Source organism: Chenopodium album, chromosome 17, assembly GCF_948465745.1.
Source record: "Chenopodium album chromosome 17, dcCheAlbu1.1, whole genome shotgun sequence".
In the NCBI taxonomy this organism is placed as follows: Eukaryota; Viridiplantae; Streptophyta; class Magnoliopsida; order Caryophyllales; family Amaranthaceae; genus Chenopodium; species Chenopodium album.
In genome coordinates this window covers 45,285,057-45,427,563 of record NC_137850.1, presented here as the reverse complement: position 1 = coordinate 45,427,563, position 142,507 = coordinate 45,285,057, and the positions used below count along the sequence as shown (strand labels likewise).

General features: G+C 33.7%; 15 protein-coding genes, 1 long non-coding RNA gene and 1 other non-coding gene across 22 annotated transcripts; 7 read left to right on the top strand and 10 right to left on the bottom strand.

The window, feature by feature from the left end:
- The first annotated feature begins 319 nt into the window (after nt 1-319).
- LOC145588188 (polyprenal reductase 2-like) lies at nt 320-4,573 on the top strand. Its single transcript, XM_081644834.1, has 6 exons — nt 320-817; nt 1,916-2,265; nt 3,031-3,265; nt 3,829-3,927; nt 4,091-4,162; nt 4,271-4,573. Exons 1-6 carry the CDS (start codon nt 656-658, stop codon nt 4,373-4,375), a joined length of 1,023 nt encoding a protein of 340 aa, XP_081500960.1. The 5' UTR covers nt 320-655; the 3' UTR covers nt 4,376-4,573.
- Nucleotides 4,574-4,813: 240 nt separating this feature from the next.
- LOC145589898 (NADP-dependent D-sorbitol-6-phosphate dehydrogenase-like) lies at nt 4,814-8,606 on the bottom strand. Its single transcript, XM_081646598.1, has 6 exons — nt 8,321-8,606; nt 7,115-7,209; nt 6,902-7,019; nt 6,395-6,527; nt 5,744-5,963; nt 4,814-5,279 (listed from the first exon to the last, which is right to left on the bottom strand). Exons 1-6 carry the CDS (start codon nt 8,451-8,453, stop codon nt 5,049-5,051), a joined length of 930 nt encoding a protein of 309 aa, XP_081502724.1. The 5' UTR covers nt 8,454-8,606; the 3' UTR covers nt 4,814-5,048.
- A 604-nt stretch (nt 8,607-9,210) lies between these two features.
- On the bottom strand, nt 9,211-12,018 carry LOC145588187 (NADP-dependent D-sorbitol-6-phosphate dehydrogenase-like). Its single transcript, XM_081644833.1, has 7 exons — nt 11,877-12,018; nt 11,405-11,503; nt 11,334-11,350; nt 11,187-11,289; nt 10,610-10,742; nt 9,953-10,172; nt 9,211-9,668 (listed from the first exon to the last, which is right to left on the bottom strand). The coding sequence occupies exons 1-7, from the start codon at nt 12,007-12,009 to the stop codon at nt 9,438-9,440; spliced, it is 936 nt and encodes a 311-aa protein (XP_081500959.1). The 5' UTR covers nt 12,010-12,018; the 3' UTR covers nt 9,211-9,437.
- A 338-nt stretch (nt 12,019-12,356) lies between these two features.
- LOC145589896 (NADP-dependent D-sorbitol-6-phosphate dehydrogenase-like) lies at nt 12,357-16,362 on the bottom strand. Of its 2 annotated transcripts, none has more exons than XM_081646596.1 (6): nt 16,236-16,362; nt 14,110-14,204; nt 13,903-14,020; nt 13,363-13,495; nt 12,810-13,029; nt 12,357-12,712 (listed from the first exon to the last, which is right to left on the bottom strand). In XM_081646596.1, the coding sequence occupies exons 1-6, from the start codon at nt 16,267-16,269 to the stop codon at nt 12,482-12,484; spliced, it is 831 nt and encodes a 276-aa protein (XP_081502722.1). In that variant the 5' UTR covers nt 16,270-16,362; the 3' UTR covers nt 12,357-12,481. The 2 variants fall into 2 exon arrangements, with proteins under 2 accessions (XP_081502722.1, XP_081502721.1); XM_081646595.1 differs by lacking the exon at nt 16,236-16,362 and adding an exon at nt 15,233-16,219 and having other exon boundaries at nt 12,358-12,712.
- A 139-nt stretch (nt 16,363-16,501) lies between these two features.
- LOC145589897 (zinc finger CCCH domain-containing protein 1-like) lies at nt 16,502-19,810 on the bottom strand. The gene is made up of 4 exons (XM_081646597.1): nt 19,674-19,810; nt 18,859-18,945; nt 17,969-18,771; nt 16,502-16,770 (listed from the first exon to the last, which is right to left on the bottom strand). The coding sequence occupies exons 2-4, from the start codon at nt 18,890-18,892 to the stop codon at nt 16,666-16,668; spliced, it is 942 nt and encodes a 313-aa protein (XP_081502723.1). The 5' UTR covers nt 18,893-18,945; nt 19,674-19,810; the 3' UTR covers nt 16,502-16,665.
- Nucleotides 19,811-24,051: 4,241 nt separating this feature from the next.
- LOC145589894 (V-type proton ATPase 16 kDa proteolipid subunit) lies at nt 24,052-27,858 on the top strand. Its single transcript, XM_081646594.1, has 3 exons — nt 24,052-24,270; nt 24,471-24,756; nt 27,446-27,858. Exons 1-3 carry the CDS (start codon nt 24,189-24,191, stop codon nt 27,576-27,578), a joined length of 501 nt encoding a protein of 166 aa, XP_081502720.1. The 5' UTR covers nt 24,052-24,188; the 3' UTR covers nt 27,579-27,858.
- Nucleotides 27,859-50,890: 23,032 nt separating this feature from the next.
- Nucleotides 50,891-54,047, top strand: LOC145589893 (arginine decarboxylase-like). The gene has a single exon (XM_081646593.1). It carries the CDS (start codon nt 51,465-51,467, stop codon nt 53,703-53,705), a length of 2,241 nt encoding a protein of 746 aa, XP_081502719.1. The 5' UTR covers nt 50,891-51,464; the 3' UTR covers nt 53,706-54,047.
- Nucleotides 54,048-57,409: 3,362 nt separating this feature from the next.
- LOC145588186 (ubiquitin fusion degradation protein 1 B-like) lies at nt 57,410-63,005 on the top strand. The gene is made up of 10 exons (XM_081644832.1): nt 57,410-57,638; nt 57,928-57,978; nt 59,083-59,160; nt 59,548-59,572; nt 59,659-59,691; nt 59,775-59,896; nt 59,993-60,123; nt 60,686-60,906; nt 62,283-62,533; nt 62,658-63,005. Exons 2-10 carry the CDS (start codon nt 57,976-57,978, stop codon nt 62,748-62,750), a joined length of 957 nt encoding a protein of 318 aa, XP_081500958.1. The 5' UTR covers nt 57,410-57,638; nt 57,928-57,975; the 3' UTR covers nt 62,751-63,005.
- A 17,031-nt stretch (nt 63,006-80,036) lies between these two features.
- LOC145589892 (uncharacterized) lies at nt 80,037-86,151 on the bottom strand. The gene is made up of 3 exons (XR_014101830.1): nt 84,628-86,151; nt 83,934-83,990; nt 80,037-82,849 (listed from the first exon to the last, which is right to left on the bottom strand). It is a non-coding gene; the product is annotated as an uncharacterized LOC145589892 (long non-coding RNA).
- Nucleotides 86,152-87,103: 952 nt separating this feature from the next.
- On the bottom strand, nt 87,104-93,238 carry SULA (NAD(P)-binding Rossmann-fold superfamily protein). Its single transcript, XM_081644831.1, has 13 exons — nt 92,992-93,238; nt 92,843-92,911; nt 92,342-92,417; nt 91,709-91,768; nt 91,409-91,527; nt 90,705-90,749; nt 90,468-90,546; nt 89,937-89,998; nt 88,629-88,731; nt 88,358-88,418; nt 88,194-88,264; nt 87,660-87,799; nt 87,104-87,514 (listed from the first exon to the last, which is right to left on the bottom strand). The coding sequence occupies exons 1-13, from the start codon at nt 93,076-93,078 to the stop codon at nt 87,410-87,412; spliced, it is 1,077 nt and encodes a 358-aa protein (XP_081500957.1). The 5' UTR covers nt 93,079-93,238; the 3' UTR covers nt 87,104-87,409.
- A 2,537-nt stretch (nt 93,239-95,775) lies between these two features.
- LOC145589127 (glutaredoxin-C1-like) lies at nt 95,776-96,162 on the top strand. Its single transcript, XM_081645687.1, has one exon. It carries the CDS (start codon nt 95,776-95,778, stop codon nt 96,160-96,162), a length of 387 nt encoding a protein of 128 aa, XP_081501813.1.
- Nucleotides 96,163-99,828: 3,666 nt separating this feature from the next.
- On the top strand, nt 99,829-100,334 carry LOC145588184 (30S ribosomal protein S31). The gene has a single exon (XM_081644829.1). The coding sequence runs from the start codon at nt 99,910-99,912 to the stop codon at nt 100,189-100,191; it is 282 nt and encodes a 93-aa protein (XP_081500955.1). The 5' UTR covers nt 99,829-99,909; the 3' UTR covers nt 100,192-100,334.
- Nucleotides 100,335-101,677: 1,343 nt separating this feature from the next.
- Nucleotides 101,678-102,979, bottom strand: LOC145588183 (uncharacterized). The gene is made up of 2 exons (XM_081644828.1): nt 102,433-102,979; nt 101,678-102,002 (listed from the first exon to the last, which is right to left on the bottom strand). Exons 1-2 carry the CDS (start codon nt 102,737-102,739, stop codon nt 101,695-101,697), a joined length of 615 nt encoding a protein of 204 aa, XP_081500954.1. The 5' UTR covers nt 102,740-102,979; the 3' UTR covers nt 101,678-101,694.
- Nucleotides 102,980-104,390: 1,411 nt separating this feature from the next.
- LOC145588182 (NADH dehydrogenase [ubiquinone] 1 beta subcomplex subunit 9-like) lies at nt 104,391-107,543 on the bottom strand. 2 transcript variants are annotated; one of them, XM_081644827.1, is made up of 6 exons: nt 107,358-107,543; nt 107,191-107,232; nt 106,729-106,810; nt 105,887-105,942; nt 104,807-104,872; nt 104,391-104,614 (listed from the first exon to the last, which is right to left on the bottom strand). In XM_081644827.1, exons 1-5 carry the CDS (start codon nt 107,484-107,486, stop codon nt 104,825-104,827), a joined length of 357 nt encoding a protein of 118 aa, XP_081500953.1. In that variant the 5' UTR covers nt 107,487-107,543; the 3' UTR covers nt 104,391-104,614; nt 104,807-104,824. The 2 variants fall into 2 exon arrangements, with proteins under 2 accessions (XP_081500953.1, XP_081500952.1); XM_081644826.1 differs by having other exon boundaries at nt 104,802-104,872; nt 107,358-107,542.
- Nucleotides 107,544-108,256: 713 nt separating this feature from the next.
- Nucleotides 108,257-115,445, bottom strand: LOC145589890 (kinesin-like protein KIN-7F). Of its 3 annotated transcripts, XM_081646591.1 has the most exons (15): nt 115,277-115,445; nt 114,503-114,633; nt 114,159-114,391; nt 113,646-113,735; nt 113,412-113,512; nt 113,205-113,318; nt 113,055-113,136; nt 112,906-112,973; nt 112,752-112,817; nt 112,481-112,605; nt 111,681-112,017; nt 110,872-110,976; nt 109,666-110,436; nt 109,068-109,378; nt 108,257-108,848 (listed from the first exon to the last, which is right to left on the bottom strand). In XM_081646591.1, exons 3-15 carry the CDS (start codon nt 114,376-114,378, stop codon nt 108,527-108,529), a joined length of 2,712 nt encoding a protein of 903 aa, XP_081502717.1. In that variant the 5' UTR covers nt 114,379-114,391; nt 114,503-114,633; nt 115,277-115,445; the 3' UTR covers nt 108,257-108,526. The 3 variants fall into 3 exon arrangements, with proteins under 3 accessions (XP_081502717.1, XP_081502718.1, XP_081502716.1); XM_081646592.1 differs by lacking the exon at nt 114,503-114,633; XM_081646590.1 differs by lacking the exon at nt 115,277-115,445 and having other exon boundaries at nt 114,503-114,978.
- Nucleotides 115,446-123,467: 8,022 nt separating this feature from the next.
- Nucleotides 123,468-128,674, top strand: LOC145589889 (B-box zinc finger protein 19-like). Of its 2 annotated transcripts, none has more exons than XM_081646589.1 (6): nt 123,468-123,972; nt 126,717-126,813; nt 126,889-127,004; nt 127,123-127,362; nt 127,456-127,544; nt 128,414-128,674. In XM_081646589.1, the coding sequence occupies exons 1-5, from the start codon at nt 123,880-123,882 to the stop codon at nt 127,537-127,539; spliced, it is 630 nt and encodes a 209-aa protein (XP_081502715.1). In that variant the 5' UTR covers nt 123,468-123,879; the 3' UTR covers nt 127,540-127,544; nt 128,414-128,674. The 2 variants fall into 2 exon arrangements, with proteins under 2 accessions (XP_081502715.1, XP_081502714.1); XM_081646588.1 differs by having other exon boundaries at nt 123,470-123,972; nt 127,450-127,544.
- Nucleotides 128,675-142,202: 13,528 nt separating this feature from the next.
- Nucleotides 142,203-142,274, bottom strand: TRNAG-UCC (transfer RNA glycine (anticodon UCC)). The gene has a single exon. It is a non-coding gene; the product is annotated as a tRNA-Gly (tRNA).
- Between the last annotated feature and the right edge of the window lie 233 nt (nt 142,275-142,507).

Below are 142,507 nucleotides of genomic sequence, written 5' to 3'. Positions count from 1 at the left end.
TATTCATATATGGATCTCAAGCCGAATTAGTGCTAACTCACAGATTGTATTGCTTCAGATGAAGATTTTTATAAAGGCGATCGTTGATCAAATCTGCGATGCAACTAATTCTAAGGTGAATTGTATTTGTATTGAAATTTTAGATTTCCTCGGAATTGTTTGTAAGTGCCGTTTGGCTATCTTTCATTAATGAAATCCTTTCTCTTCTTGTCAAAAAAGTCAATTTCGACGGGTTCGCCTGTAGAGAACGAAGAAAAAAATTTCTGGTCTCTAGGCGAAAAATTCCAATTGAGTCGGGTCAAAAATGATCTAGCTCTTTAGTCTTTACACCCCCCTCATCACAACAAAGTGTCTCTTCACTCTCCACCATTATTCTTTCATACGTTTTCGTTTTCCTTTCCCCTCTCATTGAATCAATTCCCTCAAAAACTAGAGTAAAGAACACACTCGAGCACATGTAGCTTTAACTTAGGAACCCCTTAAAAAAAATCCAAAACAAAATACCCCTTAATTTGCTCTTGCCCCAAGCTTAGTATCTTCTTAATCCCACCATTAAATCATCAAAAACTGAGTCTTTTGATAGCTTGCAGTGCAAAAAACTGTTGGTAATCCAATCTGTAATTGGGTTTTTTTGGCAGAGAGATTTAAGGTGAAAATGGAGTTAGAAATTGAAAGATTACTAAGAATGGCATGGTTAGCATGGATTTTGCCCATATTAATTGTTTCATTTCCATCTTCTCATCTCAATTCTCTGCATCATATTCTTCTTGTGTGTGCTGGTCGTGGCAAAATCTGCAACTCATCTTCTCGTCTCAATGTAATCCTTCCTTCTTCTCTTTAATTACTGTATATTTAATTTCAATTTTGGATTTGATTGAATTTAGTTCTTTGAAATAGCAGTTTATGTTCTGGGTTTTATTTTTGTATCATTAATGTTACAATTTTAGGTTTATGTTCTTTGGATATTATTTATCAAGTGGGTTTTTTTTTTTTTTTTTTAATTTTATTTGATTTCAATTGTTTGAGTTAAATTTGATGCTGTCTTTTTCTTTTAATTTGGATTGATAAAATGCCCGTTTGTTTGCCTTGATTTAAGGGTTTTGACATGGTTTAAGGGTTGGGTACCCCAAATAGAGATTGATGGAACACTTGCTTATGTTATTAGATGAACTTTAGTTATTCGTGTGTAGAGAGTCGCAAAGGCAATGATGTTGATGGGATATGGGTACCGATATGACCCCCACATGACTTTACTAACTAATTTAGTTGACATCCACGTAATTGGGTTAACTTTGATTGATGTAGGATCGGCAATAGATAGAAAATGAGGAGCTGTTGAGTAATGCAATTAAGTTGTTCATCTATGTCAAGGGGATAGTGAAGAAAACCTGGGTTTTATTGTGGTCAATCATCGTCTTGGAGATGAAGCTACATTTCCTAGATGGGATTATTACCTTTGGAGCTGGAATTGGTAACTCCTGAAGTGAATAGTGATCCCCTATCTCAGTTGGAGCTCATAATTTAAATGGGAAACAATAGTTAATGTGAGTACTAATTTATATTTGAATCACGGTTTTTGATGAAGTTTCTGCTTGAGGAATGTGAACTGATTTTCTAAACTTCTGATTAATAATTACTATATGATATCAAGCATAGCTAGAAATGGCAATGTGTTTTGTATATATCAAGCATAGCTAGATATGGCAATGTGTTTTGTATATATCAAGCATAGCTAGATATGGCAATGTGTTTTGTTGAATCCTTACTATCACATTTGTTGGCTTGACCATTTCAGTTTGATGCATGTATGAAATATGTTTATTTGAAAGCATGTAACCTCTTTTCTTATGTTATAGATTGGTCCTTTTATTTATGGAATTCATCTTTCTAACATGAGCCCTTCTGTAACTTATAGAAACTCACAGTGCCGCAGAAATTTTTCTCTCATTTCTATGTGTTTGCTGTAATATGGACAACATTTTTGCTTCTTGCAACTTGGGAATATGCACATAAAATTGGATCCTTGGTTTCAGAAGCTACATCTCACTCTACTGTTGCCAGTTACTTGACTGGAGGCTCACACATTTTTTCCATTTATAAAACACAATCAACTTCACTGGAGCACAACTTCAGAATTTGGCGATCCGTCTTTCTTCTTATTTTGATGGAATTTCAAGTGTTGCGGCGCTTGTATGAGTCACTATATGTGTTCAACTACAGCAGTACAGCCCAAATGCATATCTGCGGATATCTAACGGGTTTCTTGTAAGATGCTCATACCTAATGTGTCAAAGCTCCCTGAGTTGAATAGCCATCTTATTCATGATACTCTTATCTGCCTGCTTCAACTGAGATTTTGTTGGCTTAGTAAATAAGTATGCATTTATGCTTGGTACAATACATAATAGGAATAACACACAAGAATGCTTATCTGTGCTATCCCTGGTAAATGATGAATTTTCTGGATGTGTTAGTTGTCATTTTGTGTCAATTCTGTTTAACTGTCTTTAATATTAATATCTGCAGTTGCCTCTTTTCTGATCCCAGACTTTCATTGTAGTTTTGGTAAATTACTTCTTAGCTGTGCTCAAGGTTTGTGCATAAGCTATATGATGGCTTAATAAACCGCACAGTTGTTTATGCCACCAATAATGAGGATGTTAGGATATACAAAGACCTTTGACATGACATATCCTAATTCCGCACTTGAGTGACTATAAAAAGCTGGTCTTGTTATTCAATAATAATTGGGGACCAGTTTTCTCCTGAGTTAAGACTTGCGTTGCACTTTAGAATGTAGATGGAAGTAACTTTGCTAAGATAAGTTTTTCTGTAGGCCATTGTTAGCTTTTATGTTTGTTAAACAAATTGATGATTGATTCAATTAACTTGAGACACACATTGTCTTTGCATTGGTTGTTTATAATTACAGTTCAACAGATTGAAATGTGCTTTACAACTGTTTAATTTACTTCATATTAACTTTAAATCGACCGCTCTTTACCTTACATGATGTAATTTTGTGTTTAGTTTTTACACGGCTGCACCACTGTCCCTTTGCTGCAATTGTGCACCTGAAGTATTTACATTTGTAGCAAACAGAGTTGCTGAATTTATTGTGAAAGGAAAAGAACACATGCCACCTGTAGAATTTCAATGGTTGGAGTTTCTTAGTCCTCTACTGAAGCTTGGTTGGTTTCAATGGATTGGAGCAGTCATTTTTTTCTGTGGTTGGCTTCATCAGTGTCGTTGTCATGCCATTCTTGTGAGTATTGCTTTTTGAAATTTCCAGCTGGCCTGAAAAAGAGATTTGAGATTTGCTAACTCATTATTACAGTAGTTTGCTTGATATATTCTATTTGTTCTAATGACAATTAGCAAGTTTTTCCCTAGCTAAATAAGTGGGAAAAAAATAGTAACAACATTAGTCCTCTGTATACTAGATCATAATATTCAGAATTGGCTTAGCTTAATTATTTTGATGATTCACGTATGCTTCTCTCTTCCAATGTCACAGTGCTTATTCCATCGTAAGTTTTAAGGTACAGTGCTGTGAGTTTCATCACAGGTCTCCATGTGTCTTCGGGGAGCCTTATGATTATATCTATGGGGTCAATTCTGTAGGCTGTAGGGATTTCTGACATCTTGGCTTTCTGGTTTTAGTGATTAGAGGACAGTCTATTTCTTGGATTATTTGCCATGCTATTAATAACCCATTTACCCTTAATTCTGCTTATTAGACTATTAGTTGTCTTGTGTTTGGTTTACAAGCTTTCTGTTGAAGGTGATGAGTGTTATACTAATGCGAAATTGCTGATAATATATCAGGGAAATCTTCGAGAAGTGAAGGAACAAGATAACGATTATCGAATTCCTCATGGTGACTGGTTTGAAGTTGCCTCGTCTCCTCATTATCTTGCTGAGATTGTAATGCTTCTTCTCCTCCATCAACCCCCTCCACTCCCCGCCCCCCCCCCCCCCCCCCACACACACACACAACACGCACACACACACACACAAAGCCACTAAAGTAAGATTTGCAATGTTTCATATGTTCTCCTTGGTAACTCTTGGTTGATTTATCATGAAGGTTATGTATGCCGGTCTTGTGGTTGCTAGCGGAGGCCTAGATCTGACAGTGTGGTTAATGTTTGCATTTGTGGTAATTCCTCTTACCTTGAATGAAATGCATATAGAAAAGCAATTGACATTTTACTTGGTGTCTATATCTGTAATAGCTGAGAAGGTCTAATGCAATGGTTTGTGGCAGATGGCTAATCTTGTGTTTGCAGCAGCAGAGACACACCGGTGGTATAAACGCAAATTTGACAACTATCCAAGCAACCGCTATGCAATTATTCCCTTTGTGTATTGACAGTTATTGGTGCTACATTTGTACATATAACATTATAACCTGAAAAATGTCTGATTCATCTGTTGTAACTCTCATTTAGAGAAAAAGCGTATACAAATTTGTTCACTGATTGTATACAAATTTGTTCACTGATTCTGAACTTCATGTATAATTTTTGCCCTGCGGCTCACATTAAATGGCAATACTGAGATGGTTAAGATTCGAAACATTATACTTTACACTGCTTTGATTGCTTTCTGCCTCGTCGTAGATAAGTGATCCCTAAGTTAAGACAGGGGGAATGGCCGAGGGGGTCATAATGTCATATGTACACTATTTTGAGATTTTTTGGGGGAAAAAAGCCTCGTTTCTACAAACAAGAGAAATTTTGGCTTATGCAAAAAGGATTAAAAATCAACTTTTCAAGTTTTAGTCAATCACGGTGAATTTTTAGGAAACTTGATAAAAACACTAATAACATACGATGGCAGGTATGATAATTCGCATGCCAAAAGCAATGAGCTATATAAGTTCAGAGTTTCACAGATGTGCAAAGTTCTTTATTTATCTTAGCTACAAATGATACTTCCATGCCATGAAGCAACAAAGGGACTATAATTGGAATCAATCATTAAGCATAGACATGTCTCTTTAATAGGTCCTAAAGTCTTGTTTGTAACTGAGCACTTCAGCTTCATGCATACAAATCTATTCCCCAGAACTTGGCTGGTTGATTGGTCCGGTACTTACGATCCATGCTTTTAATCTGTTCCATGTCTTCTTCAGTCAGCTCAAAATCTAGAACTTGAAAGTTCTCCTTCAATCTATCAAGCTTGGATGACTTTGGTATTATAATTGTATTGCGCTGAATCCCCCATCGGAGAGAAATCTGAGCTGCTGTCTTTTTGTGTTTCTCCGCAAGACCCTGATCATAAAGGAACAGGATTAGATGAGTAGTAGCCAACCAGATTACAAGTGAATTATATTTGATGTTTACCAAATCCTTCCTGAAGAAAGGACATAACACCTGATATTCTATGATCTTGTCTCACAGTTAGTTGTTGTCTTTGCAAATATTGCAGCCAGGTATTTGAGAGTTGAGACATTTTGTAAAGTGGAACTTTAAATCATTCTATAAAACTCACTCTAGAAATCCTCTTTGCAGGAGACAAAAAAGAAAAAAAAAAAAAAGAAAAGAAAAAAAGGGATAAAAAGCGGTCTCAAACAATTCTTTTAAGTACTGCCTAAGCCTTTGAAGAACTTTCTTTCCGCAATATGGAAAATATTGACACGATTCCATTATGAAACTGGACGCATAAGATTTTTTTAAATATTGCTTGATGCCTATTGAAATAAGACAATATCTGCATAAGAACAGAGAGAAACTACCTTTAGAACTGGATCATCCAAGCAAGATACTGTCCCAAACCATTCAGTGTTAGCAGCTGCACCTCCTAGAGGAGTATGGGCGGTAACACAGATACCATGCTTCTGACAGAATTTCACCAGAGAATCACGTTGGAAGTAAGGATGTGTTTCAATCTGGTTCACAGCAGGCTTGATTTTGGAATACGCTAAACAATCTCTTGTCAAGAAGACGTCATAATTACTGCAAGCAGTTTCAGTTATTAGTGATCTAAACTATAATCAGTTCAGGAAAGTTATGTGAAGTTTGCCAAATTTTACAGACTTCCAGCTTCCTATAACCAACAAAACACCAAATTCTAACTGGAGAAGTCTTTCAAAAGAAAAAAAAAAAGTCCAACAGGAGAAGTTCTAAAGAATCATAAAAAACATTGAGAAATTTGACATGCATAGCCAAAATTCAGATACTCTGTAATTTCATAATGAAATAGAAACATTACCCTAGTTATTATGCAAGTATGAAGTATCTAATAAGACGTCTTTGAGGGTTACTTAACTAATATGATGTCTACACAAGGAAAAAACATGACCTTATCGTAAGGCAGTAGGAAGAGCACACTACTACTTGTGTCAGACACAATCAAATGAGGTTATAAGTAGCTTCATTTGAGTTACCTGATACCAATGCTGCGAGCTAAACCCTTAGAAACGAGATCTTCCATAGCGTGCCATGTGGTTTCCAAGGATATGGTAGTGTCAATCTCGAGAACACCATCCTTATCCAAAGCACTTGCAGTGGTACCAACTCCTGTAAGAACATTGTGCAGGAAGAACTTAGCTTTGTATCACCGGAAATATATCAGTTGATATGTTTCCTACATGACTCTTCTGAAAACTTACAACAGAAAAAATTTCACAGCTATTGACTTAAAGAGTGTTTATCTAACTACAGCTACAATAATAAGGTCCTCAAGTGACATCCTAGACATCCATAGCTCTTGAAAATTATAAATTCAAGTGTAAGCAGTCTTTTAGTATGAAACTACGAATTTTGACCACATCCATCTCATAGCATTGCACAAATAATGTAATTTGAGTTTGATCCTCAACAATCTGTTGTCCCTAACATAACCGTAGAAAAGTCACAATCCATCATAAAAGAGCCAAGAATATTAATTTTACCAGTATGCTTTGTAGCTACGGGAAAGTGAACTAGGTACAGATCCAAATAATCAAGTCGAAGTTTCTTCAAACTGTCTTTGCAGGCTTCGAGTACATGTCCATGGTCAGAGTTCCACAGCTGAAACAGTATCATACATGATATATGAGTGTAATTGTTATCTGGTGATCAGGATATCTTCCAAAATAGGAACTCCCCTTTCTAAATAGACTAACCTTAGTTGTAATGAAAAGATCCTCCCTCTTAACAAGCCCAGTTTGAAATGCTTCAGCTAGTGCCTCCCCAACCTCAGCTTCATTCTGGTAATCAGCTGCAAGAAATCTTGTGCAGTTACACATCATAACCTTTTAACAAAAAGCTTAAAATAATACATTGTAACAAACATGAATACATGAGTGCTATTTTCCTACTCGTTCTAAGGCTCTTGCATATAAGTACATTTTGAAATATACTGACCCCGGAATTAAAAATTAAAATAGTCATTCTAAACCAAGAAACAACAATATAGAAACAAAATCCAACAACATCAACAACCACCCTCCTCACATGTTGAGGAGGGCTATGAGCCTATGAGGCTCAGGCTTCCATTCATGATCGGGTAAGAATCAGGGATAATAAGAAGCTGAACGAGCTCAAGTTTATAGCTCTAACTCATGCTCAGGCTAGCTCAACCACTTAAGACTCAACTTTCCATAGTGAGTTCCAAGGACTTCCAACCAATTAACCAAACAAACACTTTCTCTATAGTTAAAATATTCCTGCTTTAACATTTTATGAGAATTTAGTAAAATCCATTGTTACCCGTAACTCATTACTCATCTACTCTTTTCAATCTTTACAATTGATCAAGCAGACAAACACTCCAACTCATCAGCTTCTTCGCCGAGTTAAGAGGTACTCAGCCTACTACCTTTATTTATTAATTATTATGGTCTCAAGTCTCAACCTAGCTTATCTTGGCTTAACTCGAGCCCACTAATTTCGGGTTTTGACCGAGCTGAGCCGGTAGCTAGCGAGCAGGACAAGCTCATTATCACCCTCAGCTAAAACTGTAAATTGTAACAGCCCTATAACAACTTATACAGAAACAACTATTTCCCAAAACTGCAGCAACAGATATACACATGCACAATTGAACAACCAAATTGCAACAAAACATCAACACAGATATTTCAACCCAATAACACACGTAAAATAGACATAAATTAAATGGGTTTGCTTTATATTAAACTAATCATATACAACTAAGTTTAATTAAATCATACACCAATTTATACTTAATACTGTCTAGTAAAAAAATCAAATAATAACAGATAAACCACAAAATCCCCATAAAAATATCTGAAAAACCCACCAAAAAAAAAAAAAAAAAAAATTGAATCTGGGTATTTGTATAAGAATAAAGGAGAGAAAGATGATACCAGCGCAATCAAAATGTCGGTAACCGATTTGAATGGCGTTGAGGATGAGATCTTTGACATCTTTCTTATCCATTCGCCAAACTCCAAGCCCAACAATAGGCATTTTGAATCCATTGTTGAGTGTAATCGCCATTTTTATATGTTTTCTTTATTCTTAATCTCTAAAAAAACAGAGAAGGCTTGAACAAGAACAATGTAGAGGCGTAGAGCAGTAGCAGATGAAGCACACGTATTTATTTCTTGTACCTTTCACTCAGTGTGAATCGGGTATCATGCGGAGATTTTTTAATTAATGTGCTTTTTTTTTTTTTTTTTGAAAGATTAATGTGATTAGTATGGAACATTACTCCGTATTATTGTTATTGTTCTCGTTGTTGTTATTATAGGAACAGTTTTAACCACAGAATTTCTGTAACTACCAAAATAGTTACATGTACTCGTGGCATATATGAGTATGTTTTGATGGAGTCATGTTATGTTCGTAGGGAAAGAAATTAGATGAACTTTCTATCGTGTGATGTTTAACATTTTGCAATTAATTGATAGTCCCTCTACGAAGTTACTCCCTCCATCATTTTTTTTATACGTAGTATGTTTTGTTTGAAAATATGCATTTTTGATCATTAATATACTCTATATTATTATACGTGTTATATTCATATATTATAGTCCATGTTTTGTCAGCATACAATAATTTAACTTGACAAAATTGTCCATAGTACAAGTAGTTTAGTACTATATATTTTGTAAAGACTTTGAAAACATGCAACTTTGATAATTAACAAGTGATTAGGCTAACGAATATATCCACAAGCATGATGGTGGTGAGTCATTTCATCATAACGACGACTATTAACCCTCATCAATCCACAACTTGAGGTCAATACGCATGAAACAAGTCACTATATGTAATAGGGATGCATATGAGGCTGAAGAATTAAGGATGAAATGAAGTATGGCATTTTGCGAGACAAATGCAATACATTAAACATGCTTAAGATGTGACAAATTAGTTTCTTATCTTAGCTGCAAATGATACATAAACACCATGGAGCAACACAGGGACATGTCCCTTTACTAGGTCCTAAAACCTTATTCTTAGTTCAGCACTTCGGCTTCATCCAGACACATCTATTCCCCAGAACTTCTCTGTTTGAATGGTCTGGTATTTGCGATCCATGCTTTTGATCAGTTCGATGTCTTCTTCTGTCAGCTCAAAGTCTAGAGCTTGGAAGTTCTCCTTCAAGCTATCTAGCTTGGATGACTTCGGTATGACAACTGTATTGCGCTGGATCCCCCATCGGAGAGCAATCTGTGCTGCTGTCTTTTTATGTTTCTCCGCAACACCCTGATAAAAAGGAACAGGATTAGATGCAGAGCAAACCAGATTCAAAATGACAAACTAGATTGAACTCCTAAACTCTGAAATAATCATAATTTGAAGTTAGTCCATCATACCTTGCAAACGATTTATTTAAAGGTGCCTACGCCTTTGTGCAGCTTCCTTTATGATTATCATGCAATGGTGCTATTAAAACTACAGGCGTAATATATATAATACTTCGTACTTCATATTGCCTGATGCAACTGAAACAAGACAATATTCGCGTAACAACACAAGGAAACACTTACCTTAAGAATTGGGTCATCCAAGCAGCACACTGTTCCAAACAATTCAGTGTTTGCAGCAGCACCTCCTAGAGGAGTATGGGCAGTAACACAGATTCCACGCTTCTGACAGAATTTCACCAAAGAATCGCGTTGAAAGTAAGAGTGTAATTCAATCTGGTTCACAGCAGGCTTGACTTTGGAATAGGCTAAACAATCTCTTGTTTGAAAGATGTTATAGTTGCTGCAACCAGTTTAAATATTTAGTAATCTAAATTAAAGATCCAACTATTATGAGTAAAATGTATCCATGACAAGCACAGGAAAATAATGTGAAGATGTCATGTGTTCAGATTCCCGGTTTCATAATAGTTACTAAACACCAAATCCCAACTATATAAATCTGTAGCATCATAGAAATTATTGATATAATGAAGTGAATGATTAGATAAATTCAAATATTTTGGAATCATCAAAAAAAGGTAGGATAAGAAAGGCATTAGGCCTCATAGAACAGATTTTCTAGAGGGTGGAGCATAGCCATTGTTGTTACATAACTAATAAGATGTCTTTAAAGCTTAAGTAACTAACGAGATATCTCTGTAACAAAGGAAAAACATAACGCATAGGAAATAGAACCCAAAAAAAAAAGGAGATTTCAAGTAGCTTCATCAGAGTTACCTGATGCCAATGCTGCGAGTTAGACCTGCATAAACGAGATCTTCCATAGCATGCCAGGTGGTCTCCAAGGATATGGTTGTGTCAATGTCCAGCACACCATCCTCATCCAATACACTTGCAAAGGTAATAACTCCTGTAAGAACATTGTACAGAAAAGCTTAGCGTGCATCACTAAATTAAATATCAGTTGACACATTCCTATATAAGTCCTTCGAAAAGCTACAAGAGAGGAATGTTATCAGTATCTTCAGCTCTCTTTCAGTGAATATGAGGCGCCTAAACTCAAAATGAATACAGTATATGCGCACCACAACTAATGTTCATAAACCAATTGCACAAAAAACCAATTATACAAGTAACATTCTTCATGCATGTAACATCATAGACATGCCTAGCTATTGACCATTTATAATTACACATGTATTTAGACTATTTATATTGCTCTTATCCATCTCATACCACTGCACGAAGAAATTAACTTTGTAACAATCTGATTTTCAGCCATATGTTGTCCCTAACATAAATGTAGAAAAAACGCAATAATCCATCATTCACGAGTCAAGAATTTGAAGTTTACCAGTATGCTTTGTAGCTAAGGGTAAGTGAACTAGGTACAGATCTAAATAATCAAGTTGAAGTTTCTTCAAACTGTCTTTGCAGGAATCGAGTACATGTCCATGCTATGCTGCAATAGGATTATACATGAAAAATGAGTGAAATCGACATCTGGTAACCAAAATTCTTCCCAATGTTAGAAACTTTGTCCCCTTTTTTTCGCTTTGCAAAAAGACTGACTGACCTTAGTGGTAATGAAAAGATCCTCCCTCTTAACAAGCCCAGTTTGAAATGCTTCAGCAAGTGCTACCCCAACCTCAGCTTCATTCTGGTAATAAGCTGCAAGAAAGCTTACCCTGTTACACTTACACATCGTATCTTTTCAACAAAAAGAGCTTATGACTATAGAAAAACATTGTAATGAACATGACCTAGAGTTTAACAAAAAGAAGAGCTCCGTATTTCCCAAAGTGCGAAATTGGACATACACACTAACACACCGACACGAGCATAATCAAATGAAAAGCAGACTAATAAAACACTAAGCAACTAAATTCTCAACCCAATTAACACAGGTAAAATAAGCATAATTAAATGGATTTGCTTCAAACTAAATTAGAAAATCCTCGTAAAAATGACACCAAGAAAAAATTAGTATCTGGGTCTTTGCTTAAATTGCAACTTTATCAACAAGAAAAGATAAAGAGAATACCAGCACAATCAAAGTAACGATAGCCTATTTTAATGGCGTTGAGAATAACATCTTTGACATCATTCTTTTCCATTCGCCAAACTCCAAGTTCGATTATGGGCATTTTGAATCCATTGTTCAATATTATCGCCATTTTTCTCTCTTACTGTTGTTGGAACTATGATCACTATTATCAATTTATCATCATCATTAATACTCCGTATAATAATGGCTGCTAAAACATGATATTATTATTTTATACGAGTGTGGAAGTGTGGAACCCATGCATTTTTTTTTTTTTTTTTTAACACCGATCATTCATGTGTGACGTGCTGTTTATAGTTTTGCCTGCTACATATTTATTGTAGCAATTGAATAGTCTTCCCCAATTTTATCGGTTCGTAAATGGGATCACAATGAGTAGTATAAATCAAATATTTTATTCAAACACACGATTTTTACTGAATTTTATCAATTGTAATAAAGAAATAATGCTTAAGAGTTCCAAAGATGTGCCACGTTTGTTTTTTTATCTTAGCTACAAATGATACATAAACTAGACATGCATATCCCTTGTTCTTTTAACTAGGTTCTAAAATCTTATTCTTAGTTCAAGCACTTCACCTTCATCCATATACATCTATTCCCCAGAACTTTGTTGTTTGATGGGTCCGGTATTTACGATCTATGCTTTTAATCTGTTCCATGTCATCTTCTGTCAGCTCGAAATCTTGAACTTGAAAGTTCTCCTTCAATCTATCTAGCTTGGATGACTTTGGTATGACAATTGTATTGCGCTGGATCCCCCATTGAAGAGATATCTGTGCTGCTGTCTTTTGGTGTTTTTTCGCGAGACCCTGATCATAAAGAAACAGGATTAGATGCAAAGTTGCCAACAGCTTGATGCGACTGAAATTAGACAATATTTGCATAAGAACAAATGGAAACACTTGCCTTAAGAACTGGATCATCCAAACAAGATACTGATCCAAACCATTCAGTGTTGGCAGCAGCACCTCCCAGAGGAGTATGGGCGGTAACACAGACTCCATGCTTGTGACAGAATTTCACCAGAGATTCACGTTGGAAATACGGATGTGTTTCAATCTGGTTCACAGCAGGCTTAATTTTGGAATACGCTAAACAATCTCTTGTGAGAAAGAGGTCATAGTTGCTGCAACCAATTTAAGTAATTAGTAATCTAAACACCAGAGTTCAGACTCCCGGCTACATACTGGTTACTAAACAGCAAAGTCCAACGGGAGAACATCTATAGCACTATACAAAATAATGAGATGTGAAGTGAATGACAATAAATTCAGATGTGATACAATTCCTCAAATAAAAGTTTGAATACGAAAGACATTAATAGGCCTCATACAGCAAGGTCCTCCGAGGGTGGAGCATTACCCTTGCATGTTATTTACGTAACTACAAGACCAAACCTTTCACATCAGAGTGATTAGGCAAAATCAGATAAGGTTTCAAGTAGATTTATTAGAGTTACCTGATACCAATGCTTCGAGCCAAACCCGTAGAAACGAGATCTTCCATGGCATGCCAAATGGTCTCCAAGGATAGAGTAGTGTCAATATCCAGCACGCCATCCTCATCCAATGCACTTGCAGTGATACCAACTCCTGTAAGAGCATTGTACATAAAAGCTTAGTTTACATCACTAAAATTACCAGTTGATATATATTCCTACATGACTCTTCTGAAATCCACAAGAGAAGAATATTGTCGGTATCAGCTTTTTCAGTGAATTTGAAGCACCTAAACTCAAAACATATAATACACAGTATGTCAGTATATGAGCAAAGCAACTAATGGCTTAAGGAAATTAATCAAAATCTAATAAAAAAGTCTTCATGTAACATCCTAGACATGCATAGCTCTTGGGCATTTACATACTCTATATTCAAGTAATCAAGAATGAGACTATGAAAATTGCTTTTATCCATCTCATAACACTGCCAAAAAAAAAAAAAAAAAAAAAAAAAAAATTGGCAATTCATCATTCAAGAGGCAAGAATTTGAATTTTACCAGTATGCTTTGTGGCTACAGGTAAGTGAACTAGGTAGAGATCCAAATAATCAAGTCGAAGTTGCTTCAAACTATCTTTGCACGCTTCATGTACATGTCCATGGTCAGAGCTCCACAGCTGCAATAGGATTATACATGATAAGTGAGTGTAAATGTCATCCGGTGATCAAAGTTCCTCCCAAATTAGAAACTTTGTCCTCCTTAGACCTTAGTTGTTATGAAAAGATCCTCCCTTTTAACAAGCCCAGTTTGTATTGCTTCAGCAAGTGCCTCCCCAACCTCAGCTTCATTCTGGTAAAAAGCTGCAAGAATTGTACCCAATTACACATCGTAATCTTATCAGCAAAGACAGTAAGATAATAGTACATTGTAATGACCATGAGAGTTTTCTACTCGACATTCTAAGGCTTGCACATAAGATGGCTCTGAAATAAAACAACCCTAGACTTTGTAAACTTAATAGTCATTCTGAAACAAGAAACAGAACCATAATCACACAACAGCATCACGAGGCCTCCATTCATGACCTGGTCAGAAGCTCAGAATGAGGGATGATAAGAAGCCGAGCAAGCTCAAGCTCATAACTCAACTCATGCTCAAGCCAAACTCAATCACTAAATCTTTCTTCTCCATTTCCAGCCAAATAAACCTAGCACATACTTTTCCTCAAGTTATAATATTCCTACTTCTAATTCTTTCCCTGTATTATAAGGCTTTCATAACAGAGTTTGTAAAATCCTTTTTTAATATCACAACCCATCTACTCTTTTCAATTCAAACAATCAATCAGAGATTCCAGCTCATGAGCTTCATTGCCAAGCAAAGTGGTGCAGTGGTGCACAGCTTAGAACGTTACAGTCTCAGACTAAACTTGAGCTTCACACGAGCTCACTAAAATCGGGTTTTGACCAAGCTGATCTAGTAGAGTGGTAGCTAGCAAACAGGCAAGGCTCATCATCAGTCCTTTACTAACAACTTGCACATACATAAACAACTATTTCCCAAAGTGCAACAATACACATGCAAAATTGAATCAAAAAAAAGACTAAAATAAATTCTTACAAAAAATTCAACCCAATTAACACAGGTGAAACAGCCATAAATCAAATGGATTTGTTTCAAATCAAAGTAGTCAAATTCAACTAATTTTATTTAATTCAAACACTAATTTATTTGATTGATTCGGCATGCAAAAATTTGTATAAACTCCCCATAAAAATAACCCCCCAAAAAAATTAAAACCATAGTTTGACCCTAAGATTACTTGATTACATGCAGGTTAAAAAAAATGTGGTATTTGCAGCTTAATAATAGGAAATAAAGAGAATACCAGCGCAATCAAAGTGACGATAGCCGATTTTAATGGCGTTAAGGATGAGATTTTTGACATCCTTGTCATCCATTCGCCAAACTCCAAGTCCAATTGTGGGCATTTTGAATCCATTGTTCAGTTTTATCGCCATTTCTCTTTCTTTTTCTTTCTCTAACTCCATTAACAACATACTTGTATACAATGTAATTTTTATTTTTGGTATTTTGTGTGCACGTTGTTTAATGCTTCAGACTTAGTGCATCAGACATGATAAAGCAGGACAGAGTTATCCAATAATTGTATGATATTTGTCCATAAAGATACGGAGTATGAACTTTGTACCAGTTTTTTTTTTTTTTTTTTTTTTTTTTTTTTTTTTTTGACAGTGAGAAAAAAGAAAGAAAAACACAAGCAACAATTCAACGTTTTGCAATAAACTGATATACTTGGAATTTGTAAAAGAGATAGTACTCTATTTGATTGTTAATACTCCACATTTCGGATTGAACTGATCAGTATTGTTAATACTCCACAATTCGGATTAAGCCGATCAGTACATAGGTGTAAATTTGTAATTAGATATAACAGTTCATGTTCGTAGAAGTGGCCTTTTATTTAGAATTATAGAATTTGAATATCTTACTACTGAGTATAATTTTAATATTTAATCTGTTTTCGGTATTTTTTAACATGTTTGGTAGATTTGGCTTCCCTGATTCTTCCTCGTGACAATGTCCACAACTGTAGTTGCAATCTTAATTACGCATTCTCCATTCACTTTTTTGGATTAATATCATACATTGATTTTCAAGTATAAAAAGTTTTTTTTTTTTTCCCTCTAACTCAAAATTTTCGACTTTTACTTCGAACGGTCTTCAACCAAAAACTTCAACCCTTCAAGCCAAAAAAAGCATACATTTCACCTGTTCATCACCTACTTCCATAGTTCTATGTCGAATTAAAAAAAAAAAAAAAAAAAAAAAAAAAAAAAAAAAAGGAAAAAAAAAGAAATGGCACGTACCAAAATTGAAGTAAAAGCAACTGATTTTTTCCATTTGACTTTGGTCAAATCAGCTTCCAGCTATTTGAGCATGTAAAAAACACAGGATCCAGATCCACTCCTCGAAAAATTACAACCATGGTTTATGATGATCATCCAAACTGGAAGTTGAGCAGTAACTGCAAGAGCCAATATGCCTCTTTAACACAATGTACTCTGTTTTTCCAGTAATAGTTGCTTAAGCTAAGCACATGCCAAAACCCATTTACATAATCAAAGCCCCTCGAGAATTACAGTGACAAATATTTTTTTCCAGAAGTATATCCTAAAAGAAATAAATACTAGTTCTTTGAAAACTACTGTTTTGCCATGTAGCTAGAAAATCCGAAGTGAAATTTCCTGCAGTATACTAGTCTAAAGTACAGAATAAGAGTGTAGATTTACAAACTCTTCATTTTTTTTCTGCTGCTGCCCTTTTACGTATCTCATGAGCAGTGTTAAAGATTCCTAGGGTAGGCTGGTTGCAAACGAAACACTTCTTGTTCTTGGCATGATGCTGCATCCAAAAGAAAAGCTCAAATTAGTAAATGATGAGACATCCAAGAGGAAAGGTCAAAAACACCATTGCACCAACGGAAAAAGTTAACTAGCACAACCCAGTAGATGAAGTGTATCCACATGACCAACAAAAAAATCATACCCAAAAGAACAATGGCAATTGCTATGAAACATAAGTACTAGTAATAAATTAAACTATTCAAATATGGCATCAATAGCCAGACAAGCCAATTATGTTGACATTATACCCGCCCCCCCCCCCCCCCCCCCCCAATCCCTTAGGATAGAATTTTTTATTGTGAAAAAAGAATTTACAGTTGCATAAATTTGTACCCTTAATTTTCCTATTGTACCTACATGCCCACAAGCTTCAATCCTGAAAATCCTGGTCAGCAAACACTGCCAAATTCAGAAGATAAACCAGATGTTGATGCCATGCCAATGAGCATAAGCAGCAAGCTCTCGCTTTTTTCTTTATTCTTTTTTTTTTTTTTTTTAAGGGGAAGGGGGGGTGGGGGGAGTAGTTATACAACAAACAATATTTTTTCAGTTAATTTTGTGGAAGAAAAAGTAGGTGCAAGATTTATGTCCGATGAGGCTATAAAACATAGCCATAGCCTGTGAACAGACATGTCCATCTGTGACAATCTTGCAGCCTTGCCTTTTCATTTTACCTTCTACCAGACTACCACCCAGTCACCCACTATTTTCCTCGATATTGTGCTAATGCATAAACATTGCCAAGCTTTAGCTTCGTATAGCATTCATTGAAGCTTTTCCATAGTTAAGGGACCCAAAGGCAAGTTCACAAAGTAAAGAAAAGTGAAATTTTGAGATTGTAAACCATTTGGCTCCAGCTAAATATAGCTCAAAAAACACAGCCCAATTTTCATCGAAATCTTCAGAGTCAAAAGATTTTTCATTCATCCCAAGATTATTCATTCATTTAAATGATTGGTAATAGAGTGATGGGAAACCTGCTTTTCAAACTAGGTGTGATAAGGAGTTAAGGACACATCACAATTGAGTCAACTACAATACTACATGGAACGAAGCCCTTCCATACCAAAGTTCAAAAGTCATCAGCAGCAAATAAACTTCAGAATTTGTTACTAAAAACAAAGCATGTCATGCATAAATCACAAGCACTCATGGCAAGCATAATATCAGAAAAACAGATGAAAATTTTCAATTACCTTCAAAGCACAATGCTCACAGAAGTAGTGCTTGCATTTCGTCATTACTGGGTCGACAAAAGGTTCCCTACAAATAAAACAGGCAAATGGCAAGGAATCATCGTCCTCTTCCGAGTCATGATCAACATCATCCTCATCACTGTCATGACATCCCATAGCTAAATTTCTCTTTCTAGCCTTTTCTGCTTCATCCCATTCTTTTTCCATCTGCCATCCAGACTTATAATCACCCCGATCATGCATAAACTTACATGAGTCACCATAGCCACAGTAGCCAGTTTCTTTGTAGTCCTTACAAATGTCTGGTTGGTAGTCAAATCTAGCAGATACTCTAATATGAGCTGAGGCCCTGAGAGGTCCGTGAGCCCCACCAGCTTTCTCAGCAGCAACAGTTTGCTCACGGCGGAAACCTGCTCTGTGATCGGTGTAACTGTTCATACCCTTATATACCTTTTCATCACCAGATGTCTTGTTAGTTTTTCCCTTCAACGCCTCCGCAGCTTTCATGAGAGCTCGCTCTCGAATAGCCCTGGAGTCTCTTGAGAAGTCTGTCTCAGTTTCAAGAGTAGCTGTGGCTTTGCTATCATTCTGCACCTGAATCTCTTTCGAAGACTCATATTGAAACAGCACATTTTTTTCATCCTTGGTTGATTCCTCGGACACAGTCCGCTTGGATGTCCCAGTAGCAGGCCTTTTAGCAGAGTGTGTCACAAAACTCTCCCCTTTATCATCATCTCCAGCGTCAACTATAGGCCGTTTTCTCATGTTTTTGTTCCCCATTGGTTTTTTAACAAAGCTGCACACTGCCCAAGAAAAAGAAAGTCAGCAACAATCAAAATATAAAACAGGAATAGGAGCAAAAATATTGATATGCCGGAAAAGAATCAAACCTTGTTCAGTCTTATTTTCATTTCCCTCAGACATACTAACTTTGAAGAACCTAGCTTATGCACAGAGCCAACAGCACACACCGGAAACTGCAAAATTGCATAGGTGGGAAAATTAACAATTTGGCCAGCAAGAATTATCAATTAATTAACATTGAAACATGTACTACGAAAGTACGAAGTATATCAAATCTTAGATTAAAAAAAAAAAAAAAAAAAAAAAAAAAAAAAAAAAAAAAAAAAAAACTGCCACACCAATTCTAGCAGCATACACAAGAAGGTAATGCAACATTATACTCCCTAAATAGCTAAATACTTCAAGAAGGTAATGAAGTCCAGTTGCAGCCTAAATAGCCAGTATTGGCTAGCATTACACTTGTATAATTTTAGTAATTCATTATCCAAAACTCATAAAACCAAAGAATATCGATTAAAAAAATTAAGCCTGTTCAACAAGGCGAGTCCCTGTCTAAATCAACCTTATTATGTCAAGCTACTAAGAGTAATATATGCCTTCCTCTTGAAGGCCGTATGCAATCATCATATTGAACAAACCATAACAACACAAACAAAATGGTTCATAATCTAATTTCATATTCAATTATCTCGAAAAATACATAATTTTAGGGATATTTGATTCAATAATCTCGTAATTTTCTTTTCTTTTGGTTATGATGTTTCATAATCTAAGAATTTAGAATCAATAGTTGAGATTTACGAACCCTAAACTTAAAGCACTGAAAATTAAATTAGATTAGATGAAATATAAACCCTAGATTGTGAAATTGATATGATGATAACAACAACAAACAACTTACCTTAGAAGCTACTTCAATGGGGATACAAGAATTAGATTTAACGGAGAACGTCAACTGCGCTTCAATGGAGAACGTTGAGTGCGCTTCAATGAAATAATTGAGAGAGGTAGGAATAGAGGCCTTTGAACCCAGCGTGACTGCGTCTAATACTCCTTCCGTTTCTAAATACGAAATTGGAGAAAGTAATAAAATATAAAAGTAGTGGGGTAGGTGGAAGAATATAAAAGTGGAAAAAATTGACGAAGAGAGAATATGAAATTAATGAAATATAACTTAGGTTGGGTCACTAGGTAAGAGAAATGAATTAAATATTATAAAAACTTTCCAAATAAGAAAATGGGACAAGTATTTAAAAACGGCCAAAAAAGAAAAGTGGAACAAGTACTTAAAAATGGAGGGAGTAAATAAATAGGGCGGGTCTTTTTATGATCGTCTAATTATGAAGAGAGCGTGATTTATAAGAGTTTTAAGTAACCTGTTTTAAAAAGAACTTCGTACGGAGTATTAATTTTCCTTGATTCTTTCGAAGTTTCGGTTTCAAATATTACTTTCACACACCAAAGCTTGTATTAATTCTTTGTAAGTTTTTTAGATTTTTTAATTTTTTTTTAAAAAACATCTGAAATTACATTAATTAAATTGAGTTTACAATAAACGAAAGGAATGTAAAGTAACTTGAGTTACTATAGGCATAAAAAGCCCTTACACAGTACTAATGAAGGTCATTAATGACATTAACCTTTAAACTTTTACAACAAGTGAGGACAACGCAAATAAGGCTTACCAACATACATTTAAACATGCCATGGGACAATTGATAGAACTTAATCCTAAATTGACTTTACTAACAATTAAATTAACGAATTTGTGAAACTACACCCTAGATTATGAAATTAAAAATTGAAATCAAAGGAAAAAAAAAAAAAAAAAACCCTTACCTTTCAAGATGTTTCAATGGAAGAAAGAAAGTTGTTTGAATGATAAATTTGGAGTAATCTTCAATGATTGTGAGACAAAGAGAGGGAGAGTTTTTCTAACCTGCGTTAATGTTGTACAATATTTTTCTACTGTCAAACGACTCAATATTTATGCTCGGTTTTTTTTAGGTTTAATTTACTTAAATAATTGTGGTAATTTATGTAAATAATATAAAAAGTTATTTTTGTAATTTGGTACAAAATTACTCCGTAAGATATTTTCTCCGTTTCTTTTTAATTGCATCACTTTCATAAAACGAAAATTTCAAATTAGTTGCATCATTTTTCTTTTTAATTACTAGTGCTAAAATCTCTATCTCGATCATATGAATCCAATTTTTTTTATTCACTCTATTTCTCTTCCAAAAATTGCCTTGGAAGTAGAATTAATTTTTTGAAATTTGACAACCAAAAATATTACTTGTACGAGTATTAGATTAGCTTTTGACGTGGATGAATGATGTGAAAAATTAATACAGAACACCTAAAGATAACCGTGCTCAAACACTAAAAAGGTGAAAACACATAATGTACATCATGTTCTCAAGTTAGAGAGTCAATCGAGTCACACAATGAGGCTATGCTTTGTATTTAGGTTAAACTTAGATTTTGTTTTGTTCACTTTAGTATTCTCCGCGTGGGATCAACTCAACAAAAATAAATTCAAATGAGCTTTGATAAAAGGTTAAAATGGATATCGGTCCTTCAATCCTATCATATGAATGGAACACACCTTTTAACAATTTTATTTAAACAAGTATTTGCCTTTTAATATCTAAGTTTAATATTTGCCTTTGAATATCTAACCTTATCTGAAAGGAATGGTGTCCTTCGAACAAGTGTATTATTCCGATAGAGGGTCGGAGCTATTGGAAAGCTATTTATTCAGTAAGTTCAAGTGATCGGAATACCTAGGTGGAGGCCGCTTCCGATCAGTAATATTAAATGCATAATTAATATTACAGCTTAATCTTGACTGAACCCTTCGGGTCACACCCAAGCAACTAACGATCCGACACGACGAATTAATTCGGAAGGAATTAATGAGTCGCTCGAGTATTGAACATAGACGTCGGATATCGAGCTAGGAGCGTCGCAAGTCGAGTCGAATTAATAAATCGACGAGACGTAAAATAAGCAAACGACACGACACGACATATTAGGCTAACACATACTGCCGCAAGCAAGGCGCAAGCACCAAGCAGCTAGCTAGGGCTTGCGTGCTTGCTGGCCGAAGCCAAGCAGCGCATAGCAGCCTTGCGGGCTTGCGGTGCGTGCTAGCTAGCCGAGGCCTAGCAGCGCATGCAGCCCCTTGGCTTGCGTGTGGGTGCAAGGCCCAAGCAAGTCAAAAAGGGGGCCTTGACCGGTTTTTCCTTGGTGACCAAGGAGGTTGACCGATCATGCCCTCTTATGATTGGTGGGTTTGATGGCGTAGGGATCAAGGAGACCATGTGGTCCTCACCTAACCACTCCTATGTGTGTGCCAAGTGTTGTTTGATTATTTGCCTTGCAATTTAATTTAATTTAGAATTAAATTAATTGCTTATCTTTCTCACACTATCATCTTCTCCCACATGGAAATATGATAGGAATTTTGGAGAGCCTTTGCCTATAAATACCAACCTTAGGAGTTGGGATTATTCACTTGAGTAAGAACTCAATTAAACATCTCCACTTGAGAGAAAACCTATAAGTTCATTAATTACTCAAGTAGTGTTTTGGTCGGACTTGGCTAACCACCAAGTAGTAGACCGGTCGGGTCGAGTTGTGGGTGGACTTCGTTGGAAGTCATTGCCATTTGTGAGGCTCGGCTGTCTCAAGTAAGAGCTCCATCCGGTTGAGCGAAGCACGTTACAAGGGTAATTTAGTCTTTTCTCTAATCTTGTTATTTATGCATTTTGTTATATTAATTGTGAGTTTGTTCTTGGGCTCAGGTTTTATTTTCCGCGGTGAATCGGACTCATCGAAACCCAACATTATCTTTTTTATCTTAAATTCCATAAATTGCACATAAATACGAATTACACAAATTTCATAAAATAAGATAAAAATTTAATTGAATCGGATATTTGAATTGATCACATATTCACAATTGGGGAGCTCTAGTTAATCTCAGATATCAACATATTTAGTTTATCTGCACTCACAACTTTATACATTGACTAGTTTGGTGCCCTTTTCGATGCCGCGGTAGTTTATTGAATTTAAGATAACTTTTTATTTAAATTATGTAGTAGGCATGTAATGACAACTATAATAATATTGTGAAAATGTTCGATTTTAAAAAATAGCAAGTTAAGCTTGAAATATTAGAATTTTCTAAAAATTAGCCAAAATAAATCAAACAAAAAAATTGTTTAAAGCCCGTTAGGTTGACCCAAACCCGAAACTTTGGGCTAGCGTTGACCGACTCGAAAAGACCCGTGGCCCGACCGATTAACATGTCTACAAACGGTAATAAAATCATATTTGATTGTGAAGTATTTTATTTCAATTGATTAGAATAAATTGTAAAAGAATGTTATACGTTTTAAACTACTTCCTTCGCTGCAAAAAATTATGACATAAAAATAAATTTCAATGATAAATTATTTAATTGTTGTCTATGTAGCGCAATATTTGTTGAAAAGTTGAAATGCTAGATGTTGTTGTCTCGTGGTTTGGCTAAACTTATAATTTATTCGTGTACGAAATAATGGTATTTTATCGAAAATAAAACTTTAAACCAACAATTTTATCCTATAAATCTATCCAAAGTGTATTGAAATAAAATTCTAAACTTAGATTTTTTATCCTTCAAAATCTATCCAAGTTTTTTCCTAATAAAAAAATACAACTTTTTTTATTATTGAAAATATACCCAAATAAATCTCATGTGTCATACGAATATTTAAATGTTGTCTACGTGGCGCGACACTTGGCAAAAAACTAGAACACCGTATCGCTGTCTTGTAACCTGACTAAAAATTTACCTTAATATATTAGTTATATATATATATATGATTTATGTGCCCTTTTTTAGTTTTATTATCATTTAAAAAATAAAAAAATAATTTGACTGTGGGAGGAAGTATTCACAAATTTATCTGTAAGAAAAACTTGAATTTACCCGTCACAGTTTCACATTATATCGGATGATTGAATGTAGCATAACACACTAAACAGATCTCGGATCAAAGAAATCTCTAGCTAAATTGGACTGAAATTCACAACTAGCCCAAACCTTTAACCCCTAAAAATGACAACCAACATATGATAACTGACAAGTCCACGAAGTTTCCCAGTTCTTTTTCCAGAACAAAACAAAACCAAAAAATTAAAAATAAAATAAAATAAAATCTCAAAATTATTTAATTTTATCACGAGAAAAGGAAAAGAGGAAAAAAAAAAAAAAAAAGATAAAGTAGTAATTCAACAAAAATTTGTCTCCTCTATATCCTCATATTCCACCCCACCATCTTCTCTCCTCTCCTCTCGTTTTCAATTCTCAGATCGGATCAAGCATTTCATCAAACACCTTCCGATCATCTCATTAACCATGTCAACCGCTGTCTTTAACGGCGATGAAACGGCGCCGTTCTTCGGCTTTCTCGGTGCCGCTGCTGCCCTAGTCTTCTCATGTAAGCAATTTCAGATTCAATTTCTGTCAATTTTTTCAATTTTTTGATCTGGGTTGGTGGTGTATCAATTATATTCATCTTTGATTACACAAAGTTTTAATTTTTTTGATCTGGGTATTTGGTATTTCAATTTAAATTACCTTTGATTGTGAAAAGTTTCAATTTTTTTGATCTGGGTATTTGAATTTGTTGAATTGAAGGTATGGGAGCAGCTTATGGGACAGCAAAGAGTGGGGTGGGAGTAGCATCAATGGGAGTAATGAGGCCAGAACTCGTGATGAAGTCAATTGTTCCAGTTGTTATGGCTGGAGTGTTGGGTATTTATGGGTTGATTATTGCTGTGATTATTAGTACTGGAATTAACCCTAAAGCTAAATCATACTACCTTTTTGATGGTTATGCTCATCTTTCATCTGGTCTTGCTTGTGGTCTTGCTGGTTTGTCTGCTGGTATGGCTATTGGTATTGTTGGTGATGCTGGTGTTAGGTGATTTATACTTCTCTCTCCTTTGATCGTTTTGTTTTGACTTTCTGTTTGTTGATTTGGATTTGTGATTTGGGTTTGATTTGATTTGACTTGGGTTTTTAGTTGTTTTGGTTGATGATGATCTGTTTTTTTTTTTGGAAGAATGCTTTGATGATCCAATGTTTTTATGCTTTTGACTTATTTTGTGGAATTGTTGCTGCTTTTATTGATGTAATTGGACTTGCTCAATGTGGATTTGACTGGACTGCTTAGAAAATTGTGATGATTGCTAGAACTTAAGGTATATTTTCTAGTTACCTGTTCGGGAATCATTAGTAAATGTGGTTTATGGCTTTACGTTATTCAAAACATTGTCCGTGGGGCATGAGATGATCAGATTACGATTCTCAGCTATGTGCTGCTACTGATACGTCTGTATTTGGATGATCTAATACATTTAGTGTGTACATCTTTTTCAGTGTGAAAATCCATATATGTTGCTTGTGAGTAGGTTCAATAAACTCTGCTCAAAATCTCTTTTTCAATGTATGAGTACAAACAGTCTAACACTAGGCACTAGGCGGCAGGGGTGGTTTTTCTGGAAGTGGGTTCTGACTTCAGAGGCCCTATGTTTGAATGGTTTTTGTAGATTATATGGTAATTTACTAATCTTGGTAAATATATATAGAATTGGGGTTCAAAACTGGAAAAAGTCTTCATCCCCCACCCCTGTCCGCCCTTGAAATAAAGTGTATTTATCACATTAGAATCTCAAATGGTTTTTTGGGTATGATAAAGCTTTTATAAATCATAAGCAATATGCTTCTTTCTATGCTTTGAAATGTTTATCCACTGATATTAGCTTGTATCGAATTTGTTCAGTTCACATTTCACAAGTATATTAGAGTTGGCTATTATTGCACCCTTCAAGCCAACTTCTGCAGTACATATCATTGGAAGTTTGATCATGAAGCACGCTAAATCACACGGAACCAATCTGTAGCCAAAAATCACTACCTCTGTTTTATGTACTTTTTGTTATCTCTTAAATATACACACTGAGGCTTGCATGCTTGCAACACATAACTTTGACCACAAATATCCTTAATTAATAATTATCAATTAGTAAATATTATAAGAAAGTGATAGTTTGAAAGCATATAGTGTGATAAATATATCAAGATCCCACATGATTATGTTTCTCCTTTTATATAAATCACCAACGGTCAAAATTGAGTTTGTTATATGATTGCTAAAGTAGAAAGTGTGTAGATATTAAATGATGAAAGGTGTATCAGTTTAGACTTTAGAATGTTAATTTGATTAGTTACTAATGTCCTATCTTAGGGGTGAGTGTTTGTGAAAATATAGCTGATTGGCCTGAATGGTTTAGGCAACAAGATTTGTGATTCAATTGAAGATGTTTTCATGTAAAACATTTTTAGTTGTACTCAAATTTCCTTTTGATTATTTGATAAAGTTTTACATTACTTGGGAATGGGATGATTTGGATAATTAAGAGAAGACCAAATGGAATTCTAGCAAATTGGAGCTATAGTGAAGCAATGTGCATTATTCATTAATGCAGGTTTAGTATTCTAGCAGCCTTCTCAATACCTTTTGGTAGAAGGGTCTGTAGCTATAGGGGCAATTGTCTTATCTATTGTATTTTATGCGATAAATACGTCTTCCGCTTACTCTCATATCTAAGTGGATGGCATGTTTTTCCCACACCGTGAACTATTGCATTCTTTTGTCATATGCAAAATACAACTGCAAGTTAGAGTAGACGAATTATATTTTATTTTCTTCCTGTACACCATATCTTCTTTTCCTCCAGCTAGAGAAGGGGTCTCTTTGTGTTGAGTCACATGAGTGGCCTTGCTTTCTCTCTTTTCTGCTGTCCTTTACATTGTTCATCTTGATTCATTTTTTTTAATATTCTTTTACCCATGATTTCTCCTGCAATAGTCTTTACACTATGTTATGGGCTGGGGCTGACTTAACGAAATTCACACAAACTAGAAGAAGGACTGATTGTTCATAAGATAATCGAAGGTTACAAGGGGTAGTAGCTTGAGGCTACAAGTCTCCAAGCAACTTGAGGTTGCCACTCTCTAGTGTTTTGCCTTGCAATTTTCTGGATACCTTCACTAAGGAGTTTACTACATTACTTATACTCATAACTTAAGAAATACATGTGACTTGATTACTAATATGGGAAAAACCATAATTAACATAATTGAAGCTGCTTGTTCTTTCCTTCTTCTTCTCTTAATTACTTTTGTCTGTTGTTCTTTGTTGTGGTTGACCCTTGTTCAACCTTTTCCTGCTGCTGCTTCTTTCTTCTTCTCGGGTGCTGCTCCTTGACCATGGTTGTCAACCCTTGCCCTACGGATGTAGACCCATATAGGCTGAACCATATTTGGGTTCATCACACACTGAGTGCCCATAATAGTTTTGTGGGGTTTTGTAACTAAAGTTGCTTTGGGAAGATCATTGTTTCTGTCAGTCTGGGAAAATTTATTTTCCTTTATTAATGCCCCACTAGTTTCAGTATTCAGTTTGCATGCTTAAAAATATTTTCTCTCCTGCCGTCTGCGCAATACCATGACTGACTTACATCATGCTTTAATATCTTACTGGAAGATTTGGCACGGAATTACTTATTGTAGTCCCTAATACATCTTATTCCTTGTATGTTGGACAGAGCCAATGCACAGCAACCCAAGCTTTTCGTCGGAATGATTCTTATCCTCATTTTTGCTGAAGCACTTGCTCTATACGGTCTCATTGTCGGCATCATCTTGTCATCTCGTGCAGGACAGTCAAGAGCAGATTAAGTACAGTACCGAACTTTTGATCAGTTATGTTGTAGTGTTGAACACGGATTGAAACAACATTTTTGCCCTTTCTCCTTGCTTTCCTCTTCCATTTTTCCCCTCTGGTGAAGGGCAGAGATATCCAGGTTTATAATTGTTATTACTTATTAGGTTACATGTGGTGAAACTCTGGTTTACATTATGGTGGAAGACATTGATCTACCGTATTCATTTTATACTCTGCTGCTATTTTGTAGGCTCTTGCGGAATAAAATTGCTTGCGAAGTTATTTTTCTTTCAATCTTTTTTTGTATGTATTTTGCCTCATGTTTTATTGAATATTTATGATATCCTTGGCTTTTGAATGTGGAATAAATGACTTGGTCGTAAAAGTATTTTTGTATGTGTTGGCCTCCTGTTATATATTTCTTGATTTTCTTCTGCTTCAAAATATACCGTTCTTTCATGATTGTGTGAGTGAGGCATTAGAATTTACAGCACTAAAATAAGGGCCTGTTTTGATTTACTGAGCTGAACTAAATTGAATTGTTTTTGAGGGAAGGAAATTAGAAACTGAACAGAAATTAAGCTGAAGAGAACATGTCTTAACTCTCTGGGAGGTCGAAGGAGACATTTGTGATGCAATTCAGACTTTCATTCATGTACATGGAGGGGAAAAATATGATTAGAGAATTACAGAGTACTCGCATAAAGAAAAGAACCTGTGATCTCTCATCTCTTCTTTGCAAGTGATGCCCTCTTCTACTTCAAAGCCCTTCCCTCGTTATGCCTTCTCATATTGTTTCAATCTTTATGCTTCCATCTTTACTCTCCAATTATCTATCCTCCTTGCAAATAAAATTTTGGTGGGCGTCTGCTTTAGACAAAATGTTAGTTACAGGAAAAATTGTGATAAGCTAGATACTCGTAAGTCATAAGGATGATGGAGGGGTTCAACCTCGGAAATGCGTCTCAGCTCAACACAACTCTTTTAATCAACCAAGCAGGAAGAGTAAACCGTAAACCATATTAACTTTCAAGTCCAATTTACAGAGCTAAACAATCAAAAGACCATCTCTCATTACTTCATTAGGAACTTTATGCTCACACGGAGTCACACCATCGAAATGCATCATGGATAACACGGAGCATTGTGAAGTATGGAGCATATTTCAGTATACCTATCAACAACCTTAGCTCAGTCCTTAGACTCTTTACCTTTTTTTAAATTTTCCACTTGATAATATAGAATTGGTAAATTCTCGAGAGTTGAGTACTATTTTTGAATTTGTACACGATGTTGGACCCGGGTCACTCACCTTGTCGAGCCGCATGCACACTCCACTCCACATTAGTATGATATTGTTCGCTTTAGGCCTAGTTCGTATGAATTTGTTTTTGGGCATCATCCTTTACCTTTCATACTAATTGGAGTGTGCACTTACTTATAAGAAGTCATCTCCTCCTACCTCCTTATTCTTTCCGTGTGAGATTTGAAATGAACGACCCTGACACACAAGACACAATTATAGCCTAAAAGTCTAAAACAGCCCAAGTGGCCTACGTTATGCATGATTTACATCACCAATAATTTTTTTTTTTTTAAACCCGTGATGGGTGCCTTATATTGATAACTTATCCATCAAAACATACGGAAAAACATCACAAGGGCAACGGTTCTCCCATATTTGTTCAACACCGTATGGCATAATACGAGGCAGCAAAATTCCCCTCTCGCTGTACATGGCACCACAAAACAGAATTAAAATCAACACAAGAAGATAAAATATCATCTAAAATAGCATCAAGATCTCATCCGATGAAACAGAACATGAAAATGTGATACATGTGCTTGATCTCATCCGGAATTCATTACGATTCAATTTACGTTTCAATGTGAGTTCCTTTCTTATAAGACAAGTACTCAAGAGGGAGCTTAAACTTTGAACTTTCGGCCGACAATTGTATTAGCACGCGTTGGAGTAAATTGCCGATAACTTCTTTGTTGGGTGCGTGTCAAAATTGCACTGATCAAGCCATCTATATGATAAACAAATACCGAATTGCAATACCGATTAATATTATATTCGGCGTATTTAATTCATCTAATTTTCACTTACATAAATCATTCGGATGTATCTAAACTTATAATATCATACTCCCTCCGTCCCTAAATTACATTCCCGATTTCTATTTTGGGTATTTCAAAATTACATTCCGCCTTTTCACTTTTGGTAAGTTTTTTTTTTCCAAATATCCCAAATCAACTCTCTTTTTCGGTTGTATATTTAATGCTTTCTCACTCTTACTATCCTAATCTCACTATTATTTTCTCTCTCCATCGTTTTTCTCAAGTTTGTACTTCCCATAACTAACCTAATGAATATGATTGGTTCTTAATTTTCAATTAGAAACATGTTATTGGTCCTTTTTTTTTTTTGCAAAGGATTGATGACATGGCATCATTAATCATTAATCTATCTTTGTTTTACTCAAAGACATCATTTAATGTTTTGTATTTCTCATTGAAATATTTCATTATTGTTATTTGTCTTATTCTTTCCTCCTTAATTCCCGTGTAATTTTACAAATAGGAATGTAATTTAGGGACGGAGGGAGTATTAATTTATATTTTAGTTGTATTCAACTTTATGTGAATTTTGACTCAATCAAACAAATTATTGAGTGAGTTACAAATACTTCATTAATTGGCATTTAATTTGTACAAATTACAAATTAATTTCATTATCATACTTTTTTTTTTGTTTATCACATTTAATTTGTCTTTTTCCACAGTTTCCAATACGCATACATTAATTTCTTACAAAGTCGATATTTTAAAGGGTAATTATATACGAGTATATAACACTTAAGCATTAAATATACTTTTTAAAATGGAATTAAGTTAGAAATTTAGGACAAAATCACGCACAGGTTTAATGTTAATTTATCCTCAATATTTTTCTTTTTAGCTTCTTATATGTTTATCATTGTGGATTGCTAAACACCGCTAACAAAAATGATCATCACCGTTAACATTGGTATGAATGGACAATTGTACCCTTACTACTTCACTGCCCCCTTTATCCTCCCGGCGACCCACAACCCCTTCCGACCAGCAATGACCACCACCACCCTGACCGGCGACCCACCACCCTCCCTCTACGACAACCCACCACCTTCCCATGCCGGCAGGATGGTGGTGGTTTTTTTTGGCAACCGCTGTAACTGAAGTCCAAAACCGGTTACCGTGCGTGGTAACCGGAGCCCAAAATCGATTACCGTGCATGGTAACCGGTTTTGGGCTCTGGTTACCACTCATGGTAACCGGTTTTGGGCTCTGGTTATCGTGCATGGTAACCGGTTTTCGGCTCTGGTTACCATGCACCTTAACCGATTCCATGGTTACCGGAGCCCAAAATTGGTTACCATGCCCGGTAACTGGTTTTAGGCTCCGGTTGGTACAGTTGCTAGACTAAACACAACCACTTTCTCGCCAAAGAGGGAAGGTGGTGGGTCGTCTTTGAGGATGGTGGTGGTGGTCGTCGTCGCCGGTCAGTGTGGTGGTGGTGTTAGTCGTCAATTAGGGTGGTGGTGTCGAGGTGTTAGTGATTGGTGGCAAGAGGGAAGATAGTGGTGAAGTACTAAGGGCATGGTTGTCCATTTACACTAAATGTTGGCAGTTTTGATCATTTTGGATGGCGGTATTTAACATTTCCCCTAGGCCCCTATCATTTCCCTATTATATCTAGATTAATCTAAGAACATTTCACATAAATGTAATTTTTTTTTCATCGTAATTTTTAAATCTTCCTCTCCTTTCCAAATTCAAATTTTCTCCCCCAATTTGTAATTTTTAGTGTCTTGTTTCACTAATAGAATAAATAAACAAATAAATATAGTATGATGAAAAAAAAAAAAAAACTACTTAAGATTAAGAAACTTAACAAAAACATATCCTAAGGTTCCTAAACACGTTACAATACCATCCAATACCATGTGTTTGATACAAATAATAAAGAACTTGTCCCAAACTAATGAACAACATGATGCAAGAGTAAGATACCAGAAAAAATTAGGCCATAAAAAATCTAAGTGAAATTTAAGGGACTTATCCTAGTTAGCATTTGTTTAGGAATTATATTTTTTTTTTTTTTTTTTTTATGAAAGAACGCTTAGAGATTATATCAAGTCAAGTTCCACCAAAGTGTGTAGGCTTTGGGGAAAAGAATTCATACAAATATGCTCTATCTCCGAACTAGTATCCCACCTAGCAACATAATGGGCAACAGTATTCCCGTTTCGTTTAATGTGTTTGCAAGAAAAAGAAATAAAACTCTCACTTAAGCGAATTACATCATCATAAATCAAGAAAATTGGAGCATCACCACGCTGTTTGGTCTGAATAGCCTTCACAACCACCAACGCATCACCCTCGAGAATTATCCTATCAAATCCCATTCGTCTTGCAACCTCCATCCCGTACCTAGCAGCTCCAGCTTCAGCAACAGCAGGCGAACAGATTGCTTCTGTTCCCTTCACAGCAGCAGCGAGAAGGCATCCATTGGAGTCCTGAAATACAACACCAAATTGAGCACCACTACCACTAGGGACATGCACATCCACATTCACCTTGACCACACCGGGGGGGAGGAGACCGCTGTACCGCAGTAGCAGCAAACCTTCTCAGAACAGGCCCTCTCACCTTCGCTTGATAATTCACATAATCAAAGCACAACCTGATAAAACCCACGGCCATATCAATTGCATTAACAGCCGACCCACCATCAAAAATGTGTGAATTACGACAGTGCCACGCAGCCCAAGCTAGAGCCGCAAAAGTTCGCAGCTCCTCCTTATTAACAGTCCTGGCCACCCAGCAAAATTTCTCAGCAAAAGATGTGTTTGGACTTGCTTCAAGCACCTCAGAAAACTCACAGTATCTCCAAATTTCTGCTGCGTATTGACAAAAAAAAAATTGAATGTAAAATTGTTTCCTCAGTTGCTCCACAAATCTTACAGCCCCTGTTAACACTAATGTGGCGGTGAAAAAGCACATCTAAGACAGCCAATTGCCCCTTACAAGCCTGCCAAATGAAGTGACAGAGCTTAGGCGGACCATCCAATTTCCACACCATATTCCAGACTTCATCAGCATTTAACCCCTGTAACAGCTCCAAAGATCTAATGTACCCAAGTCTTCCCAGCCAGTAGCCGCTTCTAACTGTGTACATACCACTCGATGTAGGCCACCAATAGTGACAGTCGGGAGGGAAGGAAATAGACAAAGGAACCTGCATAACATTCTGTTTATCACTTTCAGAGAAAACAGAATCCAAAGTCTCCATACACCAGCATCCATTATCATAATCAATGAGCTTGCAGACTCTAAGATCAAGATTACTATCATCCTTAGGAGTTGGAACAAAATGTGACCCATTCCCATGAAGCCAAGCATCATCCCATACCCGAATTGAAGCCCCGTTTCCTACTCTCCACTTTAAACCATCTAAGAGAAGAGCTTTCGACCCCCAAATGCTTCTCCAACTATAACTAGGATCATGGTCCCTCGCCGCATTTAAGAAATCCGAATTCTTAAAATATCGTGCTTTGAGTACCCTGTGAAGAAATGAATTCGGATTGTTACATAGGCGCCATCCTTGCTTGGCTAGTAACTCTTGATTAAATACACGAAGATCCCGGAAGCCCATCCCTCTCATCGACTTTGGAAGACAAAGATACTCCCATATTTGCCAGTGCATTTTCCTTGTTGTACCATTAGAACCCCACCAAAACTTTGCCAGAAGCGCGTGCATTTCATTAATTAGACCATCGGGGATCCTAAATATACTCATCATATAAGTAGGAATTGCTTGAGCGACCACTTTAATTAGCACCTCTTTCCCTGGTCTCGAGAATAGTTTCTCCTTCCAACCTTGCAACTTTTTCCACATTCTTTCTTTCAAAATCCCAAAAGTAGCACTACAAGAAAATAACCTTTTCGTAGTGATTAGTTAAACCTTTAGTATCGATTGTAATTGCAACAAAAAGTTTTCCCAACGAATGGTCATTCGATACAATATCCCTCGTTGCCTTAGCCTTTAGTAGTGGTTTTCAATATCGCTGGGGTTGGCCTCAATAATCGATACGAAAAACTACATCCAATCGTGGTGATTATTGTAGCGATTACAATCGCTATAAATGTTGAACTCATTTTCTTAAAAAAAAAAAACATGCATATGATCTTTACAAGATTTGAACATGCAACCTCAAACTCTTATATTAAATGTTTCACCAACAAGCTATGACATATTTTATGTATTCTTTGTCAAACAATATTTATATATCTAGTGTAGAAAAGGCTTTTCGTATCGATTTTTGGGATTTAGTGGCGATTGTAAGTGATACGATTTCTCAAAATTATATAAATGTGTAAAAATAGTGTGGATATGTATTTTTATGTTTTCCATATCGATTTTATATGGGAAAACCATGGAGATTGTAAAATGATACGACTTCCTTAATTATTTCACAAACATACTTGCATATTGTAGCGAATGTACAATCGCTACGAAAAGACACTTTTCTTGTAGTGTAGCTTTCTTTGATTTTCCGATGATGGTAGGCAAACCGAGATATTTCTCATGCTTATCAACTTCTCGAACTCCAAGGGTATCAATAATCTCCTTTCTCCTCTCCACCGTAACACATTTGCTAAAAGCGACCTCTGTCTTACTAAGATTGATTTTTTGCCAGGAAGCCCTTTCATACGTACTGATAATTTCAGCAATTTTAGAGCATTCCTGCAGAGTAACTTTTGCAAATAAAATACTATCATCCGCGAAAAATAAGTGAGAAATTCGCGGAGCACCTCTACAAATTCGAGTGTAATCCCCCGTATTTTTAAATATATTAGTAATGAAATTATATTTTATTCATAATATTTATTTGTATTTTTTTTCGGATTTAATTTCAAAAGTTTCAAATTATTTTTGGGTTTGATGAACGATTTTATTACAAAGAACTTTTTATGAACCTTTCTTCACTAATTTATATCCAGCAAACAAACCAAACCCACTTTCTTTTCTTAATTGGCCCATTAATTTTATGAGGCCCAATCTTAAAACTAACCCTACACCACTCTCTCTCCTATAAATACCCCATACATCCCCAAAATTTCCCACACAAAAAGGTTAGTCTTATTTTCATCCTCCTTTGTTTCATTATTTTGCTTAATGTTATTTTAATTGTTTTGGGTTTTGATTTTAGTATAAAGATTATATTTTTAGTATTAAATTATATTTTAATGGTATAAAGATTATAAATTTCAGATTATATTTATGTTATAAATTTCATATTTTATGAATTATAAACCTAGGGTTTCAATTTATTGAAAATCATGATTTTAGGGTTTTTATGAACAATTGATTTAGGGCTTTTATAGTAATGATGTTTTGAAATTTTGGTGATTATACTACTAATTAGTTTCCAGATTATATTGAACACGTAAATTCGTGTTTTAGTGTTTAGATTTCGGTTCGTTAATATTAATCCCGTTTTAATCCCGGTTAGGTTCTGAACTCATCCGATTTTGACAAAAAAGTAGTGTTTTCCATGTGGAAACGATGTTTTAAGAAAGACTCATTACCTTTGGTAGTGAGCACCACCCTCTCGTGGCCAAATTCTGCCTCTAAATATGATTTTCGGGCAGTTTTTCATTTTTAACGAAGTTTTTTATTTTTAAAATTTTATCCTTGAGTTTGATTAATAAAATTAATTATGTTTAAAGTTAATTAAGCATATAAATATGTTTTATTTATTTTAATAAGTTTTTCATCATATTATATTGTTGGAAATTACTTGGGATAGTAATATTAATTGTTGGTTGTTTTCTAGGAAGTGATTATTCCCTAGGAGAATTTTAAGTGATTAAAAGTGGCTCAAAAGGATTGTTTGTATGAGGTACGTACATGTCTACTTCGTTGTAAGTAGTATCATGTTTAGGTACCAAAGAAAAGAACTTAGTTTCATGATTAGAGAACACTTGGATGAAAATTGTTTGGTTATACATTTAATTAATTCATGTGCTTATGTTTATGAGACATGTTTTGGTGAATTGATTATGTTTGTATGGAATTATGGATGCAAACATGTTGAATTATTGGATTAATTGTTTGTATAATTATTACCTTATATTATTATTGTATAATTGGATATTCATATGCTTGAGTGTATGTATATATGATTGACGTATATAATTTTATGATATGATCTGATTTAATTGTCTTGCTACTATTGTTATATTGAATGATTGTGTTACTGTTATATTTCTGGGGTTTTTTTTTTAATGTTATTGCTATAGGGAGTATTGTTCTTGAGGTTTTAGGATTATTAATGCAGAGTATTATTTTTGGGTTGAGATATGATTATATTTGGGTTATTAGTATGTGTTTTAAGAGTTGAGGCATTATGAATCGAATTGTTATGTTATTTGGGAACATGTGCCAATATTGAGATATTATAATTAATTTGTGAATGGTTATTTGATCAATGTGTGAGATCAAAAGGTTGAGAATTATTTATTTTGTTATGGGTTTGAGGCTCAGCGTTATAGACCTTAGTCCTTGGCATGTTGGTAATGAGATAATGATCATGAGTTAAGAATGAGGTACAATCTTTATTATTTATTTTTCTATGGTTCAAGGTTTTTTCTAGTTATTGGGAGTATTCAAGTTTTTATACTTGTTGGTTTTATTCGAATTACCCATGTCCAAGGCTAGGTATAGAACAATGAGCATGGCACACTCACGGGATAAAGAGTTGAGTAAAGGTTTGTATTATTATTCGAGGTTGAGTTGATAAAGGTTATTTTCAGAGTACAATGTGTTATGTAGTTTTGAACTACATTATTTAATTGAGCTAGTAATGTTGATTATCCTAGACTAACTTTGTGAGAATGGAGTCGCGCCCATTCTTGCATCGCGCTAAACTTTTATTTCAAATGGTCATTTGGGACCTGGATTGGACAACCTGGTCTATTGCTTACTCCAAACTAAATTAAATTAATTAAATTGAATATGATGAGTCAAGTGTTTGGAATTTAGTAAGTATGTTGAGTCAATTAAATTGTCTAAGTGTGGAGTCTTGATTAATGAATTCGTGTTGTATGTTTATTTACTTTAATTAATTGAGCATGCTAGGTTTGGTATGTTGTAGCTTGTATGTACTCAGCTTTGCTGATTGCGTGCTTTTGTGTGTGTTTTCTTTTGGTCATGGCCTTCGCCTTTCAATGACCCTGTGATGATCCAATTATTACACTTGTATTATTGGGGAGCAGTATGCACAGGTTAGCTTGATGATGTGAAGTTAAGGGATTTGACAAACGCATTGTCAAGGGATTGGTGTGATTGAGAGTATTCGATTCTTGTGTTGAACTTATTTATGCTTTGCTATTTCGTTTATGTTTTGGATTTTTAATATTGGTTTGGTTTTAAATAAGGGCCTTATATGGTTCCAATTTGTAAGCTTTGACTTATTCGTTTTCTAAACTGTGTTATTTTAATATTTAAGTTGGATTTCCGCTGCAATACTTTGAAAAAGCCTTAACGTTTTAACACGTGGCGGTAACATGCCAATGGTTCTCCTCTCTTTTTATTTAAAGTAAGTGGTTTGGAAAAGGGAGAATTATTGGGGTGTTACATCGAGCCCCATGAATTATTTTATCATTAGCCACTTTTGATAATAATGTGGAAAAAGCATCGGCACAAATCAAAAATAAATATGGAGATATAGGATCACCTTGACGAAGCCCACGAGTCGGAATCAAAGAGCCAGAAATTCCACCGTTATACTTGAAGGAGAAAGAAACACTAGACAAGCACTTCATAATACGGTCAATCCAGGATTGCGGGAAACCCATTTTTTGCATCACTCTTCACAAAAAACTTCACTCGACTCTATCATAGGCCTTGCTCATATCAAGTTTGAGTGCCACCGACCCATCTTTTCCCTCTCCTTTTCTCTTCATCGCATGGAAAATCTCAAAGGCAATGAGTGCATTATCTGTAATTAAACGATTAGGAACGAAAGCACTCTGATTTGGGGAGATAACCGAACCTAGCATAATTATAATAAATCTTTTTTTTTTTGAGTCAACTACTAATAATTATTATTTATTATTTACAAACTTTGATTAAAATGAAAGAAAACATACCCAATTTTTTTGCTTTTTTAAAAAATTAAATGACTTTTTTTTAAAAAAATATGTCTTAAAGAATTAAAGAAGAAAATTAAATATGACTTAAAAAATTAAATACTTCGACTTTCTTTCAAAAAAAAAATTAAATACTTCCAATTAAAGAAATAGAAAAAGGAAAAATAAAGAAAGAAGGTAATAGGAAAAGAAAAAATAAAGAAAATTAAAATTTTAAAAAAAAAGGGTCAGCCCTCTCTTCTTCTCTTTCGATTTGGCTACTCTAATGGGGGAAATAATCCCCTACTTTGCACCTCATTAACAATCATCAGCAATCACCTTTTTTTAATTTCAGCCTTTGATTTATTTTGTGATTTAATCTTGGTCTCCTGATTTTATTAATTATATACAAGCTCATGCGCAATATAGTTCGGCCAAACAGGAGGTTTGGGTTGTGTGGTTGATTAATGACGGTGGTCAGGCTGCAGACTGGTAGGGATGGGGTTGTGTGTTTGTGGCAGGTTGTTGGTGATGTAGGGTGAGAAAATGTGGAAAATCCTATAGTTTTTTTTTTTTTTTTTTCCGGAAATTCTATAGTTTTATTAATGAAAATCATAACCAAAATATTAATGTTGATGAAAAAAAAAATTAATGTCAGTTTTTTTTTTTTTTTAAGAAGAAGAAGAATTTTTTTTTGAAGAATTAATGTCAGTTAAAAGATTCCTTTTTAAATAAAAACTGACAAAAAAATATATATATATATATATATATATATATATATAAAAAAATTAATGAATCATGGTCCCTAAACTTTTGCAAATTAGGATAGGTCCCTAAACTTTTTTTAAAATATTATTTTATTTTTTGCCACATGAGCACTTTGGCCCTTAAACTTTGGTGACTCATCTTTTTTCCACTGAAAAAGTAAGTTATGGGTGGTTGAGGGACCAATTTGCTTCGTTTGAAAGATGAGGGATCAAAATGCTACAAATACTAAAGTTGAGGGACCGTATTTTAGCTTAACTCGGCCATAAAGAGTAAAGACCAAACCAATCTGTTACCAGTACGATATGTATTACGTATAAAATCGTTGGACGATTTTTATATTGTGCATTTATGCGTGATTTCAGTCTCATATATGCACCGATTTATAATTTTTTTTTTTTTCTCAATCTATCAATATTTAATTTCTAGAACATTGGTGTTAACGTACAATAAGATGGTTTGTATAGATAACTTTAAGCTAAACTTAAAAGATATGGAGTTTTTTTTTTTTTTTCTAATTTAATATTTGAATTTTTAAGTTATAATATTCACATGTATATTTGATTAGTTTTGTGGGTTCTTCAAATAAAATATTTTTTTTTTTTTAGGGTAAACCAAATCTTCTTCTTTCTCTCTCCAAAACCCTAGCCTCCATTGTTGAATTTTGAAGGGGCTTCCATCGATTTTAATCGGTGGAAAGCCCCAATCCTTGTTTCTTTATTGTTTTTTTAGGTTTATAATAATGCTTCCTCCTTTTGGGAGGAACTTTTTTCCCTCGAAAGAAAGGGTTTCCGATCTCCTTCGAAAGACAAGGGTTTTTCGATCTCCTTCGAAAGACAAGGTTTATCTCCTCTTTTCGAGGGAGAAATTTCTTAGTTTTGAATCCATGGTAGCAGATCTAATGGATTATGGTGAAATTATTTCGTTGGTGAAAAAGTTACCAAGTTTTCGAACACGAACAGATGAATCAGAAGGAAAACATCCTCACGACTACAAAGGATCGTTAGATTGTCTCTCCAACAAGGCTGTAATTTTCAGCGATATAAGCGGGAGATGCTCCGCAGTGCAAGATTTACTCGACGATCGTAGTTTTTATGAAGGAAAATTCTATTTGATTCAATATCTTATGTATTTGTTAACGTCGAATATTTATTGTAGATGTCGTATGACTTTTAATTAATGAAATATTTTTGCTATTCAAAAAAAAAAAAAAAAAAAATATTTTTTGTGCGTTATATGTATTGGAAAATAGTTAAGAAAGATATTATCAAATTTATTCCTATTAGTATATATTTCCTTTAAAAAGAGTATTATTTTGATTATTTTACTTGTGAAATTTGCTTTTGCCTTCATAAAAGCTAGTTTCTTTTTTAAAAGCTTGTTTAAATAATATGTTATGATTAATATGAATCGGAATACATACTGTATTAGAATTCGGTCAACTAATGAAGCGCAAAGGCAATAATGAGGTCAATGATAAAAAGAAAAAGGAAAGACATTAAAAAACAAAATCTCCTAATTAAAAGGGAGGATGCAGAGGAAACAGGAAAGGACTAAAAAGTCCACCCAAATTGAAGGTGAGTCATTACATTATTAGCACGACCTAATTTCCTCCATTTCATTAGATTTTTATCTTCCTATTGGATTCTGCCACGACATCACTTTTATCTATGTTCCTACCTTCGAGAGATTTTAAAAGGATAAATGTTGTGCGTGTAGAAATGCGTAACAAAGCACATTTATGTAATTGCACATATATACATACTAAATGCATATTATGGTATCATTAGATGATTAAATAATATCACTAAACATACGGTGATACTATATGGTACTATATAAGATTTCAATAGAATAATTAGCATGTAGTCCCTTATCACGTGAGACAATTTGACTAAAAAATAAAAGGGGTCCACGTAAAGACCTCTCTCTTCCTATCTTTCTCCTCTTTTCTCTCTCTACCATGCATTTTAGAATATTTTAATTATCTATATACTATATTAAAACGGGGACACTAGCTCCAAAGCTGATATGTGTCCCTGTTTTAGTTTTTTTGTTTTTTCCTTTTTTTTTTTTTTTTTTTTAAAGTTGTCTATTGTTAGTTTGTACTTTATATATAATTGTGAAAGATTTTATTGATTGCATATTATAAAATTAAACAATCTTCATAATCTAAAAAATCTGATATATTTTACACATGAATACTGAAATTTTATTTAAGATTATATTACAGTTTAATAAAGATATAATTAACTATATATTAAAGGTAGATTATCACTCAAATACACTAATTTTATAAATTATTTTATTTATAAAATATACTAAGCAATATATTACCTCCACCTTAACCATAAGAATTGTAAATGGATAGAACTCGGGAAAGCGAGGGTAGTATTAAGTAGCAAATCAATTTTGTAAAAGATGTTGAATAATATTTTTATACTTTAATTATGATATGCATTTTTTTTTCTTCTCTTATGCCATATTTTATTTTATTTTTATTTACTTTTATATATATCCAATAAAGATATTATATGATTATATATAATTAAAAAAAGACAGATAATCAAATAATTGACAAGCCTAAAATCATTCCGAAGGTATAATTTTAGAAAAATAAAATTATACTTCGTACTAAGCTGTTAGAGGCTTCGTAGATTTTTGGTTGTAGAAGGTGTGAAAATTCTAAGGTGCAATAGGTGTGTGGTGATGATCACGTGAATTAATCATGAAATAAAATTAAGGTAGTAAGTGATGGGATCAAAAATCCTATTTTTAAAAGTTTCATGTTAAACTTTAAGTGTTTTTAGAGGTCATAAAGAGAAAAAAGATACGAAATTATTTGTTATATACGAAGTACGATATATAATGATCATATTGTTATTATAATGGTAAACTTTTCCAAAAATATACATCGTATTAAGTTAGAGGACAGAGATAGTAAATTAAAAGACAAATTTTTATATGTGGCAGGGTTACTCGAGTTACGTGGTCAAAGGTTACTTAAGGGGTTCGGTTAGAAGTTACTTGAGAGGTTTGGTCAGGGGTTACTTAAATACTCGGTCATGGGTTACTTAAGAGGTTACTCGGTCAGGGGTTACTAGAGGGGTTACTCGGTCAGGGTTTACTTGTAGGGTTCGGTCGGGGGTTACTAGAGGGGTTCGGTCAGGAGTTAGTTACTCGATCATGGGTTAGTTAAGGGGTTACTTGGTCATGGGTTACTTAAGGGGTTATTCAATCAAGTTTTACTCGAGGGGTTACTCAGTCAGGGGTTACTCGGTCATGGGTTACTCGAGTTACTTTGTCAAGATTTAATTTAAGGGTTACTTGAGGGGTTCGGTTAGGGGTTACTCGGTCATGGGTTACTTGAAAGGTTCGCTTAGGGGTTACTCGGTCATGGGTTACTCGATCAGGGATTACTCGAGCTACTCGGTCAGGGGGCTAGAAGTTACTCGGTCAGGGGTTATTTAAGGGGTTACTCAATTAGAAGTAACTCAAGTAACCCCTGACCGAGTAACTTGAGTAACCCTAGCCACTTGATGTGACCAACCACACAGAAAAATCCCCCCATTTAAAAATTAGATGGCCAATGGCGCAAGTAGAAATGAGGGAAAAAATATGACTTAATGTGGGTATTGATTGTTAGTTCATTGAGTTGAATTAATTTTCAAATCTTTCCATGCAATTTAAGAATAAAAAAAGGGTTGTTTTCAAGTAGTACTTCGTATATCATTATTTTGAGAGTTAAAAATATATGATTAAGACATAAATATTTATAAGTAAATTCATTATTACTCATTAAATCATTTTATTTTAAAATTTTGTGACGTAAATACGAGTATCAAGATTTATAAGCTGTGCATCGAACGAGTGCTATACTAGTTGTTAACATTCCCCCATTATTACTTCCCCCTTCTAAACAACTGAGTAATTTACCACGAGTACTCCGTAATTACTTGAACTTCTATTTAATTTTACTTTTTTTGTTATTACTGTTAAAAATATTCTAATACGACAATACATTGTGTGGTATGCCAACATGAATATGGGTTGTTAGAATTATATGGAGTATTTTTATTGTGTTACGTCAGTGTTACAAGGTTACTTTGTCAATATTACAGATATTATTCGGTTAGGGTTTTAGGGGTTATTCGGTTAGGGTTTTAGGGGTTATTCGGTTAGGGTTTTAGTATTACAAGCGGTCATATAATATGATCACTCGTACACAAAACGCGTTAATTTAAATTAAAAAAAAAAAACAAAAAAAACAAAATAATGAGGCGAAAAGATAGAGACATGAGTGTACGCATTTGTTTTATTTTTTTTTTTAAGAGTAAGAAAAAAGAAAACATTAGAAAACCCTCCTTACGAGGAGCATCGTGTTTGTTTTATTGTTATATTATCACTATCAAGATGAACTTCGTGTTTGTTTTGTTGCTATAGCACTTATTTTAGTGGACAAGAACATTACTGTATTAAATTAGAAATCCGTAAGGGAGAAGACAGAAGATATACTCCGCACAAATAATGACGGAGTATATTAGGTAAATTGATTTTGACAAATAAAGTACGGAGTAATTGAGGTAGAGATTCGTCAGCCGAAGTTGGGGTCAAAGAGCGCCGTCGAGTTGCCGCGTGGATGTCACTACAACCGCAAAGGTCCTGTCTAGCCCGGCTAACCAATCACCATCATTTTGTTGAAAAATTAAAACATTTTTGTTCCGAAGAGAAGTTTGGAAGCCTTGAACACTTAACATCAATCAAGAACGAAAAATTGCACCAATTAATTGTTGGTGTAGTGTGGGACTACACTTGGTAAAAAAAACCTAGGTACAATCCCCCACAACAACAATTGAAAGGGGATAAAATTTAAGCATTTAAAATTGATTCTCGAATCCGAATTAGCCTAAAGAGTAAACTAGGTATAACAACAACAAAAAAAAGGGAAAAATTGCACTCCCCACCATTTTATAATTCCCTGGAGTAACAAATACAAGTACGACCATTTCTATCACTCTTCTATGGTTACGTTTAATTAGCTATTAATTAAAAAGACTGGGATTATGTAAAATGAGGATATTTGTTTTTGGAGTAAATACTACGGAAACACTTTCTACGGAGTATGTTTTTTAATATTTGTAACACATGCTTTTTCACGATATTAAAAAATAGTGGATCTCACGTAATCTAAAACACTTACTCCCTCCGTTTTTAAATACTTGCTCAATTTCTCTTGAACACATATGTCGATGGCTCGATGCTAATCTTTTATCAATATTAATTAAAAAACTAATAATTAAAAATTAATAATCTATTAATTGTGACGATTCCAACAAGTACCCACAACATTATATTTTTTGTTATGTATAAATCACAAATATTAGTTAAAGTAGGATAAATGAATAGTGCAAAAAATAAAATCGGAGCAAGTATTTAAAAATAGAGGGAGTACAAGCTAAGGGAGTTGAGAGAGTAAGGTGTATAATTTTTTAGGACATATTCACATAACTTTCTAATACTTTTTATGGTGAATTGTAGGTTTATTAACTTTGAATCAATATACACTTTGCAAATATCAATTTTTAATGGTAATGCTTTAGTAGTTTGATATTAAATATATGAATTATTTAATTTAAGAGTTAACTAATGAATAAATATAGAGTTACAAATATTTTAAAAAACGCACACAAAGGAAACTTTTGAATGTTAAATAAAAAAGACGTTATTACTCCATAAAACAGGTTTAGAAAACACACTTCCTATAATTTAATTGCCCTAAAATGTTGAATTTCAATTTAAAATTGATTTTGACTCTGTAAAACAATTCTAAATATTAGTCCAAGTAGACAGAGTATTAGCACTACAGTACATTATAAACACTTCATCCACTTTATACTCGTTCACATATTTCTCTAAACACGTTTGTCAATATAAGATTTTAAACAACATCAACTACCAGCAGATAAACATTATAAAAAAGTTAATATTCGAAAAGATACATTGAAACACATGATTTTATTTTATTTTTGTTTATTTAAAATAAAAATAAATAAAGTAATATACAAAGTAGATAAATAGTGTCAAAAGCGCAAAATGTATCGGCTAATACATTTTGCTTTTGACACTATTAAATCTATTAGCTAATAGAGTAATTTTTTTTTTGACAGAACTATTAATAGATTTATTAGGATAAACTTTTAAAAAAATCGGGTGTACAATAATTATTGTACATTCATTGTAAAGATCTCTTAAAGTGATCAAAAGTTATCCTTGAATGAATAAAAGTTACTCAAATATGTATAAAAGTAACCCAATTCAAACAAAAATAATTAGGAGTGTAAATGAGCTGAGCCGAGCCGAGTATTACCTTGTTTGTGTTCAAGTTCATTTAACTTAGGCAAGTTCGAGTACGATCCCGATCTTTCAAGCGAGCTCAAATTTCTGTTCAAGCTCGGTTCATTTAGTACACTATATGTTCACGAACAGTTCGTGAACAACTCGTTTATTTAACGAGCCTTTTATGAACAAACTTAATAATAATCGAACTTCTCCAATAAATGAGTTTTGCACTTTTGATATTTAAAAATTTCAAAATTAGCATAATAATTGAATCTTAATTATAAATTTTACAACTAAATTAACAATTGTAAATAAATAAATAATTCATGAACATAAATAAACGAGTAGTTCGCGAATATAAATAAACGAGTTGTTCATGAACTTATTTGAACGAGCATATCTATGTTCGTGTTCAAACTCATTGATTAAACGAGCTTCAAAATTTGTTCAAGCTCGGCTCATTTGTTAAATAATTGTACATGAACGAGCTTCAACCGAGCTCGAACACGAGTAGTTATTGACCGGCTTGGTTTATTTACACCCCTAAAAATAATCTATGCTTTATTGCTAAAGAAACACATTTTAAATGACTAAAATTCAATTATTAGTGATTGAAAGTAATTTTATTACCCTTATAAAACTTTTCTTGTTCTATTTATAAAAAAAAAAAAAAAACATATTATGCTCAAAGTTATCCCAAAAAGGCCAAAAAATTACCCTAATTTGACTTAAAGTCACCTTTATACTGCTGGATGTACATTAATATTAGTGTAAACCAGATTTATACAAAAGTTTTTGTTAATTAGAATACGGACTTGTATATTTATTTATGGTTAACAAATAAAAATGCACTAGATTGTTTTTAAAATAGGAGGGGGGGACAGATATGCGGAAGTTTCATATATCGTGAGTAGTTGAAACTTGTAAGTTTGGATTTATTTGAGTTTGGATTTATTTGCTGCGTTTTATAGTTGCGTGACTTGCGTCACTGTTACACTCACGCCCTCTTCTTCTCCAAGTATGTGTAATGCACTGTATTATGGAGATTATTGCTTTCTTTTCTTATTTTATGATCTCAAACAATTCTTTATATGCTTATATCATCCCAAAATTAAATTTAAGGAAAATTAATATTACCTTTCTTAAAACATAACGTCTTTGTTTTAAGTGGTTCAAAATATCCCGTTCAAAAAAAAAAAAAAAAAAAAAACAAAAAAAGAAAAAGTGGTTCAAAAAATATTGTATAACGGTGTTACATAGTACTCATATATTATGGTATGTCATTACTCCACTATATTGGCTTGCATCTTCATATGTCATTACTCCAAATTATTAAAATGCACCTTTTATTTTACAAGACCGTACCCTATAAGGTCTTTTTAACATTTTTTGTTGAAATGTAAAGAAGAATATTTAATTCGGAGTAATAAGAACAAAAGTGTTAAATGGTGGATTAATTTATTTATGTTAGGGTGACTAGTAAATTGAAAATTTTGCTTTGATTATACTACCCATGTTTTAAGATATTGCACCTTGAATTTTGATACTAGTTATAAGTTTCACTTTGATTACAATTTGTGATTTAAACACAAGAAAAATATAGCTATGTGTAAATTTAGTACGGAGTATTAATTTTTATCTTCCAATAATATAAGTATTTAAATTTTAAAATAATAAACAATCACATAAATAGCTAGAGTTATTAATATTTAAAGTTTTACAGTAACAAAAAATATAATAATTTAAAGTGTAACCATCATATATAAATGAAGAATAACAATCACCGTAATTTTTTCATAGCGATACTCAACTTTTATAAATGCCTTTGCGGCACAGGGGAGTGGCCTAGTGTGGGTGAGTGATATGATTGATTATCTTCTGTTTATTCTTGTTTCTTGTTTGCTTATATAAAGGCAATATTATTTCTCTAAAAACACAAAAATGATCAATAGTGAATATGTTCTCAATCTATCTATTCATATTCTTTTAGCTAGAAGACATACTTTGTAGATTGTCGTGAGTGTGTATGTCTAATTACATTTCCAAAATATAACTAAACTACATACTTGAAAACGAGCTTCAACTAAATATTGCATCAAAACTATTTTAGAAATATTCTCTTAGCTTAAATCTTATATACAAATGGAGATAAAAGTTAGATAAAGAGAATTTGTAGGAGTGAAAGGAAAGAAAATGAGAGATGTGATATTGTAGTGTCGAGAATATCTTTGAGCTAAGTAAGGGAGGGATAAAGAGTAGTCTTGGGTTTTGGCAGTTAGTAATAATCAGCCTTTATTCTCATTTAACCCTAGTAATGTAGGAGATAGGGAGAATCTTCATCGATATAATCTCACAATAGTTTTAAAAATGGTTCTCATGAATCTAATCTTCATATATATACACGATACCCTAGGAATATCAAGGAGTAATTAAGTGTAATATGGTTGACATATTTTGCATATATCTTAACTTCACAACGGTCTAGGATGATCATATATCTCGGTGATGGTATGGTAAACTCAGGAGAAGCATATAAAGCATAATCGTCAATAGCCAACAATAGCTGGTTCTTACAGGCGCCTGTACGGTACAACGTACAATCATTTTGTAGGAAAGAACATGATATATAAAAGTAATGAACATATAGCTATAGTGAAAAGAACATACTATCAAAATGTAATGAACATATACCTAGAGTGAAAATAACATATTATCAAAATGTAATGAACATATACCTAAAGTGAAAAGAACATATTTACACAAAAAAAAAAAATGAAAAGAACATATGTTTAGGTTTTTTGATTATCAGTGTAATGTACTTTTATTTGCGACATAATGTTCATTGCCTATTGTGAAATGTTTATTATTGAATTTTGTCTTCAAATTATGGTGGTTATATATAGATAATGTTTATTACATAATATTATTAATATTACAAATGTTCTTTAGATATGAAAAAAAAATATATAAATTTGGATGTTCATTACAAAACAACTATATATTCTTTACAAAATAACGGTATGTTTTTCACAAAATAATTACATTTTTTTTTTTGGTTGTACCAAGAAAGGTACAGCCGCCCGCACCTTAAAATTTTCAAATAGCCAATACTCCATAAACCGTAATATGCCCTCATAATGCTCTTTTATTTTTTAAGTCTTTTTCAAAAGTTATAGAACTATTTCATGGTTAACATTAAAAAAAGTATACTCCGTATATTATACCATACAAAGTACATATTTCTTATCGTTAATGTGTAGTTTTCAAATGCTTACATATTAGACTTATCAACGATAAAAATATATTTTGGGAAGATTCCACATTTTTAAAAGCATATTACGAAATAATAACTGTATCCAAGAGTACAGATTAAGTATCAACATGGTTACAAAAATAGTAGTCAATTACCAAAAATTGAATTAGAACTCACCCCACCATAAAATTAGCATATGCTCATACGTAATACGGCGTACTAAATTGTGGATTGCATCACATCAAGTCAATGTAAGTATCCCATTCCTATACCATTTATTAGTTGACGCGGAAATAACACGTTATGAATAATGTTGGCATTGGAATAATCACCGCAAACCAACTCACAAGCTACTACGAGTAAAGATCACGGCTAAGGGAGGTTTAACTAAAAAAATATCAAGTGTATATTCAATTCAATTGAAAAAACAAAATAAACGAAAGTTCTTCAATAGGATAAATGTAGTTATAATTTTATGTCGAAATATGGAGTAGTTAGTAAAGTGGACCATGATTCACGAGAGTAGAAGATGCGAGAGTGAAAAAGGCTCCATGATTGTTGTGTAATGTAAAGGTCATAACTAGTTCAGGCTTCATTTTTGGAACAAATCCCAATCTATCCCATTCCCTTTAAATTTTCTTTAATATTTATGTCTATGTTTATGTTTATTTTAGACCTTTTTTGTATTGATTGCTAACAATTATTGTTACTTTCTTTGTAGGTAAGACCGGAAGAGAGAAGACTCATTTTTTTGGAAATAAATGTGTGAAAAACGGACATGATTTAAAACAATCCTTTCTAACCCTATTAAATTTGATTTGTAAAAAATAATGATTCATTGTGATTCATATTTGAAATAATCCAACCTAATTAGACTCAATCAATAATTAATCTCTTGAATTGACACCTAATAAGTAATAATCTAGCTAGGTGAACCTTGTCCAAGTTAATTAACAAGACACTATAGAGAGAAGGAGGGTATGAAATCCCGAAGGCTTGTTTGGTTCAATATTAGTAAAGGAAAAGAAGAGAAATGATGGGAAGGGAAAAGAAAGGAAAGAAGGGAAAGGAAAGTGATTTTATTTTCCAATATTTAGTTAATGAAAGGAAATGAAGGGAAGAGAAAGGAAATTTATAATGTACAATTTTTATTTTTATTTATTTTTATTTTTTTTTTCAGTCGAATTCCTCCAATTTTGAAAGGGAAGGAAAGCCAACATTTTGTTAAGAGACTTTCCTCCCACTTCCCTTCCTTTCCTTTAGATTTTCATGTCATTTATTCAACCAAAACATGGGAACATGATTAAAACAATTTCCATTATTTTCTTTTCCATCCAAATCCCTTCGATCAAAAAGGGCCAAAGTATCCATAGTGATGTTACGAGATACAATGTTAATTATATTTGGTTACACCCTCATACTCAAGTGTCTCACTCTCTTCATAAACTACTCTCTTATGAACGGCTATAAAAAACACTTTGCATTTGTTATTGAAGGAGTACGAAGTTACCATATACATCAATGAAAACCTCGCTCTAATTACCCTTTTCTTCGATATATATATTAATTTAGTTATATATAAAGATCTTAATACAAAGTACTTTTCACATATTCTTGAAGTATCCTTATATTTATAAGATTATATTATTGTATGTTTATCTTTTTTTTTTTTTTTTTTTTTTTTTTTTTTTTTTTTTTTTCTGAACATACTATGTTTTCTTAATTATACGTAATAATGAACAAAGTATGTAAACTTGAAGTTTATTGGAAAATTTAATTTTGTGAATAAAATTTAAAGAACTATAAATAGGGGAACTCCCTTATGGATAATCGGTCTTCAAATCAAGTTTTAAAGTTATGACACGTGCATAAAACTTGCAAGGCTGAATTGTACATGGATGGAATCCTAAAATCCCCTATTATCTTCCTTTATCATCCCCAACAATCATACCATCCACTAAGATGTGTGGATGAGAGAGATAAATGGACCATCCAAGTTACTCTAGAGGGGTTCAAATTCGTAGTAAACGAATGGGTATGATTTGGAGGTACTAGCAAATAAATAAGTAGGTTGATTGGTTAAAGTCATACGAGGAGTTGATTAAGTGATTAGGTTGGAGCGTCGGATATGAAGCTGGACAACTACAAATTTGATTAACGCTCTTTGTTTTTTTTTTGTTTTTAATCTCAAATCAAGTATTAATGTTTCATTTATATTTGGATCAAGTCAAATTTGAGTCATTTATCTACGTATAGTTTGTTTATGCATAAAACTAACAATCGTTCAAATTCTAGATTAAAATTGCAATATAGGGTGTGTAAGGATCGAAAAATTATGACCCAAAGACTAAACCAATTTAGCCCGGTGTATTATGTTGTTAAACGCTCCCAATTATATGAGTGACAAACTGATTTATGAAGATATAGTCCAATAATGTATAAACAATCTCGATTATATGAGTCACATATAAAAAGTAAGAAGTAGGTCATTTTAATCCATTTTTATTTCCTAATTTTGAACAACATTCATTAATGTCACATCTCACATTCTCTCACCATACAAATATACAATTCAAGTAAAGTATATGAGAATGAGATTATAGGAATGACCCGAATTAATGGGAAATTAACAAAAAGCAAAACATTATCGCTCTCAACGTAACAAACAAAATAAATACGGAGTAATTTTTTCCTTTATTTTATTTTATTTTTTAAAAATTAATAAAAAAAAAATAGAAATTCATCCCCAAGCTCACAGCTGCTATAAAAGCAACCTCGAACCCTTCATACATTTCTCGCCCACTCTCTCCTTTCATTTCCTTCATTCAACATAATCCCGATTCTCTCTCCTCTTTTTCCTCTTCTTCTTCTCCAAATCCCCTCATTCAAACCCTAGCATTTTCTGTTACCTTCTCTCCGCCCCAATCCCCGAAACCCAGATCTATAAATCTATAATCATCAGTAGACAATTCCTCCTGCATGGTCAATTTCATTTAGATCTGTAACAATTTACATAAAACTATTTACGAATTCGTATTTGTCGTTGTGTTTATTATATACTTCTCCTGAAGTCGTTGTGGGTAGAACACGGCCGTGTGATACCTGTGTTCGGGGTTGGTTCACTTTGGGTTGTTCTTTCTCCTGCTCCGTTTGAAGGGGGTAGCCGGGGCCTCGGCCTCGGCGGGTTTTAAAGCCCCCATTGATACACCTTTGGGTTGTACAAAACAATTCAAAATTCCCCTCTTATTTATATTCTCTCCTCCCCGGAATAAACCACCACCCAAATAACCAAATTATTTTTATTTTTTAGATTAGTTTTTGTAGGAGAGAGAAAACAGATCGGAAGGGGAAGATAAAGATGCCGGCGTGTATTATCGACGCTTCTGCTGCTGCCACCCCCACCGTCGTTTCCGGTGGTGGTTGTTCTCCGGGCTTCGCCTTTTCCGACAACAACGACATCGTCGAACATCTCTCTCTTCCCCTGCCGGATATCTTTTCCGGCGAACTTCTTCCGACGAACACCACCGCCACCGCTATGACCACCGAGTGGTCTCCGTCTCATTCATCGGCGCTTTACCGGATTGAAAAATGGGGTCCGCCTTACTTCTCCGTCAATGGTTCCGGGAATATTACCGTCAACCCATTTGGTGATGCCACGTTGCCTCACCAGGAAATTGATCTCTTGAAGGTTGTGAAGAAGGTTTCTGATGAGAAATCGAATGGTGGGTTGGGTCTTCAATTCCCTCTCATTGTTCGGTTTCCTGATGTTCTGAAACACCGGCTTGAATCGCTTCAATGCGCTTTCGATTTCGCCGTTAAATCCAGTGGATATGGGTCTCATTACCAGGGTGTTTACCCTGTTAAGTGTAACCAGGATCGGTTTGTGGTGGAGGATATTGTGAAATTTGGGTCTGGGTTTCGGTTTGGGCTCGAAGCCGGGTCGAAACCGGAGCTTTTGCTTGCTATGAGTTGCTTGTGTAAGGGACACCCTGATGCTTTCTTGGTTTGTAATGGGTTTAAGGATGCTGAGTATATTTCTCTTGCAATTATTGCGAGGAAACTTGCGATTAATACTGTCATTGTGCTTGAGCAAGAAGAGGAGGTTGATTTGGTGATTGAATTGAGCCGTGTGCTTGGCATTCGACCCGTAATTGGGGTCCGTGCGAAGCTCAGGACCAAGCATTCGGGTCATTTTGGCTCGACTTCCGGTGAGAAGGGGAAATTCGGGTTAACTACTGTTCAGATTCTCCGGGTTGTCAGGAAGCTTGATGCAGTTGGGATGTTAGATTGTCTTCAACTCCTGCATTTTCACATTGGGTCTCAAATCCCATCAACCACTTTGCTATCTGATGGTGTAGCTGAGGGTGCTCAGGTTTACTGCGAATTGGTCCGTCTTGGTGCTTGTATGAGGGTCATCGACATCGGTGGCGGCCTCGGGATCGATTACGACGGTTCCAAATCGACTGAATCAGACATATCAGTGGGTTACACATTGGATGAGTATGCTTCCTCTGTTGTTAGAGCTGTTCAGGTTGTTTGTGACAGGAAAGGGATGAAGCACCCTGTTATCTGCAGTGAGAGTGGCAGGGCAATTGTGTCTCACCACTCAATTCTGGTGTTTGAGGCCGTGTCTTCCACTGCCGCCGCCCCACCGGCAATGTCGCCTTCGGAATTGAACTATTTAGTCGAGGGGTTGCCTGAGGAAGCTCGTGAAGATGTCAGGAGCATATCTGCATCAGTGACAAATAGGGATTATGATGCTTGCTTGCTGTATGCTGATCAGTTGAAGCAGCGTTGCATTGAGCAGTTCAAAGATGGGTGCTTGGGAATGGAGCAGCTTGCTGCAGTCGACGGAGTATGTGAGATGGTTTCAAGCGCGCTCGGTGTGAGCGACTCGGTGAGCACGTTCCATGTTAATCTGTCAGTTTTTACTTCAATTCCTGATTTCTGGGGGATAGGGCAGTTGTTTCCTGTTACACCAATTCATAAGCTTGATCAAAGACCTGGGGTTAGAGGGATTTTATCCGATTTAACCTGTGATAGTGATGGTAAGATTGATAAGTTTATCGGAGGCGAATCGAGTTTGCCTCTCCATGAATTGAGAGAGAGTGGCAGTTGTGGTAGTGGTGATGGGTATTATCTAGGGATGTTTTTGGGCGGGGCTTATGAGGAGGCACTTGGAGGAGTCCACAACTTGTTTGGAGGCCCGAGCGTTGTTCGGGTTATGCAGAGTGATGGTCCTCACAGCTTCGCAGTGACGCAAGCTGTTCCAGGGCCGTCTTGTGGTGATGTCCTCCGGGTGATGCAGCACGAGCCCGAGCTCATGTTCCAGACTCTCAAGCACAGGGCTGAGGAGTGCCTCCACAACAATGAGGATGACACTGCTACCCTTGCTAACGGGCTTGCCCGTTCCTTCAACAATATGCCTTACCTTGTGGCAGGGCCTATTGCTTCGTCTTGTGGCTTTATCAGTGGCAACAACAACAATGTCAATGGGTATCATCATCCTTACTTCTGTGGTGCTGAGGATAGCTGCAACGGCAATGCTGTTGAGGTTGCTAACGGCGAGGATGAGCAGTGGCCTTATGTCTGTGCTTGAGAGCTGTATGCTATCTTTAGAAATAACCAACATCCCCAATAATGCTGACCATGGATGGTCGTTTAGTTCGTCATCAGAAGTCGCCGTAGTCTGTTTTTTCAATTAGAGTTTTCTTGTTTCATTTTAATCTAGTAATTTCTATTTGCATGACATAGGCAAAGTGTAAGGATCAGTACTATAGAGTTTACATTTTGGAGGAGGCAAGGGAAATGTGAATTTCCCCGGATTAATGTTTGTTAAAATCCGGTGTTCTTCACGTTCTTTCTCCTGTCATGTCATTGTTATTTAGACCTTTTTTTATTCACCATTTCAAGGCGAAAACTAGTCTCATTTTACATCCTATATTGTGTCTAATATTGGTTTTAGTTCTAATTGAATGATTGCTCTTTTACCTCTTTTGTTCACCAATTTTAGGTGAACTAGCCCAAATTTACATGTTCAAATTTGTGTTTAATTCTTTGCTACAATTGAATGGTTGCTCTTTTGACAGATTATGGAATCTTGTAAGATTCACTGTTGATCTTGTGTTGGGCCTTGGTTTGGTCTTTGCACTAGCACTTTACGACGCTTTTGAGTAATGGATTGTTGGCGTATAATGGTATATAGATTTTGTGATAACGTGATCTATAGCTTCTTGTGGCTGGTGGGGTAAGTATAGCAACTTTAGCAATAGCTGTTTGTTAATTTGAAAGGTCACATAGTTTGCTTGCCGTAATTGACTGGTATGGTACTAATTATATGCCCGTTAATTGTGCTGGAGATTGAATGTGGTGAAAGCTAATGTGTGATTCCTGGAACCTAGTTAGCTGTCTTTTTTTATTATCGTAACATATTTTATGCATAAGCTGTGTACATCAAGACTTTGTCTAAAACTGTCACGGTCATACAATGTGTTTTTTTGGCTCATAAAGGTGTTCATTCTGTGCTCGTGTTTTCTTGACCACGAAGTAGTCGGCTTGACGGTGTTTGTAGGAAGCCAAGTGCTGGTGTAGTGGTGTGGTACCCTCTTACGGGCCTACTAGTATATCGTAGAAGATGCTAGAATGCTGTGAATTTTGCCTGTATAACTTGGTGAACGTCGAAGAAAATGTCAAGTTGGACTATGACATTTGCAAGCATGTAGGGTGGGGTTACAAATAAGATGATTTATTGGATACTCTTAACTTGTGGTATAATTTAGCTCTTATCAGTCCTGCCTAGAGAAGATGGCAAGATGCCCACTAGTTGCTGAGCTTGTTTATTCTTGTTAATGGAAATGCAAGTTGATATTTCTGCTGCATATGGCATTCTTGGTAGGCGCATAGGCGGCTTTCGATCTCATTTACTTGGTAGCAGACATAGTTGCTTCCTGTTGTGCCCACATTCTACAATTTGTGCTCGATCTTTAGCAAGGGATGCCCTCTTTTGCTGAGACTTGTGACGTGAGAAACCGTCGATTATTTTGGGAAGGCAAATTCTGAGAATTTCCCATCTATGCGGGTATAGTATAAGATTGGTTTAGGGGAGAACGATAGACCAAGTAGAACACTAGCACATGTTTGTAGCCACGTTGAAGAAGAGTTTGGTTTCCTTTGTCATGTGCAATTAATTTCATCCATGCATCTAGCATTTGTGACATAATGGTGTAGGTAATGCTATTGATTTTTTATTCAAGGTCAAGGATATATGTATGTGATAGTAAACATTTGAAAATATATGGAAATAGAAAAGAAATAGATAGAGATTTTGGAAATGACTAGCATTTAATATTTTATTGTTTAGATAAATAAATCTTAAGAAGTCATAAGATCGAATGATTAACAGATAAGAATACAAAGTATGAAGTACTCAGGGCTCATTTAAGAAGGGAGATAAAGGAAGTTTCTCAAATGAGTTCTATGAAGTTTGATCCTTAGACCTCGAGGATATGAGGTGGGAGCGATGCACTATTTCATCATTTAATCACACTCCGTCTTGATTTATACTTTTATAATATCAAATTTTTATAATTTTTACACATTGGTATTTAAAGATATTGACAATTAAAATTGTGCATTGACAAACGTGAAAAGAGAAGTGTTGTAAGTATAAAAAAAACAAAGAAAATATATACTCAGTTTTGACCAGAAGCATTGGTTCTCTTCACTTGTGGACTACTGCATCTAGACATATTTTGCATCACAGAGATGGACTATGATAAAGTTTTAGTTCTTGTGAGTTGTGACTCATAGATGCCTTTCTAATGACCCAAAGATAAGATTGGCCCAAGTAGGTGCTACCCCATGGTCCATGTGGTAAAGTAGCCCAAAAGAATCGGATGCTAGCAATTTCGTGTCGACATTTATGCAGTATTAAAAAAGTTGCAAGAATTTTTGTGGCATAAAATTTGGGGGGGGGGGGGGGGGGGGGGGGGTGAGAAAAGACACACATATTCAATACATTTTAGATCTTCAATTGTATTTTCAAGTTACTTTATAACCCGAATCATTTATTTTGTTCCAAAATATTCTTAACTACTATTAATGTATAATTTAAATTAAGGAGAGAAATAGTGTAAACTCAACTTGTGATTTTACAGTGATTAGATCAAGTCTCACCATCTATCTATGATATTCAAAATATGAACACTTAGATTTTCAATTGTACTTTCAAGTTACTTTATAATCCAAGTCATCTATTTTGTTCCAAAATATTCTTAACTACTATTAATGTATATTTCCAAAGAAAGAGAGAAATGGTCAAGGGCTCACTTTGTATCTTTAAGGTGTCAAGATCGAGTCTCACCATCTAAACATAATTAAGAATTCTCCCTTGCCCCTTAACCTCGAGAATTGACTAGTGTAATTAGACTTATTGACCTGTGAAAGGTGCTTGTTTAATAGGTTTTTTTTTTTTTTTTCTTCTCTTTTACTTAAACTCGGTATGTGGATTACAAGTGAGTCCTATTTTGTAAGATGATGGGTCCTACTTTGTAAGATAATGGGTTTAAAGTGTAAAGAAATCATACTAAATGCTAAGAATTTGCAAATAATTTTGACACATGTAAATGTGGCTATATATTTTTTTGAAGGATAACAAGACTATTATTTAGATGTAATGGAATATTGTGTCTAAAGAGCCATAACATAAAATAAAGTTATCATCAAATAACAAAATATTGTTATTGGTAAGAGATGAGACATTCATTCTATTGACATCTGAGAAAAGTAGAAAACAAGGAGATGAAACATGTTTAAGTGTCTAAAGCACAATAATCAGCTTTTACTCTAACTTACTTGAGCTTATTGAATTTTATGGGAAACTATTTTAGTTTTTATTGAACTATAATTTTTATTAATCTTTATCAATTTTTATTAAACTTTGTCATCCTCACCTTATTTTCGTTTGCTTTTAGGGGTTATAATTTCACATTATACAAGAAAAGGCTAATAAGTTTGAGTAAGTTCAATTAAATAAGAAAATGCTAATAACTTTGAGTAAGTTTAAATAAAAATAAATTTTAGGACAAATAAGATAACATAGTTGATATTCAAGAAAAGTAAACACTACCTTAATTCTTATCGACATCCATGAAAATTAAATTTCCTAAAATAAGTAAAAATAAGATTTTTCATACTATAATATTTTGCTGTCCAAAAAAAATAAATTTTCCATATTACTCTGTATTTTCATTCAATAAGCTAAGATCCAAACATAACATAATACGAATAATACAAGTCGGGCAACATACGAACTTAACAAAAACCCGAAAAAATTAGAGAAGCGTGAAAATTAAGAAGTCCAATTGGAGAGGTGATCGTCGATTCATCTTTCCAAATCCAACTGCAATTCAGCCAATTTCACAACTCTCTATATTCCTCCACCTCTCTCTCTCTCTCTCCTCTTGCTTTTTTTTTCTAAATTTGGGAATCTCTAGCGTCACACTTCTACACTATTTTCTCTCTCCTTACTCAGGTACCCTTTACTTCTTGCTTTATTTTTCAATTCTAATTTTATTTTCTTTTGATTGAATTCATTTTTTGTAAATTTCATTCTGCAATGTATTCATACTTAATTTCGCTCGATCGGTACGAATAATTATAATTGTTTGGATTTTGGTTTATGATCGATTGATTGAATTCTGTACTAAACCTAATTTTGATAAAGTTTGAATTTTGATAGCTTATTACATTGTTAAAATTATTCCGGTGATTTAATTTTGTTGATTTGTGTAAAGTTTTAATCTTTTTGGTTTGAATTGCAGGGTATTTGAGGTGTGCGGTTTCGTAATTTTAAAGCTAAGCATAAAAAAATGGTTAGTAGGTTTTACTCTATAATTAGTTTTGAATTTACTAGTTTTGCGCTTTGATTTGGGTGTAATAACTGTTTTCTAGGTTAATTTTGGTTGCTTTCGTATTGAATTGCTGCAATTTTGGTTGAATTTGATTTAATTTTGAGGAAGATAAAGTCTTGAGAACAAGGAGGATTGGAAAAAAAAAAGCTTTATAGAGTAGACAATTCAAAGAAGAAAAGATGAATTAATCTTCTTTAGGTACAAAGAAAATCGGAATGTAGGCACACCTATAGATTCAATCCTATAAATTCAATTTAAGACAACTTTCCCTATACCGATAAAGTAGAAAGACTCAGTTTTGATGCCTTTCGAACTAGAATGACAAACTATATAGCTACATACAATCTCTCACTCCTATTTCTAGCAAGCGTGTAAAACTTTTGATTGAATACAGCAGTAATCCCGAATTACTAGTTACATAATTATACTTAATCAGTAACGTGTATGTATTCTGAAAGAAAACAGCAAATAATGCGAGTTGTTCAATGTGTGGAATTCCTGCTCAAATTAGAGGGGTGGGTGTTGGGGGGGGGGGGGTTCACCGTTCACTATATTGCACTTTATTATTGTTCATTATAATCACAAAGAATAGGATCCAAAGATAAACACCTAGGGACACTTTTGAGTTGTGGTGCATTGTTGAAGACTCTAGCCCCATTGATAGATTTTATATGTGTATATCAAATTGTATGTTTTGCACTATGTTCTTTTCTATCCTATGTTATTAGTTGCATTTTGATAGAGTCAGTCGTTAGTTTGGAAAGTTTTGTATACTTTAGCTTTAGCGTTCTCTTGTCCAATTGTATCTTAGGATATTAGGGATAATTGGAATATTTGATGAGTGTTTTTGAACTAGTGTACACATAGTACTAGCCTTTTTTGTGTTTACACACTGTCCCATATTATCATTATCAAGTTACATGGGCTTCATGGCTCCTATTGTTACACCATGCTCAATTTGAGGATTTTGATTGCTGTATGACACTATGACTTGCTTGTAAAGTGTTCCTTACAAAAATGTTGAAGTTGATTTGCTGACTTTGGTTTATTTTCCTGTGGTTGCAGTTTTTTAATGGTTATCCATACCATGGAGGATCATTTGAGCAATCCTATCGATGTTACCCAGCATCCTTTATTGAAAAGGTTCTCATACTTTTTGTAACTAGACATCTTAGATTTTGTGTTGTACCACTAATGGACATTGCAGAAAGTTATTATTCAATAGCTTATTTTTTTAAATACTGATATGGTTTTGAAATTACTGATGAACTCTTATTACTTTAATTTTTTGTGAAGTAAATACTGTTTTAATGTACATAGCATCTGCACTGTACCTTTATGGGTGTTTCTTAGTTTTGTCAATATGATATTAATCATTTGGCTACTCTTTGATAGCTCTTGGTGTTTGGTTGCACTCTTAACTTTTTAAATAGTGATGTTTTCCACTTCTCTGCGAAAATTTATGGTTCTGCATGCCATCATTCTTTTTGTGGATATACCTCTAATGCTTTTTTTGCCTTGCTGTTTCAGCCACAAATTGAAAGTGGTGATAAAAGTAAGTCAGTTCATATGTGTGCAATTTCATCTTTTTTTTTTTCTTTTTCTGTGGAAATTATATTGACTCTGTTTATGCTGCTGCAGTTATCATGCCTCCTTCAGCCCTCGATCGTTTAGGTCAGTAACTGAAAATAGTCTCTATTGGCATTCTGAATTATGTTGTGGTCTATTTTGTGATACTGATATACTACATTGTGCAGCTTCTCTTCATATTGACTACCCAATGCTTTTTGAGTTGCGAAATGATGGTGCAAATCGAGTTTCCCACTGTGGTGTTCTGGAGTTCATTGCTGAGGAAGGCATGATTTATATGCCATATTGGGTATGCAGTCATGTATCTGGTTTGGCTATATGCTTGGTAATGCTGTATTTATGACCGATTTAGTTTCTGATTGTTTGTTGAATTTATTTGTCTTAGATGATGGAAAACATGCTTTTGCAAGAGGGAGACATTGTTAGGGTTAAGAGTGTGTCTCTGCCTAAGGGGACGTATGTTAAACTGCAGCCTCACACACAAGACTTCTTGGATATCTCCAATCCAAAGGCAATGTAAGTTTTTTCCTCCCTTTGTTAGATTTGTTTTCAGGAGCTGAAGTGAATTGTTATCGTTGTTTAGATTAGACCATGCTTCCCTTATCAGTTGTTCAGGTATTTCCTACCATTTCATACTTGTGTCAGATAAATTTGGATGAGCAAGTGGGGTGGGAACTTTGGGTTTTATGTTGAAATTTTTTTGCTGAGAAAACACAGGGAAAGATGTTTATGCTTTTGATTCTTATGAAAGTGCCTCAAATAAAATTCCTTTGCAAGTGAATTGTTGTATGAAATCAATGGTCACTTCCAGGATTATAAGGAGTTCTATGTAATTGGCAGATTTGTGGTTGATCATGTCAGTAGAATGCTAGATTGACACACACTTCGTGAATCATATTATAGCTTGCTTGAATCCATGATTAATGTGTTGCAGTGGCTATTTCTTTCACTTCACAAGTTCGTTGTCTATCCCATTTTGGAGTTTAGACATCCCCTGTCTGCATCTTTTGTAATGATGTGTGGCTTGGTCAATATACTCGAGATTTTCTTACCATTGTTTACTTAACTCCTTGTGCAGTTTGGAGACTACTTTGAGAAATTATTCCTGCTTGACTTCTGGAGACAGTATCATGGTGGCATATAATAATAAGAAGTATTACATTGATATTATTGAAACAAAGCCCTCTCATGCAATTAGTATAATCGAGACAGACTGTGAGGTGGACTTTGCCCCTCCTCTTGATTACAAAGAGCCTGAAAGACCTGCGGTATCTGCTCCTGGCAAGGCACCAGCTCAAGGTATGCACAATCACTTTACTCTCTTTGCGTTTGATGGAGAGTTCTATGTAATTGGCAGATAAATATTTGCTTCAATGGTATATATATGTTTAGCTTTTATATAGTTGCCATTAACTAGGCTGCCAAGAGTATTCCCTGATGCTGGAGATTGTATGGAGCCTCTCTTAAAGCCTTGATTTAGTTGGTTACTTATCTCCACATTCCCATAAATTTCGTTGTGTCAAACTTAATTCCTAGTTGAAGTTTGATTATACTGAGAGATCTTGTTGAGTCTCTATTATTGCTGGGTTCTTCTTTCTTTCATAGTGGGAATCATAGCTTTATGACTGCTGCATGAAGTAATCAAAACCTAATGCACATGACTTTTTCTTTTGTACTCAATTGTAGAAAGCACTTTTTGCAAACTTTTTTATTTTAGTTTATTTTAATATATGTAAGCCCTTAGGGCTATGTATAAGCATTAAATATGCTTCCCAAAATGGAATTAAGTTGGGAATTCATGACAAAATCACGCGCTGATCGGTGTAATTAATGTTAATTTTTCCTGAATTTTTCCTTTCTGAGCTTCTTATACATCATTTTCCTTTATTTTATTATATAATTTGTAATATATACTGGGATGGGATAATAATCTTTGTAGTATAACTGCATTCTAATTTCTGATATATGGGAGAATTCTTCTCTTTTTCTTAGATATGTATCAAATAGTTCTAGAAGTTTTACCCACTAATTTGGAAGTCATAAATAAATAACCTATTAGCCTATGGTAGGAGCTGATGAGAATCATGAGACTGCAGTAAATGCCATTGAAGCAAATATTTTGTACCAATTCTCCTTAGTTAACATAATGTGAATGTGCTTGTCCCATGATTTTGTAGTTAATTTATACTAGTAGATTAGTGTTATATTTTATCTTTGTGGTGTTGTCTTTGAATTTCTTTGAATAAATTATAGTTTGAACGAATTTGGTAGGAACCATTACGGCCAAAGTGTTGGGATCTACTTGGGTTACCAACTTACCACTTACCAAAGCCTCAAAAATTTAGTAGGATGGGAAAAAGTTGTCAAGAATTATTAACTCATTGTACTGAACTTCTCAACTAGATGCTTAATAATAAAGGAGTTTTTCTATATTGGAGAAAATCATCCAGAAATGACAAACTTAATATGCTGAACCTTGTTAAGTTCTTACAGTGACATTTACTGCTTTACGTAACAGTAAGTTTTGTTCCTGGAAGGAATATATTTTTTATGGCTTGCACAGGGTGATTATTCTATGTGGAATTCCACGAGATTTACTTGGGAATGGGATAATGTTAACTTGGTAAGAGTTGTACAACAGATGTTTAGCTAAGTAAATTTTGGCATTGGTGCAGATGAAGAAATTCCAGTTGAAGAGCCAAAGTTTAACCCCTTTACTGGTGTTGGAAGGCGGTTGGATGGAAAGCCTGCACAACAGGCACCTTCTCCTGCTTCTACGTCTGTATCCAAAGATAAGCAGCCTGCCGTTGCCTCTAGGGCTGGGAAGTCCGCTGCAGGGTCTAGCTCACAAAGCACCAATCGCCAATCACAGGGAAAGCTTGTTTTTGGTTCCAACGCCAATCGACCTACTAAGGAGGCACCAAAGGTACTGTTATATATCACCCTTTTCCTCGTGTTAAGTCTTTTCTTTTTTCGGTTATCTTGTTCTGTGAAGTCTTTGATCAAATGATACACATCAATTATTTACAAATGTTGCATTATATATACAGGAACCTGTTAAAGAAAAGAAACCGGAGGAGCCTCAAAAAGAAGAGCCAAAGTTCCAGCCTTTCCAGGGAAGGAAGTATTCGCTGAGGGGTTGATCTACTGGTATATTTATGTCACTTTACAGGTCACTGTTGCAGTGTTGATTCAGTTGAAAACACAAAAATTGAACACTTTGGTTGTACCGTCAAAACGTTAGAATAGGTTCTTGATTTTGAGTTGGACCAAAAAACTAGTTACCTGTTATATAAGTTATAGACTTTTGGTCCATTTGCTCAAATTTTCATCTGTCTACACGAATCGAAATTGCTCGAAATGTTTCCCTTTAAAATTTTAAAGATCCGATTCTGCGATTTCTGTCTTGCTTTTGTACCAAAGTTTATTTTTTTATTTTTTTATTTTTATTTTAATCTTCAACTCACATAGTTTCATTTATGGGTTGCTTGGTATTCCATACGTGTTTCATTTCTTGCTCTCATGTCAGTTATTTTTTCCTCACAGATTTTTTTTGGAATTAACTAGACATTTAGATTTACATATACGTAAAGCCATTAATTATTGGAACGCATGGAATTTCAGGCTTTTATGTATACACACAATTATACTTCGTATATGAAAATATAACTGAATTTCCAGATAGTAATCTAACACCCAAAGCATGAAAAAGCTTAAAACTAGTTGCTTTTAAGAGCCAATCAAGGCGGGACTAAGATCGTGCATAGTAAGAGCAAGAGATATTAATAGTCTAAATGTCACCTAAGTTAATATTGCCAGATACCTGATGGCCACCTTGATTGCCATGACATCCACCGATGATGGTGGCCTTACGACATTCTTGCCTGACAGTATGATTGCTGAGCTCGGATCCATTTCCTAGTATAAGGCTTCCATTTCTTTGTGTTCCAGGTCCACTATGCTGGTTGCCACCAACATTGAACCAACTTCCAGGAAAAGGATTGTAATAATAGCTTGAAGGTGAAGGGTAATAACCACGGTACATATGACCATAGTAATTACAATGAGGCGGAGTTGGAGGAGGAGGAGGAGGAGGATAGTAGTAATTACTGGGAGGAGGAGGATAGTAATAATTTCGAGGAAACGAGGGCTGCATTTTTTTGAATGAGGTTTTCTTTGCTAAGAAGTTTGTAAGATTTGCCTCTTTATAGGGTAAGGGAAAATGCAGCAGTACTGATTCTGTTGTAAGTAAAGTGCTGTAATTTATGTTTTGAGTTTGCACAAGTGTTAAGTCTAGCCATTTAGGGGTGATATTCCGTGAGATAGATTTAAGCATGTGTTATCTCCAAATGTGGAAACGTTGTGAAGGAGATGAGTGTAAAGCCGCCTTTGTGACAAAGCAAAGCTTGTATGAACGGTTTCTGATGCCATTCGGCTTCTATAATGCCCTTGAGGTATATTTGGCGTCCAAACTTGGGATTTATGTTCCAAGTATAGCATGTAGTTCAATTATGGAAAATTTGTACTCAAAGTGTTGGGAGGACTCCATTTTTGTCCAATGGCTACTAATTCCAAATTGAACTCCAAGGTAACAAAGAAACTTTAATATGGGCTAAGAATCATAAAATAGTTGCCTCCACAATTACACAAAATATTAGGTTCCTCCGCAAAGGAAGGGACCCTATAGCCCAACAGAATTGTACCCCCTCTGTTTCAAAATAAACTTTAAACTCGGGAATTGGAACTATGAGCACGAATAGTGCTTAAATGTAGACTAATTTAAGAAAACGAAAGTGAATAGTGAGAGAACAATGATCATCACTCAGTAGCTTATACTCGATATCAACTTGGAAAAAATCCTGAAACAATTAATAGCTTCAAAAAAATCACACAATACACACTACATACTTAAATCAACTTAGACCGTTTGCGTTTATTACATCAGTCACACAAATTGCAAATATGAAAAAAATGATCATTAACTGCGCGTTGTATTGGCGTGCAGTTACTACATGTTACCTAAGATAACATTCCCAGATACCTGATGACCGCCTTGATTACCATGACATCCACCAACAAACTTGGGATTACGACGTTTGTGCCTAGCAGTTTGACTACCATGTGTAACATGACTTGATCCAGCTTCAAGTATAACATCTCCATTTCTCTGTATACCGTGTCCTGTATAACAATTGCCACCAGTATTAAACGAATTCCCAGTATAAGGATCGTTGTAGTAATAATTTGGGGATTCAGAAGGGTAGTAATCTATAGGAATATCATGGCTAAGAGGAGGGTAGTAATCAGTAGGAGGAGAAGGTGGTGGATAGTAAGGATAACCTTGACAACCTTGAGAAAAACCGTACTCCATTGGCTTAATTCGAAGGCTTAGAATCGAGTTATGCTTAGTATGGTTTGTTGTTTGTTGTGCTAATTTGTAACGTATTTATATAGAAAACAAATGCAGCAATATGTTAGGTACCTGATTCTGTTAATTAATGTTATATTTTCTTTGTACTAGCCCAAGATTAGTGGTATAAAACGCATGTAGAATTACTAATATTAATCTATGAAATATTATTTAAAAACTTGGAATTTCTGCTCCATTATCATGTACACTTTATTCTTAGACATGTATTATATTACAGGAAATCATGATCAAATCATAATCATCATATAAAACGTTTGATTTCTGTAAAGTGGTCAATAGTGTTAGTGTCTTTATTTTCTTGTTCAAATCATAATTTGTCAAATACTAAAGTGATTAAGATTCATAAGGTTGAAGTTTCTTGACATGTGATCAATTTCTTTTCATATTGGTCTGATAAATAGTGGTGCAGGCTGCTGTAGCTTATAGGAGTATAAGACTAGTCTTCACTAAGAAATAATATAGTTGTAAGCTACTCTGTATTATATTACAACTACTTGTCTATGTCGAGTACTCAACACGTAGACTAGTGTTTAGATTTTATTAAAACCTTTTTGTTGATTAAATATACAAAGAAAATTTATATCATGGCCGAATCTGAATCTGAACTTTGGACCATAGACATGCAATACGAGTGATGATCAAGCGTGTTAGAGTAATATAGGCTGTATCAATAACATTACACTAAATATAGGCTAAAGAAAAATGATCAGATTATCAAATATGATAGTATGGCTTGATCGCACCATAGAAAAATGGCCGGAGTAATTGGGTCAGGACACAATTTTAGGCCAGAGAGCTAGCCAGCCTTATAATGTGGTTAACTGGTTATGTTGATTACACCAATTGTTCTCCTGAGGTTGCGCGATCCACTTTTCTACCAGTAATTCTGGAGTCTGGACTATTCTGTTTTACCCTATGCAAGTCTGTTTATTTTAACTAATCCTGTTCAATTTATAACCATTTAGTTAATTATACTAGTACATACAATTTTTTAAACATTACTTTTTAGTTGACTGTTAAGATTTAGCTCACTTTTGTGTCCAGAATTTACTAGGATAGTGACTAGTATATCCGGATGAAGGATCTACAATCAACAATGATAACAGCCTTTCTGGAAACTAGCTAGAAGAATACAATTTCTTTATGCGATTTTGAACCAAGATGATCATTTCAGCTCAATGAATCAGTGTCAGTTACATATATTGTCAGAGGCCGTTTACTCAAACCAGTAGCTTATGAATCAATAAGAATGACTAATTATCTGATAAATCAATTACAAATAATATGATTTATAACATTAAGCAGAAGCCGGAAGTGGTAGCATTACAAATAAAAACACAAACAATACATAGTACAATCGTCGTACAGACTGAAATTAATACTCTGATACATCAGTAGAGTCGAACTAACAGTAGCAATTCAATACAGCAGCACTTCAGTTAGTAAACCTTTTATTACATTAGGCACACAAGTCTAAGCTAGCAAATATCAAGTATTACTTCATGACGCGTAGTGTAGTAGCAGCAAACTAGTAGAAGTCACCCAAGATTACATCCCCTGAAACCTGATGACCGCCTTGATTGTTATGACACCCCCCAACAATTGTAGTCTTGCGATTTTTGCGTTTCTTAGAACTTCCGTTATTTCCAATCTTAACATTTCCATTTCTCTGTATTCCATGTCCATCATAGCGGTTGCCACCAGCATTGTACACATGCCCGGTAAAAGGATTGTTACTAATATAGTTCGACGATCCTGAAGGATAGTAAGCTGCAGGGTAACTATGATTATGAGGAGTGTAGTGATTAGTAGTAGGAGGAGGATGATGACGGTGATGATAGAAGTAACGAGGTTCTTCAGGACCGCGAAAATGAGGATATATGTATCCTTGATTATGACCTTGAGGATACGCGTACTGCATTGCCTTCAATTTTGATTTTTCGAAAACTTGTTGATTGTATTTGCTTGATGATGAACTAATAGTAAGTGTTCAATAATTTATAGAGGTGGTTGATACAACGGTATGTTGGGTATCAGATTCTGTTCGACTAGTAAAATATGATCCCAGTAGTACTTTTCAATAGTTTTCATTGAATTTGTTCAAGATTTTTGATGCTACTAGTAACAACATGAAATTGTTAATTATTTTATGAGTTGGTTTTGTTATTCTTGTTCCACTAAAATGAGCTCTTTATTCTTAATAACGTGTAAATTGTTGGAATAAGTTTTGTGTTCTGATTATGTATCAGTATAACCGTGTTATATCCTGTTATATTAAGGGTGCTTTATGAAATTGATATTGAAACTTTCCTTGAGATTGCATGAAGTATTTTCCAAAATCCCTTAGTTTTAGTGAAGAGTCAAAGTGTTATAGACTAATGTAGTTGCTCTTGTCTTACATGGTGACATACACACACATATAGTGATAACTGGTACCGTGGTACGTGATGCTATACTAGCTACTTGGAGTTTCGGACTCTTAGTTTCACCTCAAGTACCCTTTGTTTAGATTCTTGTATTGCCAATGTAATAATCTAACATGGGGGTATGGACATTAGAAACCAATTGTTTGGATGTCAAAATAGCCCTTCATATTGGGCCTTATGTTTATAATTGGGTTCTCAAGCCCAATAAGTCAAACAAGTGTGTTTAGAGCCTCAAGTCAATGCATGCAAGGCCCAAAAGACAAAAGTAAGCCTCTAAACCAGCCCAAGTGCTGAGAGCTTGCCACGTGTTCTGAGGGTACCACATTATTTACTATCCCATGGGTATAAATTGTTTTATTTACCACAATTTCAGGCATTCATTATTAGCTTCAAGCACTAAATATCTTCAGGCATCGAAGCACATTCATTAGAAAATCCCCGAGGCCAGTTAACATGTTTTTGTGCGAGAAATCCTCGGCCCAAAGATCTTTGGACCGAGCTAGTCTTCAGCCATCTGACTAAGGACTTTCTTTAATCCACATTGTTTTAATCCAAAACACTAATGATCAATGAAAATATACACATTTGCTCCAGGAGGCAGAAAAACTACCAAGACTATAAAAACATTCATAGTTCAAGCCCTACAGTATGTTATCATATTCTGATTTATACACAGTATTACATCCCTTACAATTAATTAACAACGAAACTCAACATGACTAGAGATTGGTGTGGTTGGATATATACTTGAATGATTTCGGGTTCAAGCCAATATGCAATCTGAAATGGAGCGGCAAGGTGATGTCATAGCTAATCCTTTTCAATTCATGGGTTAATAATGATGGGTAGTTCTATTTATAATTTATTTACGAGTATGATTTATAAGTTGATGGTGGATTTGCACAAATTAAAGATAATTAATTGTTTAAGGGAAAAATTGTACCTAAGCTAAGTTTAGCATTTCATCAATCATATATGGCTTAAAGTATGTCATTAAATTAATATCTTGTTGATAAAAGCTAAAATAAGCCATTAGTCCTTAAGGATGATATGATCAATTGTTTTTTAATTGCTCATCTGAGCTTCTCCTCCCCTTAATTACATGAAAAATACAAGTTTAAGTATAATAATATAGCTTGATATACAACACAAAAGAAATATAACTCAAGCCATTCATACATTATATTGCACATATTTTTAATGGTACGTACATAAAATAAGTACACAATCAGTGATTAATGTAGTGGAACTGATTGGATCATATCGTAGCACATCGTAACACACAAGCTAGTAAGTAGCAAAATAAGTTCATATAACTTTTATTTGATCGAACAAGACAAAATCGCGGCCTTTAATTAACTATGTGAATGAATGATTAACACCCAATGTTGCCAGCAGTAATATTTCCGGAAGATTGTTGCCCGCCTTGATTGCCATGATTTCCACCAATAGTACCAATATCTACACCACCAGTTTTCCGATTACTGTTGCCAACATTGACATCTCCATTCTTCTGTATCCCTGATCCATTCGTGTTGCCACCCGAGTTGAACGTGCTGCCAGCAGGGAAAGGAGAGGGGTTATAGTAGTGAGGAGGAGCCGAAGGGTAAAAATACGGTGAAGGATAGCCGTAGTGATGGTTAGGAGGGGGATGAGGCCAGTAGCTAGTTGGAGGATGATGATGATGGTATGGTTGAGGACCTTGAGGATAACTATGTTGTGTATAACCTTGAGTTTGAGGAGGTGGTTGAATAACTTGTTGTTGTTGCATGGATGCCATATTTGAGGAAGCTTAATTAGCTTAGCTTGTTTATACTAATTTTTTGTGTATGATGTATGGTTTTGAGTAATATTTGCTTGGTGAATAAATGACTTAATTTAACCCTTTTATAAAAGGAGTAAAAGGAGCACTTAGCACCTGATTCTAACTTAGACATTACTACTTTAATTAGTATGAGCTATTACTATTGTTCATGATCGAGCTAAGATATATTCCTTGTTATCATGGCCAGGAATATGTTGTCTTGTATCAATAGTGCACAAGATGATATGATGGAGCTGAGATGTACTATACGTATACATTTCTCATGTATACCACGCAAGACTTGTTTTAATGGATAGATATGTATCTCACAATCATGAGGATGTAATATCAAGTCCTACTCGAGGCTCTGTTGGTATGGATTCAAGATCTTTTCCTTATTATGCCCTCAGCTCCATCACAAATCCGTGACTGGTTAATCTGTGTGAGGTTCTAACTTGGTAAGACATTTATTCTTAAATTACCTTATAAATTATATTATTCCATGCATAAATTTATGTCATTTGATAAGGTTCTTGTTTTCTTATTATTCCTTCCTAGTCTCATTGTGTGCATGGTTGTCCATTTGTGGATTCAATTGGCCATTGGTATGATCAGTTCCACTCAATTTATGGGTGAGATTCACAAGAAAGGAGCCTTAGAATCAAATAGTCACCCCTTAATAGTATGATAGGTCACTCTAGACGAACCGAGGAAAAAAAGGGTATCACAAGTTTATAATTTTAACTTTTGGCTTTAGAAAATTGATGGGTGAAAATGAGCACCTCATGGATCTTTGAATGGTCATTTTCTTCAAAAATATTCATATTCATGATTGCATTCCTAATGTTACTCCAATCCGATCCCTAAGTCTGCCTTAAATCATTTTTAAGATATATATTTTTTTTGTTATTATTATTGAAAGATTATTACACGCAATGATTTAGAATATATATATATATATATATATATATATATATATATATATATATATATATATATATATATATATATATATATATATATATATATATATATATATATATATATATATATATATTATATATATTAACATATGCTATTACGTTATCAATTACCTGTACCATGTTAACAATGCAATTGTCACATAACCTCGATCTATTATAAATTAGTTGGGATTTCAAAGGAACGAAATAAAAGATGTATATTAAATCCATAAAAAAAAGTTCAATTATAAATTGAATTGGTCATACACTAATACTACCTTGCTCATACATACAATGTATACACATTTGCACTAGATATTTTCTAGTTTAAATTTAAATCGACATAAAATATTTTTATGAGCGACATTTATGACTAAAACAATGCCTTAGGAGAGAATATATGGTTCACATTATAAATCCGCCTTTGAACTTATATTCGCATACAAATTTTTCTTGGAGAAAAACCAAAGTAACCAAACCCACATATTACATATACAGATATACTACTATATGATGCTGTTCTTTTGACGCAAGGGTAGGAATTTACTTTTGTTCAACTTATATCACAGGCCGTAAATGTTAGTTGGGGCATTGATGCTAATTTCTCTTTATCTACCTCACTTTCTTTTTTATGCTCATCTAGAATACTTTCAATTATGGTCTCGAGACTAATAATATGTTCTAATCATCTTTAGGGAGATATCATCCTAGTTTTGTAGTTATACAATACTATAAAACATCAAATATCACAGGACTATGCAATTTTTTAATCTCTTATTATTTCACATGATACATGTTTTTCCTTTGATTACAGCCTGATTTTCCCACATGGAAAGAATATACTTTATATATTCCGTATCCCTTTTTTTTTTATAACGCTTGAATACTTCTTCTGTTTATTTTTAGTTGTATTAGTTTGACTAAAATATTGAGAGCTTTTTGGTCAAACTGTGCAACTATATATGAACAGATTAAGTATGAAACTATAAGTAATTTGATCATGTGTATATTAGTTGCTAATATTAAGAATTGAAGAGCTAATAGTAAGTTTACCTCCTTAATTTATGGTACCTGATTCTGTTCGATCAGTAAAGTAAGCCTATTGAATTACAAGTAGTTCAAGATTATTGGTGATTTAAGTATAACATGAAAATTTTAAAATTTTAATCATCCTGTGAAATGATCAATATGTTATTCTTGTTCCACTGTCATGAGTTTTTTAATCTTAATTAGAGACGTGCAAATTATTGGAACAAATATAATCTGATTGTGTATAGATGTATAGCAGAAGCATGCATAACATTCAATAGAACCCCTTGCTTCAAAGTTAGTACATCAAGATTGTTAGTAAATAGTTAAATTATTCGATTGCCTTTGAAAAAAAATATTATCTAGCTCATACTTTCTCTATTTTTTTTTTTATAATTGCACCAATTTGACTTTTACACTATTTATGTGTTTCACTTCAACTAGTTTTGACAGTTTGTACTTAAGTAAAAATATAGTCACGTGAGATCTTGTTAGATTCATCTTGATTTATATCATTTTAATATCAAATGTATATAATTTTTCCATATTGGTAATTAAACCTATTAATTTAACCATTGAAAACATGTATCAACAAGCGTGAAAAAAAAAAGTGTTGTAACTATTAAAAAAAAAAAAAAAAAAACAGAGAAAGTACATAATAAGCTTTACTCCGATCCACTTCATTCATAACATGGGAAAACACAAGTTATACTCCGTATTGTTATAGCTTGATATTACACAAGAAATAACACAAGCCATGCATGCATTAATTATATTGCACATATTTTTTTTATACATTTTTTTCCCCCTATGTTACATAAAACAAGTACATATATGTAGATTCTGCGAGATATAATATGTTACAACATAAGCAAACTCCATATACTTGTACTTTATTTATTTGAACACAAGCAAATCGAAATCTATATACTGTATAATATAATTATATAAGGCTGCCTTTAATATTATGTGATCATTGATTATCACTCAATATAATGTTGCCATCATTAACACCCCCGGATTTCTCTTAATAGTTGTTGAAACCTACATTATTTGTCTGTGTCCCCGATCCATTCGAGATTCCTCCTCAGTTGAAGATAAAAATCAATAACATTAAAACAAATAACGGACTTTCCTTGAAGTATATCTAAACCTTATAAATGCACTATGGATTGGTACCCACTGTCTTAAAAGTGAAATACTCCATTACTAAACGTAGAGTATATATATAGGTAGTCCGGTGAGTACTAACACCCTCTAAGCTTTACACTATATATACAAGCTTTAATTTTAATCCGGCCTATACACCTTATTCTCCATGCTTGGAAATACATTGCTAAGTAAGGCAAATAAAACACTACGGTACGAACAGCGGTGATCTTAGTAACAAGGATAATTATAAAAATAATCAATAATACCAGTCTAGCCTTAATTTGTTAAGATCAGGTTCGGTGTAATATCATCCTAAATTGATTCTTGAACACACAATACTATTAAAACATCCCTAAAAGTTGAGACGTGAATCCCTAGAAGTCAATTGCTATGAGTCTGTGTGCATATATAAGTATAACTCAAAGCATAATCGTGTTTAGGAAGTTGATACTTAATTTTTTCATGACACCCCCATTAGATAATCAGATATGTTTGTTTTAATTTCATTGCCAGAGCACTAGCTATATGTTTTAAACTCAACATGACTAGAAATCGTGTGGTTGAAATGTTGAATATTTAAATAACGTGCCATAAAATTAAGGCCTAACGAACGAACATGACATGAATTTTATATTCTATTTATAGCAAACTTTTTTACAATTGAATTATGGTGGAACGATTTTGCACAAAGATAATTAATTGTTCAAGGGAAAAATTGTACCAAAACTAGGTTTAATTTAGCAATTCATCAACAATAACAAACCATGGCTTACAGTCATTACATAATAATATAAGCTTCAACTCCACTCATTACATAATAATATACAAGCTTTATATATAGCTTGACATCAACAAGAAATTAAACAACTCAAGCATTCATACATTATATATTACACACATACACATACACATATTTTTTTTATGGTACTTAAGTACACAATTAGTCACTAATAGTGTACTCTAATCTTAGCACGCACATCTTAATTAACCACACTAGCTTAGAGGTAGCTTTATTATTTGATAGATGGAACAACACCAAACCGAAATCTATAAACATAATTAGGTGGCCTTAAATCATATGATAATTGGTTAACACCAATATAATAACATTAACAAGGCCACCCACCAGATGGACGATGTAGTAGGGCGACTAACCCACCATATAGAATATCCGCCTTGATTATTCCTGTGTGTACCTCTGGCGGGTTTCTTCTTGTTAGTAGTCTTAGTACCATTACCAACATTCACATTTCCATTCCTCTGTGTCCCCGATTCGTTCGAGTTGTTACCCGAGTTGAATGCGCTTCCAGCAGGAATAACACCCCGGATTTCTTCTTAGTATTGTTACCGACATTCACATTTCCGTTCTTCTGTGGTCCCTGATCCATTTGAGTTGCCACCCGAGTTGAATGTGTTTTTTTGAGTTTTTTTCTTTTGTTGTTGCATGGTTTCTATATTTCAGGAGGCTTAATTAGATTAGCTTAGCTTGTTTATAATATTTTTTTTGTATATAATAATCTATGGTTTTATGTAAGATTGGCTTGATGAATTTACCAATTTATAGAGGGGTAAAGGAAGCACTTACTAGCCGATTCTAAGTAAAAGTACTACTAATTTTGATTAATAGAATATAAGAATCTAACCAATCACTATGATTAACGTTCATGAAATATATTCCTATTTTTGATTTCTTGGAGCCTAGCCCCTCGTGAGCACCAAAAAAAAACATGAAATATATTCCTAGTTTCTTTCCTAGGATTATTCTACTGTGTCAAAAAATGACACCATAAGATGATGATGTGTCAGATTATGAATGGTCAATTTTTGATTTATTTTTAAAAGCCTAAATGTATTATACATGTATTTTTTTAACAATACGTAATTATAGGTTTTTAAATTCTATTTTTATCTTTTTAAAATCATTTTCGAAAAATTAAATTATAATTAAAATTTAGAAAATAAAAAATTCATCATTGTTCAACAATGTTCTTCATTCATGTCATAGATTAACCACCCATTCCTAAAATCATTGTTATTTATTAAAGTATACTCAAATCCGGCCTAAAATCCTCATTAAAATTCATAAATTAATTGTGTTGTAGAGTTTCGTTTTTTTTAGTTTTGATTTTTAAGTTTTGTTCAAAAAAAATCTCAACAACAATCTCATTTTTAAGTATGTGTTAAAGAGGAATTATATGCATAGGTGTTTTGCAATATCATAGTGGTCGGCGGCATACTGATTTAGGTTGAATGATTGGCGTTCTTCCAACTGTGTAATCGGAGAAGATGACCATTTTTTTTTCTTTTCGAGTCCCATCAATTTGATCCGCACAAATTAATTAATTTTTCGCAAACTTGTTTGTGGATTAGGTAGTGACCTAAACTACTTTTGGTCATTACATATAAGAATTATATGATCTGTTTATATTTAAGGCATTTACCTATATATACTTTGGGCATGACCTCATAATTATATACAAAAACGTAGCATTGATGGCTACAAATCTACAATTAGGGGGTCAAAGGTATAAAGTAGGAAAGAATATCTACAGCCAACTAATTTACAATTATACAAGTCATAGGCTATAAACTAGGAAGGAAAATAATAGACCTAACTAATTCACATTTACAAAGATATATACAATATATTTAGCATACAATATATTTAACACTTCCTAACATAAATCATAATGGTTTATTGACGAAAGGTATATCAATTATTATTATTACCGAAATTTATCCTACTATTAAATATTAGTTATAATCTTATAATTTATGTTATGATATATTAGTTATTTTTCATTCAAAAAAATATATTAGTTATCATCCTATAATTAGTTTAATATTGTAATTAACAGAATTTATCCTATTTTAAATTATGTTTCATAATTCTGTGAATGAATAAAAATAGAATGTTTAATTCATGATGAAATTTATATTGTAATATAATTGTGTCGATAAAAATGATAATAATAATATCACTATTTTAACTAAATAGGAGAAACAAATTAATACTAGACAGTAGACATGATCTAATATAATAAAATTTATGTAATTTTCTTACTTTATATAAGATGGTTGAATATTTGTTTTAAAAATGAAAAGAAAATTATGTAGTGTACTTACATTATATAACACGGTTCCATATTTATATATTTGTACTCCAGGTAATGACCTAAACATTTATAAGTCATAACATTTTTATTTAATGTTATTTAATTAGTGTATCCCTGTTCTTAAAGTATCAATTGAAAGTCTAATAGATGTTAGTTTAACACTTTATAAATGAAAATGTTATCATCTTTAATTCATAGTTGTAACACTTTTCTAAAATAGATTTGTCACAATAGTTACAACACACTATAAAAGGAAGGTTTGGGGGATTTTTCTTTGTGACTAGCCACAACGTGTGGCTGGGGTTACACGAGTTACTCGGTCAGGGGTGACTCGAGTTAGTCTTGACCGAGTAACCCTTCAAGTAACCCCTAACCGAGTAACCCCTGACCAAACCCCTCGAGTAACCCCTAACCGAATATTCCCTCGAGTAACCCCTTAAATAACCCATGACCGAGTAACCCTTGATTGAGTAACCCCCTGAACGAGTAACCCCTGACCAACCCCTCAAGTAACCCTTGATTGAGTAACCCCTGATCGAACCCCTCAAGTAACCCTTGATTAAGTAACCCCTGATCGAACCCCTCAAGTAATTTCTGATCGAGTAACTCGAGTAACCCCTAACTGAGTAACTTGAGTAACATCGGCCACACGGTGCAACTAGCCACATATAAAAATTTGTGTTCAAATTGAAGAATGTATACTATTAATTCCAAATATAAATAATAGTAGGCAATTATATTATCTCAGTGTCATGAAAGACAATTAACAAGTTTGATCTTATTAGATTTCTTTTATGATAATTTTTCAAAACATCAACTTTTTTAAAATTTTACTTATACGTAGCCAATGGTCAAAGATGTTCATTGGAGACCATACAAATGTAAAGTGAATCGAAACATTTAGGAATTGAGGGATTATATCAATTCTCAAAATCTTAAGAACATAATACATTCAATGCAGCTAGTCCTTTTTCCCAACCATTATAGTAGTAGTAGTAGTAGTAGTAGTAGTAGTAGTAGTAATAACATCAACTAAAAGGTAATGACCTATATTTTGTTATCCCATTACCTGAATTTGTTATTTAAAACAATTTTTTACTCCAATAAAACTTCTTAAATAATTGTCTTTCATGACACTGAGATAAAAAAAAAAAATTGCCTACTATGATTTATATTTAGAAGTAATCGTAAATATTCTTTAACTTGAATCGTTCATCATTATTAGATTCTATAAATAACATGTACATGATTATTCTATTTATGTAATTATATATATTTTTTAAAAGAAAAAACTACATACTTCCTCCATTTCTTTATAGTTATAACATAAACTTAATCACGGTAGTTAAAAAAAAGTGGACCTCACATGTTATAATACATTTTAAAATGGGATTAAGAGGTTGTTAAGAGCATAATCAAGTGGGTCATGAGTTTTAGATAAATGTAATAATACAATTTTCACCATAAAAACCTAGCTTCCTATTATAGTGTATTGCAACTATTGTGATAAATCTATTTTATGAAAGTGTTGCAACTATAAAATAAAGATAGTAATATTTCCATTTATAAAGTGTAAACTAATACCTATTAGACCATTAGACATTCAATTCATACTTTAAGAAGGGAATGCACTAACTAAATAACATCAAATAAAAATGTTATGACTTATAAAAGTTTAGGTTATTACTTGAAATACTTATAGGTAAATATAATAAGCTACATATATCTTTTTTATGTTTAAAACAAATATTCGACCTCTTATATAAAGTAAGAAAAATACATATATTTTATTATATTAGGTCATGTCTAATATTAATTTGTTTCTCAAATTTGAATTAAATAGTGTAGTATTGTCATATTTATCGACACAATTATATTGCAATATAGATTTAATAATGAATTAAACATTCTATTTTTCATTCTCAGAAGTATGAAACATAATTTAACATAGGATAAATTTTGTTAATTAAAATATTAAATAAATTTTAGGATAATAACTGATATAAAATAGGTATAATTTTGGTATTATAGTATTTAAAATAAATTGTAAGATAATTATTGATATTTAAAGTAGGATAAATTTCGGTTATTATAATAATAAATAAATTCTTAGGATAATTTTTTCAAAAAATAAAAAAATAAAAAAAATTCTTAGGATAATAATTGATATACTTTCCGTCAAAAAAAAAACCCACTACCAATTATGTATGAAAGTTTTAAAACTAATTATTTTTTAAAAATAGATTTTCTAATTTATAATTATGTAAATCTAAAATAATATATGTATTAAAAATAATACATAATATAAATACAATTTTAATACGTTATGAACATTAAAAATTATTCAAAAAGAAAATCAAAATACTAAATATGGGCCAATCAAATTTCGCCACGTAAGCAAATTGTGGTGCCTTTTTTGAAGAATGACATTGTAGAATTTTTATTTGTTGTTGCATGATTTCTATATTTGAGGAGGCTTAATTAGATTAGCTTAGCTTGTTTATAATATTTTTTTTGTATATAATAATCTATGGTTTTATGTAAGATTGGCTTGATGAACTTACCAATTTATAGAGGGGTAAAGGAAGAGTACTACTAATTTTGATTAATAGAATATAAGCATCTAACCAATCAATATGATTAACGTTCATGAAATATATTCCTATTTTTGATTTCTTGGAGCCTAGCCCCTCGTGAGCACCAAAAAAAAAAACATGAAATATATTCCTAGTTATCCTAGGCCGGGAGGCCTAGGATGATGTCCTACTTTAGATTTAGATTATTCTTATGCAATATTGTACATATCAAGTAAGGTCTGCTTAGTGAAGTTAGTGGGAAACTCACCTTGTGAATTTGATGTCACAAGTTTGAGCCCCACTAACTACAAATTTCCCCCTTGGGAGTAGGGGATCCCCTAAATTCCCCTCTCTACTTTCAAGCACTGATTAAACCCGAGAAAAGTGTCAGTTTAGTAGAGTCTTTCATCTTACCTTAAAAAATATAAAGCAGGCCACAATTATGATATAAAATTATCACACCATGAGGCAAAACTCTTTTGGGGTGGGGTGTTTTTCCCTTACCCATAGCTTGACTCCTTCACTAACCTGTGACAAGTTAACGAGCAAATACAAGTTGATCCCTTTGACAAACGTTTTTTGTTTATCAAGTGGCATTCTTGTAATTAAATGGCACAAAATAAGAATAAACAATTGGATTGCGCTGAGGAGTTTCACTTTTTCAGTCAATCCACATGCAAGTTGCTCTTGACGGACCATCAAACAATTTTGCTCAATGCCATTAGGAGTTAACCCAAGTTCACCAGCTCATTTTATTTTTTGTTTTCTCATACTTGCTCAACTAGAGTTAGGTACTTGTCTTTTGTCTTCAACTTCAGTGTACTTTTCCTTTTTTTCTTTTTTTCATTTTTTGGTTGCTCTGAATCTTGAACTTTGGCTTTGATCTTCACCATTCGCCATATTCAACCCCAAAAATAGTACTACACTTCCTTCTCTCTCCTCTACAAACCCAGTCTTCTTCTTCCTTTAGATTGACCCCACCGTTCCTACTGTATTCAACCCACCTCACAACCAATGCGTGGTTCCTACACCCAGGTGTACCATGCACATGGTACACCTGAATTATAACGCAGTTGTTTTGAATTTCAAATTTTAAAATTTTAATTTCATTTTCAAAATCTTATTATCCAAAATACTATATTTCGTTCCCACTCTTTAAAAAAAAATTCTTTTCATATTTTTCAACAATTTAAAAAAATATTTAATTAAAATATTTATTTTAATGATTATTCTGTGTACTTTTTATGAGGTTTTTTATATGACTATATAATGTTCTTTATAAAAAAAAATATATTTTATTCTCTAAAATTATTTCACCTAAAAATAACTTACGATTCCGTTTTAATATTTCAAAATTTAAATTTATAAATTTCATTTTCAAAATTTTATTTTTCATTTTTTTTATTTCGTTCACATTTTTCACCATTAATATATATAGTTACAATATTCATTTTAGGGTTGGTATATATAAATTTTTTGTGATGTTCTATATGTGATTTAATAATGTTCTCTATTAGAAAATATGATGTACTTTATAGTTGTTTGTAATGTGCAATTATTTTTTAAAACTATATCTTTTTCCTTATGTCCATAATTATGTCATATAATGATTTTTATTAGATTTTTTGATAGTTTATTTTAAATATCCATGTTCTCTGATTGTAATTGCAATGTACTTTTATCGTCACATAATGTTCATTGCTTATTGTGAAATGTTGTTTGAATTTTGTCTTTGGATCGTGGTAGGTATATATATAAGTTATGTTCATTACATAATATTATCATGTTCTTTAATAATATTACGAATATTTCTTTAGATTTGAAAAACAATCATCAATAGAGGAGATCTCAAAAGAATATCGTCATCAACCTTCACGATTCTGATTTTAAATAAAAATATACGTAGTTAGTGATAATTAATATTATAAAAATATATAGAATTAATAAATGATATTTTATTTAAAAAAATATTATAATAATTCAAAGAATATACAGAATAAATCTAGAACATCGAAGCAAAGAACATAAAGGATAAAAATAAAGAACATTCATATAATTGTTCAATAATTATAATAATGAATATAAGTACAATTTATAAAGAACACCATCTTCAACATTTGACAAAATATAAAGAACATCATCTTCGACCTTTGTCATATGGATCTCAAATTCATAAATATCAAAATTGAAAAAAAAACAATGATATTTTACAATAATCGTGCAAAATAATAAAAAAATATAATCAACCTAATAAGCAAAATCCTGAAATTAGTCATAACAAATAAAATCAAATTACCTCTTCCGATCCATCGATTACAATGTCCTCATAATTTGCTCTGTATTTTTTTCTCTACAAAACTCTTTATAAATTAACTTTGTTCACTCTTAATCCGAAATTGAAATATTGTGAAATTTAATTTTGAAAGTTATGTAAAAATGGAAAATATCACGTTGAATCCCATGAATTGTGGAAGAGATTGATTTTTTTTTTTTTTTTAAATAACAAACTAACAACTTGCAAATGAAAGGTAAAAAACGCATCATTTAACACTAGGTGTACCATGAGCATGGTACACCCTAGTGTACTATGCAATTTTCACCTCACAACCACTAGCTAACGGCGACCACGATAACGGCGATTAACCACCACCCTCTTTATTATACCTTCCCCTAAAGGGTTGATATGACCTCACTTTACATATTTTGCTACCAGGGTGTCTTAATGTTCGGCCGGCCGATATCGCCGCGAAGCGGCAAAGGTGGTTGTTGTGGCCATTGTAGGGGATGAGAGGAGAAAAGCATCCCACCTTCTTCACTCCGGCTGCCGCTCCACCTACCAGAAAAGTCAATTCGAATTTCACTAAACTCTGAGGATGTAAAATTAACACCGTACCAACAAACCATAGTTACCAACAAATCATAGTTAAGATTGGGACTTTACGACAGTGAGAAAGCAAAATTCTGTAAACTAATGAATTCACTTTCATACCCCTTACTTTCTACGCGAAAAGACAATTATAACCCTAGATAAACAACCCAGGTTTATATAGGAGATCAACCTTGGCAGCTCTACTATTAGAGTATTAGTCACTCTAGATTAGTTAGATGAACAATTTGAAAATGAGCACCTCGTCATTGAATGGTCACCTTCTTAAAAAATATGCATATTAAGTTTACAAAATTCGTTTGATTATAAGTTTTTTTTTTTTTTTTTTTTTTTTTTTTTTTTTTTTTTTTTTTACGAGGATTATAAGATTACAAGTAATGATCTAGAACACAAGTATCAATATATGTCAATATATGTTGGTACGTTAATTAATCATACCGTGTTAACTATGCAACTCTCAGGTAACCTGAATTTGATTGAATTGATTGTGTATTTGAGTTACCTTACCTTTTTTTTTTTTTTTTTTTTTTTTTGTGTTCCACCCGCTTCACCCTTTGAGCTAATCCGAATTTGGGGATCAATTCTGGCCTTCTGGGTGGTTAGGTTTCACTCCCCTCTCAATTGTTGTTGTATTGGATCGAATACGGGTCCTCCTTATCAAGTGCAGTTCCAATCTATCAATGCACCAACAACCAATTGGTATTGTGTTACCTTACTCATACACTTAGCCCGGTGATAGCTCGGCAGGAGCTATCTCGTACAGATATTATTTAAGATTTTGGAGAAACATGGAATATTTTTTGAGCAACATTTATGCCTGAAACAATGCCTTAGGAGAGAATATATATGTGGTTATAAGCCCACTTAACCACTTTTAACCTTATCTTCGCATAAAACTTTGAATATAATTGTTGGAGAAATACCAAAGCCATATATTTATATGATGTTGATCTTTTGATGCAAAAATAGGAATTTGCTTTTGTTCAACCTATTTTACAGGCTGCCGTAAATGTTAGTCGAGCATTGTCGCATAGATGATATTCTTCACAATAAGTCTTAGTTGGACCTTGAAAAAAATGAATATTTACTAATAAAAAATAAACACGTATAAAAATGAATATTTAGTAATAAAAAATGAACACATTAAAAAAAAATTAGTAATAAAAAATAAACACGTAAAAAATAATGAACATTTAGTGCTATAAAGTGAATATGTTAATAAAATGAACATTTATTATATTAAAAATGAGCATGATTATTATATAGTTATAGGATGGCTAAATCACTCTATAAAATGAACACTTAGTAAAAATTAAGGTCATGTAAAAAAAATGATCATTTAGTAATAAAAAAATAAACATGTTAAAATGAACATTTAGTAATACTAGGGTGGCTAACATACGCGATGCGCGCGCCATAGCTAGCAATATTCGGTGTAATACCCTAGAAATTCCTTTCTTTTAAAATATCTGTGTTGTCCTGTTTAAAACTTTAAATAGGAATATCTAAGACATTACCGCCACCGTGAAAACGGTTAAGACAACTATCAAAGACACACAGCGGAAGACTAATTTCAAAACCATTCAAAACAAGTCAACTTGAAAAGTCAATCAACGAAAGTAAAGTCAAACCAAAGTCAACGAAGTAAAATAGAATCGACCTACAACTTGGAACCATCATAGCCCTTATTAAAACCAAACCAACTTTAAAACTTTTGCGTTAGGCATGCATAATAATATCATAAATAATTAAAGCATTAAACACATCATATATTTATAGAAACTAGCATGATTTGCTCTTCACTCATGCCCATTCATGAATGCTTCATCACCTGAAAAGCTTCTCTCTACTTGTTTCCACTACTCTCCATTAAAAATGGGTCATCATAGGGCCAAGATAAAGACAAGGCCAACAAACACACAAAACACACAATCAGCAAAGCTGAGTACATAAGCATAATTAACACACTAGCATACAAATTCCCTATCAATACACAACTTACCTCGATGCACCTGTTTTTCAAGCATACAACAATCAATAAAAGTTCTCACTAGACACTACATAATTTATTTAATGTTGATTACGCATCGAACGGGTTTCCCCCTAACCTCCCCCAAATAAATTGAGGTTACTGACACGGGAGCTAACCGTGCCAGCATCAATAACCACTCATAGGTGGCGGAATTCCTGCACATAATAATAATAAAAAGGAATGTACAGCGTCCTGTACTCCATTAGAAGTTATGGTTAAATATAAAACCCCATAACTCCCCCCATATGTTCATACTCAAGGTATATACGTTCCAAGAGTTTTGGTGCGTAATCTCTTTCACTTTACGTTATTTACAGATTATTAAACTCGGTGATGACTCTCAAACCATAATCATTCAATCAACAATAATTAATCAAACAATCAAATATACCAATTTAATTCTTGAATAATTAGTGACCACATAGTATTTAATGTTGAACCCTTTTTAATTCTATCTCGGTGTCAAAGACACCTTAAACGCATAATGCGCCACAAATTCTATCCCTCGGTGTTGAAAACACCTTAAGTGCACTAAGGCACCAAAAACATAATTTACTCCTCGTTTACAAAGACACTTAAATAGCTCCTTCCTCATGCTTATAGCATCAATAAAAATTATATGAACCATAATAAAATTCCTTTTTAATAAACTAAACCAAATTAAACATTTAGTTTAATTAAACATGCTCTCTAACATGCCACAAATAAATATGTGGTTCATAAACAATACTCCAAACTATAATTTTCCAACCAATAATCCATCACAAATAAATCATGCCTCATTATTCGATCACTAACAACAACCAATTCATAATTTCCATTTCAAATCTAGCATGATACTACTTGTAATCAATTAAGCACATTTAGCATGCTACTACATCAATAAAATTATGCTAAGTACGCGAACGTACCTTGAATACGATCTTAATATCGCCACAATTAATAGAAATCACTCACTTCGAAATCTCCTACAATTTAAAATCATAGAAGAGTATTAAAATCCTCTCTACACAAATTTCCAGCAATATATACTATTATAAAACCCCTCATAACTTAATTAAAATAAGCTGAAATTATATTTAAAACATCATACTTTAATCCCAATTAATGGGTAATTAAAATTCCTTAAAGAAACTTGATTTTTAATGCTCTACCAAAAATTCCAGCACTATATTTTAATGAAAACTTGCTGTAATTAAGCCTTAAAATACTTTAATCAAAAGTTTAACCCATTATATATCATTACCCTTCGATAATTTATAAATTAAGAACCTAGGGTTTCAAAAATTGGGGCTTTTTAATTAAAAACATAAATCTGAAAATTAATTAGCATAATACTCATAATCAAACATCAAAATCAAATCCCAAAACTCATAATTAACAATTAGATCTAGGATTAAATTGGTTTTTTTAAAAATAAAGTATCAATTTTTTTTTTTCGGATGAAGAGGCAGCCGACAGCCACCAGGCTGCTGCCGGCGCCGGTGGCTGGCTCTGCTGGCGGCCACCGCTGCTGGTGGTGGTCGGCTGGCGGTGAGGGGGAGCCGAAAAAGGGGAAGGGGAAAAAGAGAAAGAAAAATAAAGAGAAAGGGGAGAGAAGTTTACCTTGGATTTTCTCCACTCTGTGCAAAGTTTGATTTGCCTCATGTGTTGAATATTTATACCCCTTCTCTAGAAATCTTTCTCCCAAAACTTTCCTCTTTTAATTTTCCTAATCCCTTCCCTAATAAAACTTTACTAAAATAAAACTTTCCTTAAATTAAATTCCCCAACTTAATTAAAATAATTAATCAAATAAACTTTCCTTTTATATAATATTTCCAAACTTATTAAAATAAATAATTAAAATACTTTAAATAAAACATTTCAATTTAATTAAATACTTCTTAAAATACTTATTGTAAGTAAAATACGTATAAAAATACGAGGTATTACATTCGGGAAGGTCTTTCGGTTTGGCCTTACATCACAAATTTAGTTGTTAGTACTTAGTAGCATTAATAAGGAAAGTATGTAAACAAATATTTATAGGGGTATAAATGTCTGCACACTATTTTTAAGAATTTAAAAAAGAGCTAATTAATACTAATGGGGGTAATTAATTAATTAAATAAATATTTTAGAGGATATAATTGTCTACACATTATTCATAAGAGTTATCTCATGTGAATACGTAAAAAAAAATATGAACATTTACTACTAAAAATAAACATGATTATCAAATAATAATACAATAGTTGGTATATGTTAACCGAAATTAAGATTCACACTTGGTCAACTTCATCATCATGCCATTTTTTCATCAAAGAATTTGTACTTTTAAAATCATAGCACAAATGAACTAAACAATTAATTAGATATTATTTTTATAGCTAAAAGTTTAGAACAAAAGGTTCACAATAGACGAATAAGGAATAATATATACTTGTCGTAGTAATTAATTTTCATATATAATAGATGATAACACGAAGTAATACTTCGTACGTACATGCTAACACGTAAATACATAATGAGTACAATAATAGACGCAAAGTCTATCACATAAGCAGAATTTTCACTCGTGTTCAAGCAGTCTTATTTTAAAAGTAAGTATATATTCGATTGAAAGTCTAATAATATTAGGGCATGAAATTGATATTTATGTAATCAACAACCAATATTGCCTAATGAAATATTGCCGGTGGTTTGTTGTCCACATTGATTGTTATGGTTACCACCAATGGAATCAATATCAACACCTCCGGATTTCACCTTGCTATTTCCGACTTTGACGTCTCCATTCTTTTGTATGCCGGAATGGTTAACGTCACCCCCGGAATAGAAGCCGCCTCCATACCCGTGGTTCGGGATGAATTGTGGAGGACAAACTTGCTGCTGAGGACACCCTTGAGTTGGAGGGGCAGGATAGCATTGCATGCTTGCAAATTAGATTGGAAACTTTTGGTTCTATTTGGTGTATGTGTGTTTTGTTTGTGAGTTCGTTTATTTGTATTAGCTAGATCTACTCTTTTATAGAGAAGTCAAGGGACCACTAGGTATGCACCCGATTCTCAAGGAATAACGCCTTTGCCCTTTTATATCTTTAGTGGGTCTGAGATATGAGGCTAGAGTAGTGAGCTAGTTCTCCGACTTTCAGGTGTGAGGTCAGGGGTCGAATCTCACCAAGCTTATTTTAGGATAGGTGTGAGATCATGTTAGATTCCTAGAGCACAAGAAGGGGAGATTGAGAGAGTTTACGTTGTCAAATTTATAGAGCCCTATGTTAACAAAAATGACAATGACAACAATTTTACGTCAAGATAGAGAATCAAGATTATGCTTGCTTAATTCACCCAAATATTATACTTCCTCTTATATGATTGTCGCTTCCTCTTTTTGTGTTCAAGAATCAAGATCATGGCGTTTGATTGTTTCTCCCCTCAAATTTTTTCTGATTAAAGGTACATTAGCTAACACATTTATTGTACAAGTATTTCTATAACAAATTCGTAATATTCCTATAAACATGGCGTAAAACAATTGCGAGTATTTAGAAATTGAGGGATAGTATAAGAAACAAATTTTGTCTAACTACATAAACATTAAAGTAGACATCTCTTTGAGGGAATTCTAACGCGAGCATCTTAAAAGTAAATATCCTTTGAATCACTAGCACAGCTTAAACATTGTGCAAATTGAGGAGGTACTTAATTTTAGTTTATGTATTAACCTGGATTAATTAGGCGTGTTTAATACTGATATAATCCACCCTTTTTTAATCGAGCACCTGGCGCCCGATTTTTTCTTAATATTGCAAATTTCAAGTTTAGTTTCAAGAGTAGCTGCTCATGATTCATGAGCAAGAACAGTATTTTTTACAAAGCATTTCCTTTGTTTTCTTTTGTTCTTCCTATTAACTGGCCAGGATTACCGAATCAGGAATCAGGACTTAAGAGTCAGCCCAAGCACAGTTCTAATCAGGGCAGCTAGTATGTTAATCGGTCGTAGTTGATAAACAGAAATGCATACAAATAACCTCACTTTAAGCAGCAACAGAAGTATGAGAAACATTTGTAGTTGTATATAGTAAGAATTGTGAATATAATGCAGAAATTGGTAAAGTTCCTATTAATGAGGAGCAAAATGCAATTTAGCTTTCTTCTTAGTTCACTCACAAAAGAAGTTTACCTCAAATGCACATTTTTCACAAACTCTGCTCGGACTGTCGGACACATCATGTAGCCATCGTATAAGTATTCATTAATCTACAACAAGGTGAGAAACAAAACAGAAACCCAGTTCTCTGTCTACTACACAGTTGAAACAGAGTTCTTCATGGTTCTAGCATGTTTGCCCAAAAATTTTTTTAAAGAATGATGACCAGTTTCTCAAGCAATTTTTTTGCACTTCAGGATGATAAGACAGCTTTCAGTGCATCCTTTATGTAGGCATACTTGAAAGAGAAACCTAATTCCTTGGCTCTTGTAGGAAGAACCTTCTGCCCTTCCAAAACCTACGAGGGGCCAAGAACAAATGAATGAATGAATGAATGATGAGTCTTTTGTTTCCTTTCGTATACCATTACGAATCAGCACAAATAGCAACCCGGAGAGGAAGTAATGAACAGGCACGGGAGCCAGAAGGAAGAAAAAACTTACTACGGTAGCTCCTTCTCCAAGAACTGCCTTGAGTGCGAAGTCTGGTACTGGCAGCCATGAGGGCCGGCCTAAGGCATTTCCAAGATGTTGGCACATCTCTCCTAGTCTAACAGGGTTTGGAGCAGTTCCATTGATAACACCTGAATTTTAAATGACATCCACTGTTTAGTACACCAAAATCCTCAACTAAGCCGCATGAGATACGTTCATGACCTAGCTCCTAAATATCAATTGCACAACATCAAATACAGAACAAAAGCTCCATATATAAAGGCTGAATCTTATTTTTGGCTATAATAAAGGACTAATGATAAGACAGAATTTTTTACTTGACATGCTCCATTTTCAGAATTGATCAGTTTTAAAGAGAAAAGGGTGGCAGCAAGCAAAAATTTTAGATTCAAATACGTCAAAAATCAGATTGAGGTCATTGAACCAACCACCAATACGCTAACCCCAACAAAAAGGAAAGCAGTCAAGATATATTTAATATTTATGATACAGATTTAAAGCCTAAGTAATAAAGAATATAACCTTCATAACTCGGATTTACTAGAGCTTCGTAAATCAGATTTACAATGTCATCCAAATGGATCCAGGAAAACCTAATATAACAAAGAAAATCACTGTTTTTTGAGAGCATTACCATTTATATATAAAAAGGATAAAGGGAGTGAAGATAGGAGTAAACTCTATACCATTGTTTTCCAGTCCCTATAGGTCCACCAGCAAACATCATGAACAGGGGGATCATCTTGGCTGCAGATAATTGAAGAAAAGTCAAAGATCAGTTGACTATCGCATAAATCTTTTACTCAGGAATGATGCAAGGAAAAAAGATTCATTAGATAATGCTCTTGAGAGAAGCTCAGCTGAAATGATAACACCAATTTCTAATGACTAATTACTGTCCATGTCTCAAAAGTTCGGCATGAAAGGAGGTTTTTATGGTTTATGACGAATGAGTACCTAGAGCACCTCCATCCTTTCCTAGAACCACGCCAATGCGAATACGTACTAGCCTTACATCCTTGTTGACTTTCAGTGCCGAGGCCTCCCATTCTCTACAAACCTGAAGAATAGTTTATCAATATTAGGTACATGCATGTAATTAATGATGAATCAAACCATATCCTTGAGAATGCAGGGGAAGGAAGACATAATTGCTTATCAAGATTAGGGAAATGCACGTCAGTAAGGATGATCTACCACATCCTAGGATATGCAGTGGGGAGGCAGAAAGGTATTCACAGCCACATACATCTAATGCATACACAAACCTAAAATCATCCTTGTCTCATGAAGAAAACAAGTGCAAGGCACTCAGATTTCACCTTTCTGTGACCAATATTGCACCTGGATCCAACAATATGCAAGAAATTCCATTTGAAAGGCTAAAATCAAGCATATTAGACCCTAGATGGCAAATTTTAACAAAATTGTGGAAAACTTTCATCCTCAACACTAAAATTTAACAATGTGTTGTTGTCTTGTTGATAAGCCAATTCTAAAGGATACATTTTGAAGTTTTACACATATAATCCCCCAACTCCTGGACAATAGGAGAAATTTTTAACGAAATCTGAGACTTCCATGACAATGGTAAGGATCAAAGATTCAAAGGTAGAAGATAGTTTCCCAGTCAGACATGGACAGAGAACACTTAGACCCTAGATCCAGAAATTAAGAGAGACTTCCCTTGGCTGCCTCATGTCCAGAGCCCAATTACACAGGTTTAACAAGAGCTTATACTCAATTGAAGAGCATGGGAAATTCTCAAAAAATTGAAAAAATCTTTACAGATTGCATCTAATGGCCTCAAACATCAGTTAAACCAGGCCTGGAAAGCTGCTGACAAGTGACCATCATATTTCTAGAATTTGACTACTCGTGAACCACCACCACCAAATAAAATTTGTTTCCTTTAGCATTAATGTATTCTTAAGACAGTTCACTTATGTTGGATTTTCTATTTAAACAAAATACGGGATTCTAAAAGCATTAAAGCGCTCTTATTAGGATCCAATATTATAGAAACTTATGAGATGGCTAGAATAAATGCACATGCTATGTATGCATCGTCATTAAACAAATTGCTGCATTTCAAGAACAATCAAAAGGCAACCAGAAATTCATCCTTGGAACATGCTAGATATCAAGTAACAACAACAATACTCTGTATTAGAGTCTTAATCCCCAAAACATGGTTTGGTTACAACTTGATTCATCTATCCTTAAGAGCATGAAATAGCACATAATTAATGTTCTGATATTCACCTGAGCCAAGTAATCATTTCCTGATGGACTTTTCTCATCAAATACTTGTGTCTCACTTGTGCCTGGGTATTTAAAATATTAAGACATAAGAAAACATAATAAGCACAATATCAAGCGCAAAGGTGTAATAGATTGAACATCTGACTTAGTATTTTCTGACTTAAAACTAATTAAGAGATAAAAGCTTGAGACTTTGATTAATATTGGCAGAAATTTGGGCACAAAAGTGATAGATTAATAGCTTAAGGCTATTACTCTCTTGATAACTTTAGGTTATCACTCTCCTAGTAACTTGAGGTTACTACTCTCAACATATTTCCTCACAATTCACATGATATCCTACTCCATATACTATCTCTATTTATACTAAGGTCAAGGACTAATCTTAAAGTACTAGACTTCCCAAATTGCCCTTTCTAATGTTAGTCTATTACAAAAGGAGATGCAATATACATAATAATAAGCACTATATTAAGCACAGTGGAGATGCAATATACATAATATGCCAAGACAATGGTTTGTCAGACTGACCATAATAACCAACTGCTGTTGCACTGACCAGAACAGAAGGCCTGCTATCAGGTTGCAAGTCATTTATTAGCTCTACAACCTTCAGAAAGGAAAAAAATGTCACAATAAAGAAAGAATGAAAATGGTATAGCAACCTCTTAGATCTTATAAACAGAAAAGGCGATATGCAATATTCTTTCTCCAAGAAAAACCAAGAGGAAAGCAATTTGCAGATGAAAATATACTGAAGGGGTTAACCTTAGAAGTGACCCTAAGTCTGCTTTCCTTGATATCATTCTTGATCTGTCATAGATGGAAAAGAAATTGCAATCAGCTATATTAAGTTCTGGAATCTGGAGACAACCATAGCAAAATTATTAGTATCAACAAGTTTGGATTATTGCATGGAAATGATGCTTGATAAGCCAAAATAGCAGGATAGCAATTTGCTGAACTCTAGTAATCGGTTTTTCACTTGACCAAACAGCATCAGTGAATTCAAGAGACCAATCAGTGAATCTGTGAGCTAATTTAACTTGCTTATCTCTATATGAAGCCATCAATTATGCTACTTATCAGCATACTTTCTCCAGTAGCATTCCCTTAAAGTCATTGCCAGCAATTTTTTACTGCTTTCTCATGGTAGAATACTAACCAGATTAAAGTATTCCAGTGCGTTTATAGACTCAATGGCCACTATCTGGGTGTATTTTAGAAAGAGATCTTTTGTTGCACTTCTTTAAATATGATAATAACAAAATTAGGTTTGAGACTCACAGAAAACCAATCATACACTGATGAGCTAAATAAAGGTCCTTTTCGCTTTAATGGTAGAGGACGTGTGTATATATATATATTGATGGTGAATAGGAATTATATCATACTCGCAAGCCCAATAATGCGAAACTCAGAAATCTGATACATATAAGGCGTATAGGTGAACCGAGACTACTAATTCATACCTCTGATGACCACCTTGTACTGATAGGTGTACCAGCCAGATTTACAACAGCATTTGAATCTCGAATACTGTCTTTCCACTCTGGTTCCTCTGCAACCACAATGCCTGGGAACTTGTTGACTGAAAATGAAAATATGGTAAAAACAAGGTTAAGTATAGTCTTTTGGAATTAAGCAGCTTTATAGAAATTTAGAAAAACAAAAACTGTTATTTGTCATTGACGGTAAACTCTAAGATTTATATTCAAAAGCTGTCCACACACATTTGGAATACATTACATATATTATCATTACCTTCTTACCGGGAAATATTTGCTGAGCTTTAGATTTGGATCTCGTTAAGACACGAACTTGATGTTTATCTGAAGAGAAAAGAAAGAGGAAATTAGCCCCAGCAACTCATAACAATTGCCCCACGTGCAGGACAGAAAAACTAGATGTGATATCTTTGAGAACAGAAACATTATATAAATTCATCAAATAGTCATTAAAACAAATATTTGCTGTTGTGCTTAACATTGTTAAGCGCAGTACAAAGATAAATGTGAGCCTTTAAGGTAGAAATACTCTTAGCAGATAGTATTTCTAAGTCTTAGACTCTTAGTCATCAGAATCATCACTTTAGCAAAAAGTGTCAAACCTCAACTTGATTCTCATTCATGTTCATCCATACTACTAAGTCCCACTGCCAAGAGTGCCAACTAAATAACCAATCACTTAATCTACACGAGGAATGATCGCTTAGCTATTCGAGCAAGGACTACATTGTAAGCAACCTAGACAAGTCATAAAGGCTCCTAAATTAAACAAAATCAAACAGTAAAGTGTCCAAATATAGCACCCAAAACTGTAAAATTCAATTCAACGTGTTAAAAACAAAAGAAACCATCATTATCAAGATAACAAATCAACACAATACACTTTCACTTGCTTACCTACTTGTAATCTTTGAACCAATCGCCTGCCAATAAACCCAGTAGCCCCGGTTATTGATACAACCATCTGATTGCCCTATGATTATGAACATATAAAACATATCAATTGAATTTCTGAAGAAATATAAGCTTTATAAGCTACCCTATGTAATACACTAATACTCAAAACTATATAAGTGTAATAAAACTATCACTTTGAACTCATTTGGCCACTCCAGCTATTAATCTACCCCAATTCCACAATAGCTAATTTAGTTGGTTATAGTCTAGGGGTTAGTATCAAAAACCTAAGATCAAATTCTGTCAGCATCACTCTAGTTGCAACTCCCAATCCACCAAAAACTAAAAATATCTTAAAAGAAAGAAAAATGTGATAATCATAATTTGAATACAATGTAAATGTCAATTACACATTAATTATCAAAACACCATGAACCAACAATAATCAATATCAAAGAAAATAATACACTCATAATTGAAGAATTATGAAAAATGTAGTACCTTGGAAGATGGGTCAGACCCATTTTCTTTGCTGAGACACCATAAACTTAACTTTCTGGTTTCGAAACCCTGAAAAAAATGGGCAAAACTAAGACAATTAATAAGCTTGAAATTGGGTTAATTAACAAAGAAAGAGAAAAAATTGGAACCTGGGAATTAGAGGAAATGTGAAAAGAAGGGGGCTTAGAGATTGATGTAGTCCAAGACAAAGGATTTGTGGCTCTGAAAACCTCCATTGATGCTCTGCAATACCAAACCAAGCTCCAATTTTTATTTTATTTTTAGTATTTTTGGGTGTCTATAAAATTGTGGGAACATGAAGAAATTGAAGACGATGATGCGTGTTGTTTTATGTTTATTCCTCGTGTAAGAATTTGAGCCACAACGGTTTTTGTTCAATATCTTTTGGATTATCTACTTGTATTTTTGTTAATTGGACCTTGGATCCGTTTCTTTAATAGTGCTACTCCGTTTTTCAGACTCAATTTCGCACGACGACGCTTAAGAGTAGAGGGGGTGGCAAGGGAATCCCCTGCTCTCAAGCATTTTGTAGTTGAAGTGGCTTGAAATTGGAGTTTTCCACCAACTCCATCAAGTTTTGCCTGATATTTCTTTAATAATGCTATTGGATGAGCTAGTTCTTTTCATTAAAGTTTTGAGAGGTGTGTCACATTCTCATTTTGACAGTTTTATTTTTTTTTAAACGGAGTACTAATTATTAGTGTCATATATTTTGTATGACACTACACTCTAATTATAAGGCACAATCTTGTATGAACAATGTTACTTATAGTGTTAATAAAATCCCAAAAGACGAAGATTTACTGATTTTTACAAGTACAAATTTTGATCATATGTTTCTAATCAAAATCCTTTAAAAGTGTCAAATACAAACTGTTAGAATATAATGATAATTATATTCTGTTATATTGTACATATCTATACTTGCCATATATTTCTCTTGTGCATATTAATAGGTAGTAATCTGTAAATTAGCTCCCTAATCTAAGGCGTAATTGTAGGCCTAACTCTGACTTGTAATCGTGTATATATTCTGCCAATTTCTAATGAAAGGCAAGCATTCAAATTCCATTATCTTTCACAAACTCATGCTCAAGTGTAAGACACAATCATTTATGTTCATGAATCTTAGTGTCATATGGATTATGGAGTACCCATATTTAAATTCAAGTGTCAAATAAGTGAAAAATTACGTAATTAGATCGTATCCGGTTACAAACTTCTATCAATATAGCTTATTTACGACGATGACCCCTTTTTTTTTTAAGAAACACCTGCGGGATATCATTAAAAGAGGTCAATTTCTGCCGAACTCGACATGTTAAAAACCAAAAGAACTATGATAGACCATTTACATTGTGAATTATATAAGCTTTTTTTTTTTTTTTTTTTAAAGCAAACAATCATATTATTCATGTAAGTATATCAAACTTTCCGATCTAAGTAACACATGTATGCTATCCATTACTTGGCATTCAAAATGATGATTGATGATCATTTATAATTGTGAATATATAAGCAAATAATAATAGGGTAAGAGATTTAAGTATTACTTAGTAATTATGTAAGAGATTTCTTTTTTATCATTATTAATACTCCGTAATAAACAATTTTATAACACCTTAAATGTATCTAATACGGTACCCTGTATTCCAATAACATCCATAATTAAACTCGTGTAGTCATATTTTAACCAACACCAATGTTTTCCACCCTTGTGCAATGGCGATTTGATCATGTGTAGTACACTAGAGTTGTTAGTCGGGGGGTTAGTTGTAATGTTCCAAATGTTGAGATCCCTAAGGTAAGGGACAAAGCTCATGATATATTGATGATGATGCATTTTTCTCTCTCTTATTTGTATTTGTACTGCCAGATTAAATTGAAAGGCAAGTAGAAGTACTGCCTTCTAGGAACCACAGCACCAGCCTGGGCTACAAAAGGCATGCCATTAAAGATCCTGCTCTTTTTCCACATCACTTCCTCCTTTTTTTAGTACTATTATGACCTCTATTTTTTTCATTTTTTTTTTATCATGTAAAAATGTCTCAATTAATTGTATGTACAATATATATGTATCATGTATGGTATGGTGTGATGAATAACAATTCTTTTAATTATATATATTGTAGGCCTGGCTTATAAATCTATAATTTATGTAATGAGCATGTTTAAACTAGCCTTGAGAAATCTAAAAATGTAAATAATTAGGGTGAAATAAGTTCGAATTAGTCAAACAAGTTCAAAAGGATTACAAATTCTTACAAATCAATAAAAAGTTAAGAAGTAATGTTGTAAAATTAGTGTATGGAAAGTATGAACTAGAATTCTTAAAATTTATATAGTTATGTAAAATACCTAAACATTAAAGAAAAAAAAAAAAACAATTGATAAGAAGGTAACTCGTCTAGCCAAACCGTTGACACATAACAAAAGAAATATAGTGCGAAATATAATTTTGTTTGCATATAAATTATACACAATATCGATTCTTGCTAATTAGTAGTTGTTCGTTGCTTTTAATTTTGCAATTTCACAAAACCAACCTAAAAATAATAAGTGCACCAATTCAAATATTCACCATGTTTATATAAGCATAATTTAAATACTTTTTGCAACATAATCATCAATTCAAAATGCTTTGTAGTTTTTCCCTTAATTGGTTAAGAAAACCCTAAGTTAATTAGGATAAGGTAAACATTAGAGCTAGACATGTAATTTACCTCTCTACCCTTGACATTAGAATTTGATAACAAAAAAAATTAAAAAAAAAAAAAAAAAAAAAAAAACTATAGTACAACTCTCCTCTATAAAAAGATCATCACTGTCTCCCTCTCTCAAAACATTTTCTACCAAAATAATTCTCCTAAAACATCTCATTACTACTACTTGACTAACAAATATAAAATATAATGGCAATGGTGAAAGAGCTAAAAATGGCTGAAGAAATTGGCAACAAAAACAACAACGCCATGATGGTGATGATGTACGACAAAGTAAAGGCCGTGGTAGGCGAAAGCGCGGTGGTGGTATTTAGTTCTAGTGATTGTTGTATGTGCCATGTAGCGAAGCGCCTTCTCTTTAGCCTCGGCGTTGGCCCTACTGTTATTGAGCTTGATTCCGACAAGGGTAGTGCCGAGATTCAAGCTGTGTTGTACCAACTCTCCGGTGAGCATCAGGCGCTTCCGGCGATATTTGTTGGTGGGAAGTTTTTAGGTGGGATTGAGTCTCTTATGGCTTCTCATATTAATGGTTCTCTTGTTCCTCTCCTTAAAGAGGCTGGTGCACTTTGGCTCTAATTAATCTATTTTTAGTTACTTATATTAGGATGACTAATTAGTAATTAGTCTAATCACACATATTATGGCAAATATAGTACTAACGTTTAACTTTAATATAGAAGATAGATTAAGAGTAGCCATAATGCATAATACTTGTATTAGTCGTTTTTAGTAGATGGGTTTTTATTTAGTTTGTGTAAATATGAACTCACACTATATATGGTATTAAGCATATTATTATGGTCTTATTAGTAGCCTTTATTATGCATCTAATATAACCTGTTTTATATTTTTATGTGAGTAATTATTCCAATTATGTTAGTGTTATATGCAAATGGTGTTTATTGACTCATTTTGGTTTTTGATTAATATTTTTAGCTTTGATATTAATTAGAAAATTTTATATACAATGATTGGTAGCAAATTAAATGAAAATCATCAAAAAAAATTCTAAGTGGGTGAACTATATTTGATTATTATAGAAAAAGAAAATTAACAAACTCCTAATATCACTTTTATTTGAATTTGTGATCAACCTTCATGTTTATTGATATCAATTGATTACATACAAAACAGTGGCGGATCCGGGGTACATAGAGTTACAGCTGTACCCCTATTCTCAAAAGAAAAAAAAAAATAAAAAATGAAAAAACTGTTTACCAAAGACAGCCGGTATATGTAATAGGCGATCTCTTCCTTTTTAATTTTTTGTTATTTTTTTTTGACAGATTATTTTTTGTTATCTAGTACATTTAATTTTTTTTTTTTCAAATTTTGTACTATTAATCATATGGAGTAGTAATTTTCCTTGCCTTCTTCACTTTTATAGTTTAAGCTACTATGAAGTATGATGAAAATGGTTTCAATTCCCAAAAAAAAAAGTACGAAGGTTTCAATTACTTTTTATATTATCTTACTACAGATATATTATTAATTTCTATAATTGTCTAATTATCTCTCATTGTATAAAATAAGAGTTTGCGCATTATGAGTTCTAAACGTAGTATGCTCATCAATATGTTTTTATTTTTATTTTTTTTCCTTCGAATAAACTTCCATATGATTACTATTGATATGCCTCAATTCGAATACTCGTATATTAAATTGTGACAAGGAATTATAGTAAGTGTAATTAGTTATACTTTAAGATAATACAAGTACAATTTTATTTTATTTATTATACGACCATTGACTTAAAATAAAAATTTGTCTATGAGTTTTATAAAAGTGTAATTGTATGACCTTTAATTATATTAGTTTTAATTGTTTGGTTTAATTATGGACAATTTTTAGGAATAAGGAATACATTCGATGACTAATAAGAGGGTGGAATGAAACAATAACTAATTATAATTCATACTTGTATTTTAGTTTGTCAAGTTTCATATTTTTTAACAAACCGGATTTCGTACCCCCATTATCATATTCCTGGATCCGCCACTGAATTCATTCGTCATTAATCTAGCTATCTTGAAAGATTCGAATATTATGAATTGATGCATGATTGATAATAAGATTATTATTAGTGCAAAGATATACTCATATGAATAATGATTAATTGATTATTACTACGTACGTACCTAATTTTATCAATGTTGTGTAAATTAAATAAGTTATACATTCAATCATAATAAGAGCAAGATCTGATTAGTTTAGCTATTTATTGAATAGTGTAACACGGTAATTTTCACTCAATAAACATGAAAAAAAAGAGGAGATGGACGTCATTGGATCGTACTATAATTAATATGGCATGCCAATACTATGAGGCCAGAAAATCAGAAATCTGAAAAGGGGAAAATGTTGGGTAAAAAATAAATAATAATAAAATAAAAAAGATACTGTAACATTTTTTTGCATAAAATTAGCTGAAACAAAATTTTAGCTAAAATTGGAGAACCAAAAAAGGTGTCAAATGGCAGGCAAACAAGTTCTGAGGAATTTTCTGGTGAATTCTGATAATGTTGCTGATCAAAAACTATGTATTAACTCATTATAAAATTGTCAGAAATTAATTATTTCAGATATCATTTTCATATTATATGAATTTTAATAGTTTTTTTTTTTAAAAAAAAAGACAATGTTTTATGCTAACGTAAGAAAAGGATTAATTTGACCGTAAAAAAAAACAAAAAATAAATAAGTGTTGCCAAAATTACAAAGACAGTAAAACATGTGATCTGTTATAGCAGGTGTTTTCCTTTCTGTATGAAATATGAAAATGTAAATTGTGGTAAATTTGTATAATTGAGATTTGGTGGGATGATCTTGTTTGACCTCATTGGTGTAAAGGAGGATTCTTTTGACTGGACATTGGAACTTCATGATGCTTTGATCAATTGAACCAAGTTTTTATTTCATCTTGCTTTAATTTTGTTACATATTTATGCCATCTGGAGATTTGGGTAATAACAAAAGAATGAGGTGATAAGTGTTGTTTATCTTATGGGATCACATATGATTTGGACAATTGGATGTCATGAACAACTTGTTGGAATTCATGGTTGATGTAAGAGAGTACGATTTTGGGTTCTATAAGAGTTTGGGTGAGGACGGAGTAATACTCCAGATGTTATTAGTGTCTTTAAATTTTTCTGCCGTAACAAAATAAAAAGGTCGAATAGACATCTACGACAAAGTGAAGGCCTAATAGTATTACAACGTACAAAACCAAGTTAGATTCATTTATCATTAGGGATGTAAAGGACAAGACTTAACAATTTCAATTAGCTTGTGAGTAAGTAGAGCTTCACAACTTGGACATGATAATCTGTGACTTTCTATGAGTTGGTGATTATTGTCTTGTACGGAGTACTTCGTACTTTGTATCATCAATGTCCAATGATTACAAATATCTTAGAAAGCTTATAGGAGTATTATTGATAAAAGTTTTTAGAAATATTTTTCAATGTTATATTGCAAATGAGCTACATAGGTGGTGTGGTGGTAAATACCAAGCCAAAGTCTTTGTGGTGTTTTGATAGACAATTAAAAATATACATAAACTAATTAAAACTTGTACTAGTATGTTCTTTTCATCTCACTAAATATAGTAGGTCATAATTATTTAGATAGTTTCTATAAGAAATTTGCGCTCTAAATAACATAACTACTCCTACCATACCATTGATGATATATGTAAGCACAATTGTTACAATTGAACAACATTCTTATCATTATGACACTAATACCATACCTTTTCAAAAGGGAAAAAAAAAATAAAGAATAATATTAGAATAATATGATAAAATTTTTAATTTAAGAAACTCAATACAATACATGGTCGATTTGAGGCTCCCAAAATAGAATACCACTTTATAATATGATAAAGTTAGGCCAGATATTGATCGAAAATTCATGTCCAAATCCGCTATATTAAATCGGTATTTTTGAGCCACATTCAAACTTTAGACTAAAAACACATTTTTAGACAGTCTAAACCCGAAATTTATCAAGCCATAGCATTGATTGCCATTTTATGAAATACTCGTAGAGTGATAATATTTGCAAATTTCTTTCAGAAAAAAAAGAAAAAAAAAAAAACATTGGGTCAATTGGGTGAGTGCTAACATGGGCTCAGTTTCAAAACCTTAGGGCAAAATTGAACCCAAACCAAGTTCAAAGCCTCAAAATCTCAAATCCAACACAACCGATTTCAATCTTCAATCTTAATTAAAAAAATAATAATATTCAATCCAAATTACTAAAACCCCAAAATCCGATTGAAAACCCCATTTGTAAATCCCATAAAAAAATCGGGCAAAAATGGCGATGAAGCAGTTATGCAGCTCAATTGCAAGAAGAATAATGTCAACCCATCAAATTCCAGCTTCCCCAATTTCTTCATATTCATCAATGGCGTCTTCTTCATCAATACCAGAGGCAATAGTGTGCGGAAGAGGTGACAAGAAGACGAAGAGAGGAAAGAGATTCAAGGGTTCTTATGGTAATTCCAGACCCAAGAAGAAAGATATGATTCAGAGGTTTAAAGACAAACTTGAAGTTCCCAGTAACACTCCTTGGCCTCTTCCTTTTAAAGTCATCTAATTTTTGTTATTTTTCATTATAGTTCAGCTGATATTTGCTGATTATGGATGTTGATTTAATAATATGTTACTATGTTTGAATTTGGGTTGTTGTGAATTTTTTATTTTGGATCAATGGTGATATGAATTTTTGTGTTTGGTATTGTATTTATGTTATGATATGGTGGTTGTTGATGCGAGTTTGTTTGGTTTTATTATTGGGTTTTTGTTTAATTTTGATTGGTATCTTGTGATGCCTGGATTGTTTTGACGATTTTGTAGGGTTTTTGGTAGTATATTGAGCTGAAAACAATATATCAATTAGTGAAGGGTGCATTAATAGTATGTGGAACTTGGAGAATGAAAGCATAGAGTTATACATAGATTAGGATTTGTAGGAAGTCTATTATTTGGCATTGGCTATGAAATTAGAGGGACTCCATGTTCGTTCTCAAGAACCACGATTGTGTCCGGTGATTCCAATTCTAGGAGTATATAGATTAATTTGTTGTATTTCAGATGTGGTAGTGGGATGTGGCATTTATGGTGGATAAGTGGTTAATGATGGGAGGATGTGGCGGTGGGTCTGGGGTGGTTTATGCCTCATAATAGCAATCCCTTTGAACAACCAAGGGAGGTACCGATCACAAATCTACGAATTGAGAGCTTACAGCCTTACATGGGAGCCTTCGTGTGTGAGGCGTGCTTTCTGTAGAATCCTGTTCAATGCAGTGCACTTATTGTGTGTTTATATGTTTACCTGATGGTTTTGTGTAAGCTTCACATTTAGGATCTAGCTATAAGTGTTGTTGGGGGAAAGGTGGCTGTTTTAACTTCTGTTGAATTGGTGAGTCAATTGCAAACAGAAGATGTGATCAGATATTGAGAGATAATTTTGTAATGCTGCCTAGAAAGTAGAAACTTAGAATTTGCTTAGAGGAATCTTATCAGTTCATCTCTAGGAGTATAGCTAGCTTACGTATGGAGAAACATACTGAAATACGATAATATCCAGCATACAATGCCATGATTTGGAAAAACTTACAATATAAGAACATTTACTGTATATAATTTAATGGCTTAAAGTCATGCTTCTATCCTAAATTATTTTAATATTAGAATTACTGTATTATCTGTCTAGAGTCAAAACTTGATCAGTTAGTTGTGATCTTGTAGTCAAATGGAACATGCCCAGGAATCGCTCTTCTCAAATGCATTTCTTGTGTTCGTGTCTTGAAACTTTGCTCCAAAAAGGATGCATCACTTGCATGTTCTGTTTCTTCTTCCTCTCCCACCAGTCGAGCCTATTACAAGAGTTGTTGCTTAATCCTGCTTCAGAATTGTATAGTCTGTACCTTGGCTATCCATGTAAGGTGAACATAATCGCACCATATAGGGTGTCAGCTTGTTAGCAGCCCGAACAAAAAAATGTAGTCGGTGGTATTTCTCTGGTGGTTGGCCTAATACACCAGTATCTCTCTGGTGGTTGGCCTAATACACCAGTATCTCTCTGGTGGTTGGCCTATTACACCAGAAGACTTGCTTCTATGTCTTTGCCTAAGGATAGATCACTTTCAGAGACATCTTGTTGTAATCTTCCTGAGAGATGTAGTGCAGAATCTGCTACTAGAGCAATCCCAATTATAAAGTATATGAAGCCAAAAGCCATGGTAATTACTCCTATCAAGAATGCCAAGTGACTGTACATGACAACCCTTTGCGCTTCTGCTGCTAGCCTATACCCGTAGTATATTGTCCACGTTAGCATGAACATTGAAATCATGGTGGCTAAAACTTGTATAACGATCTGACAAATGGTCTTCTGCTCCTTTTCTGTGCACGTATTACATATCGTTAGACTATTATACTGTATCATGCATTCAAGAAAACAGAGCTAATGTGTTCACAAGTATACTGTATGAGATGTAGAGAATAAGAAATTTCGCTTAGGCAGTTAGGTCCTGTATTCTTACTCCAACATGTTTGTCTTGATTAGCTGTTTCGTATAGCAAAAGAAGTGTAATTGCTTATGGGCGACGAATGCTGACAAATCTACCAAACTGCCCTTATGGACCAAACTAGAGTTTGTTATAGTCAATGAAAGAGAGACAGAGTAAGAGATGAAAGAGTTTTTACCCCGTTGTATGCCAAACTGTTAGCCAATTAGCGTAACTCTTTTTAACATTCCTCTTGGCATTGTTTATTGCCTTGGTTTCTGATTAAGCAATGTTGGATTAATACTATAAAATTAAACTGTAATTACCTTGGTTTCTGATTATTTCTCCGTCTTCTTCCTTGTCCGCCCAAGCTACCAAGTCCTGAGCTAACTCTGCAACAATGGTCAACCCGACGATGAAATAGATCAAACCAAAAACTACCGTGACAATCCCGAACAAAAGAGCTATGTAGCTTCCCTCAAAACTACCACCTTCATCATCTCTCGTTTCAGTTGTCAGTCTATATCCCATATGGACCATCCATACAAGCATGACCAACGGAAGCACAAACCCAATAACCCGAACAGTGTCCGTACAACCTCTTCTACCTCTCTTAGCCTCATCATCCTCCATTGCCAGTATCTTCTGTTGTAACGACACGTAAGAACTTCAGATGAAACACGAGAGAAAGATCAGAGGAAGGTTACTGCAACGTATGTCGGATTTTCGTCGCTAAAATAGGTTTAACAATTAACAGCCTATGGCTAATGATGATCAAAGATATAAAATCTGAGTTTTGGATGTCATAATCAGCTTTATTCTCCCACTTACTTGGTTGATCGTGTGAAGAAGGTTAATAATTAACACTTAGTAGGAGACATTATAGGCTTGTTAAGAGGAGTAATATGACTTGTTCTCTTACATACATTAAAAAATAAAATAAAATGGGCTGACAAATTCTGTTATATTACAATAAGATTTAATGATCTGGTAGTTAGAGAACCACATAAATTGCAAAAAATTAGGAGAGAGAAAATGGGTTCGTGCCTTCCAAACCCAGAAAATGGAAGTTGCATATATTTGGACTAATTCCACTTTTAAATTTAGGGGGAAATTCCATTAGAAGGTTGGTGGAAGTTGAGTTGAGAATGGAGTAGCACTAAGCCACTAATTACGTTGTCCAATCTTGTATTAACGGGTTACATCACGTTTGATTAAATATAGTAACTCACTTTTTTTTTTGCTAATTATGTTATTATTGTTGGATTAATGTGATGCCATTATATAACAGCATCATAGCTATTAACCTAAAGGAAGCACTTGTCAATTACTAGCGGAGGTGGTAATAACCTTGGAAAAATCCGGTTTCAAGGATTTTGTTTTAGGTGAAGATTTTATCGAGACAATTGAGCAAGTTTGGTACTGTTGAGACGAATAGAGAAGAGAAATACGTTCTCATTATAGATAATTGTTTCCTTGGACATATTTTTGCCTTTTAAAATTGTTAAACTCTATTTATTTGAATCTCAAATTTATCCTTTTAAGAACAATTTAAATACCAACCCTTTTTGTTTAGGAACTGGTAAAACGTTCAACAAAGTTAATCAAAGGGTAGACTTTCACTTTATTACTGCAAAACTACATATACTTAACTTCTACATTTTGCAATTTTAAATATTGCTTTAAATCAGTCAAATTAAAATAAAGGGTTATTTGGAATTTAGTTAAATTAAAATAAAAATAAAAACTGCAAAAGAAGTGCAACGCAGTCTTCCCGCAATTCTTTAATGGTTTGTCCCCAAACTTACAGTTGATGTATATCTTCCAGTAGACAATGTTAGTCGTGCAACAATGGAAGGGATTGGTTGGGAGGTTGACAAAAGACATTGACAACATGATTAAAATTCACCACATTTAAACCATGGAATTATAATAGTCTCTTGAACATAATATATGAACCTTTATTATACAGTATATAATCATTATTATTATTATAACAGGCTTTCGCTTAAGTGGCTTCTTAAGCCCCAAGTCGATATTGAGTCCTGGTGGCAATTACAGCCGCAAGAATGTAAGATGGTTCAAACCAGCTACGAAGTATATACTGAAATTTACAAGCTCATTTCCCATTTCCTTATCAATACCAAGCTATTGGCTCAATGCTCAAGTCCAACACACAGTAACGGCATGTCGGCATCCTAGTTATTAAGAGAGTGCTCCCTGTCTGATACAATCCTGAGTCACAATCACCAATTTACCATAAGAGAAGCTATTGAATCATGCCTTAACAAAGGGAGGAAACTTATTCATGATGGTAAATTATTAACATCTTTAGAAGATTAACAATTCATGTGCACAAATTTTCAAACAGTTTACATGAAGTGCGGAGAACCTAGGTAAATTTCAAAACGGGAAACTGAACATCTCAAAATGTTTGGAGCGTAATTAAATGCAAACAGGAGATGACTCTTCATCATTATCTTCCCACCACAGGCAGAATAATCTCATCTGCATCAACCAGTAAGGAAACACATAAGACTAATAATCACTGAAAGAGCACAGTCCAAAGGTTAAAATGCTTATAAACTAAATAACTAATCACTTCTTTACTTTCCTTAATAAGTTTAGCCAACCAGCTCAGAAGCCAATTTTTCCACTAAAACAAAAAAGATGAAAGAAATGGGTAACTGCCAACCTTACGGCATCAAGGATATGCAGCTACTTTAGCTCGGCCTCTTCTTGGCCATAGTTGTATATAATCTCAATCTGCAATTGACAGAGTTTAAGAAACAGGCAAGGTAGAGAGAAATCAGAAATCAAATAGACCAATTGAATCAACCATAATAAATTCAAGATGTTTACAAACAAGAGAGCAGAAAGAAAGAAATTGATCCAAATAATCAAATAATCTCAAGCAACGAACTTATATCAGGACTGAGCTTAGAAAAGTGGACAATATCATTGAGTTGCCAAGGCTGACAGCAGTCATCAAAATATATTTAGTTCGACATATATTACTCATGAGTCATGGCAACAATTCAAAACTGCTAGATGCTATTGAATAATATTGAAACAAAGACCAGCACCACAAAGCCCAAAACAGCCTATGTGATTCTCTCCAATAGGGGGACAAAAGAAACCAAGAAAAAGAATCTCCCCTCTCTTGGTCAGGAGGAGTTGTTTTATCAAATTAATAAACTGAAGAGGAATACACCCTAACACCTGAACACACGTGCACAACCAACAGCACACAAATGGAAGGAGAGGGGGGGGGGGGGGGGGGGACGGGGGACGTTATACCAATGTAAAAATGGCACCTAAATCATGCCACAAATAAAAATCAAAAATAGAATTATGTCCATGGCTAGTGATTGCAAATGCAAGAGTCTTCTAAGGGGTTTTTCTTAGCCTAGAATGCATAAAAAGAGGCGTTTATATTCCACAAAAGAATCAAAATACCTTTTATATAAAATCAGTCAAAGGAGCTTGATACGTTGATGCTTGAAGGTAGTCATACTTCGTATTAATTACAATATACAACAAAGCTTAATACCAGCAAATATTTGAAATTTACATAAAGCCATGTTTACACAAGCCGTCATTGGTACAAAATTCAAATATTGGTAATGCAAAAATAGAGCACTTATCACATTCCATTTCACTTGGGTAAATAAATAGCAATATGATAACAATAATCAGAATAGTTGTGCCAAAGAAAGAATATACACTTTCCAACCAGTGAAAGAATAGAATATAGCCATATAGCACATAGTCACATACCCCTTTAGGTGGCTCTGGGTTTCTGCAGAACTTTGAACCGCCAGGAGCCCATGGAACTGCAGAGGGGTTGAAAAGGCATGAGTTACAGTGTCCATTATCAACAAGTTACAACACTATAAGATACAAAGAGCAATAAGACTTCATTAAGTTATTCAAAAAGAAGGGTGTTGGCATATTTGTAAATTGCAAATAGAAAAATCTCAACATTGACCCATTTTATTTAGCACACTACATAGTACAGATTTATCTTAGACTCCACACCAGGCATTAGAGTGACACAAAGGCGAAATTGGCAAGCGATAGAAAAACACGGGAAGAAACTCTGTTGAGACATATGATTCAATTGGATAAGGATCATAATACATGTAAGCATTAAGGTTCTGATGTAACCTACATTGTGGAATGCTACAAGCTAAAAGAATTTTCTTTCATCAATAATAATGTAAAAAGATTTTCCAAGCAGTCACTAATCTAAGCAGCCATGCTTTCAAATATAGATGCAGACTCGAGTTAGGACAGTCTGTTAAACATTTAAAAGATTTCTTATACAATAACCAACCCGCTCAGCCAATCTAAAAAAACAAAGAAAATTGAAGATCAAAAGTGTTTCTTTTATCCTCTTCTTCTAATTTCCTATCCAAAACATACATTAAGCTACACCAATATAGCATCTTCCTACAATACATTGCATTTATGAAGGTTCCAAAGTTAAAAGCTCCTTTCTTAAACACTACAATCAATGACATTGACATACAACTTACGCAGTTACACATCAATCAATCAATCAATGGATGAAAACATGTATCAAACAAGAAGATACCAATGTTTATGTCATTGCTTACCAATATAAGGATCAGGGTGTCTCCACTTATTGTACTCAGATTCACCAACTGCAATCATTCTGTCAATTGTATCAAGGTCTTCCTACAACACCATGAAAAACACAAAGTAAGAAATCACACAAAGTTGAATCAATCAACAATTGCATAACCTATTAGCTATCGAAAATTATAACTCAATCACATTTCTCTATACAGATACACTAAAACTAACATCAACAGCACCAGCTTCTTATACAAAAGCACCAAAATTTACTGATCATCCAATACACAAAAGCACTCAAATTTCGATCGAAAGACTGTTCATTGTCAATGTCACCACTTATACACTCTAATTCAGCTACTAATCCAATACATTGTGTATTAATTTGAACAATTGGTACCCATAAAAATTAACTAATTGAAAAAAAAAAAACATTAATTCCTAATTTCTACATTGTATCAAAAGGAGAAGGAAAATGGTACCAGATTTTTGTTAGCCTCGAACTTCTTCCGAAGCTCATCAGCCTGCAACAAGAAGATCAAAAGAAAGAAAGAAAGATTAAACAGACGGGATCAGATCAAAACCCTAGAAATGAATTGGGGAAATGGGAATGAAATTAGGGTTTGAGATTGAGGGAAAATGAGAATACATCTTGGTAGAAAAGGTGACGATGAACGGCCCAATTGAGGGTATCTCGGAGAGCACGGCGGTAGAGAAGGCGGACCTTCTGCTTCTGAGCGGCTCTTCTGGCAAAGAACGACGCCGTCGACAAGCTCATTTTCTCTCTCCTCTGGATATTCTTTCAACTTTCCTCTCTTTCTCTTCTTTACTTGTTTTCTAGAGAAATTTTGCATTTGCTACAACAATGGGGTGAGTTTCCCTCCTTACGACGTCGTTAGGAGGTTTTTTAAAAAAATACTTTTATTTTTTTATTTTTTATTTTTTGTTGGCTTTACGACTGTTGATGACAAAAGGCAAATGATGTAGACATGTAATTTGTAACAAGTAAAGATATACGAAGTAGACACATATGTAATGATATGTGGCATATGCGAATTAATGTTGCGTTGTGAATGTCAACTAACTTAGTTGGTTAAAGCGTTGAAACTTCTTAATCAAATCATCCTATTTAACATTGTCCTTGGATAAATTGACATGCTCTTGACACCAATTCACATTCTAGATGAAGGACCAATTACTCGTAAATCTACCTATATATAATACATGTGGATGGATCGTGTTAAAAGGAAATTGTGAGCAAGACTAGGATTGACAGGCTCAAAAATCTTGGTCTAATGACTTGTAGGTACACAACCCTCGGATACTTTTAACTTTTGCACCTTGGCCGTTGTAAAAGCTGAAAAGAGCCTAATTCAAGAAATGCAAGATTGATAGAGAAATCAAGTGGCATACTCTATAGCGCTCGGAATTATATTAGGTTAGAATAACATGAGATATTCAAACTGTTGTATATTGTGAAATACAATACTCCAAGCCATAAGTATTTTAATTTGTACTACTAAAATATGTCACACCACACCAACTTCGAAGTGAAAAAATAAGTAACTAAAACAACTTTCCCATTCATCAACTCTTAGTTAGATACAATCACCAGCAGGAAGCAGCACAAAACCAAAAACCAACATACACTTCCTAATCTGAGCTTACAAGAATCACAGAAACAATGTTCTGTTCTCCTACAAACGTGGAAAGAATGGGCAACACTGTAATCAAATCGAACGATATCTGTGGCTAACTTCGACTATATATAGATAGATCCTATTACCTACACACTAATGCAAGTCATACACTAATTACTCATACAAGGGATGTCTTGCTGTTCATCCAACCATATGATCTCCTCCTTAGAATTGGAGGTGAGAAGCTAAGCCCAAACATCCCTTTGAACGCCCGTCCTTGCTCTGAGAACTTGACTAGTTTGGCGATGATAGCTGCACTCTCCACAATATGGTCCATGACTTCTGTCTCTGTCCATAACCGAGATACAAGCTGTGCTCGTCTACGCTTTGAATCTGGCTTGATACCCCACTTTGTGTAGAGTCTCTTCCTCTCCTCACTTGAGAACCTTCTGTTGATCAGTTTGCTCAGCGTATCCCTTTCTTTTCGAAGTGCCTTCTCACTGTTTCACCACCAAAAACATTTTACTTAGTTGGATGCTTGTTTCAACCTTAAATTAGTCTATTACTGGTTATATTGTTCAACTAAACACTATAATTTTAGCAGAATGTAACAGCGAAATTTGTGGAAGTACGTCATAACATCCTACAAAAACTTTAATTAAAGAAAAAGTGTGAAGGCAATCATTGATATGTAATTGGAGGATGGAAGCTGAGTGAACCTTGAAATCAATTTCAGTGCATGTCCACCATCTACCGAACGATTAACATGGGATAATGTATCCTTGAGGAAAGTGAGCCTCCTTAACTCTACCTCCAGATAAATGGAATCCGTAGGGTCACCCTTAAAAAGAAGGAAGAAATAGGTCCTGTGAACCAATGAAACATTGCATATTTGCCAAAGTTCAACAATAGCTTTCTGAAGCTTTTCAAATTGCAAGTTCCAATCCAATGTAGTGTCTTCTGAATCTTCTCCATCAATCATGGGATCCAATCCCACGTCTCTCAACGACTTTCTCAATTCAGGAGGTCCCTAATCATATCAACAAAATAACACATAATTATAAATCTCACCAAAATGTAGAGGACTAATTTAGCAACTTGACGGTAGTTTTGATGTATTCATCCAGCACCATTCAAAAATAATATCTTAAAATAATTGGCAGGATTAGAAAAACTCTAAACAAAAAAAACAAAAAAAAAAAAAAAAGTTGAAAATATCAGAAAAATACTGCAGATTAGATGACTAAATGCTGAGATCTACTAGTATTTCTTTTACCAGTGCTACTATACTACAACTGATAATAGCAGTATGCTAACCTGGCCGTCTCCAAGTTGCTTCTCATATTGAAGCTTAGCATCCTTGAGGCCAGCAACAAAAGTCTGGACACTTGTTATCTCCTCATCAGCGACATTGTTCCCACTCAGTGATCTTACATCGTCAACAACTTCTGTTCCAACAGATGACTGAGAGCCATTACGTGACAACTTTTCAGAGTTACCACCATAATCTAGTACAGCAAACTTTTTAAATTCTCCAGGTCTGCCGCTGTAGTCCATCTCCACATCACTAGGAGGGGTTCTCTCCGTATACTCTTCCTTACTAGAGGGATAAGATTGGCCACCATTTGTATAACTGCCCTTAGAGCCCCGAACCTTGCTGAAATTCATACTCCTGGAACTTGATGCATCAGCAGAATCATCCCACACAGATGGATTTTCAGGTTGAGGACTAACAAGGGAGTCAATTGACCTTTGCACTTCCTGGATCCTTTGTTCCAATGAACCATACAAATAACCATTTTGATGGGAGCTCCTACCATTGCTGCCATGCCCATTACCAAACGTAGTTGAAGCTTCAGATCCTTCCGTTTCAATACATCGAACTTCTCTACACTGGTCGTCACCCATCTCAGATGTATAATCTTCATGCTCTAATGCCCGAGAAGATGGATCTTCAATATAACTTTCACCATCTTCATCTTGGACACCATCCACACGATGATGACCGTTCACACTTGAGTCTGAAATAGAACCTTCATCTTCCCATTTGTTCGGTACTTTCCACTTTGCATGGGGTTTATGCCGTTGCTGATGGAAAAAAAACAGACAATTAGTTGCCAAATCAGCAATTTTCAGGGTGCATTTACTTTTAATAAATGGAGATTTGTCACTAATCCACAGAAATAGAAGCATGCTCTCAGCTAGCAACAAGTTTATTGAACAATATTAATACTATTCCCTGTTGTTTTTAGTTGTAACAATTTAACTTTTACACTATTCACATACCCTAGTACTCAACTTTTACACTCTTTAATGAATTACACACACTATTTGTTTAACGAAAAATATTGTTATGTACATCTCAAACAGTTTGTAATTTCACGAAGAAAAAAAAGACAAAAAAAAAGGAAGAAGATTGTTACTTATTGATAATTAGTGATATAAGTGATTGAAATTACGCACTGGCACATGTGAAAAGAGAAGCGTTGCAACTATAAAACGGAGGAATTATTGTCTAATTACCTGTTTATTAGATGATTGATCATTTCCAATTATTTGCAATAGATCCTCAACTCGAGATTGAGCAAGATCCCTTTGCTTTGTCAGCTCCCTAATCTCCTTCTCCATCTGTACAAAAAAAAAGACATATATAAGCATCCAACAAACCAACACAACATTAATTATATAATTCAATAGCTAGAAAAAAAATTAAAAAAAATTGGTAGATATAGCATATAGACCAGAAGTGATAATCATTGGTTTTGTTCAGGTAACTGTATAAGAATGTGCATCATACTATCATATACATTCTTTTTCTAACCCTGGACAATAGTTGCTCCTGTGACACACATTGCTTCCTGACAGACTAAAATAAATCTCACATGCAGCGGAGCATATTAAGACTAAAAATCATTAGCCAATCTGGTCTAGATTGCAGTACCAAAAAGAGGAAGATTTTCAAAGTAAATTCGTTCACCAGTAGTCATAATGTTACTTGAAGAACCTTTGTATTTGGGCTGTCCATGCTCTCTCTATTTCTCAATCTATAGAGGGGCGTCTCAGAAATCTAATTATAATCTATACCAATTAAGAATGATGACAACTTCATCCATAATCCCAAAATAGTTGTAGCTATTATTTCAGACGGATGGAGTAAATATTCAGAAAAAAATGTGTAAATTCTCACTATTTTACAAAACAAACCAGGTAACTGCCCATACAGATGGCCAACCAATCGACTGAACCATGGTCATACCCAAGTGGCCAAGTCTACTAGATACAGCTAGAATGCTCAACCACCTTCGTAGAAAAGCTCAGAACAAAAACATTACCTTCTCAAGTTGAAGATCTTTCTTTCTGATTGTCACTGAACAATTACAAGATGATGATGTGGGAGCTGGACTCCTTAGCTCACTTTCCAGTCTGGCCAGTTCTTTCTGCAAGTGTTTGACCAAGGCTTTGTCTGACATGACAACATTCACCTGTGCATTTGTTGTCACCTGTTTAGCACAACTAGCAAACAACAAAGTGTTCCTTGACTGCTCCACATGGCTACGTGCAGGGCTCAGAGTGCAGATGATGGTAGTTCTAGCATTGCCTCCCAAGCAGGGTTGCAGGATGCGAGTCAGTTTAGAGTCCCTATAATTGATATGTCCTTGTCTTCCCTTGCTGCAGTAAGAAAGAGTACAGATTGATAAGCAGTCAATGGAGGTGCTACCCAACGATCACTAGTGATTTAACCGTCAAGTAACACAAGGAAATAAATTAATTTTGTAAAAACAAAAATGTGAGAGATTGGATTAAGTAAACTAGGAGTACAAAATTTAGCAAGAATTTCTGAGTACTTTTTATCAGAAGGTGCTGTGAACTTAACTATCAGCAACAAAAGAGCTAGCATTTACCCCATTACCACAAATTAGTCGTCAATCATCCATTGAAGATACTACTAAGTAACATACGGAGTATCATTATGACAAGCAGGCAAGAAGAAATCCATAAGGGCCATACTGACAAGTTAAACGCTAAACATCACACTAAAGAAGTGACTCTAAAACATAGTTTATCTCAGTAGCGGTATGTCAGAAGGCATTTCAAGAAAAAGAAAAATAGAGAACTGGATTTCAGGAGAAACCTTAGCTTGCGGATAACATTCCCTAGTGTTAGCAGACTCCGGTTTATATGGCAACCTTCCTTTAATCGTGTCCCAGCTGACATTGCCTGAGCTGCCCGTTCACTTCCAGCTAGATCAATAAAAAACTGCAGATGAACACCAATAAACTCATGTTGGTTTGACAACCTCAACCTCAAGGAATATATTTAGACAAATTGAAGAAACTGATGTACAGCAAGTTAAACATTTTTTCAAAATAAGACAAGAGGTACTTAAGTTCTGAGTTGCTTACCACACTAGCTGAAAGGGTACTTGAGTTTCCCTTGCCTATGAACTCACGAGCAGAACTCTCGATTGTCTGCATGTATCAACAAACAAATAAAGAGATGGATACACAAATTATAAGAAATAAAGTTCAATTAAAACAGCAAAGGAAAAAATAATACCAGTTTCAGAATTTGATGTGACCTTGAGCTATGTTCATTCAAGGAGGTCTCTCCAACTTTCCTTTGAGCTGCAATGTCATGATAAAATTGAATAAACAAGAACATAATATCAGAGAAAATATATCAAATTGGTAGTCATTGTGCTTTACCTTCACAAATAGATAGAAGCTTCCTTAAATGGCTCCAATCATTTAATTTTTCCTCGGTCAGCTTTTCCACAATGGTTCCTTTCTGGAAAAATGCAAACATATCAGTTTTTGCAATCTCGGAATACTCTAGTACAAGAGAATTATATTTACCTCAGGATCATCCATTAGCCTCAGAGGAGTATTGTCCAAACTGAGAAGGTCCCTCACATTTTCATTGTAGATCTCCATGGCAGAGAACTTGAGAGCAAATGCCCGCTCTTCATGCTGAAGACCACAGAAGCTTATCTTAGTAACATTACATTTGACTTAGTTATCCAAAGTTCCAAGATAGAAAAAAGTTCTCCGAGTTTCCATTACCCTTTGCATATAGTCATATATATCAGCAACAGTATACTCGGTAATTGCATTCATGGTGTATGTTTTCCCACTGCTTGTTTGTCCATAAGCAAAAATGCTGGCTGATGAGCAAAAAGGTTTTCAATTAAAAAATAAAAATAAATAAAAATAAAAAAAACATCAAAAATAGTCAAATTGTATCGTCTGAATATATACCTAGTGTAGGTAGATATATAAACATGGATATTTACTTACAATTAATCCCACTAACAACAGAAAGAGCAATTTCCTTTGTTCCTTCCTCATACACCTGCTTGGATGGGCAATCGCCTGAATATACCCTGTCTACCAAACAAGACAAAGATAAACCAAAATTAATAATAAACATAGAAGAATTTACACTCCATTTGAGCACAAGCACATACTTACAAGTTACAAACATATAATATCACCCTCCAAAATCATAAAAAAAATTCACTTACTCACGGCCTCACGGGCTCTTCACTTAACAGCCATTTTAATTACAATGCGGTCACTTGTCCAAGAACATTGCACCTTATAAGTTAATAATGTCAAAGTTCGAGAAATGCATGAGCAAAAATATTATAATCATACATTAGACATGTTATAATTTTCACTCATCTACATATTATATCCATCACAATTTCCTTGCAATCCTATACCTCATAAAGGACATAAACACGAGCATCATGCATCAACAAAAGATCATGACGTTTAAATGATCTACTAGTTAAAACTTAGCCTTACCAAATGAATAAACCGTGGGAAGTCCAGAGCGTTCTTGAAGACTATTTCTATACAAAATGGTACTATCATTAATACATTCCCAATCAGCTACTTCATTCTTGGAGACCTCCTTGTCATTCAAGGGCCTTAACCTCACCAACACCAAGATCTTCTCCTCTCGGCCCGCCCCTCCGGTCATCTTGTCCGAATTCTTCGACTCCTCGGCGACAATAGCCCCCATTCAACACCCAAAGCTGAATAATGTATCCATAATACAACAATCAACAACACTCATAACAACTTATGCAAAAAACACCAAAAAATAGGAAATAAACACAACATTTACAACAAAATTAACAACTCACTTTAGTAACCTTAGATTCTCCAAAAATCAACAAAGTCAGTTAATTGCTCACAAGAAAAGCATTGTCATCATTAAAATTTGGTGTATCAACAACTCATAAAAGCAATTGAAGTAGCTTTTTTACCTTATTCTCTGCAAAAATAACACCCAAAAAACAAAAGGAAAAAAATGAAGAAAAAGAAAACTAATTATAGCAATTTTCTCACTTTTCTTAACTGGGTTTAATTAAATTAACAGGAAAAACACAACAAAATTAAACAATTAAGATTTATGAGACAGAAAAACACGGGGGTTTAGAGGTTATAATCATGGGATTAGGTTGATAATCATAAATCAAAAACTAATCAAACTTTGCTTGATCTTTCCTTTTAAGTTTCCAAAAAAGAAAAAATAAATAAAAATCCCAGCAATCTTAATAATAAAGCTTCTCCCTTTACTCTAAAGCAACCCACCCAAGCTTTCTCTCTCTTAAAATTCAGTATTTTTTTTTCTGAAACTTCTCTACATTGAACAACCTTAAATTTTTCTAAGATTTTTTTTTTATATTTTTACCGTTTTAAAAATTTGAAAAGTCAATGAAACAGCCCTTAATAATCTTAAAATTAACGAAATTTTAAGATTAATATCAAGATTACACAGAATATGAAATCAAGATCGAAACTTTATGCATTTAATTAGCAATTAAGAAGTAATTAATTTCAAAATTAAAACAATAATGCCGTTGTTTTTTTGACAGTTGAAGAATTATAGAAGAGTTAAGTCTAAGATAGTGTACCTCATTAAAGGGGAAAAAATTCCGAAAAATCCCAACAAAAAATATCGGATCCTCCGAAAAGCTTGATTTTTGTGTTTTTATTTTTGTATTTGGATAAATTTTTGTCACCTCATTTTAAATTCTCTCTCCTCTCCTCACTCTCTCTCTAAAACGCTCAGTTTGAAAATACAAAAACGCGAAATTTCTTAATAAAAACTCTAAAATTGCCGGCCTAAAAAGCAGAAATAAACAGAAAAGGGTATTTTCGGAAACATAGTGTGAAAACTAACCACCAAAACACATCATTGACTGTTTCATGGGTGGTCGTTTTACTTTTACCTTCCTCGTATTTCTTTTAGAAATTGCAACAATTTAAAATGGTAAATTACTTTATATTTTGATTTAGGAATGTGCTACAAAATTATGTTGTGATTTGTAAAGTGAAAGAAGTTTTAATTCAATAATGAAACTATGTAGAAAAATTACGTGTTAAATGGTAAAAGAGAGACGATCTAATCACTTTTCTTGAGAAAAGATCAATGGAATTATATCAATAATGGTTAAGAAATACTATGTACTCCGTAATTGTGTCATTGTCTAATAGCCGAGAAGACGGGAGTTCATTAGTAAAATAATACTGTTTGGAAATTGGGTTCAATATAAAAATTTATGATAATGTTTTACGGTACTTTACCAAAAATTTAAAAACAAAGAACAAAAGTGTCAACGTTGTTGCCGTTATTGTGAAATACCAATTTTACCCCTACTTTGTGGTACCAAGAAAGTGAGAAAACTATCACGTGGCAGGATAAAGTTGGGGGTACATATGGTGTAACGCTGTTGAAAGTGGTCTATTTACACTTTAGTTAGTTTTTACTGTTTTAACCGTCTGATTAAATTTTTATTCCATATGATTGGTGTAGTGGGGCCAGTTTTACTGAGTTTAACATGGGTGCGTTTGTAGAGGAAAAACCTTGTTAACTTCCATGAATATTGATGTGGTGGAAGTATAGATGAAGGAGGACTCGTGTATGGAAGAATGTGAGAGACTGAGAGGTGTGAGTTAATGAATGTTGTTTCTTGCATGTTATATTTGTTACCGTTACACACAGTAGTTAAGGGCAATTTCGTCTTTTTATGTTTTTGGAAGGTTTGCCAAATTTGAAGGTTTTATTTATTTTTGGTGTTGCCAAATTAGAAATGTTATAAAATATGTTATTATGGATGGTCATTAAGCTTATAATTATCTCTTTTATGACTACCTTAAGTATGGTTTTAATAGCATCCTTGTAACCCTCCTTTGTCATTAGTCCACATTAACCCTCTCATGAATGAACTCTTCATTGTCCATATAAGTTACAATGTTCACATCTTGTATATATATAGATGGTCATGAAATGGATGAATATAGACAACACAATTACCATCTCCATATCTCTCTCCAATCTTCTCCTTTTCCCCTTATTTTATAATAGGTTTTATTTATTTTTGGTGTTGCCAAAATTAAAATTATTCTTCTCGTAGAAATCATAGAACTATAGTACAAAATCAATGGAGTATGAAACAAGAAAAACAATATGACAAGGCAAGAATGTTAGATTAATATATACTCCGTATCATTGTTCATTTGTACGCAATAAGGTAATTTGCTATTACATGGAGGTTGTTAACTATTTAACAACTTTTACTTTTAATATATTTATTGCTTGGGATAGGCCTACAGTCTTTAAAATGCCATCGCCAAGCTAAATATATAGACAAAATTTTTAGTCTAACAACTTTGCGTATATGTAATAAGGGTCTGTTCTCATTGAACTGAAGTGAACTGAAAATAATCTGATGAGAGCAGGGCCTAAGATTGTGTATACGAATATATATTAGGTTGGTGTATTATAAACATACATGTAGATGTAGCTAATCAATAATGGTGTTATAGACTTATAGATTGAACGATTGACATAAAAGGTTGTCATGGTTCTCAGGTTGGTGTATGGGTATGTACTATGTAAACCTTCATGACCAAATCAATAATGGTGTTATGGATATAGATTAGGTGCATCTTCATTTTCAAACCAAAAAATCATTTTATGCTAACAAATTTTAATTATTGCTAGGCTAATCATTTTCTTTTAAAAATAATGCATTTGTAGTTTTGTACTATATAGTCAACCAAATTTGAAGGCTACATTGGCCGAGGAGAGGCACATTCACTATTACTCTATTTGCTTATATAACTAATATAAAAAGTGTTTCAACAAGGTAATGAATAAGAAAGTTGTGACATTATTCCTCGACATTTTAATTAAATTTAAGTAAGTGAAAAGCAAATTAGTTTAAAACACAATCAAGTGAAAAGCATACCAAATCATTAAGGTTCATGTGTGTAGGTTGTAACTACTATCGATTCAAGTAAAAAGGCCTAGATTAAAGGAAAAAGGTACCTTTACTAGGAACATATTATTATAACTTGGAAAAAAAAAAAGATGAAGAGAAGCCGTGATCTCAGCATTGATAGATGGGTTACTTCAATTTGAACATTCATAATTTTGATGTTGAGATTTTTATTGCATCGGTAGTTCGGTACTATGCCTAAAGCTTTCAACACATCCACACATCCATATATTAATGAAGTAGCGATGTATAGGACCAACTAATTAATCAAGTAACGATATAGAGGACTAACCAATACAATTGGTACGTGTAGTTAATGATAAGGATTGAGCTGATTGCTGTATGACTAATCTAACCATTATGTCTTAAGATCAATCATAAGTCCACGCTCTGGGTGGTAATTCTAAATCTTATATTTTCGGCTTGTTTTAAAAGGATCTGACTTCTAAGGGATGTAATGTAAAAATTGTGTGAGTCACTTCTAATTGAGTCATTCATCTTATTGACTTGAATTGTAAGGAATAGAATGTAAGAATTATGTAGAGTCTGGTCTATTAATTATCTTATATATATATCCTATACAAAGCAGCTCTCAAAAAAATCTCTATCGACGTGTTAACATGTCACACGGGTCAACTAGACGTCTAGAACTCTAGACTCCCCTTAATAAAAATTAAAGTTGTGAGATTAAATTTTCCTCCAATAAGCCAAACCCTGCTCGGAATAATGTAAAAACACATCTCCATTGACTCTATGTACATGTGTGTCCACAATGCTAAAAGACATGTATACCAAAAATCTTAATAAAATCTAATCAAAGAAAGTTTGTAATCAAAGGAATTAAAAAGATAAAATATAGAGACGTACTCTTGATAAAGATGAGATCCAAAAAAATGAATTAAAAATAGCAATAACTAGTCTTCCTAATCTTGCCCCAATTCTTAAGGGGATGTTGGGAAATAATCAAAATTCCCTATTTTATACTTGGCATTAAACCTTAAAGTGAGAATTAAGATGAAAGTGAGAGATCAACAAGTCAACAACTCCACCGGCTTAACAATGAGTGCTTACCGTTTAATCTTCCTATTAAACTTTGACCATCATATATATATATATATATATTATATATAGTGTTTTTATGATTAATTTATTGTTTTTTAAGCAATGGGTCAAAGTTTGAAGTAGAAAAATATTACGGAATTAATTGATGCATAAACATTCTTTAATTAATGGATAGAGTAGTGGAGATGGACTAAAATGATGTAATCAACTTTTGAGAAGTCTAACTAGTGAATATGATAAGGCCATAACATTATATACGAGCTATAGTTACCAAACAAGATTTTGTTCATTAGAAAAATTAATTACTTTACTAATTAAATTCGAAACAATAATTAGTAAGCGGCAAATGTTAGATCATGATAAGTAAAAAGACTAAACACATACACCTTTGCTTATAAATCAAGAAGATTAACCACTAATAACTTTCCATAATACTTTTGCTACACACAAAATTGTACTTTGAGGTCACTTGCATCCTTATTAGTGGTAACTTACCAACTATTTCTGATAGTTATTGGAGAAAGATATTATAGTTGTAATAATAAGGTTTACCCACCACACTTAGATGTTAATATATGAAGATTAAGCTTAGCTTACATCTTAGTATTAGTGCTCCAATTCAATAATTACTACCTACTACTTACTAATTTCTCTTCGCTTAACTTATATAATTGTATAATGCTCCAATTTATACTAATTACTACCGTAATTACTAGTGTTCGTTGTCTTTTAGCTCCAATGCTCCATTGTATAGCCATTTGGTTGGTAACAACAATTGTCCGACCAAAGGAGAAACATTAGCTCTGATCATATAATAATCTAATTTGGCTAATCCTATTCTAATATGTCAATATAAGTGGTCAATTACACAGATTTCAAAGTTAACTACTACGAAGTATGTTGGAAGGATGGTTAATAATCGTTTAATCTAATCCAATAAATCCATTTTAGTAGTGTACATGTTCTTCAGAATTGGCTCTATGACTTGTTCATGTCATTTTGTTGTTTGTCTTATAATGTTTGATTATATATGCGTGAATTTTGGAGAATAAAGATTAACAAAAAATCAAACAAAAAATACACAAATCTACATTGTTGACTCTCGATGTACTGGTATGTTTGTGTATATGAAGTGTGTGAGATACTTCGTAGATATTATATACTTGTAGTAGGTTTAGTAAAAATCCGAGGAGTTTATATGGTACTCCCAAAGGATACCGTTCTAGGCTGTTCATAGGAGGCAAATAATTAAGTCGTGTTCTAACAAATGTTCACTTTCATTTATGTTTAGTTTGTTTACTTGTTAATTAGCTTTGTTGATTTATTGAAGGATTTAAATAACTTTTATTGGAGACAATTTTGTAAATTAGTGTTCATAGATGAGTTTAAATAGAACTTTTTGCGTTCTTTAAAAAAAAAAAAAACAAAACAAAACTTTTCGTGTTTTGTATGTACAAAGAGAGCTTTAGTATGTATTTGTTTCTGCACCATTGCTCCTCTTTTAAAAATTCCGTAAACAATCTAAACAACAACATCCTCCAGTAAATGCAAAATAACTAATATATAAGAACTTAAATCAAGCATCAAATTCCCGCATCATTGTCCTTCTTTCAAGTGTTTGCTGTTTTTTTAATGTTTGAATTTAAAAAGGCACAAAGTTGAGTGATGAGGATCGATTTCTAAATCACCTACAATTAGTAGGAAAATTTTAACCACTTAAATTATCCTTTATTCTCAAATTTCACACAAGATTACGAGGATATTTATATGGTTGTAAACCATATATTTGTTCCAATACTATTTCTGTAATATTCAAATCACATATAAAAACAGAAAGGTGAAAGGGCCTCAATCATGTTCATGACTTCATGAGGCTTCCTAGCCGACTCAATGGGCCAATCAGCACACAAAAAAAATTAGCTTTTAAAGAAGAATTTGGCCCATGATGCTCGCCCCATTTTGGTAACATCTTATCACACTTTGCACTTGTTTTTTATTTTTTATGTAAAATTTTATAGTGTTATTAGATTTGTTATAATATACTTCGTAATTTCTAATTGAATGACACGTTTTAATTTTTGATATTATTTATAAATTTTTTTTTACTAATATTTGTGAATTGTGGATATGAAAAGAACATAGTTTCAATGTGTACTTATTAGTAATTAGTAGAGAAATTTTTTTTTTGCCAGAATGTTTAAATTCTTAGTTTTTGAAGAATTTAAGTAGATATCAATATATTTTCTGGAATACATAATTAGGGAAATTAAATCTATTTTCATACCTAATAACATTTAATTGACCATTAATAGCTACTCCAAATCTCCAATATCACTCCATAGTGACCAATGACCACAACTACATTTTGATGGAACAAAAGTACAAAACTATACTTCTCATTAGTTTATGGCCACAAATTTAAATGTTTAAAAAAGCATAACATATCTAAGAATGGATATTAGGCATTTTTAAAAATATCTAACCCAAGATTAAAATAAAGAATCCACCTAGTTTTTAAAGTTTAATAATCTAATAATGTAAAGCTAAAAGCATCTAATAATGGAATAGAAGTAAATTAAAAAAAGATAAACCCCTAATATTTTCTTTAAATAGAATGATTGACTTTGTTGTCACGAAATGGACAAAAAAAACAGAGAAGTGAATATGGCCAAATGGGTGGTTCATAAAGAAATTTGTGGGCCAGAAAAAGTCCATGGAATTAGTGGATGAAATTGAAGAAAAGAGCTATTACCCAATTTTTATGACTTCGTTCCATCATTTCTTTTTCTTAATCTAGTTCGTGGACATTATTTCAAGTTGCATTAAACTCATGGCACATACAAGTGATTAATCATTCTATTTTCAAGAAACTACTCGATCATTTTCATCCTAAGTTGAAAACCAAAATTTTATAACCATAGTGGAGATTTACGATTTTATGTGGATGTCAACAACTTTTGCAATATATGAGATTGATTATCGTCTATATCATACATCAACTATGACATTATCCTTTGTTAGATGCAAAACAAAAAAAAAAAATTAAACTATAATCAAACATGTACCTGAACAATATTTGAATTGTTAAAATCCAATGATATACAGTTCAATGTATCATATCAAAACAAGTCTCAAATATGTACATTATTATATCAATATATACAATTGGATAATATAATCAAACTCTTGCTCTGTTTTATCATACTATGGGAATTGACAATCAAGTCTAATCAAGTTTGACAAGGTTTTGATAATTTGATATAACATACTATAAGGTGAAAATCTGATTTAGTAAGTTAAGTTTAGAATAACTTAAGTGAAAATTTTTTTGATGATAATTAATTCAACTGATGGGTAACACAATTATAATTTAAAAAGCTATATCTATATTAGTATTTAGAATAGGGGTTAATGAGAGGAGATCAAATCCCAAATGCTTCCCTCTTATAGTGCCACATTAATAGTCGCGTGATATCTCATTAAAGACAATTATGTTTATTACACTTCTGTAACATATCAATCAACACAAATTTTTAAAAAAAGCCGGTGTTCAGTAAATTAGTGAATGGCGGAAGTTGGGACAACCAACAACTGCCAAACCACCACTCCTGTCGCCACTCCCTTAGCTTCTCCTAAGAATCCGGCGTCCCCCTCCGATTTCGACCTTGCTAAGCATCCCAATCCCCTGATTCCTGCGCTTCTGACCTCCCCCCATCCCCCGATTTGTCGAGTTTGAAGTCCGGAATTACAACAACTCCGAATACCTCGACCCCAATTGCATATATACCTTATTGTGGGTTTTTATCATTTCGCCTCATCTACTTTGATGGTGGCAAACATGGCAGCGGCGGAGGTGGTGATGACTATGGCGGCAGAGGTGACGATGACGACAACTATGAAGGGAAAAATATGAGGGCTTGCAGTTGGTAACGGAGAGGGAGAAGGGGGTTGAGGTTTTGATGGAGGAGAGAGAATTTGAAGGTTTGTTAATGGTGGAAATGTTTAGTTTTGAGGAGAGATAAAGATACGGGATGAAAGTAGAGCCATTGGGGTAACCTTTGTATTTTGTGTTTATTTTTTTTATTTTAATACTCTGTTTTTGTGAAAAAAAGGGTCACTTTTGTGAAGAAAAAGGGTCACTTTTGTGGAAAAAAAGGGTCATTTTTGTAAAAAAGGGTCATTTTTGTAAAAAAGGGGTAACTTTTGTGAAAATATGAATCACTTTTATAATAAAAAGGGTCACTTTTGTAAAGAAAAAGGGTCACTTTTATAAAGAAAAAGGGTCACTTTTTCGTAAAAATGTTCGATGTACAATAAAATTACTGTAAACCGGGGGCATGCAAAAGGAGTTGATCAATCAAATGTTAAAAAAAAAAAAAAGAAAGAAATTATCTTCAATCAATACCAACCAAATAGATTTTTTTTAGAAGATCTCATATTCTTTCCTTACCTTATCTTGTTAGATTAATTTTTTGTTTGTTTTTTTCTCTTTCCTTTTAAACATCGTAATTAAAATAGTCTTTTTTTGGATCGATTGATTTTTACCACCTTATACGCCTTGATTATTTGTTTAACTATTACAAGGGTTTAAATTGACAAATAAGAACCCATCTAATTGCCACAATTTTTTGTTTAGCCATTGATGAAATTTAATTTGCCATGTATAATTAATAAATAAAATAGATAAAAAAAAAAAGGGATATTCTTATTTTCAGTTTATAGACGTACCCATCAATTGCATCATTCCCTTTCTTCTTTCGATCCTCCGAAAAAGAAGCCAGAGGAAAATACAACAAAGAGACAAGACAATTGAAATTAGAGAGAGAAACTAGAGAGAGAATTTGAATTTTCTGGAGTAGTCTTTTATTACTACTTGTATCAGTGAGTGGGTTCTGAAACATCCAACAATCTGGTACTGTCACCACCTATTTCTTCCAACTCAACCATCTGTTTCTTCTTTTAGATAAATAATTTCATCATTTATCTTTTACTTTTACTTAATTTTATTATAACCCTTCTTCTTCAATCTGCCATTTCCATATAATACAACCCAAAGTTTCAATCTTTATTGATTTTTTGAATTGCCCATTATCAAATCCATGGAAATTCCATCCAAAAATACGATTTTGTAATACTTGAAGCTCAGAATTTGGAGAAAGAAAGAGGGAAAAATGAGGACTTTGTGTGATGTTTGTGAAGGTGCTGCTGCAATCTTCTTTTGTGCTGCTGATGAGGCTGCTCTTTGCCGTGCTTGTGATGAGAAGGTACTTTCTTTTATCTGGGTTCTTTTGATTTTTTGGTAATTTTTTATTAGTCTGTATTAATTTGATTGTTATTGATTTAATGATTTTTTTGATGGGGTTTTGATTAATTGCCAGTTTTATTGCCTTTCCAATTTTAATGTATTCATTAGATTTAGTGATTTAGCTTAATTGGTAATTTTTTGGGTTTGTGTTCAAAATCTAGTATTCAAATTAGGTAGGTGGAAGAATCAAGCTTATCCAAAGTGATTATTTTTTTTTTTTTTTTTGCTGGGTGATGTAGAGAGAGCAACTAACATGCTAATGATGTAGACGAGATTCGATCTTAGGCCATCCATATCTACACAAGTTAATGGGTGCACTATATGTGGTTGGAAATTCTAGTGGTTCTAGAAAGTTTTTGATATGATTACCCAATAGGTTGTTTGGGAAATTTTTTTAATAAGGATTTCTAAAGTATAACCAGTAGTCCAGTACCTGTACTTCGTAGTAATGTGAATTTTTCAGAAAATACTGAAATTGGGCTTAAGCTATCTGGGAAGAAGAAAGTTCGGGCCACATACAATGCTATATTTGGCATTTGCATACAGTAAGGTTGGTTTGGCTTATCAGTGGCTGTGGTGTTTATGGGAAGTTTGAATTGAATGTGACATGTGGTTGCACATGTTGAGTTTCGAGTCAGCCCGGAGTTGTGTGGAGGGCAAATCTTGAATGTGACTTGTTTCAAGATGTAGAGGATTCCATTAAACTGTCTCTTTTATGGTATAAGATGTGGGGTGGAGGCAGGGTGTTTGGTGGGGATAATTGGGTTAGGGTGTTTTGCTGTCATTTGTTGTGTATTTTCTGGTTAAGGACCAGCTGATGGGATCAAATGTCTTCCATCAACTTTGCTTGATGCTCCTGACAAAAGCTACATTCTCACATAGAAGCGTATGTTTTGTTATATAATCTCCTCAGTCTGGAGACATTGTGGTTACCAGGTGTAATTTAGGAGCTTGAATAGGTCTAAGCTACATTTTTGCTTCTTTTGGCATCTGGAGTTCCATTTGTTTGCATTACCTTTGCTCACTGGAAAAGAATATTCGGTGTTATATTTAGGTTCTATCCTACGGACTTGGGGCCCTATTTCTTTTCTGGAAATCGTCACAAGGATGTTTATTCTGGTTGACCGCTTTTGGTAGTTATCAGTAAATGTAAAGTAGGATTGATTTAAAAAGATTCTTATAAGTTATAAGCGGTGTTCTTCCTCACACCTATTCACTTAGCCTTATCTCTCTCTTTGGTTCCATCTTTTCCTCCAGCTTCTTATTACTCCCTCCCCCCGTTCTCTTCTCCTTTTCTTTTCTTTCCCTATTGTAGTTTGTGGAAGCATTTTGCTTAAAGTTCTATTTTGATTTGGCAAATGTATATAGTAACAGGCATTGGCAAAGATAGAGGAAGAGATTAGAGAAATGTATTTTTCAATTTTGTGTTTTGACTTTTGACGTATAAGCTGTGTGATGGCAGTGCATTCTAATTACCTGTAGTATGAAACCTGCAATTATTTGTAGCTTGAATCATCCACAGATTCCTTGTTGTTAACTTCAGATGGTTTTGATGTGAAAGTAAATCTACTGATCTCTGCGCAAATAGCATAAATTCTAGTGTTACTGCAACTTGAGAAGAATTAGACCTCTATAGCCAACCATTCAGAGTAAAAATTTGAACCCTGTGGGATATAAACTATAAAGAGTTAAAGATAGGTTTTTTAATTAATCGATACTCCATCTGTACCTGAATAAAGTTCTTATTTATATGGGGTGTAATTTAGGAGAGAACTTGTAGTGGAATTTTGTTTATTAAGGTGAATAAAAAAAGATGTTGATGGTGATAGAATATGAAAATATTCTTCTTGAGTAAGTCCAGCAAAACAATATTGATTTAGGTGCTTTTTTTTTTTTTTTTTTTTTTTTTTTTCCCCTTAATTCTGAGAAATTATAATCTTAGTTTCTTCTTTCAGTACTCTAGTGTCAGAATTATGCTTTGGAAATGGAATTGATCTTGTTTATCCTTCTCCCAATCAGTGTTTTCTCTTGTTTGCGGAATCAAAAAAAATTCTTTTGTAATCAGAGGTCTAAGGATGTATTACCTATTATTCATCAAATCAAATTGAATAAATCTATATGGAATGATTTGAGCGAGCTTATTTTATGCTCATCGTATGCTTGATAAATAAATCAGTTATTAGTGGAAAAAATTTATTTAATTATAATTAGTAATGAGGAAGAATGAACAGCAGTTAAGGAAGAAAGGGGGAAGATGCACAGTGTGGATGTTACATACATGAAAGATTGGGAAAGTTAGTAAGTGGCAAAATGGCATGAAGCTTAACTATTTGGCTGGTGTATTTTAAATAGAATAGGAATAAGGTTTTTTATTTTTTTATTTTTTTTTGGCTGTTGTCTCACAAAATTCATGTTTTAAAAGGTATTTTCTGACAAACTAATACTCCTATTTTGTTACCAATCACCTAATACAGCAAATTTCTGTTTTGCTGTTTAGAAGACTGATCTTACTTCATAGCCTTAAAAACCTTTTATTTTAGCTTTTTGTTTTTTATACTGAGTATCTCTCTTTAGAGTCTAGACTAGTGTGTTAATGTACAGTTGAGAGCTTGGAGATTTTTATTATGGATCATATTGGACCAATACTTGATGTACTAAAGAATTCCTTTTTTAATATATAATTTTAATGAGTTGGAGTGGCAGGTTCATATGTGTAACAAGCTTGCTAGTCGACATATACGTGTTGGACTTGCTGCTCCGAATGCTGTACCAAAATGTGACATTTGCGAAAATGCACCTGGTGGGTAGCTTTCTGCATCAGAGTGATGTTTTTGTTTTCCTACTGTAGAGTTGATTGATTAGCCCATGTATGCAGCTTTCTTTTATTGCGAGATTGATGGGAGTTCGCTTTGCCTGCAATGCGACATGGTTGTTCATGTTGGCGGTAAAAGAACTCACAGACGATATCTCTTATTGAGGCAGAGAGCAGAGGTCTGTGTTTCAATGCTGATTACTGATTAGTGTTGGTCTGCTTGTTGCATCTTTTCTTTTCTTAAAGATTTTGTTTTAATTTACTTAAATTCCGTCACTGATGGGTATTTGCATGTAGTTTCCAGGGGATAAATATGTCAATGTTGAAGACATGAGCTCACAAGGGACACAAGGTGATCAAATGGAAGTTAGGAGGGAACCAAATCAATCATCTGACGCAATTGTGACGGAGAAGGAGCAAAATCATGTGGTACATGTAGATGGTAATGGTGTTCCTGATGCTCAAATGGATAACAAAATGATTGATCTTAATGCCAGACCCCAAAGGACTGCTGTGCAGTCTCCTAACAACAATCAGGTGCATGTCTCAATTCGTGTGTAATGTTTTGCCTTTCTTAAATGATAAAATATGTTGCTGATAACTGGTATTCCTCTTGTCTTTAAGACACAGGGAATGGACTATGTTCCTGGAACTAATGGTGAATCTGCAAGTGTTGTTCCTGTTAGATCTTTTAAAAGTGAGCCAGAAAAATGAACCAGGTTATTACTACTTATAACTGTAATTTGCTAACTAAAGATCATGGTATTTATTTATTGTTGTGTTTTCTAAATGATTGGAGTATATGTGATCTTGGAAAATCTTACCATTTAAAGTAATGGTTCATGAGATCCATTTGTGGCGAATGGTTGGAATTTAGAACCTTAGGAGACTAGCAGCCCTTTTTCTTTTTCTTTCTTTTTTTTTCTTTTTTTTTTTTTCTTTTTTTTTTTTTTGTTTTATCTCTCTTTGGGGTGCAGATGAGTCACAAGGGAAATACAAACGACAAATGGAGGTGGGTGGATTTGAACCTTTGACTTATTGTACACAGGCCTTACCGCCTTAGCTTTAACCACTAGGCCAACACCTCATTATCTTAGTAGCTAATTAGCTATTAGGTTGAACATTTCTTAGGAAGTGCAATAAGTTGCTTGGTTGGTCATGTGAAGTTCCACCTACTTAGGGGCCCTAGATCACTTTCTACATTTTTGCCAACCAAACAAACCTCTCATTCTTCCTCTTCTTAGGAGCTTTTACTTCCCATGGGTTTCTATTTATATCAACCAAACAAGCACCTTTTTCATTTATGAACCTTTTGCCTGATTCTTCCCTTTTCCTAAAGCAGATAAATAGAACGTATAGTATGGTACGATAGTTTTATAATTATTATGGGAGTGGAGGGAGTTTTATTTTGATTCAATCTTCTACTATAGTTTGGAGACATAGGACTGGTAGCCTACTTTTTACAGTATGCTGCATTTTGCCAAAGTGCATTTTCTTTCCCTCTAATTAAGCAATGCCTGATGGTTTATCTTCCTTTCGAGATTGTACACAGTCTAAGAATAATCTGATTGCTTATCTTCATTTTCAGATTGCAAAGTGCAGATATGCATATGAAGGCCTCATAATCCCGATCATACCTTGGGACTTGAAGTTTATTCTTGCATGTAAAAAGCCAAAGTCATAAGCTTTAAAAAACATTCATATGAAGTCCCTTATCTTGGCATGCCCCTGTGGACAAACTCCATTACTTAAACTGGGTGTCCTTTGTAAGTAGAGTGGATTTACTGTGGCCGTTGTTACCATTGCAGAAGTAAGTAATTACGGATAAATGATATTGCACAGGCTGAAACTCCATATATTTTGTACAGGTGTGAATTGTTCCACACCGATGAAGATGAGAGAAAATAACCACTTTATAACGATTGATTTTAGGGATAAAACATTAATTAGGCATATAAGTGATTCTATTTTCCTCTTTCTTCATAGACATTGGCTCACCTGATTCCAATTTTCTCAAATTTAACATTGTACCAGTGTCTAAGAAAGAAAATTTTCAGGAAGAATCTATCATTCGAGTATACTGTGTTTGAAAAGTGTGCTATAAAATGATCAAGTATTCAAGTCTTTGTAGCAAAATTAAGCAACTTAGAAATCATTAGTATGAGAAGGGTCAGGGGCAGTGCTGGTGCTGGTGCTCACAATTTTCATCAGCTCCTCCTTTTCATGTTCATTTATTCTTCTCGAGTTATGGCTTGAATCCATGATTCTTTGAACTTTCGAACACTTGAAGATTTTTGAGCCTTCAAACACGTTAATTGCTAGTCTGGTACAGGAAGCAGACCAATTAAGTTAGAGAAAAATGAGGTAAAAGAGATCTACAAGAAACTACTCACAAAATCTGTGTTACAGAACTTACAGTGTTCATGCAGCTTCAAGGCAAAGCCTATGACCTGCAATATAAATATGGCTACCTAAAATATACATGCCCTCCATTAGGCCCGTAGTCGAACCAGACATGGTAGCCAACACAACCAATACCAAGATCCGGCCTGCTTGCTGTCATAGTAGTAGCCCATACTCGTCTACATAAGAGGAGACTAGCTTGTGTTATTTGTCTTTAGCATAGTATCTCCGGTCTCGCATCTTTATCCCATTCTCTAAACCCAACACTCTCAATTCCTACATACTCCGTAATATATACGTCTTTTGTATACTCCTTATTCCGTTTCTCAAGCATGCTAATCCAATCAATGTGCAAATTTTAAGCATTTATAAAGAAATTCTGACTAATTAAACGAATGTTATGATGGTGAGATAACTTTACGACGGAAAACAAGATGGGAAACACGTAAAAAATTTGACAACAAATAACACTAGAATCATAAATAAACCTTGTGGTACCTTATTTATTTATTTTTTTTATCTTTTTCTCTTAATTTTTAAGTAAAAGCAAATCAAGTTCCGTCAGAGTAGAAATACTCTAGGAAAGAGTTCGTACAAACTAACTCTAAATTATTTCGAGTATTCCATCTCACAATTAAGCGGCTATTGAATTTCCGGCCTTCTTAACATGAGAGACCGTAAAACATTTAAAGATGAAGTAAGTAAAATATTATGATATTTAGTAACTCCAAGATATCATACAAATATATCCTAAATGAGCTTAATTTTTTTTTGAAATTATTTGAAATATATAAGATGAATCGAAGCAGGCTTCATTATGTTTCAAGAAATCATTTGAACTTTTGAAGGAATCAAAATTCAGCTAGCTACGACTCTTCTATTCTCATAATACGATGTACAAATAGAAATTGTGACGCTTAATCAATGCTTAAACTTTTGCTACTATAATTTCTTGGAAAATCTCCTAATCTTAACATTTGTTTTTATTTATTTATTTATAATAAAAAAGTAAGGATAATGTGTCCAAACTTTTCTTTAATACACCAAAAAACAATACAGTAATAATCTTGACTCTATTATGTGTAACCTTCGGTTTCAGAATATAATGACCACAAATAGGGTAGTTAGGCTAATTTCAACTAATCAAAGTATGGGGAAGTAGTAACAGAGGAATGTTATGCACGTAAAAATGCATAACAAGAGGCATTTATGTAATTATATATATGTACGAGAGTGGTATCATTGTAAGATCAAATTGATAAAATTCCTCCCTTTAAAATCCCTAATGAGGGTTAAGAATATGAACCTTTAATTGATATAAAATTCTGTGTTGGAATTTAATTAGCATCTAAGAAAAATCCTAGATGCTTCCTAATCCAAATGACTATTGATCGAATAAGACAGGTTTCATTATTTGATGATCATACCAATGCAATTCAACCATACATAGTACAAGTACGGGTTTTTTAGAGTCCATAGAGGTGATGAGGCTTAGGACAGACGAAGGGCGTTACATAACAGCTGATGAAGACCGTGTATCGGTTGCCCTTAGTAAGCCATGTTCAAATGTGTCTGCTCCAATAAATACTGAGTGGAAAGCGGTGTGGTTAGAGGCCAAAAAATGCCGTCTCAAGAGCATCTATGAGAATTTGCTGGCTGTTGGAGATTGTTTGGTGATTATTCAAGAGTCATGTCCTGTGTCAAATGGTGCTGGTGATTCATCAATGCTAAAGAGTTTCAGGCTGCGCTCGAACATGTCAGTGAAAGTAGGTATCTAAAGACTACTGATAATGGAGTCTGCTTAGGCTCTACTGATGAGAAGTGGCCTTATGCTTGCCTTAAAATATGGACTGTAGAGGTTGTTAAGAGTAATAACAATAGCGAGCAGAAGACGAACCACGAGCAGCACTTGCTGCAGCGTGCAATGCGTGAAGATGTTGATGTATTTTGGGATCAGTGGAAGTGGGAGCGGGAGTGGAAGCAGCAGCAGCAGAAGTGGAAGCAGGATCAGCAACGGCAGCAAGAGCAAGAGCAAGAGCGGAAGCAGAAGCAGCAGCTGCAGCAGAAGTGGAAGCAGCGGCAGCAGCAATACTTTGTTGCAGGTCCTCCTAATTCTATGATGTGTGGCTATTACAAGCTTGCAACTCCTCGATTGAAGCCTTACCGCCCTTACACTTCAGCTTGTATATCGCAGTCTAATTGGCCTGTACAACAGCTTGATCATGCAGAGCAGCTACTGAACTGTGAACAAGAACCGAAGAAATCGAATTCTACTAATAATAGTAACACTCCTCCTCCACTTCCTCCTCCTCCTACAACAACAGCAACTACTACTACTACAATTACTGCTAGTAAAGAGGTTGCTGTTGTAACAACGCCTATTAGTAACAACGGCGGTCATCATCAATTGATCCAACTTACTGGATGTCAGGTTGGGCAGGTGATGCTTACCTGCTTCACCCCTGGGGTTGGTGGTGATTACTCTCATTATAACTCTGGCCACAACGTTAATGGATCCGGTACACGTGCATACTGCAGTTGGTAACAACAGAGACGTATCTGTCAACATTAATAGCTACAAATCTTGATCATCCTCAATTAGTTGTGTTGGATGGCATCAGTATGTAGTTTATGTTGATTCTATAAACGAAGCTACTATCTTGTCTGACAATGTTTGCTAAATTTTCCCCTAATCAAAGACTCAAATTAGATGATCAGTTACCACTTACCAGGCCATAAGATATGCAGATGCCCTGAAGTTTATTTATTTGTCACTCAAATTGGCTTATGTTTTTTTTTCTTTTTCTTTTTTCTTAATTTTTAAGGAAAAGTTAGGTCAGGATATTATTACAAATCAAGCTCCGCTAGAGTAGAAACACTCTGGAAAGAGTTCATACAAAACTCTAAATTATTTCGAGTATCCCATCTCACAACTAAGTGGGCTACTGAATTTCCGACCCTCTTAACATGAGAGACTGTAAAGCATTTAAAGACAAACTAAGCAAAGAATAATAAATTTTAGTAACTCCAATATATCATACAAATATTTCCTAAATGAACTTAATATTTTTGAAATTAATTGAAATATATAAGATGAATCGAACAAGGCCTCAGTATGTTTCAAGAGCTCATTTGAACTTCTGAAGGAATAAAAATTCAGCTAGCTAGGACTCTTTTATTCTCATAATACTATGTACAGATAGAAATTGGGACGCTAAATCAATGCTTAAACTTTTACTACTATATACAGTATAATATAATTTCTCCTAACCTTAACATTTTCTTCAATTTTTTCACAAAAAAACATATTAATCTTGAGTTCTTGACTCTATTAAGTCTAACCTTTAGTTTCAGACTAGTGACCACATAAAGGGTAGTTAGGCTAATTTCAACTAATCAAAGTATAGTTATGACTAATGAGGGTTAAGAATCTGAACCTAATTAGTAAAATTCTGTGTTGGAATTTAATTAGCATCTAAGAAAAATCCTAGATGCTTTCGAATCCAAATTACTATAGATCGAATGAGACAGGTTATACCCTTTTTAAGCTTTCATTATTTGAGCTCAAGAAAATGAATTGAAGGTTTACATACATTAATTTAGCATAATAGCCATACATAGTACAAGTATGGACTGTCAATGTCATCTTGTTGAGTCCATCGAAGTGATAAGGCTTAGGACATCCGAAGGTCGTTACATAACAGCTGATGAAGACCGTGTATCGGTTGCGCTTAGTAAGCCATGTTCAGATGTGTCTGTTCCTAAAAATAATACTGAGTGGAAAGTGGTGTGGTTAGAGGCCGGAAAATGCCGTCTCAAGAGCATCTATGAAAAGGTGCTGGCTGTTGGAGATTGTTTGTTGATTATTCAAGAGTCATGTCCTGTGTCCCGTTCAAAAATAAAAAAAAATTGTACTGTGTCAAATGGTGCTGGTGATTGGTGCCTCCGAATTAAGAATCTGAGCAGCATCAATGCTAAAGAGTTTCAGGCTGCGCTCGAATATGTCAGTGAAATTATGTATCTAAACACTACTGATAATGGAGTCTGCTTAGGCTCTACTGATAATTGGCCGCCTTATATATGGACTGTAGAGGTTGTTAAGAGTAACAACTATAGCGAGCAGAAGACGAACCACCAGCAGCACTGTCTGCAGTGTGCAATCCGTAAAGGTGATCAGTTGCTTTTAGAGCAGTGTGAGCCGCAGCGGGAGCAGGAGCGGGAGCGGAAGTGGGAGCGGGAGCAGAAGCAGGAGCGGGAGCGGGGGTGGGGGTGGGCGTGGAAGTGGGTTCAGCAGGTTGCAGAACCTAAGTCTATGATGCCTGGCTATTACGCTTTAGCTTGTTTATCGCAGTCTAATTGGCCTGTACAACAGCTTGATCATGCAGAGCAGCTACTGAACCGTGAACAAGAATTGAAGAAATCAAATTCTACTAATAATATTAGTAACACTCCTCCTCCACTTCTTCCTCCAACAACTAGTAATATTAGTGACAACGGCGGTCATCATCAGTTGATCCAACTTACTGGATGGCAGGTTGGGCAGGTGATTCTGAACTACTACCCCCCTGGGGTTGGTAGTGGTTACTCTCATTATAACTCCGGCCACAACGTTAATGGGTTCGGTACACAGACTAACGGCGATGTGAACGTGCATACTGAAGTCGGTAACACCAGACACGTTTCTGTCAACTTTTATAGCAGCAGATCTTGATCATTCTCGATAAGTTGCATTGGATGATCTTAGTATGTAACTTATGTTGATACTGTATCTAAAGCTACTATTATGTATCTCAATTTTTGCTAGATTTTGAATTTCCCCTATTCTAACTTTCTAAGTAGATTAGTTATCAGGCCACAAGATATGCAGATGTCCTGTTTATATGTCACTAAAATTGGGTAATGTTTTCGCTCCAAGTTATAAATTTGGCCTAGACTGATAGAATTTTATTTGGACTATTTTGAAGTCCTAGATAGCAAAATGCCTTCTATGTTTCGTTAATAGGCTAGGAGGTAGACGGAAATTCAATGTAAACAAAGCTTAATCAGGAAGCTGCAACATGCTATATTCATATTCAGTAGCAATAGTAACTTTTTCCAGAAAAACAGACATTTTATCAACTCATAAAATTTATTCATTATATTGCCAATGGTGCTCTGGCTCTAACATTATATTAATATAATGTTCAAATAATCGTGTTTTATGAACTAAAAACAATTTTGCGTTTCTATATGAACTATCTTGTTAATTTGTTATATAGTAAGGATGAAATATGTCTCAAGGAGAGTTTGTTTCACATAACTTAGATCAGATTCTGCGAGCAAAGAATACTCGAATAATATTAGGTATGCAAGTTTGAGACCACATAAAGACGTTCAAATTCAAATCTTGTACAAGAAAAAAAAAATAACAAAGATGGGAGTGGATGTCTATATCAAAAGAATCTTGCTAGGAGTGTTGTATGGTTATTATGAGGTCTTGAGGAGGCTGAACAGATATATTCCGTCGTCCAAGGGTCTATTTATGCAGGGAGAATGCTAATAATGTGCTCCTCATTCAAAGCACTTCATTGAAGATACCATTCTTTTTTGTACTTTAAAGGTTGGGATATATTCATCACTCAACATTGTCTCCTGGTGTACTATGCACAAACTACCCTATAGCCAATTGTTAAGCATCACGTAACACATCGTTACATGGTGGTGCTTATCAAATAAATATAAACATACCATTAGTTATTTATCATTAGGATGAATATATAATGTGTAGAGTGTAAGCTAACATTCGCGCACTTGTGGACCACACGTCCAGGTCTTGCTTACTCCTAGTCAATACCTTAACACTTGTTTTGCTTTCACCATCGTGCTTACTCCACACAATAGGCCTAGTAGAATGTCTATTATATTCTATATATACGTCGTGTGTGTATGTGTAAATATGTATGTATCATGGACAAGTTTTTAAAGTCCATCAAAGTGGTAAGTCTCTTTGAACAAAACTGTAATTGTTATCTAACAGCCTGTGAAGACAAGAAAACAATTACTCTTATTCGCAAACACGAGTGGAACGAGTCTGGAGCACTCCCTAACGGAGCAGAGTGGAGAGTAAAGTGGATAAAAGGTCCAGCTGGTTCTTTCACAGGCAAATGCCGCCTTCATAGCATCTACAAAAAGGTCTTGATGGTTCGCCGTGAAGGTGAAGGTCAGCAGAGCTATATAAGGGTATACCAAGACCGCTGGCCTTCCCTAGATCAGGGCACTGAGGTTGAATGGAACCTCAGCTTGAAGCAAGTCAGTTTCGGAGAAGGTCTTGGGATCGAAGCTCAGCTCACAATCGATTACCAGCAAGTTAGCTACTTCCTTGCAGGTCCTAAGTCTATGATGTGTAGCTATGACAGATTTGCAACTCCTCGATTGGAGCCTCACACTTCAGCCTGTAAATCGCGCTTGCATAACTGGATAGTACATCAGCTTGTTGATGCAGAGCAGCTACTGAAACATAAAAAAGATCAGAAGAAACAGAATTCTACTAATAGTAGTAACACTCCTCCACCACTTCCTCCTACAGCTAGTAATACTACTACTACGACTATTACTGCTAGTAAAGAGATTGCTTCTGTAAGAACGCCTGTTAGTAACAACGGCGGTCATCATCAGTTGAGCCAACTTACTGGATGGCATGTTGGGCAGGTGGTGCTTAACTACTTCACCCCTGGAATTGGTGGTGGCTACTCTCATTATAACTCCGGCCACAACGTTAATGGCTCCGGTACACAGACTAACGGCGATGTGAATGTGCATACTGCTGTTGGTAACACCAGAGATGTTTCTGTCAACTTTTATAGCAGCAGATCTTGATCATTCTCAAATGATTTAATTTGCAGTAGATAAAATTAGCTAGTATGTAATTCATGTTGATTCTGTATCTTAAGCTACTAATGTATTATGTATGCCAATTTTTGCTAGATTTTCCCACAATTAAGGGCTCAAATTAGATCAGTTACCAGGCCACAAGATATACAGATGCCCTGAAATTTATTTGTCACTCAAATTGGCTTAAGTTTTCGCTAAAACTTAATTATGATTAAGAGTTTAAGATATATAATGGCCTAGATAGACTGATAAAATTTTACTATTTAGATAAAATTGTTACAGACTTGAATATGTACTGTAACAAAGCGAAATTTAATAACTCTAGTCAGTAGTTACAATCGCAGTTGCAAACATGAGAATTGGGATTTCCTAGGAAATGGAAGACGATGAGGAATTTAGTTACCTTGAGATAGGTTATTTATGACTTTTAGTCTTTTACAATTGGTCGTAACCGTCATCTCACACTGGTTAAGATCAAAAATATCTACCACTAAAGTTTTTTTAGGCTTGTAAGTAGTCCGTCTTTTTTATGGGTAATCCATACCCATTTACAAGTAAAATTAAACGTGCTACAAAGTTGAACAAGCCAACTTTTGATAGGATTGCAACCGACATTCAAGATTGGTGATAAAGCTAGCTAATTAAGCTTTTAATTTTGTGAGGTTGAAATAAAAAATTTGTAAATAGGGTCTTTAGCCTTTGGGTAAGTTATAGGAGCATTTTAAGTACCAGATAATTTTATGACAAACATTTAAATAAGTCGAATGTAAAATAAATATTGTACAAAAGTTACTCTAATTTTACTTGCTTATTTTGCTTTAAAAAGCTCACATGCAATATTACATATTTTGTCTCAATCAGTTGGCTAACTAAAAATCATACCATGCATAGAGTGACCCATGTATGAAATAATTAACACATGCTAATATATCTTTGTCTTCAAAATAAAAAATAAAATAAAATAAAATAAAATAAAATGTTATCAAGTCGTGTATGAAAGTCTTCAAAGACACATAGCCTTTAATTTATCAAATATTGATTGAATGTTTTTGTTTTTTTTTTTAAGTATAAAATTGAAAACATGGTCAGAATATGATGCGAGCTCAAATACAAGTATTTTTAAAAAACAATCACAATTACTATGCCAATTCTGTTCAATGTAATTATATTCAAAACCACACTTTTATTAGTGAAGAGTGGGTTAAAAGGAAAAAATTAATTATAAAATTGAAAATCTATATTGTTTACTTCGTATGAAAAGAAAGAAATATGTCGGCTAAACATTAAAGAAAAGAAATTTTTTTTACTAAAATGCAAATTGTCAAACTTTTACCTTGATAAACACGTGAGTATAGAAAAGATATTTTTATTTTAATTTACCAACGCATAAAATATGTAATAAAAGTCAAATTTCAAGCTGGTACATTGTACTATTAAATTTAAATTTAAAGCAAATACTTAAAAAAAAAAAAGTTGTAAAATTCAAACATAAAAGTTTGCTCAAACAATCTACTTGGATGGACAAGCCAACTTTCTTGATTGGTGATCACGAAGCTACATACATAGCTAGATACCTAGATTCTTCAATTCTTTAAGTTTTGGGGGGAAGAAAACAAAATTAGTTAATTGTTTGGGGCCTTTGGGTAGGTCTAGGGAGTATTTGTTTTGATATACTCTCTTCATGTCCAAAAGTTATTACGGAATATCAAGTAAAATCTATTATTGTATGTAGATTAACATAATTGGAGATCAAAAGGAGCATTATTAAGGTGTGTTGGTGTAAGAATTAAATCATAAGATAAAAACAAAGTGAAAATAATGTTAAATCTTTAAAGAAATAAACATAAATGAAAAATATTAAAATCATTTTTAAAAATGAGATAATAATTGACCAATCAAACCATGCATGATTGCATATAGCCATATATAGTGGCCCATGTAAAAATTCTTAGCTAAACAAGACATTCACATATGCTAAACTTGTGATTCAAAATTTAGCTTGTAGTGAATCCATATATAACAAAAATCTAGAATAATTTGACTTGTTAAGTCTACTTACAGAATAATTCCGATTCCTTTTCCATTTGCAAATACTAGCCTACTAGGGGAACTTGCGAGTCGCGACTTGTCAAGTTGTGCACATTTATGTCTTGACTCCTCTTTCTATATGAGGCTTTACATAATTACAATACATTATTTCACTTATTAAATGGGTATTTTATCTGAACTTATTACAGTAGTTATTTTCTTATCTTTCTCAACTTAATCATCAACATTTTATTGCAGTAGTTATTTTCTTATCTGAATCTATCATCCTTTATTTCATTCGTATTACTCCATTTGTATTACTTATCTAGTTATCTTACTGATCTAAATCAACCATGAGATTTTATTGGAACTTATCTTTATCTTATCTAAATTCTTATACTATGTCTTATTTGGATTTATTAACCCTATATTATACTTTATCTATATAATCTACTCTGAATTTATTAGTTCTTATATAATTTAAAATTGATTATATTAGACATGAAAAAAGGTCAATCTTACGAGCGTATGTTTAGTACGATCAAAGTCAACATGGAGACGAGCAACAATAATATGTGACCGTGTGACGCAACCTTAATGTTCACATTAATCACGATATATTCTATGGATGAGATTGAGAGATCACAACTTCATACAAGTCATTATCCAAGTCCAATCATGAGTGAAATTCCATCCTATCTCTTATCACAATTCTAGGAACAAAGTGATTGATCATGATAATTTTAAGAATATAATTTAAGGACCAATTTATAATTCACAAGCAAGTTGCAAACCATTAAATTATTGTACTCGTATTATAGTAGTACATACTTTGAATCAGGTACTCTATTATATTTGCCTACCTCTATAAAAGGAGATGATATATGTCACAAAATATATCACTTCAAAATACAATTAAACAAGATATTTTTACAAACACGTCAAAAAATTAAAATTACATAGAAAAGTCGTACAAATTTGTTAGCCATGCAATTTCCTGCTTCAGCTCCAACACAAGGGTACCCTCCTTATGGTTATGCCCCGGCACCGTGTTATCCACCGCCTTCGAATTGTGGCTACCCTCCTTACTACTCGTGGGGGTACCCGGCCCCTTATAACGCGTTCCCCGGGAGTGTTTTTAACGCCGGGGGTAACACGAATGGGTCCGGTACGCAAGAAAACGGGGACGTGAACGTTGGGAATAGTAAGGAGAAATCCGGAGGTGTTGATATAGGGAAAATTGGTGGAAATCATGGTAATACTAATGGACAACAAGTAGCTGGTGATGTTACTCTTGGCAACATTGGTGGTCGTGCCTAATCTTTAATTTTGTAAATTTGATCGAATAATTTATAATCTATGTATTAGTTTTCCTTTTAAAAAAGAAAAAAAAAAAAAAAGACTACTGATTTGTTATGCTTTTTATTGTATCGTTAATTAGTTGCGATAATTTGTAACTCTGAAGATTTGCTATCATTTGTATGATTATGATGTCTTTGACGATTTGTAGTCTTTTGAATTTCAAGTTTAATACAGTATATGTGAAGTTCAAGATATTTGTGTCATTTTGAGGCTTTTTGTCCATTATAATCAGAAGTAGATTGATCAAACAACTAAACTTGAAACATGATGATACCTTTACTTTTGATCTAATCACGTTCTTAATCATTGCCAATTAGACAATTAGTAGGGCTAAACCAAACATGCATAACTTCTTTGAGATTAATTATAGGCACAACATCACTAGCCAATCACGTGATCCCTTCATGCAATCACGTGCAGCACGCATGTATTAGCTAGATTCGGAACACCATCCTGAGTAGTCCTAGGTGCACGATATAATCTGTGACCAAAAATCCGGAAAGATTAATTAATGTAATTAAAGACAAGCTACATGCACAAATTGTTAATATCAATTTTATTCTAGTTACCTTTATTTTATGAAATTTCCATATTTTTTTTCACTTCCTCATCTATATAAGGTGTCAAGGGGATTGACATTTCTTGCAACACAATAACATGTCTCAAGTGTTTCCACCAGGTTATCCACAAGAACTGAAAAAATATGGCTACCCTCCGCCTTTCCCACCAGGTTATCCACCGGAACAATACGAAAAATACGGCTATCCTCCTAGTCTTCCTTCTGATCACAACCAAAGCCATTCCGTGGCTAACCACCAATCGCCGCCAACTCCAGCTTCAACTCAGCGTACTGATCAAGGGCATAAATATCCTACCATTATGTTTCCTTGGGGACCAGGTAGCTATATTCCTATAGCGGGAAATGTTTACAATTCCGGCTTTAATGTCAATCATTCCGGTACACAATCGAATGGAGATGTCAAGGTTGGCAATCGTAACAACTAAACTTAACAATGCATTACAACGTAAAGCTGGCCTATGATCGAATCTTATGTACGTTGATAATTTAATTAAATAGGTCGGGTTTAATATTATCTGTGTAACATTTGTTATAACCACTATGTAATGGACTTTCTATCCTTTTATGTTTTAAGGTAATCTAAACATGTGAACTTTAGATGTTCAATATTATTGATCAAAGTTAATTGATCAAATTGAACTTGTGTGTTACGCAACATATGACTCAATTTTAGGCGATTAACTTCTTACGAAGAGAATTAATTACCCTAAGAATATGTGCTTTTCAAACATGGTGAGGCCACAACAGAATAACGAATATGGGCACAGGCTAATGTCAATGCAAAATTTTAATCGAAGTCATGATAACTATTGTTTTCGCGGTCTATTTCTGTTGAAGAGAGCTACTCTAAGGAAGTAAGGATATATGCTTTTCAAACATGGTGGGTATAGAATCACTGATTATTTAGCCACCGTCCATGTTTTACAAAAATACATACTTCTAACATTCAAAAAAGTTACATTCCTTTGCTTTTTACATACAAGAGCTAGATTTTCTGTATACATATGCCTTAATAAAGTTATAATCATGGGATATGTTCAAAGGTTATGATGATAGTGACCCTTTACCCTTAGGTTATCATCCACTAGCTTGAAGCATCTATCCAATTTCTTTTCTAGGCCAATCAAAATTAATCTCCCATCAATACAGACACGTCTTTAGCTTTGATTGGATAACACTGTTGATCATGTGGTTTTATTGTAACAGGAAAAACTTATGTGAAATCATAAAAATCTTTAATTTATGCCGGTATCAATAATCACTTTACTGCGAATCTTATCACCAAGTAATTTGCTTAGCTTGAATTTTAAGCAGATGCTTTATGCTTGGACAATTGATCTTACATACCTTCTTATATAGAGAGGATTTGTATGTATCTCTTGCTAATATTTTTCATATAAAAAAAAAACAACTTACCTCAACATACATTAGCTTATAATTTCAATTGTAAAATATGGGCCTCGTTGACGCTATTGATAATGTTGTTCCAATCTCTCCAAACTCTAATGCTAATTGTGCTCCTCCCTCACCAACACAAACTCCCCCAAATAATGGTAGTTACTATCATCAATCCAACTTTCAATCAAACTCAAACCCGCCTTGTTATTCCAACCCGAGTTATGGATACCCTCCTGCGTATGCCCCTAATGGTATGTATGGATCGTACTACAACACGGGTAACAATGTGAATGGATCAGGCATTCAAAAGAATGGAGATATCAAAATTGGGAACCGAAGCCAAAGAACTGGAGGTGTTAAGATAGGAAGTATTGGTAGCAACATTGGCAACCAAGGTGGACAACAACTTGTTGGTGATGTTAAACTAGCCAACATTGGCTAATTGTTGGACCAGAGTAGCTTTATAAGTATTTTCTTTGTTGTACTACTAAAAACTATGCACTTCTCTTATGTTGAATACTTGCACTAGTGGCAGTCTGGCATAGCCATGCCACTAAGGTGCATGGGGTGTCGATTGACAACTCATATAAAAAAATACTTCGTATATTATTAACCATTTTTGTTTCTTATAAAAATGTTTCTGTTTTATGTACTTCGTAATTCAAGTCGCTTATTCCAGTGACAATAATATAGACACCTACTTGTTTAGCAGCTATATGACGTTATAAAAACAAAATGCGTTTGCCGGGAGTTGAACCCGGGTCTATTGCTTGGAAGGCAATTATCCTAACCGTTGGACTACAAACGCTTGATGCTTTAAAATAAAGTATATTTAGTTTATGTTCAAAAATAATTTTACCTTTGTTATTTAGTACTCCGTATTTTAGTGCATTTATATATTTTCTTTGTTTATTCTTCCCCAATCAATAGGGGTGAAAGTTCGGTTTGCAGCTTGGATTATTGCCAAAATCGAATCAATTCAAATTAATTTGATTTTTGGGTTTCTCAAACCAAATCTAAACCGAATTAAGATTCGGTCCA

Excerpts from the sequence above, each read along its gene's own strand:
- LOC145588184 (XM_081644829.1), top strand. The coding sequence starts at position 99,910 with ATGGCGATGAAGCAGTTATGCAGCTCAATTGCAAGAAGAATAATGTCA.
- LOC145589894 (XM_081646594.1), top strand. The coding sequence starts at position 24,189 with ATGTCAACCGCTGTCTTTAACGGCGATGAAACGGCGCCGTTCTTCGGC. Across the intron at positions 24,271-24,470 it reads TGCTGCCCTAGTCTTCTCAT|GTATGGGAGCAGCTTATGGG; the intron begins GTAAGCAATTTC and ends GTTGAATTGAAG. Across the intron at positions 24,757-27,445 it reads GTTGGTGATGCTGGTGTTAG|AGCCAATGCACAGCAACCCA; the intron begins GTGATTTATACT and ends TATGTTGGACAG.
- LOC145588187 (XM_081644833.1), bottom strand. The coding sequence starts at position 12,009 with ATGGCGATAATATTGAACAATGGATTCAAAATGCCCATAATCGAACTT. Across the intron at positions 11,504-11,876 it reads TCGTTACTTTGATTGTGCTG|CTTATTACCAGAATGAAGCT; the intron begins GTATTCTCTTTA and ends GCTTTCTTGCAG. Across the intron at positions 10,743-11,186 it reads CTTAGCTACAAAGCATACTG|GAGTTATTACCTTTGCAAGT; the intron begins GTAAACTTCAAA and ends ATGTTCTTACAG.
- LOC145589889 (XM_081646588.1), top strand. The coding sequence starts at position 123,880 with ATGAGGACTTTGTGTGATGTTTGTGAAGGTGCTGCTGCAATCTTCTTT. Across the intron at positions 126,814-126,888 it reads CATTTGCGAAAATGCACCTG|CTTTCTTTTATTGCGAGATT; the intron begins GTGGGTAGCTTT and ends CCATGTATGCAG. Across the intron at positions 127,005-127,122 it reads TATTGAGGCAGAGAGCAGAG|TTTCCAGGGGATAAATATGT; the intron begins GTCTGTGTTTCA and ends ATTTGCATGTAG.
- LOC145588183 (XM_081644828.1), bottom strand. The coding sequence starts at position 102,739 with ATGGAGGATGATGAGGCTAAGAGAGGTAGAAGAGGTTGTACGGACACT. Across the intron at positions 102,003-102,432 it reads AGAAATAATCAGAAACCAAG|AAAAGGAGCAGAAGACCATT; the intron begins GTAATTACAGTT and ends ATACGTGCACAG.
- LOC145588186 (XM_081644832.1), top strand. Across the intron at positions 59,161-59,547 it reads CAGCATCCTTTATTGAAAAG|CCACAAATTGAAAGTGGTGA; the intron begins GTTCTCATACTT and ends TTGCTGTTTCAG. Across the intron at positions 59,692-59,774 it reads TTCAGCCCTCGATCGTTTAG|CTTCTCTTCATATTGACTAC; the intron begins GTCAGTAACTGA and ends TACATTGTGCAG.
- LOC145589896 (XM_081646595.1), bottom strand. The coding sequence starts at position 15,404 with ATGTTGTTAATGGAGTTAGAGAAAGAAAAAGAAAGAGAAATGGCGATA. Across the intron at positions 13,496-13,902 it reads TGTAGCCACAAAGCATACTG|GAGTTGGTATCACTGCAAGT; the intron begins GTAAAATTCAAA and ends ATGCTCTTACAG. Across the intron at positions 12,713-12,809 it reads TGGATGATCCAGTTCTTAAG|GGTCTCGCGAAAAAACACCA; the intron begins GCAAGTGTTTCC and ends CTTTATGATCAG.
- SULA (XM_081644831.1), bottom strand. The coding sequence starts at position 93,078 with ATGGAGGTTTTCAGAGCCACAAATCCTTTGTCTTGGACTACATCAATC. Across the intron at positions 91,528-91,708 it reads AGCTCAGCAAATATTTCCCG|TCAACAAGTTCCCAGGCATT; the intron begins GTAAGAAGGTAA and ends TTTCATTTTCAG. Across the intron at positions 88,419-88,628 it reads AAAGGATGGAGGTGCTCTAG|CCAAGATGATCCCCCTGTTC; the intron begins GTACTCATTCGT and ends AATTATCTGCAG.
- LOC145588188 (XM_081644834.1), top strand. The coding sequence starts at position 656 with ATGGAGTTAGAAATTGAAAGATTACTAAGAATGGCATGGTTAGCATGG. Across the intron at positions 818-1,915 it reads ACTCATCTTCTCGTCTCAAT|AAACTCACAGTGCCGCAGAA; the intron begins GTAATCCTTCCT and ends TGTAACTTATAG. Across the intron at positions 2,266-3,030 it reads GGATATCTAACGGGTTTCTT|TTTTTACACGGCTGCACCAC; the intron begins GTAAGATGCTCA and ends TTTTGTGTTTAG.
- LOC145589127 (XM_081645687.1), top strand. The coding sequence starts at position 95,776 with ATGGCAATGGTGAAAGAGCTAAAAATGGCTGAAGAAATTGGCAACAAA.
- LOC145588182 (XM_081644827.1), bottom strand. The coding sequence starts at position 107,486 with ATGAGCTTGTCGACGGCGTCGTTCTTTGCCAGAAGAGCCGCTCAGAAG. Across the intron at positions 107,233-107,357 it reads GTCACCTTTTCTACCAAGAT|GCTGATGAGCTTCGGAAGAA; the intron begins GTATTCTCATTT and ends TTCTTGTTGCAG. Across the intron at positions 106,811-107,190 it reads TCGAGGCTAACAAAAATCTG|GAAGACCTTGATACAATTGA; the intron begins GTACCATTTTCC and ends ATGGTGTTGTAG.
- LOC145589897 (XM_081646597.1), bottom strand. The coding sequence starts at position 18,892 with ATGTCTGAGGGAAATGAAAATAAGACTGAACAAG. Across the intron at positions 18,772-18,858 it reads TGAAAATAAGACTGAACAAG|TGTGCAGCTTTGTTAAAAAA; the intron begins GTTTGATTCTTT and ends TTTCTTGGGCAG. Across the intron at positions 16,771-17,968 it reads GTGAGCATTGTGCTTTGAAG|CATCATGCCAAGAACAAGAA; the intron begins GTAATTGAAAAT and ends TTTTGGATGCAG.
- LOC145589893 (XM_081646593.1), top strand. The coding sequence starts at position 51,465 with ATGCCGGCGTGTATTATCGACGCTTCTGCTGCTGCCACCCCCACCGTC.
- LOC145589898 (XM_081646598.1), bottom strand. The coding sequence starts at position 8,453 with ATGGCGATTACACTCAACAATGGATTCAAAATGCCTATTGTTGGGCTT. Across the intron at positions 7,210-8,320 it reads CCGACATTTTGATTGCGCTG|CTGATTACCAGAATGAAGCT; the intron begins GTATCATCTTTC and ends GATTTCTTGCAG. Across the intron at positions 5,280-5,743 it reads TGGATGATCCAGTTCTAAAG|GGTCTTGCGGAGAAACACAA; the intron begins GTAGTTTCTCTC and ends CTTTATGATCAG.
- LOC145589890 (XM_081646591.1), bottom strand. The coding sequence starts at position 114,378 with ATGGGGGCTATTGTCGCCGAGGAGTCGAAGAATTCGGACAAGATGACC. Across the intron at positions 112,974-113,054 it reads GCTTCTATCTATTTGTGAAG|CTCAAAGGAAAGTTGGAGAG; the intron begins GTAAAGCACAAT and ends ATGACATTGCAG. Across the intron at positions 110,437-110,871 it reads ATCAATCATCTAATAAACAG|CAACGGCATAAACCCCATGC; the intron begins GTAATTAGACAA and ends TTTTTCCATCAG.